The sequence below is a fragment of the Xiphophorus couchianus genome, chromosome 4 (assembly GCF_001444195.1).
Source record: "Xiphophorus couchianus chromosome 4, X_couchianus-1.0, whole genome shotgun sequence".
NCBI classification, from domain to species: Eukaryota; Metazoa; Chordata; class Actinopteri; order Cyprinodontiformes; family Poeciliidae; genus Xiphophorus; species Xiphophorus couchianus.
The window spans coordinates 14,929,267-15,033,205 of NC_040231.1; the positions used below are offsets into that span (position 1 = coordinate 14,929,267).

At 37.2% G+C, this 103,939-nt stretch overlaps 1 long non-coding RNA gene across 1 annotated transcript; it reads right to left on the reverse strand.

Moving 5' to 3' along the window:
- Positions 1 to 41,925: 41,925 nt before the first annotated feature.
- On the reverse strand, positions 41,926 to 101,067 carry LOC114143540 (uncharacterized). Its single transcript, XR_003595268.1, has 3 exons — positions 100,990 to 101,067; positions 67,355 to 67,453; positions 41,926 to 42,289 (listed from the first exon to the last, which is right to left on the reverse strand). It is a non-coding gene; the product is annotated as an uncharacterized LOC114143540 (long non-coding RNA).
- Between the last annotated feature and the right edge of the window lie 2,872 nt (positions 101,068 to 103,939).

Consider the following 103,939-nt stretch of genomic DNA (forward strand, 5'->3'; position numbering starts at 1 on the left):
TTCTTTTCTTCATCTGAGCTCTGACTGAAATAGGACTTTTAAAAGCTCTCTTGTGACAAATAAAATCATAGCTTTACTGGTTTTACAAAGCACAAACATAATAAAGGATATATTTACGGCTGCTATGACAAGGCTATGGACATAGAGGTTTGCAGTTGACATTGTCAAGCTTTGATCAGACTGCTCTTCAAAAAGAGAAAAAAGCTAACTAAGCCAAGCTTTGGCATCTGGAGGGAAGTTGTGTGTACTCAGTACAAAGACAGAGGAAGGAGGAAAAGTACAGCAGAGGAGGACACAGACACAAATGGCACAACATTTCAGTCAAAATGACTTGCCTCTTCCTGTCTTACAGAAGTATTACACTAATGTGATTAAAATACCGCAAAATGGCTCTCTTTTGTTTAAGTGAGAGTATAGAACAAAGCAGAACAATTTCCCCCTTTTCAGCTATGACCAGTAACCTGAAGGTCAAATTCTAAAACAAAAATGCCTTTTGATGCACTGTAGCATGAATCAGATAAATGTTGCCCTGACTATCTTAATGTCTAGTTATTATCAACAGAAGATACATTAATGTCAGACTGACATCCAAGACCCTCCAAAAAAATTAAGTATTCAACTTCTGTATTTTAAATAACTCAAATCTTTTCACTACAATTGTTTTCATAATAAAGAACTAGGAAACCCAAAGATAACTCCATTTGTAAAATTTCAGAGAAAATATTAATTCATTTCACAAAGTAAAAGGTAATGATTGTCAGTGCGCAACAGCCATAAGATAGATAAGAAGTAATAAAATGATTGTGACTGACTGACGTGAACATCTTCACAAAGCTCAACTTCAATTCTCTTGTTTCCCCTTTTCTTCAAACTTTAAAGAATTATAAAGTAGCTCCTGCATGTGTACAGAGATAAACAGGCGTTTTATGAAAACAATTTACATTTTTCCAGTGTTTAACAGACATCAAGAAAGAAATCCTAGATCTGACGCCTTCTCACCAAATCTATCAGATATCAAATATGACTTTCGCCCCTTCCTCTTCAATTCATTGTGACTTTGGTTGATTTTAAAGGAGGTACCTCTTGTCTGTAGTCAGAGAGAAAGTAGAACACGCCCCCACCATTGCACTTCTACCTCTTTTTCTCCCACACTTGAATGGCAATTAAATTAATTCTCTTTTTTTTTCTGCGCAATGGGTTTTGTTTGGACTTTTGTGTTACAGCGAGACGAGGGAGGAGTGACACATCTAATCTAACGCAGCTTCGTATCTAGAGGAAGACTTATGAAATGAGAGGAAGGGGGATCTTTATCAGCGTGGAATTACTGCTTCTCACTGCTCCGTCCAGGAAGTGTACGAAGGGATTCCATTATAGTAGGAGAGCCTTCAAAGAGGCCAGCGCAGCCAGAGGACACCTTGGGAGGAAAGACAGGACTATGTTGAGGAACAGGATGGAACCTTGCTGAACCAGCATTCCAGAGAGCAAGATCACAATCAGGCATTTACAAAAGACCTGCACAATTACCTGCTAAATAAAGGTCATTTTTATATGACTCTAACACTTGTATGGCTCAGAGAATTGTAGTTATTATGAACATAAATTGAAAGTGGGAGTTTTTTGGGTTTTTTTGCATTTACCCATAAATTTATGAGAATCCTGTGACAAAATGCATGCTCAGGTAATAGGTGGAATTTGCAAAGAAATTTCCATACGGCTTTGATGGTATCCCAGCAATGCTAATTGTCCCAATCAATATTTACATAACATCACATTTTTTATGTAAGGAAAATAGAACATTAGGATTAAACAATGTTGGACTGGATTACCGTTTCAGATTCTGAAAAGTCTCAAATCACTCCTAAGATGTTTCATAGCAATGATGGAAAGTAAAAAAGAAAGAAATCACACCAAACTCAGTATTCCTTCTCTATATGTGTGAGGTTGCTTTTGACAAACTGCTGTTCCATTAAGCAGTTCACTTACTTACACAACATCTCTATTCACACTGAATTAACATGATACACCTTAAACCCACCAAACGTTGTGCATTTTAAGTTACAAAGTTTCCACCAGGGACCAGAGATCTATCGACTTAGGCCTTCAGATGTTCTAAAGTTACAGAAGACTGTCATTGTGGTTTAGGTGATCTGGCCCAGTGGAAATGTAGACTTTTACTCATGGAAGTAACTTTACCTAAATGAGTGTATAAACCTACTGAGGGAAGAACCTTTTAACATTGAGCTAGTTTATTTTCAAGCTCTTTGGGGTTCTTGCTCTTAAAAAAAGGGGGTCTTGCTGCTAAAGGAACCACTTAGATGAATAGGATCCCAAAAGAGTGCCACTTCAGTAGTGACAACATCCTGCACAAAACCAAGAGGGTCATCAGAAATGATTGTGATGCCTTGACGAAACGGCAAATGGATGGACAACAAACCCTGCCGCCATGGCATCCATTGCCCATAGAACTGACCCTTAGGACACTTGTCAAAGAAAGATCAAAGACTAGTCTAAGTCCTAAGACCATCAGTGGTTGCCGAATTCAACATTAACATACACATAATGTGTATAAGAAAGAAAGAAATAGTTCTTTCTGACTTAAAAGCTGATTGTAAAAACAAGCCAGAGCATATGCGTCTTTCTGTTCAAAACATGTTGGCAATTTTTTGAAGTCGCAGCAATAATAGTTTGGCTGTCTTCAGATGCATGAGAAGCACAGAAGGAACGAACAAGTAAGGAGAGATGAGTGACTGTTGATTCTGCATGTGGTAGAGTGCTTATTGATAGAAGATGGAATTTTTTTTCTTTCCAAAACCACATGACCCTCATTCATCCAAAGCATCCACCCAGGAATACAGCACATGTTTGCATACGATGCAGTATAAAAGAATGTCTGAAAGACTGACATTAAAAATGTCTCCACAAAAGGCCCTTGTGTAGATGTACATGAATACTTACTGTATTTGTGCACACAGACTGAACAACACGAATTCCATGTTTATTGTTGGATGGAGAAAAAGAAAAAGCCAGGGTGCAAAAACTAACATATAAATAAACAACATTGAACAACTTACTCTGGAAATAGAAGCATAGTTTTGTGTTTGAGGCAGGAAAAATGTAATCTCCTTTTTAATACCTTGTATTGTATAGACAGAAGAGAGGTTGCTCAAATATAAATATTAGAAATGTAACCTTACGAAAATGGATTTTGCATTCTAAAAATATACAAGAATACTACAGGCATGTATTGCTACTATCAGTGAGAAAATCCTCCTATTCACTTTTTCACATTGTATAAAAATATAACTCAAAAAATATAAATCATTGCCAAAAACTAAGAATTTATTATCTATACATTACTCCATTATATTGCTGAAAAATGATGTGCGTCCTTACCAACAACCAATGGAAAAATATCCATCAATCTATTGCAATCATTAACAGACTTTAAGGTTCTACAGTTATTTTACAAATCTGATACTAAGACTGGATAAAGGACCAATGTATTTTTTTTCCTTCTTTTTAGCTAAACATCAACAGCTCTGCAGAGTGCTGTGTTAAGAAATGGATCTGATCTGCTGTTATATCATACTGTAAATAGTTGAGCCACAAAACCAAACAATTCTGCCAGCAGACTAATCACTGAGGCCGGTAAACCAATCCTCCATGGACATGCACCGCAAGTATAAAAGTGTGTCTGCAGTCCCGATTATTTATTCATTTTGTTTGATTCAGGATGATGTTCCTCTTGTGGATTACATTTTTTTTCCTCTTTTTTTTCCCTATCTGGTGATAGTGCTGGCACTATGCCCTCTGTTTAAGATATCAAAGATTTGCGGCATCTCATTGCCTCGTGCTGGCTCGCCAGGGGAGTTTCACTAAACATGAAATGGATAAAGTCTCAGTGATGTACTGCTGGAAAGAAAAAAACAAAAGAGGAGAGAAAGAGAGAGCCGGCAAGAGAGGGTGAGAGATTGAAAAATGAAAAGATGTAATGGGGTTCTTCTGTTTCAGAGAGGGAAGAGCTGTTGCTGCCTCCGGAAGCCGGTGCCTTTCCTGGGATGCAAGAGCACGGTGGTCTCAGGAGAGTGAGCCTGTGGGAACGATGACTTTAAAATATCACCGCTCAGGCCTGTGTGTTTCTGCAGTACGTGTATATTAGATAGGGTAGATTAATTGATTTTTCCCTCATCATTATGAGGTCCAACACAAACAGAGTAGCTAAATTTAAGAAAACACATGCAATTAATTATGATATATTTTCAGACATTATTCTAATGTAAGTCTACTTCCTAGTAATGAGAGGTGTAACCATACACCAGAAGCATTGCAGCAAGTAGATTAAGTAGTTTACATACACAAACCTTTAATTTTAGAAATCTTTTAGGAAGCAAAATCTTACAAAGTAAATCCTATCAAAGGTACTGCAATCAAGTTAAAGCCTAGTCCTTGCTTTCTCTACTAGATGCCATAAGGCTTATGCAAAGACCCTTTTAATGTTGAGATATAAGCAGCTCTTAAAGACATGATCATGTAGCTCTCAAAGTCAAAGACCATGTTCACACAAATGGAATTTCCACTGACAAGAGGCAGCCAGACAGTCTGTCCAACCTGCTTTTAACAACTTATTCCAGAAAAGGTGCACAATATAAAAGGAACGGTCAGCAATTTTTAAGGAAAAAACAACATGTCTATCTACTTGCCTGCCTACTGACAGTACCTACCTACTTACTTATCAGCAGAGGGGTTTATATATATATATATATGAAACATTAACATTAAACAGGGTCTATTACTGTGGTCATCAAGGTGCTCTTGAACAATAAGAGCACTGATTATTCCCACAACAAAAGCTGTCTCCTCCCAAATAAAATCTTCTCTGCATAATGGGTTAGGATAACAAGAGGAGCCACAAGCCTTTATACTACCCATGGTTTCTGATTTCCTGTCTAAATCAGCATAAAGCATCTTTCCTACAGATAGATTACCTGTCGGTGCATTTAGTACAACTTAGACCACATCTGACGCCACTAGAGACACCAGCATGCTCTTCCTGAGGCGCTTAAACCGTGGCCTCTTCAAAACCACAGAACTATTACATCTGCCTGTTAAAAGCTTTGAGGAAGACTTCAAGTCAAAGTCAGGGTGCAGTGGGAGCTTGTACAAAGGTGACTGGATCCATCCATCACTGTACAGTTTGCAGTCACTCCTGATGGAGCTCTTGTTTTGTTTTTGTTTTCCTGTAGTGCGTTAGTCATCACAGATAACAGTAAGAAAACAACAATATGTTTTCTCTACAGGAAGAATAAAATCAGCAGGAAAAAGGAGGAAATAAGCCAAAGACAAGTTTGATTAGTGGTTGTAGTAATGATGCATTCAACTTTGCATTAGAACCCTTTTTTTCATAAAAGGGTGTGTTAGCACACTCGTCTATGGCAATTCATTTGACATTCAAAACAAAACTCCATATCAAAATCAAACTATATCACAGTTTTGTGTGTATTAAAGGTGGGCCATGATGCAAGTGAACTTTTTTCACCTGTATTTCACATTATGATGTCATTCACTCATCAAAAACATACTCTGAGTGTTGCTCTGACTCATCCATGCATGTTTGAAGAATCCTTGAATCTCTCCCATGGTAGCCATTCAGGGGTGCCATAACACCATCCAACTTCTTATTCCACATACTGATGTGGCAGTGTCATAATATCTCAAATATGAGGATAGAAAATCCTTAGTGTTACACTGAAATAACAGTTTGTCTTATATTTCATCCTTTTATATAATATATACAGGAATGGCTGGCCCTAGTGGGGTGGTAGTGCTAAGCCCTACCTGGTGTTTACAACAACAATGTTTAAGCATTTAATAACTACAACTGAAAAATATTATATAACATTTTGTCAAATTTACAACAAAATTGGTGCCAAGCAGTAATGAGAAAACCCCAGAATCTTTTCAAACATGGATCTAGTAAAATGGCTCTCTTATACAATCAGCTAGTCGATCACTTGGCAAATTGTCCCCTATATATTTATCAAGAAACTTTATTTACTAAATGCTTTTGCAACATATCAGTCAACAGTGATGCAACAGAAAAGCACTTTGAAGTAAATGAAAAATAGAATAAATTCCTCTTTCAATTAATTGTATTGAAATTTTAAGTTTAGTAACTGACTTGCAGTGAAGTTTACAGTTCTAGCTTGGCATTAATCTTTCAGTACAAATGTGAGAAAATATTTAAAGACAGTTTTAAAATATTCCATCTTTTAGGAACAGTCTGAGGCTTAATGAATTCCGTCTGCATGATGTGCGTCAGTTTCTACATGGGGAAAAACAGCCAAGAAAAATGGCAGTTGTATGAATAATGAAGCTTAATAGAATGGTAATTCACACCGAGTGTCAGAAAACATTGTACTTTAACTAAGTGGGTTATTTCTCAGAGCACTTGACCCTCATGAGAAGGGGAAAAAAAAGTATGCATTATGTTTTGAACTCTATTTTGAGTCATAATGGCACCTCCAGTAAACATGTCATCATGAACCTTAGGTGCAATTAGAAGATTTCTCTCAAATGTTGTCTAGGAAAGGAAGTGAAACCTCTCTTCTTTGCCTGGAAAGAGCTAGGAAATAAACTTGACAGAGCAAGTAGCAAGTGCCGTTCTCCTGGCAAGTCCCAATGCTCATTCACAAGATTGTCAGACAAGTAGGCACGATTTGTCACTCCAGAAAACTGCTCTAAAGTCCAGCTGCAATGTCCTACAACACTGCATCAAATGTTTTGCATTGTATTTGGTCATGTAAAGTTTGTATGCCGAAGTTCTTTTCCATTAAGCTCACCATGCACTGCTCTCAAGCTGATCTGAAAGATAGAAGTTTGGAGGTCTATAGCTATTGACTCTGGAGAAAGTTGCCAGCCTGTGCAGACCACACCATTGACTGCTCAAACTCAGTGATTTTCTATGGCTCACCACTATGTTGCCGAGATGTTCTTGTTCCCACCAGTTTCATTTCTGAAACACTTAGTAATAAGGAAATTTCACCATATGACCTATTGGCCTGGTGTAAACCAATCACAGAACCACACTGGAAGCGAATTATCCCATGAGAGCAACTCATGTTTTCACAAATGTTTGTAGAAGAGTGACAGAGAAGATGGTTAAAAAATCCCTTTTCATGATTTGGATGGCTAAAACACTGGTGAATATTGTTGCCAATATATAGTATTTGAGTAATATATTTGTTAACAGTTTTATTATCCTTAATAGAGTCATTTATTAGATGACTAAAAAAGTGAAACATAATAAAGTATTTTTATTTTACATGAGTAAAAATATTGACTACTTTACCCACTTGTGCTGACTTGTGACTTATTGCTCAAAAACAGAGTAAAAACTATAGCTCTTTTTATCCAAGCCTGTTTAATCACATTACTCTTTCACTGAACAACATTCGTCTCTGTGCATCTCAGTATAAATTTAAGTTGAATAAATGTGTTGGTATTACATTATTACCACTTCTAAATAAAACTACAAAACCACCACAAACAACCCCTTCAGGTTGGTTTCAATAGAATTTATGTGCGTTTCATTATTTAGGTGCTTTATTTTATATTATATCTTACCATTTACCATTTATATCTCAACTGTAGTCTAAATGAAATATCAGTGCAAAATAGTCTAATAATTCAATTTGTGTACCATTATTCTACTGCTGTGCACTGGGATGTTGCCACTGTTGAATATATTTATACATAATCTAAAGCTTGTTTGTGGGATCTATAATTGATATTTAAAAAACTATTTGTAATAAGAAAGTATTTCTTTATTTAATATTTAAATGCAATTTTTAAATAAATGTTTCTTCTCTTCCCCCTCCCCCCAACAGCGTACCTTTGTGACTTATAGTGGAAGCTTCTCATTACCATCTGCAAATGGCCAATGCAGTAGAAAAGATTAACTAAGTATACATTTAGAGCTGAGGCAAAATGGACATGTCCACAGATTTACTGGCATTTATTATAGTTGTTCTTGTTTTAAGTGCAAATATCCCCCTAAACTGCATTAATGGATAGGCTGTTGCTCCACTGTGCAAAAACCATTAGAGGTAGAATTTATGCATTTAACATATTAGAATAGAAATGAATCCAAAACGAAAATGGAGTAAGGGATCACATTATCTCCCCTGTTGGCAGTTTTCTGGTTCAACATTTGGCAGCCTCGTCAGTAAAATGAAAGAATTATTTCAATGATTGTACAGCGGTGAATTATAGTTTATGGGGGGGAAAAGTGGTGACAGATCTGCAGAGCTATAACACTTCCCCTCCCTCTGGCTCCTCCGTCAGTTTTAATGAAGAAACCTCTCAACACAACACAAAGTTAAGCATATGCAGGGAGATGAAGTTTGTTTTTTTATTTATTTTGTTGAACTGAATAAGAATGTTTTATTTTGCCTTTATGGCCACCAAAGGTTAACTGGGACATACATGACTTTAAGTGACAAAATGAACCTGTTTCTTACTGCTGAACATTTTTACACCATGTCATCTCTTTAATAGTCCCAGTGCTTCTCTCTACAGTGATATGCTATAGGGTGTTAGGCTCACACCTTAGTTACACTTAAAAAAAATTATTCAGAATATGAAAAGCTATATTGATGCTGTACCCACTAAAAAGCCTAAGGGCAGATGTATCCTACTTATATTTGTATTAGCTCTCTGCTAGTGACTCTGTCCTTCTGCACAAAATGCTCTCTATAAATAGATGGTAAAAGAATAGGCCTTTCTAAGTCAGTGGTTCACATCCTCCACAGTAATGGTATCCCATCCATACACATATCAAATACCTTATCCCTGCAGCATTTTAGCAAATTAAATACCACCATCATTAGCAAGCCTACACCTAGTGGATTCATTCAAAATACACCCACAAGAAAAGCCCATATGCCACAAACGCTAGCATTCATTCAAAGACTAGCCTCACTCCTTGTACGTGGCTCACTGCTCTGAACACGCGGTGAGTAATTGCAGTCGACCTCTATGCCGCACTTCATCAACACAGTTGCACCATGGGGACAAATGTATAAAAATTCAACCAGAACAATTTGCATATTGGTCATCTGATCTGATGTGTAAAGTGGTATATGATGTTAATGTGTCATCTAGCCTCATACAAAGGTCACTTAATGTTACCTGGGAGAAATACCAAAGGAACAGTCCATTGTGTCATAAAGACTGATATTATGTTTTAAGCTAAAGCGTGCTCTTAGGTTTATTTTTATTCTTTATTTTAAACATTTGTGTGTTTTATTCCCAACTAGTATCAGTGCATTATGGGCTATTGGAATATTCTGTCTTTTAGAGACTGATTATCAAAGGCTACTCTACCCTTAAATGCCTGCACTGTCTATATTTGCTTCTTTAAAATGCTTTTAGGACTTTCTCGGGCACAGAAACATGGGCTGTTGGTATCAATGAACTGAATGTTTGCTTCCAGGTTGAGACCCACAGTTCATCACTGTACCATTGGCTCATTTGTCTCCATTCTCACCTTTGACCTGCAGGCAAATGGTGATAAAAGCACCCTTCATTACATTCGACAATAAAAGCAATAGGCAGTTCTTGAGTCAAGCAGCACAGTAAACAAACATAAATAAAAGAGAGTGGGAATCAATGAAAGAGGAAGCATTGTAAAGCAGCACACAAACTTTGAAGGTGATACAGTTAGACATTACTGTAAGTACAAAAAATTGCAATGGCTCAAAAGCAAAGGTACTGAAGTCTGTTTTCATTGTATGGTGTTAAATCCATCTATTATTATGTGGCACCATGAAAATAGTAGCCCCCATTTTATTTTTTCTGGTTTGTCTCTTGGGAAGGAAGGTGGTTGGTGATGGTGTTGACTCACTAACGCCACCTCCTGGCTGGCTCGCCAAAATATGTTGCACAACAGAAAGTGATGGCCTGGGGCACTTCTGGTGTAGCATGTTTATTTAGTTTAAACTGTGAACAGAAAGCACAGCGGTTAAAGTAGCTGCTCCTAATATTTGCTGTAAGCTGTTTTCTCAGCAATGGCGGACATCTTCAGCCTGCCAGACAGTCAACCGCTAAACACAATAATCAAAGAGCAGCACAACAGTAAACATACATACTCCTACTGACGTCACTGTGCATCTACTCCAACATAACATTCATTAACTAAACTCAAAATACACATATTTAGAAAATATTTTACGGCCCTATTACAGCCGACCAACCGAACCATTACTTTAGCCTGGTGCTAACTCCGGCTTCACATTCAGCTGGGCAGTTCAGTTCTGTTGAAGCACCTTAATTTCTGCCAGACGGTACTCATCAGAGGCTACTAGCGTTATAATCTATATATTTGATTTATGACTCAGCTTACCTGCGAACAGAAACCACAGCGGTTATATTAGCTGTTCCTAATAGCTGCTGTAAGCTGCTTTCTCAGCAATGGCAAACTTCTTCAGCCTGCCAGAGCGTCAACCGCTGTTGTATACGGCGCTGAGTGCCCTCTGATGGCGAAATTCGTACATTGTTAGGTATAATAAATTCTAACGCAAGTTTCTCGTTGGAAGTAACCTTTAGCATAAAAAAATAAAATAAAATGGGGACTACTATTTTCATTCCTTGTTCTCTTTCATGGTGCCACAATTAAGACATACATAGGAGTTTTCAGAAACCAAAGTGATAAATGTGGGCAAACCTAAATTTGTGTATGCTTTTAACTCTGAAACTAGACAAAAAGACAAATCTGTTCCTGAAATGGTTGGCAAATAACTTTTCTCTGCACTGAGAACCCTGTACTGAAGCCATTTGACCACATTTACAAGAGGTATAATGAAAGTGTTTATGTTTAGGAACTAGTGTTATTATTATTATTTTTAGCAAACATGATTATTTTTGCTTCCCACAGTAGCTGAATACTCTGTGAGGTCTTCATTGTGTTCATGAGAGATAATCTGGGGGAACAAACTTTCTCTGTGGCAGCTTGCTTTCACAAAAAGCATTTTGTGGCACCAGCCTGAAGGTAAACATCTAAACAGTTTGTGTCCAGGGTGTGTGGGGTCTGCAGAAAAGTTAGCTGTCTTTTTTCTGACCCTAGATGTATACACGTCCTATAGAAACGTGTATACACGTCCTATATCAGGTCTGCCATAACCCTCATGGCAGACCTGATTGTTCATTTCAGTGTGGCTCATCCACACTGTGATGGATGTGCACAGGACAGACTGAATAATAACAAAATACAAAATGACCAGCATCTCCTGTGAAAGGTTGTTCTACCTTTTTTTCTGCTAGTGGCTTGCTGTGTGCAGAGGAAAACAACAAAGCAGCAGTTTCCTCAGCTGCATTTCCTGGAACATTGACTAAATTCAATATGTAAAAAAAAACAACAACAACACATTTGCTTATGCCCTGTTCTCCACAACTATGACTAGTCATTTGATTTGAAATAATCCACCTTAAAGACAGTGTCTACCAGGTTTGTTATTAGTAGGGAATACGACAAAATCGTACTCTGGAACTTGGCCTTTTCAAAGTAAAATAATGTACAATTACTCAAAAATGAAGCAGGTTCAAGAAATCCGATCACAAGTGGTCTCTTGGGACTGGTAAACAATCTTTTGTCAGGTGACAAAAGACATGCTTATAGATTACTACACAAGATTACGCAATAGATATACTAATGTTAAAAGGCTCAGAGCAAGAGAAATAGTATAAATACCATTAATCATTTTAAATTTTTCTCTATAAAGATGTTTTTAAAAGAGCTATTGTCTATTTTATTGTCATGAGGAAAAAAACAGATGTCAGTAATAGCCAAAGTACTCCAAACACATGAATTCATAACTTAAGGCTATGACTATTAAGTGAAATTACACAAGGTATAAATATTTAAAACATGGATATATATAAAAGATGTGGATGGAGAAAATGAAGACTGAAAAGTGGCATGCAAACCAGTGCAAGTGTGAGGGTGAATGATTTGTGAATGATTTTGTTGTTGGCCAACCCAAATTGTAGTCAACAAAGAGCATCCTGATGCAAGAGTCTTTGTTTTGGTTTTCAATTTATTGCAGTTATATTCAGTCCTTACTGAAAAATAAATTGTTTCTCCTTGTGGTAGTGGAAAAAAGAAGCCTTAAAGTTTACTTAGTGTGTACTACCACTTATTGTTTCTATCATATAATGAACTCTACTTTAGGATCATAAAAATATCATAAAAATGTGCTATATGCATGTTCAGGGTTTATATGTTTGAGAATGAGCTACCTTCACCTTCTTCCATGAGCTCCACACATGTACAACATTCACATTTTTTTGAAGCATCCGATTTGTACTGAACATCTTAATTTCTGGCACGGAAAATAAAACAGTCGAGCCTGACCTTCCTCTTCCATCACTTTCCGTTTTCCTCTGCTCCAATCATCCACCCCATAACGGATTAGCTCAGAGGAAGACCCATTTCCTCCTTGAGGCTGCTAAAATATTAATCAAAACACAGAGGAGTGTGCAGTAGCTCCCAAGATGCATGTCTTCTAATGGTAATACATGGGGAAGGCAGAGAGGGAGGAGTGCTGCCTGTAATAGCATCAGAGAGGGGGAGGAGAAAAGGAGGGCCAGAGGTGACAGGGGGCTTTCACAAGGGACAAAGGGAACGAGAAAGGGACAAACAGGCAGGAAGAGTGGTAGAGGGACGACACGGGATGTGTGGAGAATCTGTGGACAAAATGAGCTGATACGGAGAACTTCTGAGAGATAGTGGAGATCAAAGGAGCATCACTGCCTCTCACAGCTAATTTTATGAGCTTACAAGAGTTTAGATAGCCTTGTGTGAAACTTCAGGCTATGAATAATAGATTATAAAAACATACAAAAAGTCAATTTAGATGAAAGTTTTTTTCTTGCTTACAGGGTCAAATATTTGTTTAGGTTCTTGTTCTTCTGACTGTGTTAGTTGTAAAGAGATAGAAAAGAAAGAAGCCCAATATTTTCACCACATGTCTTTTTTTTTTTTTTTACCTAAAACTCAGTTTTATGCAGGTGGTCTGTTTGAGAGAAAAAAGCCATCTCTCTTGTGGGCCTGCCTTTGGAACCTGCCTTTGGAACTAAGCCACTGCCACTGGGGAAATCAAGGGAAAATCCACACTAATCATATGACTAAGCTTTCTTGTGGTAAGAGTAGACGAATGGTGTTATTTTGGCTCATTTTTCACACTTGTCTTCTAATCTTTCTGGTATTAGATAATTCGAGCACACTGACAGTTGTCATGTTTTCTGAGAACGTTTGGCAAGCACATTAGCGTGATGAAGGCTGTGAAATTAGGCACACGCATGTGGCAGACAGCCTCCTAACTGACAGTTTAAGGTTGTCAACTGTATAAAATACTGGGTCTGTAAAGAACAACATGCTGATTTATGGGGAATGCAAACTGTATATCCTCTTAGGTCATCTTCAGCTAACATGCAAATGGCTGTGACTCTTCCCCTACCTGGTAATTAGGTAGACATGAAGCCCCCATGGGTTACACACAAGCAGCATGCTGTCATACTCTTCCTCTTTCGCACATCAAAAATCCCAGGAGGGTGGGCCATTTTGGGAAAGGTGACACAACTCAAGTGACCGCTGTCTACTTGACCATTTCGATAATGAGATGGAACTGAAGCTTTGTTGTATGCAAATGAAGCTGTGCGTGACAACAATGTTGAAGAGAATTGAGCTAAGGTTGGTACGCATTAACTTCTCTTAGAATAATAAACACAAAGTAGAAAATGGCAAAGAGGATGTGCGCATGTGTATTTGGTAAAAAAAATAAAAAATAAATCCAATCTTCAATGTTCAACACGTGTTGTATGCTTCTCATAGAAATGCATTGAAATCTCTGGTGAAAAGCTTTTGTCTCGTGTTGCTTTGCCTAATATAAACCAATAAAGCAGACTAACCTTGTGGGCCCAATCAATGCTTATTTAGAATACCATTGATTAACAGTTCTGATTATTGATTATGTCATTCCTCTCCACATATCCCAATGGTTCTGATAAGGGCATGCCCTGCAACAGATAGCCAACTATCAGCCAAGCTATGGGAATCACATGACATGATGCTTTTCTTTTGAAACACTTGCACTAGGTTTTAGAACTCATTTTTTAAATGAAAGCCATGTCATAAAAGTTTTGGGGATTTTTGCCATAACTGACTGATGTTGACATCTCCCAACCCAAGAGGTCTAACATAACACAGATCCATCTTTTATGGATGGGTCCATTGAGTGCTGAAAAATATTTTCAGGACTCATCCAAAAAGAAGTTCTAAAGTAGATTTTCCATGTACTTTTTATTTTCTTTAAACTGGCACAACTGGCAGTTGTGCTGATGTTACACATGTCCAACAAAGTTGTGACCAATGTCTGCAGGAGTTGTGTTGGTCTTGGGCCAGAGACTTTAGGTGACAGATGTTTACTAAACAGATCACTGTAGGAATAAATATAATAAAACTATAAGTGTGACCTCAAACAAATGATTACTTAAATCAGATTGGCATTCTAATTGTAGGAAGGTACTGTCCACTTTACTAAAAAGAGACAGTAGTGCTCCAATTTCCTACAGTTGATCTCAAAGTCCTGTTCATCAAAGCTCGCACAATCATCATCAGAATCTGTCAGGTATATCACTGTCCTCTTTAGAAGCTTCTAATCAGAACAGCAGCAGCAGCTGAAATATATATATATATATATATATATATAAAATAGATACGAATCTGCAGCACACGAGTGCTGAATGGAAATAGCCTATGTTTCTAAAATGTCCTGCCTGAGACTCTCCCACTTCGGCAGACGTAGCTCAAAAGTTTTTGCAAACACTGAGTTTTGACCTCTAATAAGTAGGCTGGCTCTGATGAGTGAAGGGAGCTGAACTGTAGAAAATATGATATAATAGCAATTATATTTCAAATAGTGAACAATTATTTTTCTGTGCAAGTGTAAACTCTAAGACAATACTATATGAGGTGAAAATCCAGATGACTGAATATGTGCACTCAGAAATGGCTAATGGACATTCACTTTTTCAGCATCTCACTGTGGTGTAAATTGATGCAAGTCAGACTGGATAAAGCTGCCATTTTTGTCATCAGTCCACCTACCCCTTCTCCCATTTTCTCCATGCTTGGATATTCTCCTTGACTACATGTCTTCATTCCACCCTGAACAAATGGGTGTGGGAGGTGAAGAAGTAAAACGAAGAGAGAGGAGTCGAGATAACCAGCTTATTCAGAGTTCGTGTTTCAAAACCAACTTAAAACTGACATTAATTGAATATGTTGTGACACATTGGAATCAACAAAACATTTGTTTTCCGTCAACTAACCTTTGTTTTCTATCGTCTTGCATTTAAAATTTGTAATATAAATATTAATGATATTACTTCAGCTTCAATTTACAATCAGCAATAATGTGTCATGCCTCCTTTAGGCATGATGGGGGGAGAGTGGAGAAGGAAGACACACCAATGAATCCTTGCTTATTGCTTTTCCAGCATGCTTCACCTCTCATCACTTTGCCTTTCTGTGGGTGGACTATAGAAGGTAAAACATTCCTACATTTTGCTGAGATGGATTTCCTGATCATATAAGTATATGGTTAGAAAATAAAGAAGTTGAGTAAGCACATTTGAGATACACCTTAGAGTTTTAAGTGAAGGACCGCTATTAAATGAAAAATTGGTATCTGAGAAAAGGTAAAGTAACTTGTAGGTGAAGCATGCACAAAATAAAACAGAGAATATTTGTTAGGACATATATATATATATATATATATATATATATATATATATATATATATATATATATATATGGGTTTTCCACTCAGTTGCATTGCAAAGCATTTAGAAGAATAAGTGACGTTTGAATGTTACACCAGATTTCGCATGTTTGCATATCTGGAACAGCAAACAGGAACACTAATAAAGGAACTTCATCCATCATAGCTGATGCGTTAAAAGACAACACTGATTTCCACATTGATGTTTTTTCTATTATGTCTGGTCTTTGCAATCCAAACAGACTTCAGCTCAACCCAATTCCCACATTTCACCATCCCCCCACAACACACACACGTGTACACGCCTATGAGTGTAGGACTCAAGCATGAAATTACACACTGTGGACTTCACAAAAGACAGTACGAGTTGTCTGGAATTCATCCTATTTATCTCTCATTCAGGTATGAACAATCTCTAAGGTAAACCACAATAATAAAAAAAAAACATTTACTGATCAGCTTCATGGAGGTCCCTTCTTTGCAGCCCAATTTCCTACATTTTATTGCAAGTGGAAAACAATTAAACAATGCCAATTTCCCATTGTTTGGATTTCCAACGTAATGTACTCAGAGGTCACGCTGTGCATTGCTCAAACAAAATGATCTATTGGCGTTAAAAAAATTTTAAAAAGCTGTAGAAAAGCACCAGAAGTAGAAAGCAGCCTTGGCCTAAAAAATTTTAATATTTAAAATTAAAATACTTTTTGACCAATGTCATAATGACAGACCAAAAGGGGCAAATGTTAGGAATAAAATCAAGCACCACAGATAATTACAAAAATATTTTTTCCACATATTGGAGGGTTGATTAGTTTGTTTTGGAAAATAACTTGGTTATCTTGCAGGTAAAGACTCTACCATGAAATTCTTCATGTATGTATAAATTTCTTCAAAAAACAGATGAAACTTGGCACACCTGTGGACATTCTCTGCATTACTACCCTTTGTCTCCAAAGCCTCCAATATAAAGATTTGGGTCTCCATTACCTCCTTATATTTCCCCCTTCGCTCTCTGATTAAAATTGGTTTCTGTGCTGCTAAAATTACGTAGTGATTTGGTCAAAGGAGAGTTAATTGATTTCTTAGCTTAGTTTGTTTTTCAACAGTCTATTAAATTGTCGTAAATTATGTCATTTTACAAATAATAAAATGACGTATAAATGTTTAACAAGTCTGAATATTGTTAACAAGCGGTCAGATAACTTTATTTTCTTAACGAGCATTTTCTTCTGAGTATCTTTCTGTTTTAGGCCTAGTGTGTTTAGTTAAACAAATGTACTGTATCATTGGCCTCTAATTGTGCACACATCACTCACAAGAAGAAGTCCAGAATCAGAATCACTTTTAGAACCAATTGTATTTGCCAATTTTGTGCAAATCTGGAATTTGACTTTAGTTCCATTGGTTCTCAATGATGATATTTAAATATAAATACAAAAAAGCTTGAATAAAAAAAACAAAGTTTGTAAATATGTATTTACGCAGCGTTTTCACAAGAGAGGAAGACCATACTGAATTTGTGCAAATTTTCTTGGTATAGGTATGGGCACTCTGTTTATCAGAGTGTTCATCAGAGTGACAGCCTGGGGAAAGAAACTGTCCCTGTGGCGACTGGTTTTCTCAAATGGTGCTCTGTCTGTCTGACTCCTGTTTGTATGCAGACTTGTCATTGTCCTGGATCAGACTACTAAATGTGGTGTCATCTGCAAACTTCAGGAGTTTCACAGATGGAGCCACTGAGGAGTAGTCATTTGTGTACAGTGAGAGAAGGAGTGGGATAAAAACACACCCTTTGGGGTGGCAATGATGGTTCATGTGTGGGAGAAGACGCTCCCCAGTCTTACCTGCTGCTGCCAGTCAGTTAGGAAGCTTGTGATCCACTGACAGGAGGAAGCAGGCACTGGAAGCTGGGTGAGCTTTGGGTGCAGGATGTCTGGGCTGACTATGTTGAAGGCCAGGCTGAAGTCCACAAATAGGATCAGGATGTGCGAAATGAAGTGCAATTCTAAGTTGAATGCTTCGTCTCCCAACATGTTTGCCCTGTAAGCAAACTGCAACGGGTTCTGCAAGGGGAATGTGATGTCAATAATATACTTCAACACCAGGATTTTATGTCAAGAGACGTCAGGGCGACAGTCCTGTAGACATTTAACCCCATGGTGGTGTGTTTCTCAGCCTGCTGATGAGAAAGATGCGGGCAGTCAGCCAGGTTCTCAAGCATGAGGGAGAAGCACCGTCAGGTCCCTGAGCTTTCCTGGTCTACTAACACTGAAAAAGCCCATTTACATCTTCCTCAGACATCTGAAATCCAGGAAGAAGATCTGAGGAGAGGAGGGTGACTGGTGCATGGAGAGCTTTTATGTCAGACTGAGATGTGGACGAGTTGAAAGGAGTTGAAAGGTTTCAAACCTGCAGTAAAACCTGGTCAGGTCATTTGCCAGACAAGATTTTGGTCAGGGTGAAGGGTTTGGCTACTGCAGTTAGTAATTGATGTCAGGTTATTTGCTGAAAAGTGTTGTTTTATTTTTAAGCTTCTCACTGTAGTTTCTCTTAGCTGTCCTGATCTCTGACCCAAAATGTCCTGACAAACACTGATGTATGAAGTCACAGTTTCAGCCAGTTTGTTCAGGTCAGAGGCTGAAGCTTCAAAACTGCTCCAAGCAGGGCAGTAAAAGGAGGCGTGTAACATCTGTCTTGACCCATCAGTCCACAACCTAACAGTCCCAACTACAAACTAAGATATTTTAAATTTCTGCCCATATGTTAGAATGAAAGGAAGCAGACAGTAATCAGAAAAGTCTTAAAATTGCCCGGGTGACAGCATGATATGAATATTTAAAAGCTATGTAGCAGTAGATCTGTGAGTTTTTATCTCTGGTGGGACACTTAATGCTGTCTGTACTTTGGAGGTTCATTGGAGAGATCTGCACAGTTAAAATCCCCAAGAACAATGATTAGAAAGTCTGGATGGTTTTACTCCAAACTGTTATCAGCTGAGCAGTTTTTTGGTTTTGTTTTGTTGTTTTTTTTATGTGCAAGCTTGTGGTTCGGATGGTTTACAAACTAAAAATCTGCTAAAGGAATATTTTCATACAAAGAATATGATCCCTAGTCTGTACAAGATGAGGATCTGCAATCTGGCAATAAAATCCTTTGTAGTAGAGTTGCTATAAAAGTGGGAGAATGACTCCATCAAAACTGTCAATAGACAATCCAAGAGGTACAATTGCCAGTGCTAACATTTGCACAGTGTGGTGTGCAATTAAATTTTTATAGTCAGTATGAAAATATATAAATAACTTTTCAAAGAAATGTAGACACACCATTTAAGCATTTTGTGATGCTTAAATGTGAAGCTGGACTTAGATAATATATTATTTCCATAATATTTCAGAAATGTGCTATGTGCTTCGTATGCATCGCACAATTAGACCTACTGGTTATTAAGCAACTAAACTCTGTACAAGGATTACAAAAACGCAGAGACTAAAAAAATTGATCACTGAAACAAAAAAACTCACATCCCAGCACCTCTCAGGTTTTAGAAGCTGAGATACTAAAATGTGTTATACAAAAACTAAATGCAGAGAAAAACTACTCAAGCCAGAATATTAAGCCATTCTGGATTAAAAGTCTGAGTACCTATGTGGAGATGCCATTTAAAAAATTACCCTAAGAATATCATGCAATAGGCTCTGCCATATGAATAATTATATCTTCACATGTGGGGTACCCCAAGGTTCAATCCTAGGACCCCTCTTATTCAATATTTATATGCTCCCACTAGCTTAGGTTATAACAGGAAATAATATTAGCTACCATAACTATGCAGATGACACACAGCTCTACATTACGATGTCACCAGGTGACTCAGAGCCCATCCAATCACTGAACAGATGCTTAGAACAGATAAATGTGTGGATGTGCCAAAACTTTCTCCAGCTGAACAGAAACAAAACTGAAGTTATTATTTTTGGACCTAAAGAGGAACGATCTAGAGTTATAGATCTAGAGTCAATGCACAGCTTCAGTTATTACAACTGAAAACCAGCGATCAGGCCCGAAACCTGGGAGTAGTGATGGACTCTGACCTGAACCTCCAGAGCCACATAAAGACAGTCACAAAGTCGGCCTTCTATCACCTGAAGAACATTTCCAGGATTAAAGGACTAATGTCTCAGCCAGATCTAGAGAAACTCATCCATGCGTTCATCTTCAGTCGTATTGATTATTGCAACAGCGTCACAGGTCTCTCCAACAAATCAATCAAACAGCTGCAGCTGATCCAGAATGCTGCTGCTCGCGTTCTCACTAAAACCAGGAAGATAGAGCACATAACACCAGTTTTAAAGTCCCTACACTGGCTCCCTGTAGCTCAAAGAATAGACTTTAAAATACTGTTGTTAGTTTATAAATCACTGAACGGCTCAGCACCACAATACATTAAAGATATGCTCTTATTGTATCAACCTTCAAGACCTCTCAGGTCTTCTGGTTCTGGCCTGCTCTGCATCCCCAGAACCAGAACCAAACGAGGAGAAGCAGCTTTCAGCATCTATGCACCACAAATTTGGAACAAACTTCCAGAAAACTGTAAAACAGCTGAAACACTGACTTCTTTTAAATCTCAACTGAAACCCCACCTGTTTAGAATTGTATTTGAAATGTAATCAATTACAAATTTATTGATGTAACTTGACTTAATGATTGATTCTATATTGCATTGTGATTCTGTGTTTGTAATGATGTAAAGCACTTTGAAATGCCTTGCTGCTGAAATGTGCTATACAAATAAAATTTGATTGATTGATTGATTGATCTTAATTCTGACATTTTCTGATTTAAAATTTAAATGAACAAAACATGGCTACTAGTACGTTTTGCTACGAGTCTTTGTTTCTAACATTTTCTCCATAAAAATTACAAGAAAAGTCTCATTCAAGTTGTTTATGTCTTATTAGGAAACCTGATGCCCTATTAAGGCTGATTTTCATTTAAGCACTTTTTTTGCTTTAGAAATTTTAAGTATTTTTGTCCAATTCCAAATCAATTTAAGGGACAAGTAAATGTTGATGCAACTTCAGCTTTGAAGAACTGAACTACACACAACAAAAAGACAGAAAAAACCCCATTAATCCCACAATGCACTGCATATACCCACTTTCAATTTATTTCATTAAGTTTCTAGGGGGAAGATGTAAAAGCTCAAAAGTAAATATTTAGTCCACTATTTGGGTGACCGGTGACTGCATTCAGCCTTAATGCTGACTTATTTACAATTCTGCAGAAGGAATCTTTAAATTACAGATTCCCCAAAAAGAAAGACTCTATCAGATAGAGTCTATCTGATACTGTTGCTGAACCAATGATACACCCACACTGCCCACAAGTGCCCAGCAAAGTGGATACTTGCCCCAGGGTGAAAGAATAGGAAACAAGAGGCATGCCAGTGTAGGAGTCCACATTCAAACATAAGATGTTTAAACAGAAAAAATTATTTTCTTTTAATAAATAATACATGTAACATACACAAACATTCCATGTAACACAGCTGGTTAAAGAAAAATACAATAGCAGGATAACTCATTGATTGCCATCTGTCTTCCACCTGCACACTAAATCCACTAACGTCATCTTCTTCAGTGGCGTATTTGAACAGCCTCACACACACTTCCTCAGTCCCTCTCTTGTTGTCATTTTTGTCGCTCTTGAGCTTGTTGCATCTTCCTCGTCAAACAGTCCAGCCTTTCTAAACCTACTGCTAAAAATCCATGTGTTAGCCGCATCACAGCGTTTAAAGACTATGAAAATAGTAGCAGTTTATAATCTGGAAATTGGGGTACATGAGACAAATGTGTTTAAACCAGACTGCTCTAGGGACTTCAGTAAGACTCAAGTCAAACGCAGAAGTCACCATCTGTAGATCTGTTTCTGTATGTGTGAAACCGGCCTCATTTTCAGAGATTTTGATCCTTGTCATATCCAATTGTGTTTGCTCTTTACTTCTGTTAAATATTTTTGGCACTGTCTAAGTCTTTTTGACTCATTGTGTGGTTTTGGCTTAAAAAAAAACAGTTCTTGAGATTCTGCTTATCTTAATCTATCTAGAAGCAGCTGCTGACATGTGCTGTTGAAGAAATCCAGACACTGCTGTGTTTTTGGGAACTGTGGACAGAGCCCCTGTTCTCTTATTGTTCGGTCAGCAGTGCTAGGTTAGCCCCTGTCAGCCAGCCAGTGTTGAGCTCTGCACTTTGCATATGGGGGCTCTTCCGTAATGAGCCTCTATGTATGGGTATCATGTGAGATATCTGAGCTAGCGCTTACTGTTCCATGGCCAAGGTCAAAGCCGGCCCACCCCACCACTGACTCCCCAACCCTATCCATCACCTGAGAACACAAACCGCAGCTAAGCTCACATTCCAACTCCTCTGGTCATCCTCAAACCAATTTGGGAGGACTGAATTGTTTCATTCATGGTCATTTCTATTTATTAGCTCAATATACTTCCAAGATATTAGCAAAATAACATCCCAGATATTAGCAAAAGAACAAACATCAGATGCCATGCCAAAATACTGCCGCCATTTTAAAATTCGACATTCACAAAAATACAACTGAAATGTAATTGGTGTTGAATAAATGCTTTTGAACTTTATTTCAGCTAATATTTTGAAATGCATCAAAACAGTCTTCTGATCTTGTGTTTATTGTAGCGCATGTCTGACATTTACTTTTCCTCAAAAAGAGCTGGCTTTCAACATGTCAGAACTGAATATCTTATTTGTTTCTACATGAAAACGACAGAAACTTAAGTGCACAGGAGCCCTGAACAATCTGACTGTACACCATCATACTAAAGCTAAAGTCCCCACAGCAATCAATAAGCTGCCCTGTACAAGATAATTTATCAATATGTTGCTGAACTCAGGGGTAGAATAAAAAAACATGTACCTAAAGAATTAATGACCTCTGTGCTGCTGTATGCATGTACAGGCAAAAGGAAGCTCACGTGTTCAGTAGCCTGTAGTTGTACAGGCCATCCTCTTGTTTCCCACAAGAAGGTGAGAGTTAATTTGTCATGAACGGAGAACGGAAGACTTTATTGCAGATTTCAAGTTGTGAAATGATTTTTGTTCATATTTTTTTCAGTGACATTTGTTGAGCTCTGTGCTATGAACAAGACTTTTTATTTTTTCATGAAGTAACAAAATGTCCCTTGCTTGCAAATTGAAACAATTTTCTGAGGTGATTTAAATGTTTGACAGACACAAGATCACAGTACATAACAGTTCCTGAATGGCTTGTCTTGTCCATTTTCTTGGTAGGTTGTTTAAAGCAGCAAAGAGAATTTGTTGGCTCAGTTTTCCCATCTTATCAATCATGGTTTATTTTTCTGAATATGAATGCATACATGCAAATTACTCTTTTCACATGCAGTTTGGCCACTGATAGTCTGTAATGATCCGTCTTCAAGATACAGTTTTGTCATAGCATAATTTGAACTACTGTAGGTTATATGTAAGGGGGGTAAAACCAGTGGGCAATATATTAGCCAGCAGATTGTAAATTGTAGTTCCTCTGTCAAATTTCAGATCCATTCACATCAGCATTTCCAACATCTTGTTTTTCTTTAACACTTTTGATAACAGAACAGAACATCTCAAATCTCAAAATACAACTATAAAATAAAAATGAATCATATTTAGTTATAAGACACTAAAAGGGTACAGGTAAAGCATTTTTATAAAATCCGTTTTTTTATGACAAATTTGAATTTAGTAGTAAATCAAAAAGTCAAAGAGGTTCATCTTCCCATTTCAAACTGTAAATGCAGCAGGAGGAGCTGAAGCAGTGATGCAAGCGTGCACTACAAATCTTATTATCCTGAAGTTGGTCAAAATAAAGTTACTGGGTTAGATCTTGCTCCGACGTTAGTGAATTATTTTACACCAGCTTATGGTTTCGTCATCACTATAAGGTGATAATGCGTGAAAAATCTTTGAAATTGGAACATGCATTAAAAAAGGTGAAAAAGAAAGGAGAGATGGATTTGCTGCCATTTGTGATATATGACCAATCTGGTTGCCTATGTTCAGATTTGCTGTTAATGGCTATTGGTCGAGATTTAAATTCTTTCTTTTGTGTTTTTTCACTTCATCAATAAATTGGCAACCGCTTGATTGAATGCTCATCCATTGTGCTAAAATGAGCCTGAACAGGTTTTGTCTCTTTAGAGCGATGGGGTTGTTTTCAATACAGATGCTTTTCAAAAGAGGATTTAAATCATCCACCTTTGAAAACTGAATTTAACATTCCTAAGCATAAATATTAAATTTGACAATTGTTCTCTTTTAAATTCTTTCAGATTTAACAAACATTTCATGTTTTATTTAAGTTTTATGCACATTTATTGTCTTACGTGAATTTGATTAAAGCACTGTACCCTCAAAAGGGGCAAATAAAAATGGTATTCTCAAAGAATATACAAAAATGAAAATTAAAATGAAATCTGAAAAATTCACATTAAATCCCAGGCAAAGAAATTATATATTTCTATTTATTTATTTATATGCTTTTTGGTGTTGGTACAACTCTTTACACATGCTTGTGCGATTACAAACCATCTGAATCTGCACAGAAATGTGAAAACAGCCTCACTGTACTATTGTCAGTATTGGAAAATGACTTTATGCAAGCCTTATATCTGTCCTAATATTAGAATATATTTTCGATATTCTTTCACTTTTTCCCAACATTTCTGTAAAGATACTAGACAGGGAGATTTTTGGATGTTTAAAGGGAAACGTGTGAAATGTAGCCTTAGATAAGGTCCTCCAATACAAACCGATTCATGTAAATGTATTAGATAAATGAATGCTGGCATATTTTTTTCTAAATTAATGATTTAATTTTTTTCCATTTTCATTCCCAGATTAGTCTTTAACAACAAATGACATGTCATTTGTCTGTCTACAATGCTTTTAATACTATACTCAAGGTCTTGTTAGACCCCAAAATGAAATGACATCAGCTCAGATGTTTAAGATCAGATCTTAAACATCTTAACATTTTGTTGTGAGGTCCATTAACTCTCTACAGGAGAACAGCCAGACTGCTGTGAAATTCTAAGCATATACGACCATTAGTTGTAGCAATTTCATACCATTTTTTTCTAAAAATAAATAAATAATGATCATTCAAAATGAATCGATATGCCTGTACAAGTTTGCTAAGATGTATTGAGCATAATATTGTTTTTGAATTAAAAGAGTTTACAGAAACTTTGTGAAGTAGAAAGAAAAAGTTTTATTTTTAATTCTTACACATGAGAAGTGGCTGGGGCTTGATGAAATGGATCATTTTAATCTCCATCACACATAAATTCATTACATTAGGCAACTCAGTTTTTTTCAGAGAAACCAAGGACTGACTGTTTACTCATTGCATTTGCTGACTGACTGTGGAGAAAACACAACACTGACATACTGAAGCTCAAGTTAGTATTCAAACAAAACTGTCAGATTCAATCAGATTTACAGTAGAAAAGAACAACAACTGCACTCCTGGAAGCCTACATAAACAAAGCGCTGGCGTCCTTTTAGCTGTAGTTGAACAACAATGCCCTCTATTGGTGTCCCACTGCAACTGTCATCCCAACTGAGGCCATCACACTAAGAGCACACCGATGTCTTTTCCAGCACACTCAGCAGAAGCATCACATTGAAGTGCAATCACCTCAAACCTCAAAGTCTGTCCTTATTAGCCTTCTAACTACCACAAAGTGCTCTGTTGTTAATTTACTAATGTCATACAGATATAGCAGTCCTTGCTGCCAAGATCAGGGGGGTCTTAAAAAAACATATTAATTGGAACAATAATGAATAAAACCGCAGTAGGTAAGTGTAAGCGCCTCCAGGAGGAAGAGGCTGCAGTCAGGCTCTCAGACAGCTCCCCAGCTCTGCATGCGTGTGTGCGTGGGTGTGTATGTGTGTATGGGATTGCGAAGGAGGACGGTTTACAGGATCACTGAAGGAGTTCTTGACAGGAATGAACATTGAGCCTTTCGTTTCCCTGTTGTGTTCTCTACTGAACCGGAACAATGGTGTAGACAAACAGGGGCGCCCCAGAGAGCCTGGCAGGCTAAGTGAGTGAGCACAGAGGCTTAATATGACAGCTCAACTTGCGAGTTCAGGGCGAGTAAAATATCCTACAAGTCTGTGAATAGCATCTTAGCAAATCAAACCACAGCACTTAAATGAAATGAATAGCATCTGGTACAGCTCAATTCATTCTCTTTTTAAAGTCGGAATATGCTCACATTAACTGTTTTCATTCTTTTCATGTGGACACAAGACAGGGTCATTTTTCCTAAGTCGATTTCAACTTCATTTCATAATAAACTTTACTCCAAAAGATAAGTTCTCCACACCAGGAACAGTTAATGCTGTAACTAATTCACACCTATGTGACACTAAGACTTAAAATAATTTTCATGTAATCAATACATTTGCTTTGGATGACAAATGAAGACATTCGTGAAAAGTAAATAAAACAAGGTAAATGACACATAACATTTTCATAGGAATATTTTTTTTTGTTTTTATATACATTTTAACCAAAAAGATATCATTAATATCCTTCTAACAATCCATATTGACAAGTTGGCAATTAAACTTTTATGATTTTCATCAGATTGTTGCTTGTTTCTATTTATATTTGGTGAGCAGGTCCAAGTCTGTAACATTGACCTCCTGACCATCACCCAAATCTTTCCCTCCCTTCACAGTGACTTACCAAAGCATTAATATTTCTGTCAGTCGGAATAAATATGTTATTAAATTTAAAAGATTATTTTAAATCCAAATCTCCTAGGCTGGTGGCTAAGTATGAAGGTGGGGGTAGCATTGTAGAACAACAATAGACATAGATACATGGTAATAGCTATTTTGCAGTGATTAATGTGTTTATCACTGCTGCCTCTTTTTTAAATATTTGGACAAAAGTAAAAAATAAAAAATCTCTGAAAATGTTAAAAGCAATCTACTTGTCTATGCATGTTTATTAGTAAATTTTTCATGGTTTATTTTCAAATTGCTTAAGGGAAATTAAAGAAAGCAACCTTTAGTGTGTATTGAACGCCTTGAGAAGGAAGTCATGCAGTCCAACCAAAACGCCTTATGAAACATACCAGAGCAAAACTAATAGCCTCAGTCCCCTCCCCATTTTTATCGCAGCTAAAACTCTCTCTTTGATTCAAAGCCCCCCAGATCGACTGTCTTCGAGCTGGGAACCACGGGGTGGACAAAGCAGGGGGTTAAAAAAAAACAAAACAAAAAAACAAGATGTTATTCTAGAACAGTAGATAAATCTCCCGGTTGTGGTTTTCGGTGGCATATGCATACTTAAAAGACTTCGTACTTGCTTAAACAACAGTGAAGAAAACATTCCACCAACAGGGAAAGACAGAAAACACAAATACACACACACACACACACGCATGCACTCGGTCTAAGTGGGGCTGACAGCCCTGTTTTTCATTCTGAGTCTTACCTCCAGAAACGTGATTAATCAACAGTCTAAATATGCATATGGAGAGGAGGAAAACAAAGCTTCAAACAACACAAGTTTATGGCTGATGTGGAAACTGACACATCACAAGTAAATGGAACAAAGAAAAAAAATCTGCTGTTTTCTGTGATTAAAAGAAAAATCTTTTTAAAAGTGAGGAAAATGTAGACGCAAGTTGTTTGGTGTCATTTTACAACTCTGTGGAATAAAAGCTGAAATTAAAGTAGTTACTTGATTTAATTTTATTGGTCGTATATCATAATTGTTCACATTATTTCCTTTTCAGTTCTGCACAGAGTGGCCAAACAATCCAAAGAGGGAAGATGTTACACCCCGAACATCACTAGCACAAGACTCTGGTCACACTTGAAAAAAATAAAAAATCTACTTTTGTTGGCAGATGCAGGGGAAAAAAGCTTCTGTACAAATGTCACGAAGGTTTTACCTGTCTCTGTGTTGCAAAATAAAATAAGGTGTTGTTATTGATCCTTCACAAATGTTCTTGGGCTACTGAGTGTCTTTGACATGTTTCTGAGTTTTCAAGGGCTAAATAAAGAGGTGTGCAATCAGTCACTGTCACTGTCATTCAGATTTGATTTAGAAAGGTTGCATTGTGTCTGATTTCATTCTTGTTTTACATACCTACTAAATTGCCAATTTATTTGAGTCCCCACTTTATGTGCATGAGCTGCTTGAAATTTTGTGATTGTTTTGAATAACCATTTTAATCTGTTTTCTGTGATTTAGGAAAATCTCTGAACGTCTCTCCCCATCCATTCAGCTCTTCATATGACGCAGTTGTGCATATTAAAGGGAAGCAGCAAGCTGTGAAAACAGCTTAATTAGTAGTAATCAGTTCTAATGGAACATGTTTCCACTATTTGCCTCCATTAGGGATGGCTTATTTCTCTTCTACCATCAGCCAACCGCTGGCATTCCAAACCAGGTGAGGCAGGTAAATTAATAAATGTGTCGCAGAGGCAGAACTCTAACTCTAAAAGTGATTGCGATAATAAAATAAACAAAAAAAAACACCTGTATGTGGTAAAAAAAAAGGGGAAAAAAAGAATTACAGCAACATTAAATAGCAATAATGCATCCCTGGTATTTATCAATTCCATAACTGCAGCTTGAGGTCAGTGAGACGAGGACCAACCAAAAAGAAACATCCACTTTAAACAAATCCATACCTTAACAGAAAGTAGGTGTAGTAAGTAGGTGACAAAGAGCTTTCAACACTGGATCAACAAGATCAGGACTGACAGAGTAGAGGAGACTGACTGACGGGGAAAAGGCGACACAGATAAAGGAAGTCACAATTCTAGCTGACACCATTTCTGGTTTTTCCAACTTAATAACAAATCAAATCTGTCACTTAATATAAAAGTGCTAGAAAGTCAAAAATCTGACTTTTTAAAGATTGTGTATTCAGCTCAACAGATAACTGATTAACCATTAGATTTGCATGTTCCCATATTGCATTCTTTATTTTTATTCTTTTTTTTCCCATATTACTATATGAACTCAAACACTTGCTTGAGTTCATTTGCTTGAGGATGCAAAGTAAACTTGTATGTGTTCCTTGTTAATAGTATCACTCTTAGCCTGTCCGCGACCAGTGGACATGCAAACTCGGATTCCCATCTCACTGCAGCTTGTTTGAGCATCCATCCATAAGCGCTCAATCAAAGCACAGGAACCTGATGTGAACATCCACACACACACACACACCCACGCACGCACACACACTACTACAGCCATAAAAGGCACAGATGCCCAAAGGAAAGGACAACATTCAACTCAATACAGTTAAACATTTCTGCTGAGTGGACATTAATATGCATGGGGGATAAGCACTTGGCTCAGAGAACAGACGACCAGGCCGACTGGTGTTTTTTCTGTGATTCAGTGTTTGTTTCTTTTTCTGTACAAATGAAAGGACTCATTTGAATTTACTGTTTAAATGAGCCCGTTAGCACAGCTGAAAAAAAGAGTGAAACTTTAAGATAAATGTGTTTATAACCTGTTTTTTGTTTTTTATTGAAATATAGAATCAAAGAAAATGATCCAAAGCATGCTTAAGACTGCAGGTGGTTTTGCTCTTTAAGTTCCATTACCACACACTGTGTTTTTTTTTTCCAGTTTTTAAGTGTCTGTTTCCAGCATTTGGGCGCTCTACCACTCAGCCTAACAGCACTGTTTAAAATCCAGGAGGGATCACTTTGAAGAACGCCTTATGTGAAACAGGAGAATAAAAATTACCAAGGCTCAAATAATTTAGTCAATTAATTTCATGATAATTCTATTTTCTCTTCCCCCCCCCCTCCTATCTCTTTCATTCTCCTTCTGTCTTTACTGGTTTTCAAAGAACTGCCTTGCGGGCAGTAAGTATATGCACCATGAACACATTTAATTTTCCCTGTTAGTCCACAGCACGGCCAGAGGTGAGGTTTAATAAGGATCAATGGCACTTTATCTGGGACAGGACCCACTCCTGCGCATGCAAATCCCAGCACCAGCAATGGATTCAATTAAAAAAAGAACCTCCAACCACCAGCAGTGGAAATTCAATTAAAGGATTTATGCAAAGGTTTGCTGGCTTTTTTTCATTTGCTTGCTGTTTCTGTTTATGTAATGAGCTTTTCATATCAGGAATCAATACATAATCTGGAGGGGAGCCACATAGAGGGTGGTGGACTGCCTTTACATATGTATACAGGATATATTTCAAGAAAAGGTTTTTAATAGGAAATTTCACTGCGCAATTCTGCCAAATGAACTTGAATTAAATTATCTTCGGCGGATGTTTGTTTTGTTTGTGTGCAGGGGTGGGCGTCTGTGTATGTGTGTGCCTTGGTTCCTCTACATGAAGTTCATGTTATTGACTTGGACACACTTTGAAGTGCATTGAACCTCCTTAAAGCCTCTGATTGGACTGCTTCTCCAAGTCAAGTACTGAATGTAAAAGGCCAAGGTTCCCGCATCAACCCCAACCTACAGCCTTAGCTGTGTGTTTTGGCCTAATGAAATGGGATCTCAGTAGACAATAATCCTTGTTATAAGATTGAGCCAGGACACCCATGTCAATATTAGCAAATGGGATTGTTGGCTTTTTGTGTCTGTGTGCACACATATGCTGTCAGAATGCTCTCTTACATTTGTTTCCATCGGGCGGCAAAATGCATTCTCATTGATCTTCCTCTCAGGTTTTAAGTAGAACACAAAAATAAGACTTTTCTGGCTGAACTTCAAAACTGTGGGTGGGGACCCATAACATTTTCCCACACCTGCGTGATTAGAGGATTTAAGCTACTCTGAAGTTCCTGAGAAGTTTTTGATTAATCTGCTGCAGATGCACCAAGAGGGATTGTTCCAAGATAGAGGTGTAAAAAAAAGGGATGCTGTGTCAACAGAAAAGAGGTGCATAAAATAAAAGCTGTATAATAAACATCCGGGCATTTAATGAAGAGGAGCACAGACATTAGCAGCCATATCTGCAGAAAAGTCTAAGTCTCAAAGATATCCATTTATAGGTTAGAGAATGTTATGGTACCTTAAACACTTTTGATAGTGCAACCATTGTTGTAGTATGGCAAGTGATGCATTTCTTTATGTTTATACAGAGATTCTTTTATTGCTGAAAAGCTTCTCTTTTTTTTTTTTTTTACCTTAAATGGTGCAACATTGGCAAATAAAATAACTTTTCTGAGTTCTGCCCATGAATTACTTCCCAAAGCCTTGCTGCCAATTCTGAAAAGCTTTTGGTGAAAGTACTGTAATGTTGTGAGGAGGGATAGCCATCACTGGGGGGGAGGGGAAAAGTAAAAAAAGAAAAGTCTCATCAGGGAGGCCAATCCAAATGCCGAGAAATGTTAACATGAGATTTTGCAAGCAGTGACAATTCTATATCTTCAGCATTAGGATCAAACTCTGCCCTCCAAAATGCCAATACTACCAAGCTCTACTCAGCTTGGTAGAGTGTGATTTATCAGCGAGTATACACAAAATTTAGGAGTGGAGAGGATGGAATGTGTCCGGCCTCCAGTCTTAACCTCAACTCCATTAAATACTTGGGGAATCAGAATGAGTGTGCTGTTTGGACCAGAGTAAACAACCCACAGCGGCTGACTTGTGACAAATGCTGGATGAAGAATGGGGTGTCATTTCACAGCAGAGTGATCAAGCTGGTTGCAGCATGTGGAGGGGATGCCAGACTGTCCTGGGACTGTACAGTTCTTCCATGCTCATCTGAATATTCTGTTTGTCAAATAAGAGAATTGCTACATGACCAATTTGTCTCATTTCTTCAAAGGTCTATCAATCAATCCAATAAACAACAGAATCCCAGAGCCAGCAGCAACCAACAAGCTGTTTGGCATTGACAGAGAGGATTTGAGAAGTTTTCCATGGACACAACCCACACACTCAACTCTGCTTCTCAACCCACATCACATCTTCACATGTATGGCAGTGTCTTACTGGGAAGAACAGACTTTACAACAGTGTAAGATTTATGACCAAGAATATTTTTTACAAGAAAGACAGAAATAATCTAAACTTAATTCTCCCTACTTTGTTTGCTGTTTTTAAACACTGTAAAGATCTGATTGATTTGATATACGTACAGTGTAAGTTAGAGGCTTACATATGGGCATTAAGGAAATGTTTTGGAGGTTTTAAATTAACATTTGATGATTTCTTTTAATGAGGTAAAATTATCATTAAACAAATGGTTCCATTAAATTTCAAAACAAAAATTGTGAGCATAAGTTAAATTTATATCAACATAACTGGCTCAAATTACACACACACCCACACACAAATAAAGACATAAGCCCCTGTAATCATTTGATTAAAATGGTCCTGAGTAAGTTGCATCTTAACTACTTGCCATTTGAAGCCATTAACAAGCTTATGGCACAATTCAGGCTTGATACTTCGCCAGTTTTATTGATGGGTCTAATTTAAACTGGATAGTTTCCTGACATTGATCTGGCTTTTAACCATTTGGACTGAGGTCAGCGTCATTCCAGAGACTTTTCGCTAACTTGCTTTATCCATTTCAAAACCAGTTTCAATATATTTTCCCTGCTGGAATACAATGGTTTGATTTTCAACAATCTGACACAAACAGTCTTATTGAGAAAAAAGAAAATTGGCTAGAAAGACCAGCAATAGCCCCGCCTCTCGCCCGAAACGTTCGCTGGAGATGGACACCAGCACCTTTCCCCACCCCACTAAGGACAAGGATGTACAGAAAATGGATGGACCAGATGGATGGATGGATGGATGGATGGAATAGGGCATCATATGAGATAGTGCAAGGGCAGGGACCCTACATTAAGACATTATTTGTCCTTAATGCAGCTGTCTGCAGTTTGATTCTGAATCAAAGCAAACAGCAAAAGAAAAAAAAACATCTTCCAAGATAATTTGCTAATCATTTTAATTAGACTATGTCATTTTTTTTTTAAATGCTAACAAATGTTGAATTGCTGTTTATTGTAAAATATTATTTTACAAGAAGCTTTTCCAACATTATACAAATATCAGAACTTAGTCTAGGGAGCTATTTAACACTACATAACTTTAACCAAAGAGAACAGTACAGTCTGCTTTATCCTTCATCCCATCAGCACTCTAAGTGAAGGAGAAGGCTGGGATATAGAGCAAAAGAAGACTAAAATTACCATCTGTATGAAAAGTGAAACTAGACAGGTTATTCACATCCTGGCCAGGCTATAAATAGGGTAACACACACACAGCTAATGTGGTGGATTAGTAGCAGGAAGCAGACAGACAGTCATCACAGTCCTTGTTCCCCTTAGCCCACCGGGTCCTGGATCCCAGCAGACGTCATACTATCTACCAAATCAGTATTAGTCAGGGACTTTTGTCCATTCACAAAAGCCGTTCCATACAACTGGCAACCCCAGTGTGTTGGCTAAGGTTTCTGTTTCAGAAGTTGATATTCTGTCAGGATGTTCCTCCCTCTTTTCCTCTTCACTGTACTGTTTAAAGTAAATGTGTAACAGAATCCACACCTAAGGACCCTTTCTCCATATTTGTATAAAGTTTAAAGGCATGGGATCAGGGTTTAAGTGCCTGTTTATCCTCAGGCTCAATCACTTTCTAAGCAACGCTTTGTCTCATCCAATAAGGTGTGATTGATAGATGGCTCTGAATAGTTGTTTATTCTGCTCCTTATAATTTGCTTCATAATGGCAAAACCAATCAGCAATCATATCTATTCACATAAGTAACAAATGGCAATCTTTAAGGATTCATCATCATCATCATCATATCTTTATTACAGTCACATAATGTCCATAGTCGGAAAACAAAAAAAGACAACTACAGGAAGTCAACATTTATGAGATGTTAACTGCCTGCATCATTTTTGTTGCAAGAACAATTAACTTATTACAATGGATATATCTGCAATTCAAAGCTGTATTTTATTAGCAGTCTATAGAATAATGATAGGGCAATGAACAGGGATATATCTGCACAAATACATTTTGTCTTGTTTTGTTTCACTGAATTAGAAAATGCAGCAGCTTGCTGCTTCATCTTGCTAACATCAGACTGCCAGTAGACACTCCCTCACCTTTTCCTCTCTCCTAAACACCAATTAGGACTCCATTAGTCTGGCCTGGCAGCTCATTTGCTCTGGAGGCAGCTGAGGGGGCCTGTTATGTGGGACCTTTGCCCATAGTGTTCCGCCCCAGCAGCCACAGCACCACATGGCTGTCATGGTAATGCAGCCTCCGTGTCTCCCTGTTCCACAAGTTAACATTCCCTCCCTTCTCCTTCACCACTTCCTGCCTAACAATGCTTTGCCTGGGAAATCCTCAGCCACACTGAGTGCCTGCAAGCAAGACTCTGGGATTGAAAGTGAGCAGAGCAACTGGAGGGCAGTCAACATACGTCTGTGGGGCCACTTGTTAGGCACTTCATTAAATGTCTGTCCCCGTGGTAAAAAGGTGAGGTAGGACCCTTATTAACTGAGTAGTGACAAATCCCCCAAGAGCAGGCAGATGAGTTACAGAGCCAGCTGCTCTAGCAGGTCTGTGTGGAACAGGGGAAATAGCTAGTGGTGGAGGAATGGTGCAGGGCTCCGGTTCAGGTTTGATGAGACAGAGCAGGCACAAGTCACATTCAAAGCACTAAGCAGCCTCTTTGCAACACAGAGAAATTATCCCAGTGGCACGTAAGAAAAGGCCCAAAGCTCTCAGGAACTTGTTAAAGCTGCCGACATCCTCTGCCCCTCGCCGACACTCTAATGCCTGATATCACACATCAGGGACTTGGTCAAAAGATCAGCATGTGCATACACAGAAATATAGGAAGGGCCAAAGGGAGCAAAGACTGAGAGTGTAAAGAGACAAGCATCTGTTATGTGGTGGGTCTAATGGGATGCAGAAGGTATTTAATTTACATATGAAGCAGATAACATGAAACCATATTCTTACAAAAAGCTGGGCAAGTGTTATACAGTAGAAATAAGATATTTACTGTGATCACTATTTTTTTCAGACTTTATCCATTTTAGGTCAGTTAGGTTTAGCCACATTTATGTGATTTGCAAATACCACAATATTGAAAAAGACCAATTTATGGATTAAGTCAATTATATCTAAGGTTTACAAATATTTTACTTAGTTTGCCTTTATGAACTGGGTAAAACATTTTGAGTATCCTGCCATAATCTTCTCATAATACTTTGCTGGAATTTTGGTCCTTTCCCCATGACAGGCTGGTGTAACCAAGTCAGATTTGTAGACCACCTTGCTTACAAATACGTTTCCAGCTTTGGTCATAAAATTTCTATTGGGCTGAGATCAGAGTTTTGTGTTGGCCACGTGAGAATGTTGCAACATCCATCCATCCATCCATTTTCTGTTCACCCTTGTCCCTAATGGGGTCGGGAGGGTTGCTGGTGCCTATCTCCAGCTACGGTCCAGGCGGGAGGCGGGGTACACCCTGGACAGGTCGCCAGTCTGTCGCAGGGCAACACAGAGACATACAGGACAAACAACCATTCACACACAACACACACACCTAGGGAGAATGTAGATAGACCAATTAACCTAACAGTCATGTTTTTGGACTGTGGGAGGAAGCCGGAGTACCCGGAGAGAACCCACGCATGCACAGGGAGAACATGCAAACTCCATGCAGAAAGACCCCGGCCGGGAATCGAACCCAGGACCTTCTTGCTGCAAGGCAACAGTGCTACCAACTGCGCCACTGTGCAGCCCCATGTTGCAACATTTCTAATTGAAAGTGTGGTAAAACTATACTAAAATGTGGAAGATCCATTCATACCCAAGCTTGAACTTCCTGAATCATGTCTTAAGAAGCTTCTTACGTATTTCCACATAATGTTTTTTGTTAATTTCTGGTTCACAGACCCCATGTCCTTCCTGAATGGAATGATGGCTGAACATGCTCATTGTGCTTTTGCTTGCATATATCGCATATATGTTATAGTGAGCTTAACGATGGCTCAGAAAACAGCATTCATGTCTGCTACTTATCTGAATGTGATGTGTTGCCATGTGTGGTGTATTTACGGTTCGAAGATGAGGGATGTCATGTATGTTGACATTTTCATAAACGCCTGAACAGACGTTGAAGTTGCTGGTACTGGATCTTTAAAGTCAATTGCTGACCCCTTTTGAATAAACCATAAAAATCATATAGGCGTCTTTGGTCATATTTTCTACAGTAAACTCCTCTCTCTTACAAGCTGACATTTTACAACATTACTTTGGGGTTCAGGAAATTGAAAAAAAAACTCCCTTCATATGGTCACGATCATCATGTTGCGAGTCACTCCAGCAAACACCAAAGCAGCAGTGTTTTGTTCTTACAATAATTCGGCTAAGAATAGCATGACTTGTTCACTAAAACAATAGCATCTTTACGCCCCTGCAACCAATAAACAAGCTAATGTCACTGCTGTGTAAAGACACTTTACCGCTACTGTTTGTCCAAATGCAATATAGGTGGTGGCGAATGAGAAGAACACTGTTCTAAATTTAGTATTTTGACATCATTTGCAACCAGTGCCATTGGCACAAAAGGAAACAACAACAAAAGGAAAAATTTCATTTAAAAATCTCCCATTAGTCTGGCAATAAAAACAGTTTTGGGAATCTTATCTGACCAAAAACGGGAAATTAGTCTAATATAACTGTGTTTTTATACAGTGAATGTAAATATGTTCCCCAATATCTCAACTTTTTGTGAAGGTTCAGACAAACTCGATCAAGTTACTGTCCAAGAGATGATTAATATGACATATCACATAAAATACACAGAACACAGTTCCAGATTTCAAGTATCTTTGACATGCACCATGATTTCTCTCAATGCATTAAGGATATGTAATTGCTTGTGCCAATCTTGTCAACTGAGTGCAAAACAAATCAAATATCGCTAATGTACAGTTTGGCTTTCTTGAGTTGCCTTTTGTGATCCCATTTCCAATATGCTGGCATCGCAGTCTCTAATCTCCATGGATCCCAGGAGCATGTACAAGCAATTAAAACAATAGCATCTTTACGCCCCTGCAACCAATAAACAAGCTAATGTCACTGCTGTGTAAAGACACTTAGTGTCAGGGGCAATACCCCAGCTGGATTAGAACAGAGCTCTTTGCTTTTAATACCCCACTATAAAGAAGGTTTAAAGAAATGTATGCACTTTATTAAAGAGGCTCAGAGGAAATAATATCATATACATAACCAAGACAACAAACTGGAGTCGAAGCATAAATTTACAAGGCATATCATTCAAATTGAACTTTATTTATCAATACATACTCAGCAGTCTTTTTTGTTTTGGGAGGGCTATTGAATGTATGTTTCTTTTTGAGGACTCATAAGAGTAGTATAGGAATAAGAATTTTTAATTATGAAAGACATTGAAGAGATGCACTTTTTGTTGGTTTGCTTTGTCTTAAGTGATCTTATTAACAACAACAACTGCACATAGCAGGCAAATTTTCAGCATGTGTGTCTGTCGAGCCTGAAACATGAAGATATAATCAGAAACAGATGTTAAACTACTGTGGTGCTGACAGGGCATAAGTAAGGAAATATCCAGATGTAACCCCTGCAAAAAGGAAACTAAAAAGCAGTGAGGTTTCAAGATGCCACAGGTGCCATTTGTGTTTAAACTTGAGAACTTCACTTTGCTAAAACATATCATAACCTGAAGGACAAGGAAGTCAGTTGCACAAGTCAGTACATTTTTGCTTTCCTTATAAGCAGAAGAAAAGCATTGGGAAACAGAGGCATGGAATATATATCATGGAAGTGTGGAGAGAAAATCTGAGATAGAACTGGTGTTTGTAAGAAAGACTCATGAACTATGTGGGGGACTATTTCTCTGCATACTAATGCACTGCTTTCATTGGATTTGTCCCAAATGTTTAACAGGGCTGACCGGGGAGTGGCCCAGTACCTTCAGTTTTCCTTTGCGCTGGCTGACAGTGGATTTACATACCCTCTCCCTTCCCTTTTCACATTTATTCCTCTTCTGTGTCTTCTCAAAAAAGTGTAATGGGACTTACTTTACCCCAGGTAAATAATCCATGCAGCTGGGCAAACAGAATCCAAACCCAGCACCAGAGTTGGCATAAAATTGTTTAAAAAGGGAAAGAAAAAAGGATTTAGGGAGAAGGACTTTGGTGTGTGCAAAAAGTAGAAAAACGGAGCAGTTAGGTTCATACAAGCAGAGGGTTTCATGCTTTCCTTTGGGCCATTAAACAGGCTCCACAGGCTGCAAGGCCAGGTTATGCAATATTTAGTTTAAATACCAGAAAGAAATTAAGCTTTGAGCCTAAATTAGCTGAGTATGACCATTATGAAAATAAAGGAATGTTTAAAAATAAAGTCAGTATAGAAGCAAGGAAAAATGTTAAAGGCGTAAAATACTTTTTGTTCAACCAGCTTATCTTTGTTTGTTTTTCTGCTTCTTATGAAGGTGCGGGCCTCTCTGGCCTGACAACACAGAAATGGTTTTAAGAAATTGATTTGAAACCAGTTCAAACAATCCATATATTTAATTTAGTATCCCAACAAAGGAGAAATATATTTGGCTCTGTGTCGCACACAGAAGTAGTGGAGGAAATTTTTAAATGTTAAACATTTAGTTTTACAATGTGTTTCAAACAACTTCCTCCAAGATCTTTTTGTGAAGTATTGTTGTGATTTTTAGACTGAATCACATGTTTGCTATATTGGAAATCACATTTATTGATTTATCAGTATTATTTAAAGCAGAATTTCATTAAAAGACACTTGCAAAACTCATCAGATAACAGAGAGTTGAAAAATGCATGGAAAGAGCAAACATGAAGACACAAGTTGAGGACAGGAGTTGGGGACTATTGCCTTATAACAACTACATAAAATAGGCAGAGTCAGCATAATTTTTGGCAGAGCAGGAGGGAAGGATATTATGTTTGTGGATAGTTCAAAGTTGCAACAAAAAAAATAGGTATTTGATTGTTTCTGGGAACACTGCATTCTGGCAAGTTAGAGAAAGCCCCTGAATAGAGAAGAAAGAACGAACAAAGTTTATACACACCTCATAATGACACATCATGCACTTGGCAAATAAGAAAATGGGAGAAGCCTATGTGAAGACGTTTATGCTGAAGTGATGTTTGTGAAAGAACTGATATGCCAAATCTATAATTTGGTAATTGAAGATACATAGCACACTCAATTGCCAAAGACACCCTTAGGGACAATGTTGAAGAAAGTTAGAGTCAAAGTCATTTACAAGCGCTCCAGATATTTACTCCATATGAGCTTATTGCACAAGTAACAATTATTGCGAAACAGTTTCATATTAAGTTAATGGAAGGAAACTGTGATGTAAAGAAAGAAATACTAGATCACACATTGTTGGTACTTGGGAATCAAAGCCTGTTATTACAATTTTGATATATCTCATCTCTTAGAGCCACCTTTCTTCCTTCATCATTCCAGACCACAGTCAACTAGATCTTAGACAATATTCTAATTAACAGTCGTACCACAGTCTAGTGGTCATGTGTAATTTCTCTATAAAATGTATTCCCCACCCCCAGTACTCTGTGTGGAAGCTATCGGATTTAATCTTGTTGCCCCTTACGCTAGAATAACTGTGAGTACTTTCTTGGCAAAGGCATCTAAAGCTCAGGGGTTACTGCATGGTTGATCCTCCAGCAAGGTCCTTTCCATTCTCATTCAATCAATCTTTATTCAAACTATTGCCAAAATCAATTGCTTTGTGCCTGGGATGCGTGGTTGAAATGCGGGGAGGCTCAGAGTCAGCTAGGGTACTCCATGGTAAGGCTGTGAACTACACTCTTTGAAAGTGTTCCTTCACGCAGAGTACATCATCATGTGTTAGACGAGTTACATGTCCTTTGTCAAACAGTTGCAAGAATATGTATTTTATCATAGCAAATTGTATTTTTGGTTGCCATAGCAGAGTCAAGGTGAAATATGTGGTCAACAACTATGAGGTTTCACATAATTCTGCTTCATGATAAATTCTATTGTATGACCAGAATTTAAAAAAAAAAAAAAAACAGATGAGGAAATAAAGCAAAACATCAGTTTTTCAGCTTTATTTCAACCATTCTTAAGCCTTTTCAAAGAAAAAAAAACTGGAAACATTAAAAACTTTCATGTATTCAATGTATATATGCTTGTATGATAAAACATTTCCACATGAATCAGAGTAAAAACTATGAATAAATGGAAATTGCCAAGTCTTCCATAAGCATGAGGCTCAGTATTGACTATACTGCCAAATCTGGTTGAATTATGCAGTGAGCGTATGGCTTGATTCTTTGGTGAAAATTCAAACTTTCTTACCTTTTTCACAATTGCAGAAGAGTCACAAATGACCTTGTCGTTAGGATTGGACTTGTCCATAAGATTGAACGACTTCAGTTAGAAATTGGTACTCTAAATGTTTTGTTGTAGCAGAAATTTTCCTAAGTGATCTATGTTTTGGGGTCAAAAAAACGAGACAGCAAAAAGTTGTTACCATGCTTTTAAATATGGGGGGAGAAGTTGCTTCACTTGCTCCATCGTTTTAATGGGCCTGTGTATACACAGGCTGCAGAGGAACACAATTTTAGGTATAGAAGATGGATGTGTATACTAAAAGAAACCTACTTCCAAAGTAAAAAAACAACATATAGCTGCCTGGCCCTGCAGTTAGTATTCTAACCATGATCACATGTGATAAAAAGCAGCAGAAATAAGACAACTGGCCCTTACTCTACCCATCCTTAACACGGGCTTCTATGTCAAAACAGGGTCCTGTATAGAGGTAGAAAAGGGAAGACAGTGTGGAAGGAGGTAGAAAGACTTGATTAGGACACCTTGATAGGAGTACCAAGTCACATCACGGTGTTATCTAGATCATGGGCCAAAGTATTACCAACACTGCACAAGAGTACCAAGGTAAACACTGAGGCCAAACTAGTTTGGCCTCAGTGTTTCTCAGAGTACAAGTAAAGAGCCAACTTCTGGGAAGGGTCTTTCATCCTCACCTTTTCATCCTCACCAAAACTAATAGTTTTGGCCTCAGTAAAAAAACACCTACAACACCTTTGCTCCAGCAACTATGCCAAATTTCCTCTAAGGCCTTTTCCACTGCCTGAATTTTGCTCAAATACCATCAATACCCTTTATAAACAATAGCTTAGTCATAAAAAACTGTGTGAATGATAAATACGAACAAACAGTCCAAAGACAAATTAAATCTCAAGCATGTTAAAGTCATACTACCACAAACGATTACTCAGCTATTTTAAGTCGAGGCATGTACATGGTTAATTTGGTCACTGATTTTCCTTTTCCTGAGTTTAAATGCAGACCGACCAGCTTCACTGCACAGATGAAATGCAGAAAAATTCCTGGGCTGTCCACGTACACTGAAAGCAAAGAATGATGACGACTAAGGTGTGGCAGATCATTGTGGCTGGGAAATACGGTCCATTAACCATTGGAACACAAGAACAAAGTTTCATGATAAAAAAGTAAAACTTTGAGCCAAAATGGTAGCATTGTTTCAGTTTGCTGTGTGGGGAGCCCCTTTGATTCTGTATTACATATGGTGAACCAGGGATTGATCTAGATTCTAAAAAAAAAAAATCAATCATACCTGGTCCACAAAATCACAGATAAGTGGATGTCACACAGTCTAACACAACACAGTCAATTAGAATATTACTTAAAAGTTCATTTCTTGCAATACATTATACATTTATAATGACAAACGAAGGTTTCCAAGCCTCTCCTATTAATTATTTTCAGCTGACAGCTAATGAAAACATGACAGTTAAGATTAAATATTACATCAGACCAATGAAAAACAGGTTTCAATCAGAAATGTGAGCCTACAGAAAGTGGCCAACCTAAGTAAAGGTTGTTTTCAGTACTTACAATCTGACAAATGAGTTTCATCATAAAGTATTTAGTTTGTTGAATATGGCTGTATTGTTACTGCTGTCAAGTTTTGAGACAACTTCCTGCCCCACATGCAGACAGGAAAGAGGAAGCAGTTCATTGTGATTTATTTGCAATAAATGAGATTGTAGGTGTTCAGGGGGAGGTATTAGGGAGATTAACAAAGTTCAATCCAATCCAAGATGTGGAATAGTGAGACTGTGAAATAGTAAAGTGTGGCTGATCTTACTTGTTCTGATGTGAGGGAAGAACCAGAGCTGAGAGCTTTGATCCTGGTGTGTCCGTGGAGGAATGGTGGGGAGAGTGGGAAGGCTGTCAGGTCTGGAGCTTGACTTGGAGCAATTGTGGGCATTCTTGTAGCTGAATCTATGGTGAGGGTGAGGCCGATGCCTGTTTGCAAAGAAAGAGAGAGTCTGACCTTAGCAGAGAAAGATAAGGAAAGATAAATCCAACCATGAAAAATTCTTCCAGAGGATTCAACTTGGAACATAATCGTGACTTAAAAAAACTCAAGGCTTGACTCTAACCAATAATGTGGGGCCATCAAGCAAAAAGTGACTGTTCTACAGCTGTTTGTCTGCTGATTGATAGTATCAGCTGCAGGTGTGCTGGGCTGCCCAGCTCTCTCAAGAAGATCCTGTTAGAGGAAAGAGCACTCAAACAAACACAAAATCCAGGAACTTAGCAACCTCAACAGGATGCCGAAGTAAAAGAGGTTTACAATAATTTATCTATTGAATAATTATTACAACAATCAACCAAGGATTCACAGTGGACAAAGTTGTGACTATGTCCAAGCGCTGGGAAATATGTGTTACTTATACTAGTGGCAAAATGTTCAATAAACTGACTCATCTACATGTTTTAAAGCAGCTGTCCCCAACCCCCGGGCCGCGGACCAGTACCAGTCCATGGACCAATTGGTACCGGGCCGCGCAAAAAATAAAGAAATAATTAAATATTTCTGTTTTATGCATTATTTGGGTCTGGAGGATCTTTTATTTTGAAAAACCTTTAACCGGATTCTCTCGGTTACATCTTGCGCGCCAACATTGATTCCACAAGCAGCAAAATGAGTAAGAAACAGATCAGATGTCTTTGGAAAGTTTCTTTGAGAAGGAGAAAAGGCCCAGAGAAGAGACAGGAGAGTGGATTTATCCCAGTAGGTGATTCCCACATTCCAAGCTCTGCATGATATGGTGACAGGCTTGTTAATGAGGCAATGAAGCTTCAAACTGCTTCGCCATGTAGAGACCAAGCACCCTGTGCATAAGCAACACTTCGGGTGTCATTGTCTCTCATCACTCCCAGATGGGTCTCATTGCAGAGAAACAAGCTCAGGGCTCCCATTAGTCGTTATCGTGAATTAAAATTTTCATGAAAGTAAAATGTTAGTTTTTGTGGCGCATCTTTATCTTATTTTGAAGGGATATGTAAATGTTACCATAGCGACCAGAGTCAGAGAGCGTTAGGGCAGTGGTTGAATAGAGCTTGTGAGTTTTAGGTCTGGTTCACATGGCACGACACGAGCCGATCAAAGTACAACAGGTTCAATCGGTTCTTGTGTCCAGCCACACAGCAGGAGCAACACACCACACGAACCAATTCCACTCACCAACATCCCGATTCCAGAAGAAAATCCAGTAAAACCCCCAACTTACCATACGTGAATTTAGAATAATCAAACACGGATGACAATGTAAAAGCAGCAGTGACAGTTTGTGGTCTCATTTTAAGCAATAAAAGACGTAACCAAAAGTAAAGGCGTTTGATAAAAGATGGCGGGAGCAGCCGCTCTATTTGCTGCTCTATGATTTGGAGGTGAGTTATGTTTTTTCGTAGTTAACATTTTTAACTGAATAAACATAACCACCTATAATAAACATATATAAAAATGACCTTTACAGATAGTAATGAACATTTCCGTTGCACCATGCCAACTGTTTGGGATTCCCCTCCGTGCTTACATCACCGCGCTTTAATCGGGCCAAGACAATGTTAAATATGCTCGATTTTAGATCAGGCATATTCAACACACCACCACGTAACGCACCACACACTGCAGGACGTTGTAAGATTGTAGTAAAGGGAAAATCAGGGAGAGAAAAAAAGTCTTTAGCGGGAACACCAATATGCAGAAGCATTATCTGACGGTTCCTCTCCCACCCCTCTCCTGGGCCGCAGCAAAATTGCCAAGTCTTGACCGGTCCGTGGTAATAAAAAGGTTGGGGACCACTGTTTTAAAGATCAACAGTACAAGGAAGAGAAAGTCAAACTGAAATGAACAACTTCATGCTGCAACAGCTGCAGAGTTAAACATCTAAGTAACTACATAAAGTAAAATGTTATTTACTTTGTGCCTGTCAAGACATAGATCCCCAAGTGCAGTAAAAAGCTGAAAACTATATAAATCAGTAAATACAGCGATTCAACGCAGTATGCATGATCTCCCCACCCTCTGCAGCAACATGGTAATTACTGAAATTTATGAACAGACCCAGTGTCCAAAGAGTTGTTCAACACACCAAATATTTTCTACAAAAAAAAAAAAACAATCACATAAAACAAGTTTCAAATGTGGTTATGAGAACATTTAGTTTTTGCCGGAGGAAGTTAGGGGGGGTTTCCCTCCAGAACATAATTACCTGGAAACCTTTTGACTAATGATAATGTTGGAAGTGTTAGATTACATCTGCTAAAGCAGAGCAGGTCCTCCTTCTGTGGAAGTTTAGTTGGAAACTGGGGATAAAGACCTCTGGCCACCGCAAATGTAGATGCCAGAATGTAACTAAGAACTGAAATCAAACCAGTACAGCAGTATCCTGACATTTTCATATCCTGGTGCAGCACACTTTCAATGAATTTTGCCTCAGCAGACTTCAAATGCGGATTTCAATCTGTGATCCAAATACATTTATACATTTAGACACCTTGGATACACCCTAACACTAAATCAAAGGGTGCATTCACACCATCCTTCCTTAGTTCACTTTAATCAAACTCTAGATTGTTTGCTAAAAAAAAAAAGTATTGTCCATTTGAGGATGTGTAAATGCACAATCAAACACTGATGCTGACCAAAAAAGGCAAACTGGTCCGCATAAAACCCTAGGTCTCGGTTCGGTTGGAGGGAGCCCGAATGCATATGTGAATGCCAAATGGACCACTACAAAAGCAGGAAGCAGACTATAGTGTCTGGTTAAATATAACAAAAACAAATGTGCGAGTGTAGCACTAGCAGGAGAAGTGTCTCGTGGTCTTTTACCATACAATAATATGACGCCACTCCATCTTTGTTTATATTTTGTGAAGAAGGAAGTTGTGCTCAGAGTCTTCAAAGGTTTTTGTGTTGTTTCCTTCAGTAGCTCTTGGTGCAGGGCCACCACAGGGAAGGAGTTATAGAGGTCCACCACAGCTCAAAAAAGATGCAATGTAGAAATAATATATTTTGACTTGTGAGTGGTATAACAGATAAGATGTGTCGGCATTCATACTTTCCACTTATCTAAACTGCTTGCTGTGGTTGCATCCATAGCATCATGTGCATTGTGCTAGCAATTGCATTGTGCTTTGGTGTGCGTTTTAGAGTTCCTTGGGTGTCTGATCATACAGGAGTGAGTGCTTTAACATTCAGGTTTTTGATTTGGAAAAAAATGCCTTTCATCAGTGTGTCAGCATACATTATTTTTGTAACTGTCCTTTTTTGATGTTGTTCTTGTAGCAGTGCACATAAAACAGAGCATTGCTGCTGCTCTAAATTTGACATTTGATGCTGTTGACTTGCAAGATAAACAAATTACACTTGGACTTCCATTAAAACCTATGCAGGTTTAAGATCTGTTTGTAGCAAAAGAGGTTGAAACTGCAATTCAGCATTAGTTTATTTTATTATTTTGAACTGAATCTGTCTACAGTTGGGAACAGCACAGAGCAGCCACACAGTAAAACTAAGTTGTTGGTAAGGAGCAAAAGTTACTTATTCATGGAACAACCATTCACTGTGGAAAATAAGGCCTCATGATGACAAAATAATCACAGCATGACAAAATAATAATAGGCAGGAGCAATCATCATGCACAAACCATAAACCCCCCCTAAATTTACCCCATCATATCTTTTAACGTTTACACAGTGCTCTAAGCAGAAAGGGCAATTTCCACTGCTCTGCAGCTCTGTCTAGGTTTACATGAGGATTAGGGCTCATCTGTCAGGTCTGAATCCAGTGTGAAGTCTTCTATAACAAACTGAAGTAATTACCAGCTCAGTTCCGAGGCTAACCTCTTTCATTTTGTGACATCCAGAGCTGCCCATTCTCAGGAGTGAAGACCTTAACGAATGGCTTTAATAGGCAAACCTTCATAATGTAAAACCATTGTCTTGTGGGACATCTCACAGCTTTGACAACAGTGCAAATATTAGTAGTTTGTTTACACGTCTGCTGGGAGCAATAACAACCTCAATGGGAGGAATTACTTAAAATAATTACTCAAGAAAAAATCTTGGTGAAGCACTTGCAATGTTATGGAAAATAAGAACAGAGAGACACACAGAAAAAGACATGGAGACAGAAATGATGTGCTATATCCCTGTGGTGGTTGGTGCTCTGTGGTATGAGGCAAACACATAGGCTCTTTAAATGCGCCAAGCAAATTTACTCACACGGAAAATTAAGCAGAGACGGCATTCTGTCCCCCCTAAAGACTTTAAGATATATGGCTGCTTTTGTAATTATCATGGGTCACCTCCTAAATTGAGATGTGCTCATATACCAGTGATTCTAGTGTAAATCTTTCCCTGTGTGTGATGATTCTTTCAACAGCAGTTCTGTGTGTGTTCTGCTTATCCTTTTTTTTTTCTTCTTCCCCCTTTGCGCTCATTGCTATCTTTGTGCAGGTATAAATGTCTGCGTACGCTTGCACACGCATGTGTGTGCATCTATGTGTGCGTGCAGTGGGTGATATATGAGTTGCGATAGGATTGCGAGAGCCTTGTCGACAGCTGCTGGCTGCCATTCACACCTGAGAGGACCCATGTCCTTATGAGAATTAATGTACTCTGACATCCTCTGGGACTTTGGCAGCCCCCAGAGGGACTAATGAAGAAATACAACCTTGCCAAGAGAGAGTGGGGCATTTTAAAGGGCTCCCTCAGGTCCCAGGAGAGGGCATTCAGAGAGGGCATGGATAGTTAGAGGAGACGGGGAACAAGGGTATTTAGAGTTAGAGCAGAAACAATAGGATTTTTCTTGAACTTTTGTTCAGTCATTATTTGATTTTGTGTGGCGTAAAGTACCCCTCAGATGTTCGTCAATATGTTGGTCTGTGTTTTCAATTAAACAAGCAAAAAGCATCACCAAAATATGTTAGAAATTCCTCTCCTGCTCATTAAAAACCTAATAATCAATCATTTTCATCTGTACATGTAGAACTCTAATGAAGCAGTTTCCTGGATACTATGTTTTCTGATCTTCAAGCAAGTCCAGATAGGGTCCCGGAGGTCTGGAGAGTTAAAGGGCTAATCTCTATGGATCATCTGTGCCTCAAAGAAGGTCAAAATTGGCTTGTGTAAAAACAAGCTGTGCCTGGGATTAAAGCACTAGTCATTATGCAAAATCTATTTGGGTCTCACATGATGTATCATCCAAGTACCAATTAAAATAGCTTGCTTTAAATTCAAGATGACCTACTCATCTTTAAATGGGCAGATGGTAAAGCATAAAGGTATACTTGTCCAGAAAAGTCTGCCCAGTTGTCTAAGAATCATAAAGTTGAGCCATGAGGTATGAAAAAAAGCTAAATATTCCATTTCTTATACTTCTGTTTTTGTTCTGTTTAAATCCTTACTTGCCCATCACTTTTCCTCCCACACATCCTTCCCTAAATCTGTCTCTCTACAACAGATAGCACGACTCAAACACTCTTGGCAAGCTGGAAGACTTTCACAATCCAAGAGAACAATGTGAAATTAGGAATCAGTATGAGAATCTGACCACTGAAGGGTGTTTTGAAGGTTGAACATCTTTAGAATGATAATTTTTCTTTTTTGTTTTTGCAAAACGAATAGATTTGCTGAAATGAACTCCAGAATTTTGGCTTCAGGACAGTACTGCTCTAAGCAAGCACAGTTGAGGTTCTTTGAGTTTGAGGACAGAAAATGGACTGCACTTCTGTCAGTATTTCCACAGGCCTCTGGATCTCCTCACCATGTTGACTAGTCATCCAAAAACCACCAGGAAATCGTGGTACAAACTGACCCAGACAGAATCCCAAGCGTAAAACCATGTGACGTCAACATGACCAACATCTATCATTAGCACATCTACAGACTTTATCTTCACAATCTCTTGCACATTAAACTAAAGCAGGTAGATCTAATGAGCTGAAGGCAATTGGCTTGTGAAAAAGACAAAGTGAATTACTTTTTTAATGAGGACATGAGTTTAGTTTAGTCCAGTGAAGTTTTGGGGGGGTTTTTGTTTGTTTTTTTAACAGTACCTCAATAGATCTTTAGGGAAATTTGTTGGGAGGATACGACTGTCTGAATTCTGCTTTGCCACTAATCCCTGTAAATTACAGTGTAACTGCATCCATGGAAAGTTAATTCAGCCACTACGCCCCTCCTGTTCATTCCAAATGAAAACTCCTGAAATAGCATCTATATTTATTGCACCAATGCAAAAAAATATATACTATGAAATTACAGAGACATTTCTCCTTATTTACTCATGTACATTACCTGAATATTTCAAGACTATATTTAAAACTGAATGTATATATTTACACATTTTATGTGACAAATTAATCTGCCAAAAGTTGAAAATCTGTTTAAGCAAATGGGAAAAGAAGAACATTTCTTGGACTGCAGAGTTCAGACAGAAAAGGCTTGTTTATGTTTGTCAAAATAATCCTTTGTGTCAAATTTAAATTCTGATGTAAAAAAAACTTATTGTGAAGTTGAACAATAATTCTAATAAAACAATTCAAGACTAAAGGTATAAAAAATATAAGTCAGTCACTGTACAAAGTTCTCATTGTTGCTCAAACAAACATAAACATTAATTTGTTCATCACTTTGCAGAAGTTTTGCTTCAATTTTAGAGTTTAGATCTATAGCACCAGCCAAACCCAGCCTGAAATTCGGGCTGGGCCAAAATTATATGCTTGATGGTCGGGCAGTGTCGAGCTTCTGTGGTGCGTTTTTAATAAGCCTACAATAGAAACCACAGAGAGAAGCATAAACAAAACTGCATGGTATAAAGATGTGTTAATCTACTTATTCTAGTCTAAATAGAGAAGGACGTAGTTTACCCTGGTCAGAAAATAAATGAAATAAGGTGCAGAAGTTAATCGTCCTGTAACAAGCGCAGCGCACATGTTGCCTACCCTTCTCCACTCCTGCCAATCACAAATCCCAAAAGATTTGCACTTGCCTGACCTAGCTGTTACAACAGGCAACAAAATGGAGCTGGGAGATGTCAAACAAAAGCTAAAAAATTGGAAGTTACACTAATATGTCAGCAGACAGAAGAGTCAGAGGTCTGGAAAATTATTAAACTGGTAGCAGTAAAAAACAAATATGTTGAGTATACTTTGAACTCGTGACTCTAATTAGAGCTAATTTGTCGGGTTGGATCAGGTTTGGACACGTGTCTACGATCTCAGGTCGAGTGGAATTGTTTTAAAGCCCAATCTAAACTCTACTCACAGTTCTTGCTAATGTTTATTCATTTGTTTTATACATCTGAAGCTATTAACAAATTCAGATACTTTTCTTTAAGCTCTGGAACCATATGTATACTTCACATATGGTTTTAAGGCTGCCTTTCAATGAATTTTGCCTTTTTGTGGGGTGGAAGAGAATGTCACAGCAGATTAGGCAACATTCAAAGAATTTAATTTCATATTCAGTCTTACTTGAGCGGGAAACCAGTGATAGCACTAGTAAGCATGACAACTTTACAGAAAGGTTGATTTACAGAACTTTGTCAAACCTTATTTTATATTTATTCGTGCTATTTTTTTAAATTAATTACACTAACATTTACATGTATTGTTCATTTGTGTTGAAAATGTTTCATTTTCACATGGTTGTACTATATTTTAGTTAGTTGTAACTATTTGATTGATTGATTAACTCTTCTACATGGATTTGGAAAGTGGGAAAATTGACAATTGAGGGGTTTTTTTCATTCAACAAACCCTTAACTGGTTTACGTGTGGGTTTATGAAATAATTGATTAACCACTAGGCACGAGTTTGATGCCTTCAGTTTGCAGCTGCAGGTCATATGACCTCTAACCACACATCCCACATGATGAATGATTGCACTGAGGTTTTACCTTTGCCCTCACTTTATATTAACATGCTTATATTTGTCACAATAGTCATGTAAAATGTCTGCTGTAACATAAAACATCTCCTTTAAACATGACGTGCTAGGCAGTCAGCTTTTGCAAATTATGTTTGCTACAAAATAGCACTTTTGGTGACTTCTGAAGCCAAGACTAAAAGACTAGCTTTGAACATGATTACATGGGCAGACACTTACTGTTAGAGACACTTACGTATTTCTAACTTTAAGAAGAATTGCTTGCCATATGTTAATTTATTATTCTGCATTACCTTAGGAAAATCCCACTTTAAATTGTAATTCTATCAGCTTTGAGAATGATATGTTAAGAGTTATTTTTTTTGGTTCAGGAAGACAGGGTCTGACAATGAAGACGTATTTAGACTCTGAATGAGATTCTTTAAAGTGCTTGCTTGAGTGGGCGTTGGAGAGTTATGGCTTTAGCTGCCCTGTAGTTTATGTGCGCTCTGGGTAAAATGCAAAGCACTTTGAGAACATTTATCATAAAACACTGGGAAGGGACTCTGGTATAAAATGGCTGCTCTGTTCTGCCTTAGTGTCTGCAATCTCATGTAAACTCTAGATATCAATAATGTATGATTCTATTGTTGATAAAAATGTCAGATCACCTATTATTTGTAGCTTCAGAAATTATAATGTGTCTCTTTTTTTTAGTTGTTAAGACTAATGCTCCTTCATTTGTACTATACTTTATGAATGATCACCATAGAAGTTAATGCTAATGTAGAGTTATACTGAACAAAGTAGCTTCAATTCAAGTTGCTGGTGTATGAAGAAATGTAACCAAAGAGAGAAATTCCAGACTAACAACACAGAAAGGTAAACATATGCTAAAAACAGATCACTAATAATAATAATCTGCATTCACTGATATTTTTGAGTAATTTGTATTCACCATTTAAAGTTTCTGTTTTCTCTGATTAAATACTTGATGTCATAAGATGGTAAACCAACATTAAAAGCCACAAAAAATAGGCCTTTTTTCTGCTAGCTCAACTTACATATAAATCAGCTAAATGTCAAAACTCAGAGCCCCTTGGTCCTCTTAATTTTTCTCCCTTTTGTGTATTTTTCCGAAAACATAAATAAAACCCACAGCCACTCTCTCCAAAGGACACAAGTAGTGGGGGACTCCGAGCACATTGGCAACATTTAGCAGGTGACAAATGGAGTTTCTCAGGCTGAACCAGCCCAGAAGGCTCACTCAGATGGGTTGATGAATGGAGAAGTGAGGCCAGACAGGCAGGTTTATTTTTATTACGTCTGTCAGAGAACCTTCGCTGTGTCTCCAAACCAAGTCTGCATTCACACTATGTGCCACTCCAAGAGGGGAGTAGTCTTGAATCTCAATGATGGACTTGCAGAGTGCAACTGTAGCTCTCTATAGCTTTAAATATTGTGTGGGGTGAAGGAAAAATCTTGAAAACGAAATTTACATCAACTATTACAAGTGTTTTCCCTTGTTCAGTAAGGTTAAAATAAAAAGAAGCAGAGGAAAACAGAAAAAGATACATGAGGGCGATATCCAAACTTCAACCAGAACACCCCAGAGCGAGAGAAAAGTGTGGACACCAGGTGACACAGCTACTAATTGAATCTAAAAACAAGACAATGAAGGGCAAACTTACAAGAAGTGGCGAAACACCCATCATCAATTCACTGCATTTCCTCCCCAATGAGAAAACACATGATGGCAGTGAAAAACACTGTTTCTGTATTTGGCTGCACAAAGAGTACTTTATCTACTTGACAGAGGATGTGAAATCACAGAAAAGGTGTGCAGAGAAGTGAAAGAATATTCTTTTTAAGAGAATGATTCATGGGCTCCTGGCTGCACAATTCATGAGTCAACAATGTACTGCGGGTGTCTTTTGGGGGTGTGTTCAGGGAGGGGTGTGTATCAATAGGTAATAAATCTCCAGCCATTCCCAGGATGAGGACAGCCTCACAGGTGTCTCCCTGTAAACAGAGCAGCTCCAGCAGTACACACAGGTCATAGAGATACTGTGACTCTGCAGACCGGTAGTTCAGAGTGGAACAGCATTGTGCGCAGAACAAGGGAGTATCAAGGTAAAACGCTAATAAAAACTTTCACACATTCACAAATAGCAATGCAAAACAGGAAGGATGCGAAAGAGCTGACAAACTGTGTTCTGATGAAATTGGAAGCAGGTGAGACACCTTAAATAAAATTAGAAAGTTGGTTCTGGAGCTGAGCTGTGTAAAATTTGTGGAGAAGGCCTAGGGGGCATGATGAGTACAAAAAAAAGCTATCTGTCAGTTAACAAATGAATGGTTGTTTTGCTTATTTCCATGTCCAGCCAAAGAGGAGCTTGATAATGAGAGGTGTATTAACTCGCTGGGTCCTGCAAGTTAGTCTTTGAGTCAAAATATAGAGCAGCATTAAAACACGTTCTTCATTAAAATAGGGAGAGGAATCCTAACCTGCTTAACAGAAACTGGCGTGACACAGACACAGATTTAATGTTGTGGTATCATGCAAAAGTCTACAACTTCCCCTAAAACCACCAAGAAAGCAGCCATAATGAGATCAAAGTGCGCTACCGGTTGATGGGATCACTAAAGACCCTTTGGAACCACAGTGATCTGTGGATAAACCTTTTACATTTTATTAACAGTATTTTATTTTTTTTACAACACAGCAGTTAAAGTTTCACATATATGTGGAATGTCTTAATATAGAGTTAATTTATGTTTCTTTATTAAAACCTATAAAAACTTGCCATCATCATTTTTTTAATCTGCTCTTTTGTTGCCGTAGGAGGTAAACTTAGACTTTTAAAGTATGAAAAATATACATTTTAACATAATACCTAAGCTGTATATATAAATTTCCACAAGCTACTTATTATCACACACCGTTTTGTCAATTTTAAGCCTTATTTTCTATCATTTATATTGTAGCACAATGCAAATCCACTTGAAATATTGCAAACAATCATTACAGTCTGTTCTTCAACAATAGGTTACCATTTAACCATTTTTTCACCATAAGGATGTTAAAGCTCCAAACGGCATTCCTGAAATCAAATGATTACATATCTGAACTTCTCGGGTCATGACATCCTCTTCTGATGTGTCATCTCCACTCCAGTCAGCCAAAGAGGGTTCTCGTCTCTAGTTCATCTGGAGTTCAGATGGAGGCTCAGGGATTGTTTTCCCTGTCTGTGTCTGTGAGGTGTCTTTTAAGTAGCAGCCAGGGAGGAATCCTTTCAATTAGAATGATTTATGGGAGACCTCATTGAGCTTATTACGCATGGGCTAAGGCTGGGTGTTTTCCGCGCCATACAGAGGGTCATTTACGTGTTGATAACATGAAGAAAAATTGGAAGCATTGGAAGAGCATCAAATCTCATCCTGACTCTCATCAATCTGCAATAACTTGCGCCCCATTAGTTTTAATGAAGTCTGTCTAACCAACAGTTTTCTCCTCATTTTCAGCCACATGACACAAACAACAGAAACAGACCAAGACAGTTTTTTTTTCCACAGCAGTCTAACATTTTTGCATGATAGCAAAGGTGGATATTATTAAGCTTTCTCCTCTTCTGATAGATTTGCAAATAATGCATATTTTAGCAGTTTCATACACTACCTGCTGTCTCCCAGGGTAGTCTAATGGCACCCCTAATAATGTTATCTTACAGTGTGTCTGCCGTGCAAGGAAAGCTTTTAAATCTCAAACAATTATGCCGGTTCTCATTATGCAATTCAGCAAAGACATTTAACTGGAACACTTCAACTTTGTAAAGATGAAAAAATACATCTTTAGGCAGAGATAAAAGGTATAAACATGTGTTATTTTTCCCTTGTCTAATACAAAACAGAGTTTGGGAAAAGTTGGACTTTAACAGTAATTTTGAAAGTCAGCACAAAAATACTTTTAACACAGGTTCTGACAACACTGTGGCTTTGCTGAAGAGAAGACAGAGTACTGAATTTCATCTTTTGACAACAAAATGAGTTCATGTCAATTAATAAAATTGCCTTTCCAGAATTATAAAGTGCAATTATAAATTACAAGCTTGTTTAAATTAACTTTAAAGATATCATTATGTAAAAATGATTGAATTAAATCAATTATTTATTGATTTAATTTGTGCAAAGTTTTTTTTTTGAATTAATAAGTTCCACCATTAGGTGAGACACAGATGTGTTGTTCAGGAGCTCAGCACAAACCCACTCATAACCACACCACTACCCAGAACTGCCTGAGCGGACGTTATTAAAATCGCACTGCAAAAGTAGCCAAAAGCGTGGCGGCAGCGTTACAAAACAGCTAAGGCATGCTAGATCATTATAGACAAAATAACTTGTATCAGACAGCTTTCACTAAGGTTGTTATTTAGCCACTCAATCTATTGTTGTTCTTTCATAACAGAAACACAGGTTCATTTCCTGACTACACGGATGAGCTGCCCAATTTTATGCCTGCCTTTGAAGATAATTTAATGTTGCTCGGGCTTCTCTGATTTCAAGTTTGTAGGAATTATTTACAGAGGAAAAAGGGGCAAGGTGGCTGTATCAAAATACTCTACACCCCAGGTGATTATCCACTAGTCTAAGGCTGGACCTATTGATGAAATTGGCTCATGTTTATGCACGCGAGGGGGGATTACTCTTTCAAACAGTCGGACCACCATTCCATTTCTTCAATATGTAATTATAAACGGATTAGTCTGCATTCGAAATGCAAACACTCTCCTTACTTGGAACCATATCCTGTTTCAAATATTATTGCCAGATTACACGTGAGACAATAAATGGAAGGTGTGTAAAGAAGAAACAGACGTATATGGTGAGACAATGCTTTTCGCTTCAAATCCACGGAGCTTCACAATGTTAAAGTCATATTGGGCTGCAGGCAATGAGAGCAAGAAACATGGTGAATTAATTAGCCTGGCAAAGAGAGAGTAGTGCCGTCCTGACCCTCTGATTTCATTGGTCCCTTAACCTGTCTGCCAGCTACATAATCATCAGCATTACTAATTAAGAAATACCAGTACAAACTCTGTCCTTGTTTTCTGGCATTAGACAGTTCTCTGTACAAAAGGTTAAAAAATGAGTATGCTCAGACTTTGTGGTGTGACCATTCATAACTTCAAACAATGATATTTTAGAATTATTAGCCTAAGTTTAACAGTGTTGTCAACTGACTAGTTTTCATAAAGATGTTTTTTTTAACAGTTAAGAAATAACAGAAGCAAAACATTTCACCAGAGATCCACCACAAAATGTAGTTATTGTGAAGGAAGGTTTTATATCTGACCAGAATCAATTGAATGTTGTTATTGGTGGGGCAATAACAACATTCAATTGTTATTGAATGTTAAGCTACATAGATTACAATCAGCAGTTATAATATCTATGTGACTATTCATAGGCAACACAAATCAGTCGGCTGAGTGTCTGATTTACTCATTGAAATGAAGCTTTGCATGTTGTTAAAGAATAGATGCATCTCAAACAATTAGGATGTAGCTGAAAAGTTGATTTATTTTATTTGTCAAAAAAGACAAAGATAATTGATATATTTTAGATTCATTACAAACTGTGTAATACTTGAGTATCTATGTATATAAGTCATTTTCTGTCATTATGGTTTAAAGTTAAAATAAACCTAATTTTATGTGTCTCAGATATTTAAAATAATAAATAAATTGCATGGCACAACTGCAAATCTACTAAAGTTTGTAGGAAACCCAACAAGCATGTGGGAAATGGGTGTCTTGTATGATGAAACCAAAATGAAACTTGTTGCGTTGCATGCAAAACTCCAAGTGTGGTGGAAAATGAACACTGTCACTGTACAACACCCATAACACGTCATTTGTATCAAAAAACATGTTGATTTCATCATGACAGCACAGACTGGGAAGCTGGTCAGAACTGATGGGAACATAAATGGAGCTAAAGTCAGGGTAATCCTGGAAGAAAACCTCCCAGAGGTTGCAAAAGACTCGGGACTGAGGAGAAGGTTCTCTCTGTCACAGAAAAATCACTAATACAAGAAAACTCACATATTAAAATGGCACAGTTATCATCCAAATCTAAATATAATTGAGAATCTGTGCCTAATTTTCAAAATGAATGTTCACAGACGCTCTCTTCCAGTGTGACTGATCTATACCATTTCTGCAAAAAGGAGTAGGTAAATAGTTCAGAGACATACCCCAAAGGACTTAGAGCTGTAAATGCACTAAAAGGTGATTCTACAAAGCAGTGGGTCTGCAAGGCTGAATACAAATGAACAAAACACATTTTTACACGCAAGAACTTGTATAGTTTTTCTTCACTTTACAATAGTGAAGATCAGATAAGTTTTTACTAGCAGGAATGTTTTTTGTTACTCTACATGTGTATAAATTTCTCTTATTTTTAATATATTTTATTATATTATACCGTTCTTTAAAAACTCCAACATGATCACTTTAACATTGTAGAAACAAGATACCAAACTTGATGGTTGACTGAACTAGACACATTCAGCACACATAGGTTACCTGAATGTGGCTCTTAAACAGGTTTTGTAAACTTTTAGAAACTAATAGTGGTTGTATGACTCTTTTCCCTTTAATCAGTAAGATGTCCCACTGCACAGTGTTATGATGCTTGCAGGGAAGCATTATTACAGCTAAGGGAGCATTTTGGCACGATAAAGAGGTGGAGGTTGAGAGAGTCTAGCCTAGTCATTCGTCCAATATGGAGGAGTAACATCAGAGACAGAAACAATAACTGCTCTTCCTCAGCAATGAAGCCTCCATGCATCCAAATGCAGAAAAATGACAGGAGGTGACGTTCCCGGCTGCATTACTTTTGAGTTATGGAGGCGATTTGCAATTCAAAGAGTCTAAGGAGTGCTGACCACAACACTAACGCCTCCACAGGCCCACTGAGGCAAATAAGACCAGGGGCAATTTGCAGCACTTTTTGCTTGGAAACGGTTTTAGGCCAAGTCATGTAAAATAAAAATATGATAAATACCAAAACTAATGAGGCCAAATTTTGTTTTGAGATAAAAATAGGGGTGGCGTTGGGACTTCACTTAATGTCAAGGATACCTGCTCTTGGCTAAACGTTATTGGCCTTGAGCATGTTACGAAGCAGCTTAGATGTTCCACGGATAAATGGATGCTTTGCATATCTGCTTAGCCAGTGAAATCGCAAGTTAGGTGTTCTATTTAAAACAATGTACACATTGTAGAACTCTAGAACGGATCTTATGCAACAGGGACCAATTACTCCTGCCAGCTATAACGTCTTCATCAGGTCTGTTGGAACCACAGACGTAATGGTGCAATATTTCTCAAAGCATCTCTTCTAGTCAAATGCAAAAAAAACTTGAACACATGTGATAAGTGATGGAGACTTACACCACCACTGCTAATATAGGATGAATAACAAAGGCCCACAGAGAGAAATAGAAGAGAGCAATTTTTTCTTACCACTGAAATGGTGCATTTTGTTTCACCATTTGTTGCATCATCACATCACATCCTCTAGGGGTAGGACTGGATAAAGTGCATATATTTTAAACTTGTATACTACAGCAATGATTTGCAGATTTTCTTGCATGACCACCTGTAAATCTAATTGATTAATCGACAAGTTGACCTCTGCAATGTGAGAAGGCAAAAGCCATTTTCTCATGCAAAAGGATCAATCAACACAACAAAAAGGCATCTGGCTGCTAATCAGAGAATGCAGGCTCAAGGTGAAGATAACCAATTTGAGGTTTTCTGTAATTAAAACCTGAAAGAAATGAGACAGTCTAGTGTCATTTTTGTGTATCATCAAGCTTTCCATCAAATGTAAGTTAAGGTAAGGTGAAAAGAGAAAAAAAATCCCCACCGAGTTTTAAGTTGTTGTAGTTTGTTGACAAGCACACATGACAAAAATCACTTTGATTATGTTTAACTTTAGCAAGAACTCAGTCTTTTTGGTTCCGAGTCGATTTGTGTTTGAGTTTAAACCAACAAACAAGCTCAGTGCTCACACTCTCAACTCAGCCTCTGAAATGTGTGGTAATTCAATTAAAACTTGCATTCAGTCTCAGTAAACTGGACATTTTCCAAGAGTGCATTTTACACAACACAAATACCACAGAAATATTTAAATATTAAACCTAAAAAGGGCACTGCCAGGCCTTTTAAATATCGAAGAGAGTATCCACATTAAAGTCTTTGCAAAATAACAAGCTGTTTTGCATTTGAAAGAAACGAAGCACTAAAATTATCAGAAATATCATCTCACATTTAACTTAAAAATGTGTTCACCTCACACTGACTTTAGAATAGCGAATATAGGCAAATGGTAATACTGGTGCAGCACCATAAATAAGAACAGCTTTAAAAAATAACTTATTTCAGTAATTCAGTTTAGACAGTAAGACCCACATTACATAGACTCATCATACACATAGTAATATATTTTAATTATGTCTTGAAGCTCAGAAAAACTCAATTCAGAAATTTCAACTTATTAATTACAGAGTTGTCAGTCTACTGAGAAAAATGCCAATGCACTGTAAGGTTTATGATGTCAATACTTAGTCTGGTTGCTTTTTGCATAAATTACAACATCAGTGCAGTGTGGCACGCAAAGATGTTCATCCTTCATCCCATCTGGATTGTTTGGTTTGGTGTCCCTCATGTTCCTATTGACTATACCCGAGGCCATCTGAAAGTTTTAGGCCTGACAAGCTTGCTGGACAATCTGACACAGTGATACCAGGACCTTTAAATAAAGCATCTCTGCAATTAGCAGCATGAACAGGCATCAAGCCCTGCTGCAACATGAAATAAGCTTCTTCATAAAGAGAAGCTGTGATAAGCACAGGTTCTCCAGACCATCACTAACAATGAAACTTCACACTGAACTGTAAAGCAACTTTGATTGCGTGTTTCTCCAATCTGCAAATCAAATCAACATTTTACCTTTCTTTAGAAAGAGGCCTTTGGATAACAGACCAGTCATTTTTTGAAGAGGCTTCACACATAAATTGACATTTGTGACTTTGTGATGGTACTTGAAACACTGACTTCACCAACAGTCCACGACTTATCCCTGTTGCTTGTTGACCTTGTCTATCAGAATTTTTCCTTTTATTCAACTTTCCATTAACATGCTTGGATACAGTGCTGCATGAACAGCCAGTTCTATTGTCGATGGGTCTCTTGAATGTTATCAATGACTCTCTCCTGGACAACTCCCAAGTTAGCATTCTCCCTCAGGCTTGTGGGCAATAGCATAAATTGTCTATATATATATTTTTTTTTCATTCCTGTTTAGTAATATTCAGATTTTTGAGAAAATGCTCTTGAAATTTTGAATTAAACTCTGAAATAAATCAGGTTGTTTATTATATTCTAATATGCTTATACATACATGTATACTACATCAGAAAAGGAATAAAATCCAAACCAACACATAACACACACACATACGGCATATTGCTGCCATGTTTTCTCAATGCAAAATATTTCTGTAGATCCTCATTCAAACCATGATTTCAGAACGAAAACACAAAATCCCCGTAAGTGTTTAAAAATAAGTAAATATATAATTGTTACAGACAAAAAGCATGGGAATTGTTAATTTTTTTCCCCCACAGAAGACTTAGGCTGAGAACAAAATGTTCACCATCACCCATATCTGATGTTTTTCAAGTTCCTACGTATCACTGCCTTTGGCATATTCCTGAAAACAAACTGATTCCAAGCCTTCAAATCTCAAATAATCACCAGGGCTGATTTATAGTAACTCTAACATCATTTTAGCAGGTGGAGAAGGTACCAAAAGATGGAGACAAATGATTATATAACACAATACAATGACAAATCCTATTAATTTTAACACCAAGGTCACAGTTTTCATTCAGAACTTGGATCCTGTTTTATTATTCCTCCAACTACCTATTCCTATGAGACAACAAACAACATAAATGCTTCTAATAGGATTATGGTCAATGAAAATATGTCGGTGCAAAGTGAAGACAAGAAAGGAGCCAAGTGAAGGAGAAAAGAAGAGGGAGGTACTTTCCAAATTTCAAGGTCAAAAATAAACAGAAATTCTCTAAGGTGGTTATCAAACCTGTTTCCTCTGGATCCATAGTTAAGTGCTGAGTTGTGCTTATTTATTTAGCTTCTGAAACATTCCTCAGGTAAAGCCAACAAATAAAATAGAAATCCACGTCTTAGCATTAATCTTCTTGATTCTGCATTCTCCTTTTCTCAGGTTTTCTAAATTACTTAAAAACACATCTGTAAATGACAAAAAAAACTAGCTTTAGCTGTTAAATAAGAAGCAATTTATCATTAGCACTCATCTCCCTTTGATTTTCTAATGTTTGCTTTGGCCTGAAACTGACTTCTGCCCACAAGGTTATGAGAGTCAGTGGTGGGATCTAGATCTGCTGACATCCACAAATACAGGGCAGCCGTCATATTTACACAAAATGGCACAGGGTGGGAAAGAACCTCTTTATGGTAGAGTCTGAAAAAGGATTTTAAAAAAAGGACAGGCACAATTTTGCCTGTCACTTTGCATTAGAAAATAAAACCTTCCAGTTAAATGTGCACCAAGAAACTTCTAAACAGGCGTTCCTTCTAACAAACTACTGCTTGGTGATAAACGGTCCTGTGCTTCCAAAGGACCACCTACCTGACAGGAAAATCAGGTCATCCACCTGGAAATGGTCAGAGCCACAGACACTAACAAACAGTATGTGATTAAGGTTGGCTATTACTCAAGACTTTGGCTCACACACAGAGTAGACAGAGGTGTAAAGAGGTGGATATTTAAATTGAAGTTTCAAGTAAGCAGTGCACTGTATTTGTTCTCCACAGAAGCAGATGAGGGCCACCAGAAAAAAAAATACTTCTGACTTTAATCTCAGAATTCTGATTTTTTTCCTCAGAATTAAAACTGTTTAAATTGTTTATGCACCATCAATATGGGATAGGCTTTCAGTGTGGGTAAATTGCAGGTTTACAAGTTCTATAAACAAAGAAGAAGCCATTATGTGAATATTTATCACACAGCGTACTATCAACATAACTGAAATGCACCTGAGAGTGTTTGGTTATTTATTTGGATTTTAACATCAGCTGACTCAAAATCCATGTCAAAATCCACAGAACCTGAGCTTAAAGTAAAAAAAAAAATAAAAAAAAAGATGTCAAAATTTTGAGTAAAAAAGATTATGATGTTATTCTCAGAAGAAAATCATAATATTGAGACTAAAGTCTTCTTTTCCCCCAGTGGCCCTAATCTTCTTCTGTAGCTTTCTCTAAAACTGGACAATATTAACAAACATAACAAAAGTTTAGAAATGAAATATAGATTCTCACTGCACCCAATTTTTGGTCATCTTAGTTTATTTGGGAAAAAAAATAAACTAACACTTCTTTCAATCTGGTTGTACAGTTTTAAGTACATTTTCACACTACTTGAAATGAAAGTAATGGCATAAGCAGTATACTGCAGGTGCAGGAACGTCATGGCATTTAGACTGTATTCTTGCTTGTAGATCTTTAATAATTAAATTTGGTCATTCTTCCCTGATCTGTTTAGTGAACTTGTGCCATCCTTTTTAATTCTGAAGTTATTTTGTTACAATTGTCTTAATCACTAGTGAGTCTGTGGGTGGAAATAGAGTTTAGTCTTTGGGCAGCAGAGGAACATCCATGCAGTTGTTTTCCCTGAAAATCAGATAACATCCTCCAACAAGCTGGCCACCTAACTCCTACTGGGACAAATTAATTAGCACTTTCTGTATACAGTCTATCCCAAGCCATAAATACATAATGGCCAAAAATGAGTCATATTCAGACAACAGACATGAAGCACTGAGTAAATACAACCATTCAAACAATGGCCAGATATTAATGAAACCCCAAAAATTAGAAGCAAAATGTTGCTCTTATCAGTGGTAAAGTGGAAATTATTAAAATTTATAGTTTCTAGTCACTACAATTATTAGCTATATCTCAGCTGTGTCATCTAAGACCAGATGAAAGTGACAGACCAAAAAGAAAACATGTCACAATCAGCACAAAGAACAAGTAAATATTCTTCAAACTCCAACTTTAAGTCTTTTTTTTTTGTCTAATTAATGTGTTAACATGGATAATAACTTCAGTGATCCTCCTCTCAAAAGCCGACTCTGTCTTTGCTAAGGACGATGAAAAATGCAGCAGAAACTGGCAGATCATTCATCTCTGTTGCCCCGGTGGGTGGCGCTGGCTACAGGTTGACTAATGGTCCTGCTGAAATGCTTCACATGTCTGAATAATGACAAGCTATAAACGCTAAGCTGACTATAGAGTCAACTGGCTGTTTTGTAGCATTGAAAGCTGTAAAAGTTTTAAAATAAAGAAATCACACTGGATATGATGATGTTCGGCCCAAGAATTTAGGCGGTACTGACATAATAGTATCCCAGGTAAACATGAAGAGCACAAAGGTTACAGTGCATCCTATAAGAGTGCTTTTTCATTCCAGACCTTTTTTTAACTATTAAAACAACGAATGAAAAGATAAAACTAAACATAATAACAGGTCACTGAGGTTTTTTTTCTTAATTCAGTTTTAAGGACATATATCAAATAATTCTCAATAAATGCTTTACTGGTCATAAATGACATCTCTTATACTTGATTTTAAAAAATAACACATAGACTATAACATTTTACTAAACAATATTTTGGAATTTTTACTCACTGACTGTATCCACACACATTTCAAATTCAGGTTAAATTGGATTTCTGGTCATTAAACTGGCTCCAGAGGAAATGACAAACCACACATTAAAAATGCTTTTTTTTTTGTTTGTTTGTTTGTTTTGTTTTTACCATGAAAAATAAGATACCAGAATGTGCTTAAAATAATTTGTATTTTTTGTATAATATATTTTGATCTGGAAAAGCAGAGAGTTATAGATTTTGAAACATAGCTTGTCCAGATGGCAAATAGCAAATATGTGGCATTATTCCAGGCTTTTAAAAACAAAAGCCAGTTTCCATGTTGCATTGTTTCCTGGTTTGTGAAACAGAAAACAATAATTTTCTACCATTTGGCATTTCAAAGTGAATTAATTGCACTCACATATGTAGATTGCAATTAAACGTGTAGAAAAATCTTGAAAGGAGAAAGTTGGATCTTTAAAAGTATGGCATTTTAAAATGAGAAATATGTAGGAACCACAAGGGCCCAAGAAAGACAGCACTAGAAGAAGGAGGGCTAAAGTCAGGATCTGTGTTGAGTCTGGAGTTTTACCTAATCTGCATTGCTCCTGCTAATACCCCTCCCCGCCTCCAGCCTTGCCCCCCTCTTCTGTTATTGCTCCTTCTGCTCCTCATGTCTGTTAAGTCAGCATGACATTTTATGATGCCTGGATATTAAAACGCAGTTTCTATTATGTGTGAGAGGGAAGTGGAAACAGCCATGCTCATGCTCGGTAATTAGGGGAAGCAGGCCGAGGGTGTATTTATGAATGCAGGGAAAGGCTAGAGGGGAACCAGGGGAATTGGTGTGTAATGTCCTGCTGTCAGAAACAGTTTTCTCTTTAACTCTATACAGAGCACCGTTAAGGGTGGAAATCATTTTGAATCTCATTTATGATCCATGATTCCTCTGAATCACTTGGTTCATTTGTCCTCTGTGATCAGTCCAACAGAATAATGCTTGTTGGAGTGCTGATGATAGTAGCGCTAAACTGTTTTAGCAAATAGCGCCGTGGCAGGATAGATTTGATTATATCTGATGAGATGAACGCAGAGGGGTAACACAGTTAGTTTAGTCTGTAACACAGGCTGCTTAGTGCTGTCAACAAGGCCATTACGTTTGTAAATTATTTTTCCTTATGTAAAAGTAATTGCAATACAATCCAATTCCTACGTTGTCCTACAGCTAAAAATAATGTACAAGCTGGTCTTTAGGCAAGAACTATAATAGCACCAATAAGCATCATTGTGAATTTGCTTAGGAATACAAACCATGCATTTTACATGACAACCGGCACAAGTGTATTTTCAGAACGTTTTGCACTTGCATCACATTTGTATTTCTCTCTTCTTTTTTTGCAAACTGTGCAAACAGGGAAATATAGACATCTAACATGAAGTAAACTTTGGAGCACCTTCATCAATGTTCTCGGAAAACACAATTCCTATATTTTTTAAATTCTTTAAGATAAAGACGTATCCAGTTGTTGTTAATATATTGTTTACTTATTTTTTATTTCGACTGTACACAGCTGTAAACATGGTAAATTGGTAAAACCTAATCAAACCTTAAATTACACAGTGTACTGGTTTGGACATCATGAATAATGGAGCTTTTGCTGTCATAGCATTCAAACTAATAAATGACTCAATTTATAAAATATAACATTTTTAAGGTTACACTCTACAATCAGCCATTTTAGACAGTATTGCCAAATTTTGTTTGTTTCTTTTTTTAAGGGTTTTGATCATTTACACAAGAACAATAATGTGAATCAAAACATTTTTGTGATTCATTTACAGATGATTTTATCCCCAGTGTCTTTAGTTTATTGACTGAACCTGGACAAGACACATTTTGCCCAGGTTATTTTTCATATCAAACAAAATTTATTTATTTTCTTTTCTGGAATTTAAACAATAAGCTCTATCTTCAGTCATTTAGAGAAAAAAAGAGTTTATGGAATAAAGAGACTGATGATTAGCTATCAAGTTTGCTTAGATGTGCTTCTTTTACACCTTGTATATTCATGATGTGGCTTAGGCCCAGTGAAGCTGTACTGTAGCTTGCTTTTCCCTGCACAAGAACATTAAACAATATTTTTAGTAAGACCCACCAGGCCCCCAGCTCAATAACAGTTTGAGGCTGTGAGAGAAAAGAGTGGAGGTGGTTCAGACACCTCTGAGCCTGGAGGGCTGCTCCCAGCTCTCCCAGGAACCACAAAGCAACACAGGTCACTCTCAGGTTTGTTGCTTTTCGTTTTCTCCACAGCTCAGGGACAAAATGAAGCCTTAACCTTGTAATCCAACCAATGTGTCCCCTGGTGGCCCTTCTGGATTTAAAGCTTGGAAATTACACTTCAGGCCTAAGAGGTAAGGTGGGAGAGATGTGATTTTTCAGCAAAGCCAACAGAAGCCGACAATTTAGATCACAAAACCAAGAGACCTGGAGTAAACACTGACTGTTGTTTGATCACACTTTCAAGTGCAATATTCTTTCTGACATAGGCACTGAAGTGAGTTGTTACTTATATAAACAAAGAATATATAACACCTGTGTTTATTTTTGATCTGATTTTATCTTTGATGGTTTTCTTTGGAAAGGTGGAGCAGGCTGAAATGTGACAGCAGTCACTCTGCCACCTGTCACAGTGTGGTTTTAAGAGAAAACATACCAGCATTCTTTCTCCTCAGAGCCAGCTCAGGCCCTTCAGCCCACTCCATCTGCCGTACAATCAGCCCTCTGTTTGAGACTCTGGGTGGGTCCGTCTCCTTCCACCAACACTTCTGTGAAAACAACCTGATCTCAAACACAGACTCTCCCTCTCTCGCTATTCCATGGGTAAATACATACTGCTGAACCCACTTCTAAACCCATTGCCCACCACAGAGCAGGAGGACCTATGGGGAACCCGACCCCATTCCTGCCACTTACCATTATATTCATGCCCTTCTACTTAATGGAAAACATATGCGTGGGTGTATTTAACGCAAAGATGCATGTAAATGTAAGTCTGCCAAGGCTACACTGAAGCAATGTTGGCTGTGACTGTACACACCTATTTCAAAAGCTCACAAATGTTGGCAGGACACATGATTTAAGCCATTTCATGCCTTCACTTGAAGCCTTGATCTTTACCTACCAGTCAAGCATATTTCCATAAACAGCTATTTTGACAAATCTAACCGTGCCATCGTCTGACCACCGAGGTCAGATTAAATCAATGCAACAATTACACATACTAGCTCATTTTGCATGCGCAAAATGTTGCATGAACAAGTCTGCTCTGTTTAATGTCTGAATAAGCATTCTCATCAGACATGAGCATCACAATGCTTTTCTGCTGGACTGAGCAACACTTCTGCACAAAACGACACATTTTGCTTTTCAGATTAATGGCGGAGTTGCAGCCATGCCAGATTAGCCCCTGTGCACACAGAAACACTTTGCAAAAGTTTATATATATGAATGGATATTTACAGGCACATTTTGGAAAACAAGTGATACTCAGAAATCCTTATTAATTAAAATGTTAAAGAATATTTCCAGTAATAATTGTCTGATCTTGTTTTATTTGTCTCTGAAAAGAAAATGATTTGATTTCAGGTAGGCACAACAACTGTATCATAACACCAAAGAGAACCCTGAAATTGAAATATGAACAACGACTTTTACAATACTGACTAAGGATGTTATAATCATGTGCACCTGATGTGATATGCCTTTATAACATTAGAAATGGAATTTGAAAGTGGAAGTGAATGTGGATGAGTCCTAATTTATTCCTCATCAACAGTAGAACTATGTAAATCATGAAACATGACACTTGTCTACATTAGAAACAGTTTTATGGTGGATAAGTCTTTAAAATCCATGATAACCTTTAACATTATATAGTACAAACCAGAGGTACAAAACAGCTGTGAATTTCATGTGGTAGTAACAGGTATCTATGGTTTAAGAACTAAACAGTTTTCTTTTCATTTAGTTGAAGGAGAAACAAAAGAAGAAAGTTAAACTCTAGATCTTACATGTACAGGACGACCTACTTGTCGTTCCCTCAGGTTGTCATGATTCATTGTTCTGCTCTCTAATACCTTAACAATTCGACTACGATACATGACAGCAGGGACGAGACTTTCTGTGTGAGCATCCTCTGTACTCTCATTATGTGCTATGACACCAGGGAAGCTCTTAATGTATAATGATGAAAATGTGCCACTTTGACAAAAAAAAAAAAATCTTTGGCTCACTGAGAGAAACACATGAGCCGACATATGGTTCAGTGTATTGCAGTCGACATTGACATATTGTAAGTTGAGCTGCAGAGGGGCTTACATGAAGAGGAGGCTCGTCCAAACGCCTGACTCCATAGATCATCAGAGACAGAGAAGTCTCCCTCAGCCTGTTCGTGTTCCTAAAGTGGGCTCATTCAGTCTGAAATGAAAACAGAGAGAAACCCATTTACATTTGTGGAGTATGACTGCATATGTGTGTGGTATGAATCTCAGACGGGCCCAGCAAGGCAAGTCAGTTTTCTTTGCTCAGACCACACATGCAACATGCTTAAATGCACACATTTGACCACTAGAACAACCAAATAACACACAATTTAAAGCACAAGCCAAGAAAAACTAAGCTGTACTTTCACCACATCCACTCCCTGTAACAGAAAGCTCAAATAAGTATTTTTGGTTGCACTAGTTAAGGACTCTCAGAAGTGATGTGTCTTTGATGAACTTTGTCAAATGATACAATAATTACAAGTGCAAGTGTTTGCCAGAATACTCAGCCCTACCAGCTCGATCCCCTGGGAGGCTAGTCAGCCAAATAAACAGATCCGGTTTCTAATAGCTGAGACATGTAATGAGGAGTCATGCCAGATCAAACTGCTACCCATTACACTCATTCGTCCGCTAAAATATTCCTCAAGTTGACATTCCCCATTCACAATAGTGATCGTGCTGTTGCTGGAGGCAGGAGTCTTGTTTATACTGCCTTTTAGTGAGGCTGTCTCTATTTTGAGAACACACTGGAGGATTTTGTGTCTCCAGAACATCTTCGACACACACAAAAATAGACAGAGAAGAGTAAAATATACAGTAGATAAGCTCTCACTGACAGGCACACACAGGCGATAGCCCAATTGATTACTTCTGGCACCAATGCATCACTCAACCCATAACTCACAATGAAACTATAATCACGAAAGGCAGTGATACACTGTCTTCATTTCGAGACAATAAAGAAGAGGAGCAATTTTTTTTTAAAACAACTCTAACCTGTGTTTTTTCATTACAGTTTTGTTCCTTGAAGGCCACTTTATTGACAGCAATTTTGTCCCAGAGGACACCATCTATGCTCACTAAGACCAATGCCTGTTATCATTAGATCCTAAACTCAGGTATATTTGTTCTTGCCATTTCCACAATATTTCAGGTTGTTAATGTGAAAACTGACCTCACATTGCATAGGTCAACATGAATGTTGTCCAGGCTCAAATACAGAGTACAGGTGTATCTGCTCAGATTGGAATAGCATAAATAAGCATATTTATCTTTTCTTTTTTTTTTTTTCAAATAAAATAGTGAATGTGTTACTGTATAGATACATTACACACATAGTAGTCAATTTCAGCATTAGGAGAGCAACACCAGAGGTGAAGTCCAGACTGGTTCTTCCGAGATCAAGACCAAGACCACATACTCCAAGACTAAGACCAGATCTTCCAAGACCAACACCAAGTCTGAATGCTTAACTTCAACAAATATTTCAGGACATTAGTTTTTTGTACACCATACAATGCAAAGATTAATGGAAGAACAGTTAATTACTCAACTAAAAATATTGTATTAAACTAATAATGGTAATAATAAACTAATATGCAAGTTATTAAATGCAGCTACAGATAGATACACATTGTCTAAACTGAATTAATCTACAAAACATTTGTATGAGAAATTGGAAAAAAAAAAAAGTATCAGATGTTAAAAAGCACACTGTTCCTAAAAACACATCCTGGACATAGCAATACATTAGTAGGCCTTTTAATAATATCATTAGTCCGTGCAGGTTTGCCAATTGCCTCACAGTGGGAATTCACAAAACCACCAGAGCCAATACAATCTATGGTATTTATAAAAATCACCAAGCCAACAAAAATAATCCAGGGACAACAGATTACAGGAGCCAAATGGAAATATTTTCTCTAACACAGATTATAGCCATGGCTTGATGAAATTAACATTATTATTATTATTATTCTACGAAGAACGTCAAAAACTCACTTCCGCTTACTTATATTTTGGATTAATCAAGAGCACTGTAGTTGTTTATTAACAATATAGTAATCCTCAAAAATAAGACTAGCCAAATAATTGTGCACACATTGTTATGCAAGTTTCACTTTTTCATTTGATTACCAACATAAATTCACAATTTGATTATACTCCCATGTATTCAAATTCCCTTGTGTTGGGTTTTAGACGTTTACACTTTGATTCAAGTAGAACACAGTCTGTTATACTTGTATGAACTATAATGTACAAAAAAGAAAACAGGCAACAATCACCAACCCTTGCTCAATAATAATATTTTCTACCACTGTGATATTGATAAAGCTGTTTACATGTTTATAGACTCAGTATAAAGTATGTGCACATTAAGTGTCATATAGATAACTACAGTTTGGTTGATAAAATTCAATATTGACATATTCAAATAATCCTCCACCCCTTTGTCTTTTGCCTTCTTTTGCGCTATTCTTATTTCACTCCTGGTAATAAGAATCTGAATGCATAAAAGATGCTGCTCAAGTCCTTCCTGTTTATATTAATGTTTTATTTAGTGTTTTGTATTATCATAATCAAAGTTCCAATAAAAATAACAAAGTGGAATAAAATATACATATCAAGTGACAGCCTAGTTCTGTAACCTGTCCCATGTGGAATTTTGATGTTATGTTAACAAACAAATTAGCATTTAAATGAGTCCTGCATTTTATCCTTCAAGGTTATGTTGTTATGGATATTAAATTAGAGAGTGTGGAATTGCTTGTGTGTGCATGTGTGTAGCAGTGTGTGGTCCACAGGCTTGCCAACCAGCAAGTCCCCCTGAGAGGTGTCCAAGCGGGTTTGTTTAGGGTTGGCTTGGGATGGAGCGCGGGGTGGAAATGTGCACGTTCCAATGAATGCGGTTTTCGGCCTGTAGACACTTTAGTAGAAGCCTTCCAGACATTTCCAAACTGTGGAAAATGGACAACAGTTGGAGATGATTGTGTCCTTAAAGACGTTGTGCATGTGGTTTCTCTGGGTTGGGGAATAAGGTCTACATACAACACTTTGTTCCCATGGGCAGGATGGTTTGTCTGTGTGCTGGCCTGGTTAGGCTTCTCGTTGCGTTGGCTGAGCTCCTAGGGTAGCAGGAACAGCAGTAAGTGTTTCGACTGTTATTGCTCTGGTGCTACGTTGTTTAAACAGTAAACAGTGCTTAGCGGCAGCTGCCAGCAGGCTCAACAGTCAGTTTACATTGTAAACTCTAAAACCGAGACTTTCAGTGTTGAAAAAGTGTTTTCAAGATTTTCACAGTGATTGATCTCATGAAATTACTGCAAGGGATACGAAAGTTAAAATAATCACTAGTTTTTTAAGCCAGGTGTGATAAGTGCTGACTGTTAAGGTTTACTAATAATTTTGCGGAAAATGGTAGATGAAGAAACAAAAGAACAAGAATCTTAAGTAAAGCGTATTATTTTAGCGATAACTGTAACTTCCGTCACTGCCACGCATACCACTGTGGGGTTTAAAAATATAGATATATCAGAGTGAAGTCAATTTTATTATCCTTTCACTTCTTCCCAGTGGGAAATACATGAATGAAACAGAAAGGCTAGTTCCATTGCACCTTCAGCACATACAGTTAAGTGTCAAATTATTCTTACCACTCGCAGATTAAGGTTTAAAATACTCATAAATTTACCAACATTTTACCAACGCTTTATGGCCACTTTGAAAGCCATTTTATTGTCACAGAACCACATATTTAAGCATAGCTACTAGTACATGAAATCTCATTAATCTTCACCTTCCCAACCCCATTATTTTCACGACCACACAAGCCAACATATTACACCAGCACATGATAAGGAATCCATAACGCTTACGTTGAAAGAAAATGTTGAAAAAATATAGATTATATAAACTTTTCTTTTACAATCTTAAAACTGTAGCATGCCTAGTCAGTCCCCTTTACTCTGATACATCTGAATAAAACGCATAAGTCACCTAATTAGCAAATAGATTTCACTGGTAAGTAATTTGGTTTGATCAAAACAGAGGAAAAGAAACCAACTCTATTTTTGTCGATTGTACTTGGCAATATCAGATCAGTGTTAGTGAAGCATCTAATCAACAACACAGAAAGAAACAGAACTCGCACAGTGATATCAAGCATAAATATTGGCTGTCTTATGTTGCAGACATTAAATCTACAACTAATATTGCGTTGAGTTCACACTTAATCTCTATAGCAAACTAATCTCCCATATAGATGATTCATGAACCTTTTCAAAAACAACTTTTTAATCTACCCCTTGCCGGCTCAGCAGCTACAATAAAATTTGGATTAACTTGTAAGATGGGTGATATGTGGATTTTTCTTCCTGATTCTTATACCACAGCAGCTTCATCTGTCTGCAACAGTAAATATGTATGCTAATACAGTACCTCATAAAGTCTTTAAAAACACCTTCCTGTGATATTATGGGCTGGAAAAGCCTATTCAGACACATGCATACTTTCTATATGTCTATACAACACAAACAACTTGCCTCCAGCAGCAAGTGTGCCAACTCTGCAAACTGACAACAAATATTTATTTTTTGAAAATTAGTGCATGTGTTAACTTGTTAAAAAATAAATCGGACATAATTTATTTATGTCATGAGAAAAAACTGAAACAGTTTTTTTCTCGGTTTTTATTTGGAAATTGTTTAAAGACAAAGCTTGAGATACTTAAACTATTTCACTTTCAGAGCCTTTCTTAGAGAGCCTTGGTAATTTAGTTTTTGTTCATACAATTTTTGTGGTCTACCACACCCCTTTAATCCATAGGTGGTGTCCAGCGATTTGATACACCTTGCACAGAGCTCCTTTGATTAAAGCCATGTGGGCTTGGTTACAGTTGGGTCCACTCCTGGTTGCCTGCTGCCTATTAATTCATCTGAAACTGTAGCTACACTTAAGGATCACCATTCGGACATTCCAAAGAAACACTGATCCATCACAGGGATGGAAACCTGGAAGCACTCAGATCCCCCCAGCAAATCATTTCCTGGAACCACCCTTAAACCATTATCCTGCCCATATATTTATTTATTTAGCGTCGCAATCCTGAGCAGTTTGGTCATTGATAAAACCTACTTGGTGAATTTGAGAGCTTGGTTTCAAATATAAGCCGTAAAGAAATGTTGAATATGATTCTGTGGGTTGGTAACAGGAAAAAAGGGATTTACAAATTAAGTGGAAATCACTTTAGTACTTGAACATAAAAAAAACTGAAAGTCCATATAACAGTGCCATTTCATGGCAGTGGATCTGATTCTAAGTCCATTTACAGAAGTCAAAGGATGTTTCTGATTTTTATTTTATTTCCTTAGCTGTTTGCAGTGCCACAACAGCTACATTAGGTACACATTTCTTATTTTTGAATTAATGACGTATACCTAACTTTCAAAATCTTAGATTTAGTAAAATTAGGGTCAAGTTTAGATTGATGTGGGCTTCTGTGACAAAGACATTTTTGGTCCCTTAAAACACACACAGGTTTCTTTGGTGTGTACACATTACAATCGATATATCAATTTCATGGGTTTTAGTTCTAAAGCATTCTTTAAATGTATCCTTTTTTTACATTCATCATGAATATGGTTTTATTTCTAGATATGACTTCCCTCAAACAAATAAATGTTCCAAAACATTAGTGTGTATACTTAAACTACTGAGGAATCAGAGGGAGTAAATGTACAAGTCAAAATCTGTATGTATTTCAAGATTTCTAAATGATCAACCCCAGTGGTTATGCTCTGAGGCAAAAATGGACAAAAACAATCCCATCAGAATATTTATTATAAGGTTTTGAGAAGGAAAGAACTTAGACTCACTTCTGCTGTATCTGAGTCTTATTTTTAAAAGTACTAGGGATGAGAAGTTGTCAGAAATTATTTATTGTCATAAAAACAAACTAAATGCCATACTTTCTTCCTTTGTTCCCTTCTTCCTTGCTTCCTCCCATCATATTTTTATGATGACAAACTCTAGCTGGTGATTTTTAACAAACATTTATGATAATAATGTGTTTGCTTATGCTTTTTGAAAAAAATTTTCCACTGTTGAATTGACAAAAGTTTGTAAATTTTCTGTTTACATCTCAAAAAAATGCCAAAATTGTCCTATAAATGATGAAATAGTTCCAATAAATAATGTCATGTCTTATCAGATGTTAGAATTTTTAGGGATTTTACTTGATTTTTTTAAATTCTGAATAGAGCAAACCACTGTGAATGTATCACTCGTTAGAGTTTTGTGACTCTTTTTTGTGTTTGCAAATGCAACAAAATAACTTAATTTATTTCCTATATATATGTTTTTTCTTTACAGGTTTTGCAAAAACTTTCCTCTTGCTGTTTTGTCAGTCAATCACATACTTAAGTACTTAGATGAGTTTCATTCAATTTGCTTGTGAAATATCTGATTTACAGGTAAAAACTATTGGAGAAGAATTTTCTACGAACTCAAAGTTCCTTCTTGTCAGGTCAGAAGTTCATCATCAAGTCGGATCTCAAAATCGAACATATCCCATAACCCACAACAGTATAAGTTCCACAAGAAAGGATGTGAACCGCCCAACCCATTTAACTGTCCTGACAAAGACAAAGCTTCAGTGACATATGATGAGGGTCCATAGACAATTATAACTCAGGAATTGGCATATTAGAATTTTGCAAACACAATGATTGTGCGTGCAGACAGCGATGACAAAGCTCCTAAAAATAAAGTGTTGCCAAACACAGGCCAGACAAAAAAGTCAGACTTAAACCACAAGAGGAACAAATAAATAATACCTATGTTTATTTTGAAAAAGAAAAAAAAATGTTAGATTCACTTTTATGTGCATTTAAAAATCTAGAAGTGGTTTGCCTTCATGGATGCAGTGAACATGAAGGGAGTGAAAAAAGTACGCTTTTTTCCTCTCTGGCACACACACAAAGATGTACGTGAACGAGGGACTTGAAAGACCTGCTTAAAGCGTTTGAACTCATCATTACAAGCTGCAGCCTGGGGATCTGCTCAGCCTGACAGCCTTGTTGATAGATTGTAATTGTATGGTCGCAATTGATTGACTGAACCTTGCTCAATGTAATATGCATTTGTTAGAGGTTATAGGTAAAGGGAGAGGGAGTAATGACTTCCCTTCGTGTCCTTTGGTAAATGACTCTATGCAAACTCTGATGGACACCTTTCCAGCATGAAAGAAGTATATTTTTTGTGTTTCGGCATATCTATTCTGCTTACAAGTGAAAAGAAATATCCAGGTTCTTTTAATCAAATTTCAATTATTTCAGTAAAGAGGAGGAAACACTCCAGTTTTATGGCAGAATCGTTGTGTGTTCTCTAAAAGCAGTATTTTCCTGCAGCACCTCCAGGTAATTAATCATCCATACATGTTTTAAAACATCAGCGACTCTCCTCCTCTGTTCTCTTACTCAGTACTTTGCCTCTGTTGTACCAAGGCGTGAGTGATTACCACCAAACTAAATATATTTCATATTCCAAAGTGTGGAAAAAACACATATGGCGTGTTCTTTGAAGCTGTATTTTAATGTGAGTATAACCGATGGGGGAAAAAAAGGAGGTTCAGTGGAGAGTGACTTCTAGTGTGCAAACGTGAGAGGTTCAGCATTTTCCTTTATGAAACTTAAATGAGCTCAACATTTGTGTTGAACTCCGCAAGCTATGAATGAGATTAAAGCAACTAGTAAATATAAATATTTATCAAATTTCTATAATTTATAGATGTTCTTGTATTCATCTTTTTGAGTTCATCAACTTTCTATTCTCCCTTGGAACAGCAGTATTTTGTTGTCAATACCTGAATATAGTTATTAAGTATTGCAAAGGTCATTCACAGTAGAAGTGCAAAATTAAAAGAAAAATTATATACCAATGGCCAAGTAAACATCCTATTAAATGTTTAAATTTCCAGTTCATAAGTTTCCATGATTAAAAAGTAGATACTTGTGATCTCATGTAAATTTCATCCGGGAGAAGAATTCTGAGAATAAATTGCATTATTTGTATGTTGTATGTTATAATGTATTTCAGTTGCTTGTTATAAAATATATGTTTAGTGGCTTTTTCTTTTATTTGTACTATGATACTGGTATATAGGGTTAAAACATTCCTCTTTTATGCAATAAGAGTTATGAGGTGACGACAGAAGAAGTCAAATCAGCTTACAAAAGACTAAAGACTATTTCTCGCACAGAACAGAAACATTTCCCACTGCAGATTGTGTGACAAGCACATATGGCAGAGACACATGGCTCCTTCTTAGTGACACTCACATACTTTGCACACAAAGTTCCCGTATCTAACAATACCACCATTATTCTTTTGTTTCATTGAGCAACCTGGTGGAGCAGAGTGGATCTAAATCAAGCTTCTAAAAGCTGCATGTGTGTCTGAGATGTTTCCTGGGTTATCTGACAAAGACAGAGGACAAAATGAGAGACAGATCGGTTTCACCTCCATCTATTTCTCTTCTTCCTCCCTAAGCCAAGTCTCTCTGCTCTGCTATCCGGAGACACAACCGGATGACACCAGGCCCATCTTCCTTGTAGAAATAGAGAAGGGCTGTAAAAAGCCTTTTCCTGACGTCACCATAAGAACAGGAAGAAGCAAAGAGAGAGGTTATGGGCAGATTTATTTTTATTTTTTTTAAAGTCGCACACTTGAAGTATGCTTTATGTTTTGCAATTTCTTATTTTCTGTGGGTTTTTTTTCACATTGTTTTCGCACCTGCAGGTATAGTCAGCAGCTAAATGTTTGTTGACTTAGGGATGAAGCATAAAGAACCAATGATCTTTGATGCTTTAAGATAAACTTGGACATATGAAGGAGGTGAGGTCTGATTTCATATTATTGTTTTAAGCTTTGGCCTCCTGCTCTGTTTTATGGGTCTCAGAGGACACTGGTGCATAAAGTGCTAATTGGTTCCAAAGCGAACCATAAAACAGATTTCACCAACGACTGTCCGCCTTCATCATCACAGGACCGTAACGAGTGTTTTGCAAACAACACAGTGGGGCTGATAGGAGGCCAGGTGGGTAATTGATGTGGTTACTAAGTGGCTTATTTGCATTCTTTACGCATATCAAACTAAGCAAGGAGAGAAATACAGGGATATTGCACACAGTTGGGGAAAAAACTGAACTCCTAAATGACAACAATAGCTGAAATTCTTATTTCAGATGGAAAGCTTTATTCTGTTTGCACTGTTTTTTTCTATTCCTTTTAACATATTTTTATATATTAAGTTTAGCATAGAATTGATATTAATCTTGATATCTATTAAATCCAATTGATATCTGTCTTTACTTCAGCCTGAAGCAAAAAAACTGAAGTTATTGGAAGAGATTTTTGGTTGCTCTTTGAAATACTTGCTCAAAGAATACTAGCATGGTTTTGTGAAAGCTTAATTAGACTACAAACTTCTTTCTCATAATCTGAAGATAATTATGTTTATGTGTTGTACTCTTGGATGGCATGAACCATATTAAAATATATGGAGAATTTATCTTTTGAGAAGGCAGTCTCCAGAATTGTGCTATTGTCAAAATTTCCAGCTCATTAACAGAAGTGTTTAGCTGACACCAGTGACAAGAGAGAAGTAAGAAATAATAAAGGTTATACTGTATGTGGCTTAATTGTGAACAATGCAATTATTAAGCGTGGTCAGACATAATATTACCATGCCTCCAGTGTGTTGAGCTAAGTTGGTGTGTTTGTATCTTGCATTAAAATGTGTCCAGGGCAAACATGTGTCATTCAACATAGAAGGATATCTAGAGCCATACATGAACCAGTCTGTCATGCAAATTAAAGATGTCACCTGTTTCTGCAAATTTACAAACTCATTGAGGGAAGTAAAATTTACTATCAGGTGATTCACTAGTGTCTTTTTTGTCAAATCACAGTTTATAAATATTTCAATAAGCTTGTTTATGCAACAGGTTTGGCATGAAATGAGTAAAGAGGCATGGATAATTATTCACGGTTTTGCCAAGCTTTATATGTTTGCAACCCAATTCATAAAAAAGGACATTTTAACCCCTTAAATTTTAGCAACACATGTTGCCATGGTTTTTAAAACTATTTTCAATTTCACTGAAGCTTAATATTTTAACAAAACAGTTTTGGCAGCAGTTACAGCAATTAACAACTAAAATAAAACTTAAACTACAGAAACATAAGTTATTTTACATTCTCATGTTTTTTTTTTATTTAATTCATGTTCAATCATGCTTGCCAGTCACATTCTGCTGCTTTCATTTCAGTAATATGACACACCAGAAGGCAGTCAAACAAATTACATAAATCCAGTTTGTACAACCTGCATTAACTGGGCAAATGACTTTATTTTCTCTGCATGACTAAATGGTTCACTGCATTTGGTACAAAAGAACCATAGCTCTTCGTACTTTAATTAATAGCGTACCTTGGATTGTGTTCCAAAAACCTAGCAAGGTGCTCAAAATATGATTCAGTCTTCTCCCTAGCCAGGCTTCTGCTCTCTGGAAAGCCCACAGCAAACCAAACAAAAATATATTTTTTAACTCTTCTCTTCTGTTAAAACTCATAATGTGCTTAAAAAACCTAGTGAAAGGAGTAGGTTGGACATATAGAAGATCAGGAAGAAACTGGGCAACACAGAGGAGAAGAGACTTGCTGTCAGCTCCTCTTCTGGTATAAAGAATCACTAAAGCTTTCTGTGCCAGATGTTGGCCAGGATCATTAAGCGTGTGGCTAAAGGAGAGGCTTTTACTCAAAGAGAGCCATGTACCAAACCTGCATAATCAGATCTCCCTGGTCCCCTCCAGCTAAAAAGAGAGCCTCTCTTAAGCAAATGAAGCTAAATAAAAATGAAAGTAATTTATCAGTGTAGCGGCCACTCAAGTTGTCACTCTTCATCCTGCCTACTCTCCATTTGACCATTTATTTACATCAAAACCATCAGCCCACACAAAGCAAATTTAAATAGAACCAACCTGAATAATAACAGAATAATACTTTAATAGTCCAAAAGGGAAATTAAATAGATCCTGTAATTGAATGTCTGGATCAGGATCAAAATAATGGTAGATGTAAGCCAAAAAGTGACTTCTCCAGCTGTCCGGGTGGACAAATTAGGATACAGATTTGGATACAATAGAAGTGGTGTCATTTCACTCCGATTAAACTTGCAATTACGATTTACCACACAGACTTAAAACTCTATGCTTGTTTATCGCTAAAAACCTGACAGTTAAGGACACGAAAGACCATCAGTTACATAAATAAACAGAAAATAAAGCAAAAACCGGTTCAGATCTTGGCAAGCCTACCAATAAGGGGTTTACATACTCCTTCATGTCCAATTACCTGCTTCCTATTTGCCACATTGAGGAGATTTTGATTCTTCATTCATCACGTGAGCTGCCAACAGCTAAAGAGCTCAAAGAGTGATCCCCGCTGCTACTGTGTATCAGTGATGCTGCTCCGCTGTGGCAGATTTCCCACCGAACACACAGAAGTGGGAGACAGATTATTTTCGCCAGACTCATCCTCTCCGGGGAGCAATATGTCTGTGTTACAGTAGTGTTAGTCACACAGATAAAAGTGCCACGCTCCACTGCAGCATGCAGAGTTTGGCTCCTTCTTCCAAAGTGGTTTTAAAACACAAGTAATTAGGCATGATGTGTTAACGTAAATGAGTGATTGTGGTGCGTGCTAGCTATTTCCTCCCTTATCAACCATAACAATTGCATTGTAGTAAAAAGAGGAAATAGGAGGGAGGCTTGCAGCCTCAGAGGATAAGTAATTTTGGATGGTTTAATCACAACTACTCTCTTGCGCTCTTAAGTACTCAAGGAGGTGAATTAATAAATTTGAATCAATAACACACTAACCTGGGACTATCTCTTCAACCACAACTACCTTCTAAGTTGTACACTTACTATGCTTAAAAATACCATCTCTCTTTAAATTACTTGCAGAAGTATTCGTACCCCTTGAACATTTTCACATTTTGTTTCACATACATAAACGTTGTGCTTTTAGTGGGAAACTGACATCAAGGTAACGCAAAATGATTTAAAAATTACCATGTTTTAAAAATCAAGTTCCCTTTATGAAGTTATACAACTCGTGAAAAAAAAAAATCCACCTGTGTATACTTTAATCACTTTATTAATATATTTTATAATAATATTCCTTTATTTAATCAGGTAAACCCCGTTGAGATCTAGATCTCATTTTCAAGAGGGACCTGAAACAAACTTCACTCCCCGTCGGGGAATCGAACCCCGGTCTCCCGCGTGACAGGCGGGGATACTCACCACTGTACTTTATGAAGACCATAGAGCTTTGTTAAGGAACAGGTAATAACTTTTTTAGATTAGGGATATTAAATCACATCCCAAGCTTTGAGCATTGTACAGCACAAGATTGAATCATGCAAAGGCACAATTTTCAAGTATGGCCATACTGCGAACCTACCATGCATGGTTGTCCACCAAAACTGACTGAGACGATTAATCAGAAGAAGCCACGAGGTCTTTGGTATCTCTGGAGGATCTGCAAAAATCCATAGCTCAGAATATGTCAACAAGAAATCTATAAGTTGTATACTCCACAAATCTGGCCTTTATGGGAGGGTACCATTGTAGAAAAATTCCACGAAATTCAACTTGTAGTATATGTCACCAGCTGTTTAGGGGCAAACATTTGGAGGAGGGAACTCTGGTGAGACCAAAATGTAACGTTTTGGCCTACATGCAAAACCCAAAGTGCCAATTGAAACATGGTAGTGGAACCAGTAATGCTGGAAATCTGATGAGAATTCAAAGGAACACAGTTAGATGCAATGCTTAAAAATTTTTTACTGCCTGAAAAAAAAACAGAATATGTTGAGAAATGAGTAGTTCAGATCAATTCAATTCCTTCAAACCCATTCATGTGTTCGAAGGAATATACACACAGAGATTAAGGCTTGAAAATTGATGTCCACTTTTTATTGGATAACAAAGAAATAAACCATGCATGTTTCTCCTTCCACGTCACATTATGCATTAGTTTGTTTTTATTGATTACATGAATTCCCATGTGTTCAAGCGGTATGAATACTTTCCACTGAGTTCTTGAATACCAAACCTTTAAATTAATACGTGCTCTTGTTCTCCTTCTTTCTTAAAGGCCATAAAAAGAAAACGGGCATCAGTGGTTTGCAGCAACCTATTCAGCAAGATAGCCATGTCTAATGGGGTCATAATACGCTGCGAGATGGCTCTATCTGCTGGGGACAGACAGGTCTCTAAGCAGCCCTCAGGCCATCGCCTGAGGTCCATTTCAGGGGAAACTCTCAAGTGTTTCATAATCTGACGTTTTGATCACTGAACTGTATTATCTTGCCTTTTTAGCAGTTAGTTGGAGTGCGGGCAGGCAGATCATTACATGTTTTCATTATTGAAATAACCGCCTGCTTATATTCACAAATAGACATTTGTAGTTTATCTTAATTGGTTACTCTGATTGAGTGAAATAATTCAGGGGAGACACTGTGGGCACACAAGATCAAGCTAAGAGGGAAAAAAGCTGCCTATTATGAAGAAATGTTGCGTCAGCACCTGAAACTCCAAGACTTGAGATAGAAAATAAAAATAACAGGAAATGGCTTCTTTATTGCATTTTATTCTATTCCTATATTCCAGTACGTTGGTCTCTGAGGAGAACTGGCATCGATTGGTGAATTAATGCAAGCGTCTGTTCTTCCTTTCTCTCGTCACTCCTCCTCCAATTCAGTCTGGTTAAAATGCCTCTGTTAATCAGATTTCTTTTAAAAGAGAAAATAGAATCAGAGGTCTTGTGCCAAGATGCACTCTATGATACTCGAGTGTTCACTTCATCTTTTGTTTTTCAACAGTTTTCCCCAAGTTGTCTCAGAGATGGGTCTCATTTTTAACTTAGTTAAGCATGAGGTTTGAGAGATGAGAAACAACAGAGTGGGTATAAAAAAATCTAATAATATAAAATACATGAAACAATGTGGGGTTCTTGTTTTGCAGTTCATTGCTATGGCTCTCTGCCAGTATTTTAGTACTTTGGAGATTTTTATCTGATCACCTTTAGGATTCTTTATGTCTGAAACGAGGCCAGAGAAGAGGTGGTGACAGTTTTCATTGTTAACAACCGTGTTAGTCCCTTCCAAGGATCTCTTTTTGCTATCTGTGTCTGACATGATTTACCTTCCCCCAAGTTATTGCACTGAAACCTAGAGAGGACAGTTTGTTGTTTATTGAGCAGGCGCTGGATAAATGCAGAGTATGTTTTCTGTAAGGTGTCTATACACACACACACCCACACAGAAGGGCTACCTTTTTCTTTCAACCCTTGTAATATGTAGCATCATCCCAGCTACCGTTTGGAGAACCAAAAAAGATTAAAGAGTGTCATGTTTGTTTTTTTGGTTGAGGCAGTTTATTTACCTTTGTATGGAGGTAGCCAGAAACGTCCACAGAGACATGTTCATATAATACCCTGAGAGATAAACCACAACTATTCTGTGACTACAGGAAGTGTTCAGGAAGATTTAGCAGACTCTGAAGTGTTGGTTTACTGCTTGACTGGGCAGTTCTGCCTGCAAAAATATAATGTTTCCTGTAGCTACATCACACTATTCAGTATCATAAGTTAGCAAATGAAAATGTATGTTTTTGGAAACAAATTGCATGGACTGATGATAGTATTTCTTTGTTTGATATGTTGACAGAGGAGATGGCTGTTTATTTTTCTTAGAAGAGAAGTTCTTCATCCTGTAAAATTCATGGATCTGTTGTGCTTTGGGCTTGAGTTACAGCAAATGGCCCATAGGACATTTACAAGGAGAGAGGAAGGGTTCAGTTGAACAAATAAATACTGCAAGAATATCTAAAGCCAAACAGAGGATATCGTCTCGCACAAGATGACTAACCCAAGTTAAAAAGAAAACCCAGAGATCTCTACATAACAGTGCACATGCTGAATGATTTACCGGAGCAACCTAAACACTGAAAATCAGTGTGTAGACCACAAAAAGAGCAGTACATGAACAATGGCCAAAGATTTTAACAAGAACCCTCTGTGGGAAGCACAAGAGAAGTTAAAATAGTCATAGCTTACTGTCCAAAGTACAAGCAACCATCTGTATCAAATGGGGGTGTGTAGAAGCTCTTTCTAAATCAGGCTAAAATTTACTTTGCCACTATACTTGCCACTGTTTAGCTGCCTCTCTGGGAAAAATACTCATCTAATGGAAAAATGAACAGAAACCTTTGTAAAACATTTTCTATCATCTTCCTGCTAAAGATTATATTCATACATAACTGAACTTTTCTGATCTTTCATATGTTAATAACAATAAACAGCTGCCAGCACTAAATATATGATCAGCTCCTCATAAGTCAATCATAGTCAACTGATTTATAACCTAGTGAGCATGATGGATATTGTGAAGACATACTTAAATTTTAATTGCCGAATTTAGAAAATCTCAACCTGACTCAGCCACGACTCAGATAAGACTGATTTCTTAATCAATAGAGAAGTTGCTTTGTTTATTTATTTATTTTTGGGTGTAATTATCTGGCTATGACCCTGAAGGAGGAAAATGCTCAACTCAAGTCAAGGCAAAATCACAGAACAAATGAACACCACAAATATGCTTCCCATTCGATTTATTTAAAGAAATACCTTATTGAGTTAGAGTTAGACCTTCTAGAGTTAGAGAGGTCCTTTCAATTCAATTAGCAGTTTTATTTTAATCATAAATAGTTTAATAACTCAAAGTGAAGTAATAATACCTTGATAAATACATTTGCAGATTACACATCAAGATATTTGTTGAACAATTGGCTTTTTTTCTAGAACTCAAATGTTGTCAAAATTGTTCAAGCATAAACAAATAAATTCCGCAAGACATTTCTTTATTAAATGGCAATTTTACCTAATTTGTGCCTTTCTTCCTTTATAAGATTGTATCCCTCTATATGATGTCAATAGGATGCCTGGTTTAGTCACATTAAATAAATTAGAGACAAATGCGGCAAAAGGAATAGGTGGAGATAGGAGTCAACTTTGATATATCATGTATTCAGTGGGACAGGAACAGATGTGACGTGAGATTCCTGGTATTTAACAAATTTAGATATGTACTGTACCTTCTGATATTGTCCTTTTTATTAAAAGTCATTATTTTTTTAAGCAGTACCATGAATCAGTGACGTATAGTTTCCTGCTTGTTTTATGTGTTCGATCATTAAAATGTGCAGTTAACTTGAGTGTATAATTTAATTATGCAGTATGAAAATAAAAAAAAACATGTGAACAAGACAGTGTCGGTTTACTAACCACAATTAGGTGTTGTATTTGGATCCTTTAAGAAGCCTTACATTTCTTTGCAGAAGATAAGCAGCTCTTGCACTACCATGAGAGCTAATCATCACATTGTTCCTGATGAATGGGCAGCCAAAATGATTAGGCACTCTACAAAAACTCTTAATTAGCTAAATCTCTTCCTCAATCAAGTATCTAAATTACATTTGTACAGTTCAGTGATTACTGACCGAAAAGGAAGATTCTTGAGCTGTAAAGAATAAGCTGGCCCATAAATGGTCCCACTGAATGGGTGACCACTTACTGAATGAATCATGTCCCAATAATTAAATTGTATAGCATAGCAAGAGTGTTAACTTTAGTGGATGTGCATTGAGCGGTTCTGACTTCTCAAAAGGCTTTTAAAGAAATTAAGTGATGGACTAAGACAATAATTTCTCTTTTCTGGGTCATTGATTGTTCTCCTTTTTTTTGGCTTCTTCAGACACGCTTTGCTCCGCTCCTTGATTAATATTGTGGGACCCCTGTCTTAATCCTAGAAACTCACATAAGTTAAGGCTTGGAAAGAAAAAAAAAATACATCAGGCTGAGCTTTACAATTTAGAATGGCAGTAATTAAAAGGTTTTTGTTGAACTTTTATCTCTCTGGATTCCTTTTTCTGCAGAGACGAGCTTTCGACATTACCTTCAATCACTGCATTAAGTGTAGACTTATTTCAAATATAAATTTAAAGGAAATCAAACATAAATCAACTTTGGCTTCATTACTGAAAGAAATTTATATTCAAATGCATCAGTATGCTAATATTCAGCACAGATCAGAATCTGAATATATGGATATTGCTCACCAATCTATCAAGTTCTGCAAATGTTCATGCTGAATTTGAATGATCTCTCTCGCTCATATGTATTACTTATGTCATGCTAATGGTGGTGCTTAACCTTTAAAATGACAAGCTGGTTCAAAAAGCTTGATGATAGGGGTGTAATATCGACACCTTACTGCCTTCTTCATGAGAAATGTGTTGGACATTTTTTCTTACAGCGCTGATGATGTCCAAATCCTGCAGATTCCTCAGATTACATTTTGGACCTCGTCAAATTAACAACTGCTATCTGTCTGGATCTGACAGTTATTTAACTGGTAACTGAAACAGCATTTTTTTTTTTTTTTTTTTACATTTCATACCAATGATCAAAAACAATTAGTGCTTTAATCTTCTCAAACTTTAACACACAGTTCGGTTCTTGTTATTCTGTCATTCTTTAAGCATTCAATGTCACATTTATTCTCTGACTTTTGTTTTTCCTATTTAATTTTTTTAATGAGTTTGAACAATATAAAGCTTCTTCCTAATCAATAAGTAGGACCGTAAGCTAATGCCATTCATCACCTTCCAGCCGTCACTCCTGTGGAGTGATAGATCTCCCATGCAGTCTGTGTCTAAAATTACTCATAAAGACCGATTAGGGTGAAATCGGAACCTTCCTCTACTGAAACTTCAACAAATCATCAAAAAAATAGCTTTCTCGAGTCAACCAGCCACATGATCGACGAGCATTTCCGAGCGCAAGGCCGGGGTATTGTGTGTGCCATGAAGCTTATTTTATAGGGTCCATGATCGATGTTGTTTAGAGCGATTTAAGCGCCCCTTATGCTGGTGTCAGCATCTGACCCCTCCGCAGTGATAAAGCTATCAGAAGGAGAGAGAAGAAGCAGAAGTGAAATACGGAGGGAGTGTACATGTGTGCCAGATAAACTCCTGCATGCTGGGCACTCGTCCAGCTCTGGAGGGAAAATGCCTTCGTCTTATCTGCATAAAACGTAGGAAACACAGGCAGTGGTTTCATTTTTATGACCTGTTCAGTGCACGAACAGTCCGTTGTCACGGAAAATTGCACAAGTCATTAATAACCTATAGGGACCAGGTGAAAGGATGGAAACAGGTGAAAATAAAAGTCAATGTCAAGGGTGACCATGTTCTTTGCAACATCACTCACTGCAAATTAGAATGCTCCTAATTTGCAAAAGAAAATACATCCAAATGCAAAGACAAGAAAAGACAGTATTTGATGATTAGTAATTTTTCTCAGGAAAAAAAAAAGGGCTGGCACAAAAGTGGTCATCATCACAGAGGTTACTCTAGAAAGGAAAATCCACTGGGACAATAACCCCTCCCATCCTTTCTCCTCCAACCTTTATAATATAACCCCTACCCCAAATGAGTAGTTAGGGCTGTCATATGAAATTGAGACCTATTGGTTGTAATCAGGAAGCACGACACCCTGTCCCCTCTAAGAGCAGGTCACCTCTGCTCCCCTGCCCTCTTCCTGTTCTCGTCATTTCAGCCTTCATGAGCCCCATGTTTTATTCCCTATTTCTGTCTGTTCACATTTGTCTTGTCATTTTTCATCCTGCTGACTGATTACTGGTTACGCTGTTGAGCAGATATCCTCTCACAGTTCCCCTTCCTCTGTGGCTTTATGACATTATTACATCTTTATCACCACCATCAATACTTCTGGACTCATAGTGGGATATTTGAACACTGAGTTTGTAGTGGAAGCACAGACTGTCGGCTTGGATTTAAAGTGTTGTTTCTTGGATAATGATCTGAAACATTAACCACAAGTCTCTGACTAAAGTAGTTTTCCATAAATTTTAAATTACTGACAATTCATTTAACCTGTAATATTATGCTAACTCTTTTGGTTTTCATGCTGAAGCCTGAAGGTTTTAGGCTGCAGGATGCCATGCTTTACCACACAGAAAGAACCTCAGCTGAGCCTTTCTGTATAGGTTTAGCGTTTTCTTCTTCGGCAAATATGGATTTTCTCGGGTGTGATGGAGTAGCAACCTGGTCAAAGTTTGTTTCTGACATACAAAAGCATCAATGCATGGCACTTAAAAATATAAGAATTCACTGTATAGTGTGGTCCAATAAGCGTTTTATTCTGAAAATGCACCTGTAAATAATGCAGTATATTTTGCATCTCAGAAAAGAATTTTTCTGTAATGTTAGAATAAATATTAGAGGTTTTATTTCAATTTTAACTTGTTTGGGACATACTGTTTTTTTGCTGCTCTGTATTATGTATTTATGTTTTTATTTCTTCACTTTCTAGAAATAGATGTTGGAATGAACTGTTCCTTTCATTGTTTAACGGTATATCTGGTTTAACCAACACATGATTTGTGGTGTGATCTGGTGTGATTCTAAAAATAATTGATCAAGTTTCTGAAGTTTTTTTAAGTCACAGAAACTATGCAATAAAAAAATGTAATATAGTAATTCATTACATGAAACATAATTCAAGCATTCTTAGAACTTTACAACATTATAAGACCAATGAAAAAAGGATTTTTAACACAGAAATGTTAAAAATTTCTGTGTTAACAATATAACAGAGAAACAAAACCATATAACAGTTTTTTTATATGGTCCACAAAACTGTGCAGTCACTGAAGCCACAAAAGTTCATTATTAAAGAAACTGGCTGCTACTGGATTCAAGCATCTCAATGAAAAATTGAGTGGAAGGAAAAACTGTAATACAAATAGCTGCACAACAGCGATATCCACGATTTTCAGAATACTGTAGAACAAAGGCCATTCAGGAGCCTGATAGGGATTCATAAGGTGTGAACTGGAGCTGGAGTCAGAGCGTTGTGGGCCACTTCACACATACATATTCAGAACCTGGGCTACAACCGCTGCATTCCTTCTGTTGTAAAGATGTCATAAGAGTCTTACCTGGGCTAAGGATTGTAGTTCAGCTATCAAAAGTCCTCTTTTCATATGCAAGTGAATTTAACTGAATTTAGGAATCAAAGTCTCAGAGTCTGGAGAGCTGCTGTTGGTCCACTGTGCTTTAACCAGTTCAAAGTCAGCTATTGCATTTAATGCAAAAGGCGGGATGATGACCAGTAACTAAATGCATGTGCTGAGTAAACATTTACATAGGCAAACATCTCTGTGAAACAAAACTGTTTTCTGTCATTTCATGAAGTATTCGTAATAATTCTTTACAGAAACAAATTATTGAAATTTATATGAAAATGACTACAACTCTAAAATAATAATAATGCTGTAATACATATGCTTTTAGATAACACTTTGATTTACTGGGAAATCATCTGACTTTACAATTCTCACATTTTGGAATGGTTACAGTTTTGGCTTTCGAACCTTGAGATTTCACACAGTGACCTGGAGAGTATGCCTGGAACGAGGGATGTCTCCGTGAACCAATGATCTGACCTTAGATAAGCAGAAAACAGCAGATTACACACATTTTATCTCACCTTAATGACCTTGAATGTTTCATAATGATCCAAACAGATAAACTAAAAGTGCACTTGAAGGTAACACTGATTTCAAAGCATTAGCTTAGAAAAAAAAAAAATTACTAGCTTTATAATAATAATTATAATAAAAATATTTTACCAAAAAAAAAAAAAAGTTTTACCAATAGCAGAAATATTGTTGACAAAACTATCTGATTTCTTCCTTTAAATTATAGTTGCAATGGATTGTATGTTTAACCTGAATTTTCAGTTCCAGTGTGTGAACATGTGGACCTGGAAGCTGTTATCCACTTTAAATTAACTCACAGAAGGTGTAACTTAAAATAAAACATGTTGGAATGTTGTTGTTTTTTTGGTTTCAGGTGCAATTTTATCTCAAAGACACTTTCAACACATTTTTCTTTTTAATTTAAGTGCATTTCAGGTTCCTTTGTACAAAAATAAAACAATCCAATTTAGGAGTGAAGAAACAAAATATATATTTTTTAAATGCGCCAGTAAAATGTTAAAATTAAAAACTCTCTCTATTTTTCTGTGATTTGTTTTCCTGCATTCATGTATATGCATGCATATACATGAATTGGTGTTGTCACGGTGGATGTAGCGTGTCTCTGCATACGTAATTGAGTGACTCTGAGGCAAAAAGCAGTATGAACGCCAACATTAACTTGATTGAAATGGCAAATTTTAACACGAGTAAAAGCATAATCTTTACCTCAAATAACACACAGCTTTAGGGTCAGAGTAGTGGAGCACTGGTAGCAATTACTATTGACACCACGCTAATTGTAGCTGAATAATTAATTCTCACTGTTTTGGAGTAGGGAGACCTGAGAGGTGAGAAGTGAGGTGACTGTGGCAGAGTCGTGCTCATAATGAAATTGTGACAAATTAAAACTGGGAATATTTTATTTATTATACTAGCAAAATGCTATTTATTCAAATTTGGTTACATTTTAAAGAGGAGCCTCTCAAGGCTACAGTGTGGGATCTTTTCATCAAAAATACACAATATACTTGACTTGAACCCTAAAATAAGATAAAATTAAGATAAAAAGTTGGAACTTCATCTGATATAACCAGAAGATCTTGCTACTTTATGTTTGTCAAGATATGAATCGATTCAAATAGGTGAACTAAGTGTCGCGTAAGCCTGTAATGAGATTTGCAATGCTTGTCTGCCCTCTATTGGACAGAAAGCTAAAATGTACTTTTGTTCATGGAACAACATTGGCATTGGTGTTGAACATAAAATGTTTTTATAGGCAAATCTTTTGAGTCTCTTCCTTGTGGAAAACAACAAGAAAGCAACCATGAAGTCATAAACTGTGAAGTTCAAAGAAGGGGTTAAGCAGACACCAAGTAGTACATTTCTCATTTGTATCATGATAAGGACAGGGGGTTACTTTATTAACTTTCCTGATTTAGATTCATATTTAATCTACCCAAAGACATATAGAAAGTCATAATCATCTGTTCTATACAACTCTAGTAAAAATAAGAAATTACACTGAAATAATTTGCCTATTTAACGCATTTAAAAAATTTAAAGTTCTGGGTGTACTTTCATAGACCTCTATAAAAAAGGATGGCCAATTTGCAAGAAAATTGGACGTTTGAAGGAAGGTTAAAAAAGTTACTCATTTACCACAAAAATCCAAGCAAGAATGAATTATTGCTCTGTTAGATTTAGGATACTAGGACGAATACAAAAGGAGACAGAGTGTTCTTTTCATCGGCTCTGCATGTCTGGAACACTGTTCCTTTGGACCTGAGATTGGTGGTCTCAGGACCAGATTTTTTTAAAGCCAGCTAAAACATATCTTCGTAAGCCTTTTGGTAATTTCTCTAGCTTTTTATGAATTGTTGACTCAGGTAAATTAAGTTTTCCTTTACTTATTATTACTTTATTTCAGTTTTCTGCAAAGAATAATTACTGTAGCTTAAAAAGAACTAAAAACCAATATGTAATTTTTTTGTCTGTTACTATTAACTGTGTCTCAAACTGATCACAAATATTAACTGAACATAAATTTGTGTTGTTCTAAATGATTTGGTGTTAGCTACACTCTATGCTACACCAGTTTGGCAGAGAAAAATTGAAGTGTCTTGCTCAAGGACATAATATGACGAACACAGACAGAGCAGGGCTCGAACCTGCAACATGCCGATTACCAGACAAACGCCTACCACCGTCCCCAACATTACCCATTGTCCTTAAATCTGGTCAGCCATATTAAAGTGACATTTCTTCACAACCAACTAATCTACTGTTGGTTGTTAGTGGTATTATAACAAGATGGAAGCAATTAGGAATAACAACAACTCAGCCACAAAGCGGTGGGCCATGTAGACCCACACACCAAATGCAGACGTTGCTAACTTTCTGCAGAACCAATTGATACAGACCTCCAATCTTCACATGGCCTTAAGAGTAACTAAAAAGCAGCACAAAAATATAGGGTGATTCAAGGCAGAGAGACAGCATCAGAGTTTTGCCTCACCAGTGAGGTCTGAACTACTGTAGTGTTTTCTGAAATGATGACTCATATCTCTTTGCTGGCAATCAAATAGATGAGGGTTTGTTTGGTAGTTACCAGGATGACCGCATTTTGTCAAGTGTAGTTTGTAGCTGAGGGAACTAAAGTGTGGGGCTGTTTGTTCAAATGAGGGGCTCTGCCCCTTTGTTCCAATAACGGTATATCCAGCCTACCAGAAGGAATTTGGTCATTTCATGCTTCCAACTTAGTAGAAAGAGCTTGGAGATGGACACTTCTCTCTGCAACATGGCTGAGCAGCAGTGCACAATGCAAGATACAGAAATCAATGGATGAGAAAATAATATCAATTATCTTGTTTATAGACCTTTATATATTGAAATCTCAAAGGACACATTCACATGTTGATAAAAAGCTACTGGATTGTAGTCACAGCTGCCATCGGGCCTTTGCCAGCAGGCAAAGTGGGGGAAAGGTTTTGCCGATTGACCCACCCATTGCAAGGCCCCCTCCTACACAACTGTTACTCCAAATCAAAACAACTGACTGAAATCAGATTTGAAAGAAAACGACTGGCCTGCGAAGTCATGTACTTGAGTCTCAACCCAATAAAACACCTTTGGGAGAAGCTACGACAGCCAGGTCTTCTCAATGAACATCAGCACAAGACGTCAGAAAGGCATGCCAACAACTATTTTTGAAAAATTACACAACCGAGTCATACTGTAAGGTGTTCTCGTGTTTTAGACTAAATAATGCATTTTGTGTTTGTGTCGGAACTAGTACAGCTAAACTTTAACAACAGATCTGGTTGGTTTTCAATTTTGAATGAACTGGCTTAGTTCCAAGCTACAGACAGAAATACCATAAATATTATGTCTATTCCCAGTTTCCTCTACAGTCACATTTGCATACTTTATCTAAGTAGACATACATACTGTATATGGGGAAAATTCATGCACTTGGGATGAAAACAATTAGGAATGCACCAGCATATGGGCATTATTTTACAGGTAAGTTGTCTAATTATAACAACTCTGACACAAAGCAATTCAAAAGGGAATGAAATGTTATCTGGCTCTGCTACCCTGTTAAAGTTCCTATTAAATGCACTTATCCTGCTACAATTTACAGAACTACATTTATAAACATTTTATTTACCACTGTATAAAATGTACTTAATGAATCAAAAAGGATATGTTTTGTTTCTCCTTTTATAACCAATTGCAAATTTTAAGTGTTGGTTTAACCAATCTGTGGCTAAAGAGGTTGATTGGCTACACCGTCACTGAATATAGGACAACATTGCCATCTAGTGAATAAAATAGGGATGGTTTCCCAGTCAATGCTTAACTGCCATAGAACTTTTCTTAAGACAACTAAAATATCACTTTTTGTCTTTTAAAGAAAAGCATTTCAGGGTATTTCTTTTTGTTCTTTTGTTCTGTATTTTCTAAAGTGAAAAATGTATGCATATAAATTCTCTGGCATACTTTTTGTGACCTGATTTTTCTCTAAAAATAAAGAAAAATGAAAAGTTAGTTAAACTTCAGTTAAAGCTGGCTATTCCACACTGCAAAATGTGGCTGAATTTGTTATGTCAGGGTTAAATCAGCCTGCTTTACAAGCTGGAAGGTGAGAAATTTACTGACTAATATTTTCTTGAAAACATCTAGTCAACTTAAGGGCTGCACAATGGCACAGTTGTTGTGCAGCAAAAAGGTCTTGGTTCTAATCTCAGTCTGGGTAATTTGCATGACCTCCCTGTGCATGTGTGGGATCTCTCCAGTTACTCCAACAGATGATAAAACATGTCGGTTCGGTTATTTGGCTACTTTGGATACCTTTGGTATGAGGTTGTTCGTCCTGTGTGTCTCTGTGACTGTGATGATTTACTAATGACTTGTCCAGGGTGTATCCTGCTTCTCGCCTAATAACTGGTCCATGTGACCTGACACAGATAACAATTAAAGAAAACAGTTGAATGGATTAACAGTCAACCTAAATAGTGCAGTTGTCTCTACATGTTATTTGGCAGTCATGCACTACTGACAACAAACCAAAGCACTTCCCTTTGAAGAGTTCATCTTACGTTAAAAGAAAATAGGCTGGTCAACAGATCTTAATGACTACACAAATATTTGCTGCTTTCATTGTGTCAGAAGATTTCTGAGTCAGAATGAATTCTGAGGTAGCATAAATGCTGAACTATATTTGCAGACAACAGGTAATGACCTGTTGGTGACCTTTACTCTGAATGGCTGTGTCAAACAAGTCGAACCAGAAAGATCTGTTCCATCATGTTTACATTTATTGCTGGGTGTATAGGTTGTATTTTCTTGTTCGTTAAATTACCCCTGACTGTCGAGCTCAGCAAGTCCTAATTTTGCCACCATGAAGCTGGCTCAGTGATCTTAATGCCTGTTCTGAAGCCCATTCTATATCTCAGAAGACTTTTGTTAAATGTTTCCCATCCATGTCCCCCCTGCATTTGCCCTTCCTAGTCTTTTACCAGCATAAGACATCAACAGCTACAGAAACAATCCCTTCTGTAAGTAATCTACAAATCATCCAGCAGGGATCCTGGATATGAGGAGGCTTTCATATCATTGAGCTTGAAAGCAGGGTGAATGCTCCAGATCTTTTGTCATCACCTTTATATTAATATTTAGTAGCTGTTGCAGGAATTTATACAAAACATGTCTAAAAATGGGAGAAACTATAGTTGAATTTCTCTCTGAGTCTGCAACATTAATTAGATAGGAAAAATAAGTAAAACGTTATGCCACCTAAGACAGTTCTATTAACAAAATCAGGCAGCAGGTCACATATCTGATTGAGACTTCAAAAGGTAATTTTATTTTCTTCTCTTTTTAGACCCAGACATCCAAAACCTTATCATTTTAACACATTTTTAACAAATTAGCCTGGAAATAAATAAATATAAAGAAATTAGTATCCTAAACAGGATTCCCTTTGCATCAATAAATGTACAAAACACACAAACTTAAACTATTTTGACTTCAGAATTGAAAAACGAAACCCCCAAAATGGTGATTTCAACATAAAATGGTTGTCTAATATGTTAAAATACGCTTTACTCAATATGCACAGAGTAGTACTTCATTGTACATTCAAATCAAGCTCCGAAAAATGGCCAAGAGCACAAGAGCTCTGTCCATGAATCAATAATTTATTGATTGGAATAAGGAAGCCCTGTTTACTTGAATTCTATAAATGCTAACGCAGCTTGAGTTAATGATAAAGCCTAAAAAATTATATAACATACCTTTTTTTAAAAAAAGCACATTAAGATATTAATGGAAATCCCAATTTCTACAAAGTAGGTAGGTAGGTTTTTCAGGGATTTTTCTTTTTTATGCTTGATTAAACAAGTTTAAAATCTGATCAATCATAAGTGTTTAATTTTGTCTTGAAAATTTTAATGCATTTTAAACTTTAATTTACAACATCATGTAAGAAGTAAGTATTTTTTTTACTTATTGCATGTGCCTCAGCAGGTTTGTCCATCAACCTGTTTTTTTTCCCATTTGTTACAAGTTCCAGTTTGTCTAAAAAAGCTAATTAAAGGCAACGTGAGATAAAAATAGTCAAGCTGTTTCTTAGCCTTGGTTGCCATATTAATCTGTTACTCAATGGGCTTTTCTTCACAATTATTTATTTAAGTCAAGCTCAAGAGTTGAAGGATCTCCCTTGCCCAAGATAAAATGTTATCAGTTTGATTTGATTTGAACCTTTGCTGCTTTTTCACAAAATATGTATTTATTGATTACAGAAAAACACCACAATATTTTTCTGATTGGTAAAAATTCAAAAGGTTTCTCATTTTCGTTGTCTTATTAGCCTCCTTAGTTGTTTGTTTTCTCCACAACAGAGCAGACTACATTGGAATACAGTCTAAAACTGGTGCAGATTTGAGCTGCTGTGCTTCACAATTTATGTCCTCCTACATCTCTGAGGCAGAATTTTCCATCATTTGTGTAGGTGTCCGCAAATATGGATGGAAGAGAAAGCTATCTTTTCTGGGTCATCAATCCTGATTCACTCTAACACAAATCCACCACATCCTCATATTTTGTAACACTTGACATACTACAAATATATACACAGTATACACAGCACAATTTGTGAAAAATGGTTAGTAACATGAGGTCCAGATGTAAAACAGGACAGCTTTGATGTGCATAAGCTTTTTAAGCATATGCGAAAACAGAAGGTGAAGCAGACTGAAGCTGTGCTGTGACTGCATAGAGCATGAGGTTATTTGGTCCATGTAGCATTAATCTTCAAAGACCATATTAATCGTTAAGATTGTTGTTTTGTTGGAAATGAAAAACTTAGCTGATAAATTATAAAGCTGACTGGGAGATCTTGGTGTGAAAATGTAAATCAATAGATTATTGTAATGTTTTAACTGCCATAAATATTAACGTATCTATGCTGGCCTAAACTTTTGTCTCAAAACAGTTTGTAAGTAAGATAACCTAAACATCATGTATTCCAAAATGCATAAAAGTAATTACTATGGGTTTTTTTTAAATTTTCAGACAAAACTGTTTCAGTGGAATGTGAGAATGATCATGACACAGATTTGTAGGCAACTAATAAAACTCACAAAACATTACATTGAAAAATGTTAAGCCTCCATATCACTATAATATCAAACCTAACAAACTGAACACCTATTCCATTAAAAAAAGAAATTGCACTGATTTGTTTTCCATGATTATAAAGCGTGGTTCTCACTAGCTCGAACAAATTATGTGAACTACACTCTGATATGTTAACTCACAATTCTAAGAACTAGGGGCTGCATAAAATACAATTTTCTGGCCGATCACCAATTGTGAAAAAGCCTGACCTGCCAATTGTGATTTTGGCTGGAAAACAGGTTTCAGACTGTATTCCAGGTTTTTTTACCAACCGGGTGGGCAGGTTTGTCAGTCAGCCCTCTCACACTGCAGGAGAGGAGCAGTAGCAGACCAGACCTTTCAGGAGGTAGGTCAGCTAAGATTAAAGAAGGTGGGGCCAACCAATTGGTGCATCCCAAAAAAGAACAAAATTTTAAATCAGAAGGTAGACCTTTCAAGCAGTGGCAATTCACATGACTGCATACTGATGAAAATCCCACTTTTCAATGCAGTGTCTCCTGCATTGAAAAGGGGGACACTGAAAGTCTGGCTCTACACAGAGCCAGACTTTCTTGTATTCATCTAAAATGTTCTTAATCATAAGAAGGTTTTTAAAACTGATAAATAAATAAATAAATAAAAGCTCTGGACTTTGGCTGCTGGTTGTTTCAGTTTATGTCCAGTCCTTGTACCTGGCCATTAGACATATCAAGCCTGAAAAGCTATGTACAGCAAATAAGCAGCTTTTGGAAGTCATGTTGTTAAATGATGCAATATAAGTCCAGACAAAAGCTTGGCTTTGCTGGTGCTAAAATATTATTATATGTACTTCACTGCAATTTCATGCTAATTTACCGAATAAAAAAGGAATAGGAACTGCTTCTTTGCATGAGGCTATTTGTAGTGTTGACGTACTTAAAAGATCCACCTCAAAAGTCTTGAGTTCAAACTTAAAAATGTCCATTTGTCCATCCATCCATTCATCATCCATCTACAGTTTATCCAAGACCTGGTCATCAAGGAAACAGCATACAGAGATCCCTTCTCAAATGACCGTATCTAGTCTCTCTCGGGGAGACTCTGAGGAATTCCCGAGCCAGCTGTGATGAGTAATCTCTCCAGAGAGAAGTGGGACTGCTCAGACCCCTCCTCCTGGTGACACATTTCTGAAACACCTAACTACTAAGTCATTCAGATGACTCCAGTTGTCTGAGAGAACACCAGCATAACTTGTAATTGTAGTTGAGATTTTTTTTTTAGTGAAATCAATTAATCAATATGTTTTATAGTCTCCCAACTGGGTCCCTTTAGCTACTTTTAGAGTGCTCCGTGCCTTGTTTGGGGGGTCAACAACTGTGAGCAAATGTACTCATCTAATAAAACAAGTAAAGAAAAATTTGATTGCAAAATTCAATCACTATTTAAAACTTTAAGGAGAATATTTGATAGTCTGAGGAAGGACTCACATTCAGAATGCTGCAGTTAAAGGGGCAGTACTTTCCAGGCACGTTGTGCCATGTTATAGCTCAATCAAGTAACTGTTATTATTAAAAAGTTGTATTTATCAAACATGATTTAAAAGAAATTTGACTTCGCAATTTAATGCAAAGTATTTCTCAAGCACTCATGAAAGATTCACAGGTATGTTTTTAATGAGGCAACAACATTATAACATGATGCTAAGCTCCAAAAGATTTTACATAATTCTCATGGTTATATGGATGTTTCTAATTCAGATCGGATCAGATTGTGAAAAGGATGAATCTGTAAACTGATTCAGAGACAAAAACTGCAGCAGGTATATACATTAATAGACAAAAAATGTTTTACCTTATGTCGCTGTGTTATGTTGATTCCTACATACATTTGTTTCTCTTTTTATGTCTTTTACCCTTCTTTCTAGCTGAGAGTATGTCTCTTTGTTTGCTTTTGTCCATCTCTGCTTTATTTATGCCCCTGAGCATGGACACTGTCTCCTGCTAGTGAGCGATCTGCTGTCATCCCACCTGCTCATCATTACTTTATCAACACTGCAGTAATCGAATCTTTTCTCTCCAAATTGTTCTGTCTTCCACTGCAGCGAGACGCTCTCGGGTCAGCCAACCTGCTTTGGTTAGGTCCCTGTTATTTTTCGCTGTGAACCTCAGGTTGTCCTTCATAAGCCTGTCAACGTCAGTCAAACTCTTTACCATGTCATCCCTCATGATGTTCACTGCTGTCATTCTACTTCTAAGAACCACCTTGCCCACTCTCTGCTATCTTTCCCACACTCTCACTTTGGCTCACTCATTCATTGTTGTTGACTTGGCTTTATTTGCCTCAAGCTTCTTTTACTTTCCTTCTTTGGAGGCCCCAAGTACTCTATTTGCTGTTAACATTTTAAAATATAATTTTGACTTTTGTCAAGAAAATCCGAGCTCATCCCACTTCCCCATGCTGGAGATTTTAGTTTAACAGTAATAATAAATAAAGTTATCTTTAAAATGAATCACTCAAGTGACATCAAGGCCCAGCAGTAGACTTAAGTGTCAATAAAGTTAGTTTAACAGTAATAATAAATAAAGTTATCTTTAAAATGAATCACTCAAGTGACATCAAGGCCCAACAGTAGACTTAAGTGTCAATAAAATAAATCTGGTTGTGTGTGTTGTTTTTGTCTCATGCAAACTTTGCTTTAATTCTACTTTTTTCTATCTAATCATAAGAAATCATAGTCAGTCAGAGAGAGTCATTAAACAGGAAAAGCAGGTTTCCTGGAAAAAGAGGAAGTTTCCAGCCTGCAGATTTATAAAAATAGTTGAGACTATTTTAAAGCATGAAAGTTTTAAAAAATTAAATCTAAACATTATTAGTAATTGGATAAGATTCAAAGTAAAATACTTATATGAATATTGGTTTACTTGTAATAATACACTTATATTTGTGGGAACTACAAGAAAAACAAGTAACTGTAACTTTAGTAGTAAATAATTAGAATCATGTATTATTCTTGGTTTCTTTTCAGAAAAACATCTGTAATAACTCACATTAAGATTATAATAAGAATAATTAATAAGTTATGGTTATAAAATCATAAATGAATGATAGATCAGAGAAGCTGAAGAAAATAAATGTGATATAAGTTATGGTTATAAAATTATAAATGAATGCTAAATCAGAGAAGCTAAAGAAAATAAATGTGATATAAATGTGATTTTGACATTAAACTTGAAATGGTATAAAAAGGTGTAACTGCAATTAAACATCACTGATATGTTGGAGGTAGAGAGTAGGTGAAAGGTTGTGCAGGCAAGGGACACAGGAGGTTGAGCAACCCTGAGACATTGGCACAGACATCAGGAAATGTCTGTAAGACAGTGATGGATATGAGATCATCTGTCTAAGCAGACAGCAGGCGCACCAGGGGGGTGGATAAACCCTATAAAAGGTGGGTGCAAAAGAGGAACCTTTTGTTGGATCCTCCGGGCAGCTTCGAGCCAAGATCGAGATGGACAAAGAACTCTGCAGCTGAAGAAGAGCCGGGGCCACGGAGCCGGAGACTGTCCTGCACATGGAGACCAACCCGTCTGGCCCACAATCTGTGGCTTCGAATCGCACTTCTCTCATCGGCTGGGTTCAGACCCCAAAGACAAAGATGAAGACAAAGACAAGGAAGAAGAACTGGTGCCTTTTTTCCTGCCAGCACCAAGTCCTGTGTGACCTCAGCATCCATGCGGAGAAGAAGCTCATCGGACCTGCGGAGATCCTGGCCTTCGCCGATCAACATCTTCCTCCTGCTGCCACACCTTCTTCATCATCAAGCCAGGTCTGGGGTTCGAAACGCCAAACTCCGTCCGTCTCGCTCTAAGGTTCCTTTTTTAGTACTCAGTATCAGCAGTAGGGAAAGATAGACTAGATGATTGATTTTACTTATTTGATTATTTCTGCTACTGAATTAAGCTGTACTGACCCTTGCAAAAATGCCTTACTAATAAAATATTTAGCATAAAGAAAATCTAAAGATGTTGTGGACATTCAGTTAATGAGTCACCTTAAAGTTCTTTGATGGTTGTAAAATAGCTGTGATGTTTGATTCTGGAGAGGAAGAGGTGGAAAATGTTTTTAGGTTGCTGGTAGCCCATATTTAAAACCTCATCCTTGGGACTCGACCGAGTCACTAAAACCTACCTGGTTCAATAACAAATGCAAGTTGCAAAATAGAGAACGAGCGACCGTTAACAGGTGTGCTCTGTGAAACTAGTTGGCTGTAGGCTGCTCAGTCTGGCTAATTCACAGGGGGAAGAAGGGTGGGACACCTGGATGTAGGCCGTCAGATAACCAGGCGAATCGTTTCTCGAAACCAGCTTAAACAGAGTTTACTTCAGTTCTGGACAGGGTAAATCCCAGCAGATTTAGGAAACTCAACGTACCCGTTAGACGGAGAGCTGGTAGCACATCTCCCCTCTCAGAAGAGGAAGTACGAGAGTGAGAGAGTAGAGACAGAAAGGAGGGGGGGGGTGTTGCGCAACAACACTTTTTATTTGTATTATCATTAGTTGCAGTTTCCTACATCCATCTTTTTTAATCTTTTTGCTGTATTTCATTTTATCCACTTCTGGTTTATAAACAGAACAACTTTTTAAATACATGTGTGTTGGATCATGTATCCAGTTTTCCTGGACCACCTCATTTGTACCTTTACAACTTTAGAGCTGTAAAGGTTACACAACTTACCCTAAAATTAGCTCTTCTTTTCTTTAAATTGGCTTACCCATCGAGATTATTTTTATTTTCAAGAATGTAAAGAGTACCAACTATGTTTAAGCTAACTGCAGTACCTCTCATAGTGCTTCTTATTTGGTACCTGTACGACTCAAACCGCTCGGGATTTGGAAAGTAGGACCACGTGGCAAGGCGTCTGACTTCGGATCAGAAGATTGAGGGTTCAAGTCCCTTCGTGGTTGTTTTTAAAGGATCAACACAAGTATCACATAGTGCATCTCTGCAATATTCCATATTTCAGTTCATGTTAGTTAAATAGCAAATGTCTTTCTCTACATTATATTAAGATTTTTTTTTTTTAAACTGCACATATTTCATGTGAGCCCTCATCAACACTGCATGACATGTTGTTCATGCAAGACAAGCCAAATCAAAAACAATTTTCTGACTTGCATCTTAAAATTCTAAACACTTCCATATAAAAGTCTTAAGTTGTGGAGTCCCTATCAAATCCTACCCAAGGCAAAGTCAAGTTTGTTAAAAATATTTAGGCCACACACTACACCAATCAAAGTTTAGGCTTATATTTTTTTCTTGCAAGCTATATATAAATCAAAAATCGTGTTTATATGCAATAATTTCCTATTTTCTTTATAACTATATTTAAAATAACCATTTCTATTCATATATGTATGTTCTTTAGCTTTAACAAACACATATTACTAAAATAAATAGTGCTTTTACTTGGATAAGTTTGTACCTTTCCATACAAAAGCAAGCTTATTTAGTTACTTGAGTATCAACTGACATAATATGCTCAATTTATTCTGCTTGGTTTGCAAATCAATCTTTTGTTTATATTTCCCCAAAGCAATAATAATATTAAATGTACAAATGAAACTAATAATGCTACTAGAACCATTTTCCTATTAAAACAATAATACCTTAACCTCATAACAGCGTACAGGACGTACAGCCTAGAATGGCTAGGCTATGCTTCGTAACAAGCATAGCCTAGCCGTTCTGTTAACATGGTATAACTTTGATAAAACCACACATAAGTTGGTTTTAAAGCACCGAAATCATGTACAGTCTTGTTATTTGATACTTTACATTTAAAGCAATATTACCTGAAACGACGGGAAGCAGCATGCTCTGGTTTGACGTTGCCTCGCTAGTGACCGGAAGCTGCAACACTGTTCACAAGAAGGTTCCCTCCGTCTAGCAGACCCTATTGTCTTTACACTATACTGCCCCCTGTGTCGCACTCCACAACCGCATTCACCTCAGTCTCAATCTGATAGTAATAAGTACTTGCTAGAATTATTTTTACCTTGAAACTGAAATGCTCCTAATAAATTGTAAATAAACCATTCTCAATATAACATAAACAAATGTTGCTGCACAATTTGTGTGTGTCAAATTTTGAAAGAGGCACGGTATTATATGTTGTTCAGACACATAGTGCCGTTTTGTTGCACAGTCAAGTAACTGTTACTGTCAGTTGTTTTAAAAATGCTGTACATAACTCCAGCATCACAACAATGCTTCTTCATAATGTCAATTCTTTTGAAACTTTGGGGTTCAACAAGTTTTACAAAGAATATCTTAGCTTCCTGTCTGACTTTTCACCGTCTTCCCTGATTAGGCCACTGTTAGGCTCACTAAAAGTCATATTCATTACTCCTAACATTTTGTCACTTTAAGGGCTCACTTGAGGCTTAATGTGCTTAGTAATAAGTTCAATTTAACCAACACAATTTTCCCTTTACTTTTTCTTCCAGTCTTTCCATGGCTGCTCTTAGCTGACACAATTTAAAAGTAAATTTCCACATTCAAAAACATTTGTAAGCATTTTGAGCCAGTATGTTTACACATCAGTACTTCAGCATCACTATCACGCTACTTTGCACTGTACAGTGTCATTGGCGTTTTATGTAAATGCATGTACCGAGGCAGCTGAATGAATGTTTTACTACTGAATACAACTACTGACAATAAAACTGAGCGATTGTGAAAGGGATGACAATGTGCCAGCCTTTTGGGGGAAAGATGATAAAGTATGAGTCAGATTATACAGAGGATGTTCTGCTTAGAAAAGTGAAAGGCTCCTTTGAAACTAGGCTGAACAATAAAACTCAAAACTCCTTGAAGTTCAAGAGATGTATAAATAAAATGCAGCCATATATTAGTAGTTGTTGCTCAAGTTTCTCAAGATTTATGTAAACTATTTCAAGGAAGACTTATAGCAGGATGCATTTAGCATTAGTTTAATGAGGTATTGCATGGTACATTATGTCAAGGTTTTGCAACACAATGTTCAGTTGACAACAATGGATGATAGTTCAAGATCAGTGGTTCTTAACCTGGGTTCTATTGAACCCTAGGGGTTCGATGAGTCGGTCTCAGGAGTTCGGCAGAGCCTCTACCGCGGAGGTGAAGACACACTTGTTTAAAGTCGTGATGACACGCCCCGCTTGGCCATCACTTGCTGCAGGGGATCATGTTACATTGCTTGGCCAATCGGTGCTGCGGGGAATTTAGTGCATGCAGCAGTCAACGGCTGTTGTAGTTGTATGTCGTGTGGTTTCTTTCTTAATATTTGAATCCATACTAAATATGTTGAGCAAAAAGAAGAAAAGGAACAGACTTTGCTGTGAAGATGACATGAGAGTAGCACTTGCCAAGGTAAAGCCACGCATATCTGAACGGGTCTCCCAAACACAACAGCAGAAGTCACACTGATTTGTAGGTATGTACTTTGGGCAATAATTTATTCTGGCCCCAAAAAAGTATTTTTGTGGATTCAAAACGACAGAAAACAAATAAAAAATAATAATAATAATAAGTTATTAAAAAATGTTAAATTCTTCAAAGAAAATCCACATTTATTTTTAATTAGTAAAATAGTAAAAAACTATTTTTGGGGGCTGAAATTCTTTTATGGGGCCAAAATATTTTGGGGGAGGCCAGAATGAAGTAATACCATAGTTTGTTGTGAGTTCATGCACTGTGTTGGTTTTGTTCTTTGAGCAAGGTGATGTTCATGCACGGCTCATTTTGTGCACCAGTAAAAAAAAACATATACCTATGTGTTGAATTTGGGGAAAAAAATCATATTTTATTTATCACTAAAGAAGGGTTACGTAAATGCGCATATGAAACTGGTGGGTTTGGTACCTCAAAAAAGGTTAAAAACCACTGTTATAAATAAAATAGCTGAGCTGAGGTTTTTGGTTTACTATCTTATAAGAATTTCTCTGCTATGAAAGTCCACAACCGCTGTCAACAGTTGGGATCTTTAAACATTTTAAATGAAAAGAGCTTCAAATTTTTCATTTCAAATTGTCAGATGATATAATGAAATCCAAAATTAACGGTAAGTTTCTCTGCGATTAGCTTACCCAGTAGCATTGATTGACAGCGCTAAGACCTTCTGCCTGGCTCTGTTCTCTGAGGCCTTTTTTACGCCACCAAAAGGTGCCAAATGTTTTACTCCACACTTGCACTTAAGCTAGTAGTCTTCATCGGAGAAGCTTCTCAAATTTTCTTCAAAATGTTTTACCAACTACTTTGGAGGTTGCTATTTTGACTTTGGTCTCATACGGAGAAATAGGTACATGTGTATTGCTAATCTGGAGGCTTGTAAAGTAGGAGTGTAATATTTTCTGTGCGCTTATTTGCACAGGTTTCTGTACCAGCATAGTGGAACAAGTTTGTTTGGTATTCATGCTCCTAGACACAGAACATTTTCTGAAACTCGCTGCTGCATTTTTTTGTTAGATTTTTAACTATGTCAAACAAAATAGCAAAACTATATGGGCTAGCCCATATAGTTGGGTAGAACATAACATGGCCATAATGTTCTTTGTGTTAAACATGCTTTTTATTGTCATATGTAATCTAATTTTAAGATGAATTAAGGCTGGGGTTTTATTGGGTGCAAAAGAGTTTCACAGAGTGAAATCCACCTACCTGTGATTTTCACTTGTTGAATTGAATTGCTGAAATAAAAGAACTTTTTATTATAGATGCACCTGTATGAGCTGCTGAATTTTGTACAGGTATGTTTTAAAATAT